Source organism: Homalodisca vitripennis, chromosome 6, assembly GCF_021130785.1.
Source record: "Homalodisca vitripennis isolate AUS2020 chromosome 6, UT_GWSS_2.1, whole genome shotgun sequence".
Classification (NCBI taxonomy): Eukaryota; Metazoa; Arthropoda; class Insecta; order Hemiptera; family Cicadellidae; genus Homalodisca; species Homalodisca vitripennis.
This window is the reverse complement of record NC_060212.1, coordinates 118,031,000-118,174,613: the sequence shown is the minus strand read 5'-3', so window position 1 is coordinate 118,174,613 and position 143,614 is coordinate 118,031,000. Positions and strand designations below refer to the sequence as shown.

General features: G+C 33.6%; 3 protein-coding genes across 12 annotated transcripts; 1 reads left to right on the top strand and 2 right to left on the bottom strand.

Annotated features, from left to right (window-relative positions):
- The first annotated feature begins 10,450 nt into the window (after positions 1-10,450).
- Positions 10,451-36,852, top strand: LOC124364808. 7 transcript variants are annotated; one of them, XM_046820581.1, is made up of 5 exons: positions 10,451-10,799; positions 12,103-12,261; positions 20,086-20,466; positions 31,300-31,390; positions 35,324-36,852. In XM_046820581.1, the coding sequence occupies exons 1-4, from the start codon at positions 10,673-10,675 to the stop codon at positions 31,329-31,331; spliced, it is 699 nt and encodes a 232-aa protein (XP_046676537.1). In that variant the 5' UTR covers positions 10,451-10,672; the 3' UTR covers positions 31,332-31,390; positions 35,324-36,852. The 7 variants fall into 7 exon arrangements, with proteins under 7 accessions (XP_046676537.1, XP_046676531.1, XP_046676532.1 ...); XM_046820575.1 differs by lacking the exon at positions 31,300-31,390 and having other exon boundaries at positions 10,459-10,799; XM_046820576.1 differs by lacking the exons at positions 10,451-10,799; positions 31,300-31,390 and adding an exon at positions 11,197-11,471.
- Positions 36,853-41,524: 4,672 nt separating this feature from the next.
- Positions 41,525-60,681, bottom strand: LOC124364807 (protein BTG3-like). The gene is made up of 4 exons (XM_046820574.1): positions 60,533-60,681; positions 59,689-60,260; positions 53,181-53,412; positions 41,525-48,814 (listed from the first exon to the last, which is right to left on the bottom strand). The coding sequence occupies exons 2-4, from the start codon at positions 59,997-59,999 to the stop codon at positions 48,521-48,523; spliced, it is 837 nt and encodes a 278-aa protein (XP_046676530.1). The 5' UTR covers positions 60,000-60,260; positions 60,533-60,681; the 3' UTR covers positions 41,525-48,520.
- An 18,099-nt stretch (positions 60,682-78,780) lies between these two features.
- On the bottom strand, positions 78,781-142,546 carry LOC124364806 (zinc finger protein DPF3). 4 transcript variants are annotated; one of them, XM_046820570.1, is made up of 10 exons: positions 142,244-142,546; positions 136,473-136,582; positions 132,379-132,647; positions 130,733-130,900; positions 127,483-127,570; positions 119,608-119,817; positions 87,242-87,390; positions 85,755-85,911; positions 84,345-84,457; positions 78,781-83,073 (listed from the first exon to the last, which is right to left on the bottom strand). In XM_046820570.1, the coding sequence occupies exons 1-10, from the start codon at positions 142,297-142,299 to the stop codon at positions 82,945-82,947; spliced, it is 1,449 nt and encodes a 482-aa protein (XP_046676526.1). In that variant the 5' UTR covers positions 142,300-142,546; the 3' UTR covers positions 78,781-82,944. The 4 variants fall into 4 exon arrangements, with proteins under 4 accessions (XP_046676526.1, XP_046676528.1, XP_046676527.1 ...); XM_046820572.1 differs by having other exon boundaries at positions 119,647-119,817; XM_046820571.1 differs by having other exon boundaries at positions 132,379-132,641.
- Positions 142,547-143,614: the final 1,068 nt, after the last annotated feature.

Below are 143,614 nucleotides of genomic sequence, written 5' to 3'. Positions count from 1 at the left end.
AAAGGGGGCAGCGAGTTGCTTGATACAGTACTCTACACACTATGATGGCACTTCATCTAAGCCGCATGATGATATTGATTTGAGAGAGCATCGTATGTCTAAGCTTTTGTTTCATTAGTTGAAGCAAAGTAGAACGTTTCCATGTATTGCGTAATGTGAGGATTTTGAATTCCTTTATTTATTTCGATGGCAAACAGCAAATTTACAAACAAACCTGTTTCTACAATATTGCATTAAATAATTAAATGAAAAATATAGATTATAAGGGGAATAACAAATAATAGTAGCACACAAAATTAAACAAATCTATGAACAATACATTGGTTGAATGTAAATTATATAGGTAGCAATGGGTGTACATAAGTGCACGACACGGGTAACAACGATAAAATTAATAAAGAGTAAAATAAATAAGGAATACAAATCAAAGATAGCATTATGACTGCGCACATAATATATATATATATATATATATATATATATATATATATATATATATATATATATATATATATATATATATATATAATTTCTATTTATTTTCAGTGCGTTTCCTACAATTTCTGCCAGTTATTTACTTAGGTTTTCAGCAATGAAAGAGGGGTTATTTTAAATTATACCTTTTATTCCCATTTGAAAAGGAGCCACATTGATTTTTAGCCTGCTTCTCTGAGTTTATTATGGCCCACAATGCTTCTGATGTATTGTCGGATTTCTTTGTGTATCCTGTTGTTGTAATACATTTAAGATTTCTGAGCTTGAGGTCATATTCATTGTTGTGTTCATATCAGCCATATCTACCCCATTGCAGTTACTTCATATTTCCGAAAGGCATCTAGAAAGTCTTCTTTAAAGCTCCTGGCTTCTTCATCCTACTTGACATTTTGCTCATATATTTTTCAAGCCTTGTTTTCTAATATGGGAAATTTTGGTCAAGATTCAGCCTGACAATCCTGTAAAAGGCGTTTTATATTTCTTCAGCATCAGGCTCATTTTGCGCACACACATCCAACCCTCTTTCATTGTGTTGATTAAAAAACTTGAAAGTGTTTGCTGAAATTTCTTCTGAGTTCACTTACTGGTATTTTATGAGAGTTTACTTTCTAGGTGTAACATACATTGTTGGCCTTTTTGATCTGATAAACCCATTTTATGAATATTAAATTCGACAGTTGAAACGGACATGTTAGTACATATGCAATCTACAGATAGATGCCAATTTAGTGTTATTTGCGTTGCTGGGAAAGGGAGGCGTGTTATCCCATGATTTAGCAGCTCTTCTTGGAATTGTTCATTATGTGAATTATCAGTTAGTCCAGTAAATTATATGAATTTTACCCATTAAAAGTATTGGCTTTGCTTCTGTTTTGATTTGTCCAGAATATCATATAAATTGCTTGTTTACTTTGTACTCCTGGATGTCTTTATAAACTTCCAATAAATGAAGTGATTGTTTGTCAATTTTAATATTTATCAAAGCTGCTTAATACACTAATTCTACACAGTAGCTGACATTATCCACTACTGCTCCCTCGATTCCTGATGTTTTGTCAATATACATTGCAACTCCTTCAAGTGTATGATTGCCACTGCTGAAATCTGATATTGATCGATTAAGTCCATACAAAATTAATAATTAGTACTGTTGTGGGGAGGATGTGCTAGCGTCTATTTCCAGAGACGTTTCGTTCTTCAGAAGAATGCAATACGAATCATTGGACAAATAGGAATCACAGATTCCTACTGTAGAAATCATATGTACTGTAGGAGACCGTCATGTACTATCGTTACAAATGTTAGGTGACGCGAGGCAGGGACGTTCATGAGTACAATACCAGTGGGGCGATGTTTTAGATCCGCGCACTACAGACTCCAGACTTTCGAAGCTCTGCCATTTGAGATCGGGACTAAACTGTTTAACAAGCTGATGCCCCTTAGACTAGCGTGTTGAAAATAGGACCGCTGTTTCTTAGGAAGCTAAAGAGCCTAATGGTAGAGAGGACCTATTATATACTCTGTTGGTGAGTTTCCGGATCATGAGGCTTGTCCGATTCTGTAGGGTTGGGGGTACCGTTGTATCAAGCACTTTAGCTTTTTACTATGCAAACATTCTTTGGTGAGTTCATACAAACATTCATTATAAGTATTATTAAATTAAATTTGTATTTTTGAAAAGTACATTTTTGTCCAGTTTATTTATTTTCATATATTTTTAATGTGTTACTGATTTGACGCATGCCATACAACATTGTAGACTACCTGCGGCAATAATGTTATCATTATTATTAAACTTTATTCACATTTTAAAAGCGAAACAGATCAGTGTTGATGAAGTTTTTCAGCAATTTGGTTAAATATTTTCTCTGATTCAAAAATACTTGACAATTTTAGCTAGTAATTGTATTATTTTTCGTTCTTTCGTGTATACTGAAATACTGTAATTTCTTTTAAGTAATATAAGCTAGTTTTACTTTTTTATATCTGTTATCATTGTAAAATTTGTGAAAACATTATTGTTCAAACATAAACCTTTACCTTGTGTGATCTGTAAAGTAGGAACAATGAATTACAAACAGATAACTATCAGTGCTTATAAATCGTTGTTAAAAGTGGACGATTCTAAAATTAAAGCCATGGGATTAGTTACTCCAAACAAAGGAACATTGACAAGTTCAAGTAGCATTATTCAACTTTCGAAGTATAGTCTGGACCCTGATCAACTGTGTAGACTTAATGGATTTTTCTTATCCGAACAGCTAATTTTGAAATGTTTAACAGCACTGCTCTTGGTACCCATTCTAAACTGGTAGAAACAATTAACACGTTCACGACGACCAATATTTACTGCAGTTTCTAATATGACGACGCCATTTTAGGTATAGTATGACCTGTGGACGAAATTGAGATTTTCGCACAAAGAGGCCTGTTATGACTATATAAAAGGCCATGCGTCATCGAAAACTAAAAATATTATTGCAAACATATGATTTTCAAAATTTTTTTTGCGTGACCCACCGGTGGGTCACGACGCGTATTCTAAATACTGTATTACAAAGGCGCGTCGTGACCCACCGGTGAGTCACGCTGTATTTCAGCTGTTCTCATAGCCCACGTGTTCCGCGCTCCGTTTCGTGCTCAGCCAGACTGCTTGGCGCCAAATAACACGTGAGCCAATCGTTTTGCTCCATTTGTTCCAATCGTTTTGCTCCATTTGTTTACAATGTAATTTATTTGTTCTAACCTCACTTACACCAGTTGTACTTCGTGGTCTCACATCGTTTACATTTATTTTCGTTTGTGAACATTGTAGGTGCAAAGTGACTGGTAAAAATGGACGACTGTGATATAGAAGACGCGTTGTTCTCTGACATTTCAGAACTTAGTGAACTTCAATACTCTGGAAGTGAGTATGTTCCATCGGATTCTGTGAATAGTGAATCAGAAGATGAAGTTACGGAGGACGAAGATGAAACGATAAATACAACTGCACTATTGTCCTCTGTAAGTAATTGTGTAAACACTGTAAATAGTTTAGGTGCCAGTATTCAAAACTATGGTCAGGCTAATGATAACCGACCTGGACCATCACATACTATATCTCCTGCATCTAATGAATCTACTGTGGATAATGCAAATGATGTAGGTATTCAAAACAATGGCAGGCCTAATACCAACGAACCTGAACCATCACGTACTACATCTCCTGCAGTTGATGAAGCTACTGGTAGTGATAACTGGAGTGACTGTACATTAACTGAGAGGGATTTCCCTTTCACTGGAGAAGAGGGTTTGATGTATGACTTTGATAGAAGCGATCCCATGACAGTTTACAGGCAGTTTTTTACTGATGAGGTTTTACAGTTAATAGTAACTGAAACCAACAGGAACGCTCGCAATTACTTATCAAGTCATGAGGTAAGAAGACGATCTCTAATGAGAAACTGGTTAGACTGTGACGAGATAGAAATTATGAAGTTTTTTGGAATCATTTTGATAATGGGAATATGCCCTCTTCCACAACTCAGACTGTATTGGTCCAAGAATAAACTTTTTGAAAATGAAGTAATTAAAAAAACCATGAAAATGTTAAATTACTAAACTTATAAAAATAAGAAATAAACTGTAATCTGCCATAACATTGAATTGTATTTTCAGAACCACATTTTTAAAACATAAACAAAAAAACATCTGATGGATTAATTATAAAAGGCAAAATTAAATCAATCATATGTATCAATTCTCCCCCCCTAAACTTCACATTTCAATAGCTGGTCAACATGCCTCCTCCAAACACTTCCATCGTCCATTTTAACTTTGTACAGTAGCGAACTTTCTTTTTCCATAATTGTTCCAAAACTCCACTTGTATCTTGAGTTGGTGTAATCTCGAGCCTGTACTCTGTCTCCCACCTGAAATTGTCTGCGTACGATTCGTGTAACTTCTTGTGCATTTTTGCTATCTTGTAGTAATAGGCTCAAGTGAGTTCGAACACTTCTTCCAAACATTAAGTTGTATGAGTTTGAGCCAGTTGTGTTTGGAGATTGTCGAAGTTGCATCAAAAGCCTATATAATTTTAGCTCAATCTTTCCCCCCTCATCTTCCATTGCCCTCAGTGATTTTTTTACTGTTTGGACATAACGCTCAGCTTGTCCATTAGACGAAGGATGGTAGGGAGCTGTAGTTTTGTGTACAACACCATTAGCAGATAAGAACTGGCGAAATATTGTAGATGTAAATTGGCTTCCATTGTCTGAAACTAAGACCAAAGGAAGGCCGAATGTAGAAAACATTTTTCTTAGCTCCTTCATACACCATTCTGCTGACGTGTTTTTAGTAGGGATTACTTCAACCCACTTGGTAAAGGCGTCCACAACAATGAAATACCACTGACCTTGTATCGGGCCAGCAAAATCTATGTGTAATCTCTCCCATGGTCCTTGAGGGGTCAGCCATGGATGATTCGGTCCTTTTGCAGGTTGATTTTGTTTTAGTCGACATTGTTTACATGTACGTACCATTTGCTCAATATCTCTGTCAATACTTTTCCACGTGCAAAAACTTCTAGCAAGGATTTTCATCTTCTCCATGCCTAGATGTCCAACATGTAGTTCATTTAACACTGAGTGTTGTAAAGCTTCTGGAATCATTATCCTGTAGCCCTTGAATATGCAACCATTTTGTAGTGTTAGTTCGTTGTCGTGGAAACCAAAAGGTTCGACCGTCTCTCCTGTTTCAAGGGCATGTAGTACTGGTTGTAAATATTTATCTTGAGCAGTTGTTCTGGATATAAGCATACTGTCAATCTGCAATGAATCAAGTTGATTAAGTTGAAAAAGGCTGCAATCGTCCACAAAATTTGTAGTGCTATGTTCAGTAGGAAAACGAGACAAAAAGTCAACGTTGGCATGGTCAGAGGTTCTTCTATATTCAATTGAGTAGTCAAAACCTGATAAAAAGTGTGCATAATTGAACAGTCTTGTAGCAGATATTGTTGGAAGGGTTTTGGTGGGACTGAATATTGACACTAACGGTTTATGGTCAGTCACTAAAATGAACTTTCGCCCGTAGCAGTAAGGGAAAAATTTCTTGAGTCCCCAGTAAATACCTGTTGCTTCCTTATCAATTTGACTGTATTTTTGTTCACATTTGGTCAAAGTGCGTGAGGCAAAACTAATTGGCCTCTCACTTCCATCGCTGTATCGATGTGAAAGACAGGCTCCAAGGCCCACTGGAGACGCATCGGTTGCAAGCACTAATGGGAGTTCTGGATTGTAGTGGACAAGTACATTGTTACTGGTTATTTCCGACTTAACCTTCTGAAAGCCTTCTTCACATTTTGAAGTCCACATATAACGGTTGCCTTTCTTCAGTAAATTATTGAGTGGGTGGAGGATTGTTGCTAAATCTTTGATGAACTTGTTGTAATAGTTTGCCAGACCGAGAAATGTTCTAAGTTCACTTATGTTTTCCGGTCTTTTGCTGTTCATGATAGACAAGACTTTGTCTTTGGTTTTGTGAAGTCCTTGAGCATCAATGACATGCCCAAGATATTGGATACTCGTTTGAAAAAACTTGCATTTATCTCGGTTCATCTTTAAGTTATTGTTTCTTAATCGTTCTAGAACTTTACGTAATCTAGCCAATAATTCTTCAGCTGTTTTACCCTGAACGATAATATCGTCAAAGAAACATTGTACACCAGAAAGTCCCTGCAAGGTTTTGTCCATGAATTGTTGCCAGAGAGATGGTGCTACCTTCACCCCAAACATCAAACGATTTACTTTGTACATACCTTTATGGGTGCTGAGTGTCTGCATGTGTGCACTTTCTTCGTCCATTTTCATGTGGAGGTAAGCATTAGAAATATCCAAGGTACAAAATAATTTTCCTCCGTTCATTTGAGAGAAGATTTCTTCAATCCTGGGTAATGGATGGTTTTCGTCTTTGATCACTTTGTTTAAAGTCACTTTATAGTCAGCACAAATCCGTGTTTGACCGTTCGGCTTGACAACAGGTACGATGGGTGTTCCCCAGTCTGAATGATCTATTTTTGTTATGATTCCACATTCTTCTAGTCTCGTAAGTTCATTTTCTACTTTACTTCTTAGGGAAAACGGTACTTGTCTTGGTTTTACAAATATTGGCGTCGCGCCATCAGTAAGTCTAAAATGTCCCAGATATTCAGGTATAACACCAATTTTTCCATCAAATAAGTCACTAAATTCACTTAACAAGCTTCCTAGATTTGAAGTCTGACTCGTTGTAAGACTTTTAATCTCACCCCAATCTAATTTAACTTCTCTCAACCAGTCCCTTCCGAATATGGCGTCAACGTTTTGATCAATTAGGTAAAGTTTTCCAACAAACTTCTGAGTCTTGTACGTGCATTTAACAAATGTTACTCCTTTCGGTTTTATGGTTTCTCCTGTATAAGTTCGAAGTTCAATGTTAGTAGAAAATATTTTCTGTGGGATGGCAAGCTTTTTAAACTCGTTGTAAGACATTGTACTAAGAGCTGCACCAGTGTCTAATTCCATGGGTAATGTCCTGCCTTCGATGTTGATGTTAACCATAAATTTGTCATTATTTCTGTCACTAATTACATTAATCTCATATTCATTCTCACTATTCAAGTCACTTTTGTTTTCAGTTTGATGTTGTCCAGGTTTCATTTGTAATTGAGATTTACTTTGCAAACAAACACTAGCTATGTGTCCAACTTTTCCACATTTTCGACAAGTTGCATCTATGAATCTGCAGCTATTAGCACGATGGGAGGGTGAACCACAACGATAGCATTTTCCTTTGAGCTTTTCAATGGCTGAATTTGTTGAACGTGGACTAAGTAGAGGTTTTGGCCGAGGTGAGACTCTCTTAGATGTGTTTTCTTCATTTGAATGTCTTTGCTGAACCTGATTTAATTCAATGTGTTCAGTACGTGTTCGGCTAACAGTCATACTTTCTGCTTTGGCAAGCTCTATAGCCGAAGCTATGTTCACAATGTCCTGATAGGTGTGTTTCTCGCGGTCTTGGAGTAATTTAGTCCGAATATCTATGTCTTTCAATCCACGAATAAACTGTAACTTGAGAAATAAGTCTGCAACTGATTTACCGCAACCACAATTGAAGTTACAGTTAATTGTCATCTTCTTGAGAGCCACCGAGAACTCACTAACTGATTCATGTTCTTGTTGAGTCCGTGAAATAAATTTATGCTGCAAGGCCCACTGGCTTGGTTGCGGGTCGATAAAATCCTTGAGAAGCTGTACTAACTCGTCGTAATCTTTATCTAACGGGTCGTTGGGAGCACAAATATCGTACAGTTGTTGGTGCAGTTGGGGAGTGAGAGCATGTAGCAATGTGTAAACTTTAGTTTTATCATCAGCTCTTTGATTCTTTAGTTGTAAAAACACTTCTAATCTTCTCACAAAATTTGAAATGGTTTCATCAGGGTGGTAGGGATTGAAATTTATATTCCCTGAAGTGTAGTTTGAAACCGTACAAACAGCTTCACTTGGAGATGAAGTAGATGTAATGTTTGTGTCTTTGAGATTGTGTACCATTTCTTGTAATTTTGTTGTAAGGTTTAAATACTCATCCTCCACATTACATCTGTATTCTATTTCATGTTCTAAATAGTTTTCATCTGTCAAACAATCAATGCCATTCTGAACCTGCTTGTAACGTTCCCAGTATTCAGTCACAGCCTTGATTTTTATATTTAGTTCGGTTAATGTAGGGTTACCTTCAGCAAGTCTTTTGCCCTTTGAAAATTGGCCCTTAATAATAGATCGAGCTTTTTTTAGTTTTTGTAACTCTTCTTCTTCTTTAGTCATTTCTCCTTCTTTTTACCTCGTCGCCACTGTTAAATTACTAAACTTATAAAAATAAGAAATAAACTGTAATCTGCCATAACATTGAATTGTATTTTCAGAACCACATTTTTAAAACATAAACAAAAAAACATCTGATGGATTAATTATAAAAGGCAAAATTAAATCAATCATATGTATCAGAAAAGGGACCGTTTTGAGGCAATTCTCAAATGCCTCCATTTTTCTAACAATGAGGAAGTAGCAGAAACAGAGCCAAGGCTTGCCAAAATTAAGAAAATTGTTGATATGCTGAACAAAAATTTTCAATCAGTTATGAAGCCAGGAGAAAACATTGTCATCGACGAAACAATGGTGCCTTGGCGTGGGCGCCTTCATTTTAGGCAATACAACCCCAACTAGACACACAAGTATGGAATCAAAGTGTACAAGTTGTGTTCTGGTGAAGCATACACGTACAATTGTAAAATTTATGCAGGTACAAATGATATTACAGGGAATGAAGGACATGCCCAGAAAATAATACTTCTGTTAGCTTCTGATTTGTTGCTTCAGGGTCGCACTATATTTGCCGACAACTTCTATAATTCTGTTCCTCTCGCAGAATTTCTTCTCCACAAAAGAACATACTTATGTGGCACCCTTCGTGCAGACAGGGTCAATAATCCAAAAGAGCTCGTCAAGAAAAATATCAAAAGAGGCGAAGTATCTGCTCTTCAAAACGAAAGGGGAGTCAAAGTTATACTCTGGAAAGATAAAAGGCGTGTCCTCATGATTTCTACCCGTGCAGAAGACCAAGGGATTTTAAAAGACACTGGTAGAAAAAATAGCAAAGGACAACCTATTTTAAAGCCGTCGGCAGTGCTGGCATACAATGGAGCCAAAAAGGGAGTTGATGTTTCTGACCAGCTGTCGTCGTATTATACCCCTCTCAGAAAAACCATTCGGTGGTACATGAAAGTAGCATTTGAGCTTCTTCTTGGCACATGCGTGGTTAATTCACTTGTAGTATACAACCACGGTAAACCTAAAAAGGACCATATGGACATGTTAGGCTTCCGGTTAGCACTTATAAGTAAAATGATTGCTAGCCCAGTGACCAACAGAATACAAACACCGGCTCTGCGTGCACCAGATGGAGAAGTAAGAAGGCGGCCTTTGTTGACCCACAAACTATCTCAGCGGGAATGTCCTGCCCGGACTTCTCGCAAAAGATGTCTGCCGTGTTATAGTGAACTGCCCGACAGACTTGGAACTAGTGAGGCGAGGAAGAAAGCAAGAAAAGTCACTACATTTTGCAATGATTGTCCTAATTCTCCTTCTATGTGTATCTTATGTTTTAACTCTAAGCACAAGTAAATTGTAAAAACATTACTCACTCTTGCATTGTTTGCCATATAGTTATATATCTTACTATGTTTTTCAAAGTTAATAACGTTTTTTAAATCCATGTTCTGATATTACACATGCTGCATTTTATAATAAACCATTGTCCATATAGGCAACATGAAAAATACTAGTGTTTATATTTTTAAATCCTATAATATCACTGTGTTAGTAAACGTGTTCCTGATATACCTACATGTTCCCACAATCTTCCTGGTGGACGTGGTTAACATTAAACGGCCAATTCTTTGACTGTATAAAATCTACAGCCATATAGAAACGCATTGTTACGTGACTCACCGGTGGGTCACGACGTCCATTTGTAATGACCGTCGTGACCCACCGGTGGGTCACGTCGTCCTTTACGAATGGGCCCGTGACCCACCGGTGGGTCACGTCGTCGTGAACGTGTTAAGTAATTCATACGTGTTAGTGTTGTTCTTTGTTTAACGTAATAACATTGATCCAGAATAAACATTGTTACAAAAATAAATGGTGGCCGTGGCCGGTAGCTAAATTAATAGCGCTCCCTCCATGAAATCTGTTGAGAAACCGGTCAAAATTTTAAAACAAATCTTTACCATATTACATCGTGACGTTTAAAAATAACTCTAGTACTCGATTATGCGGAACAATTCATTTCGGTTATACACTTCGTCATCCCCACCATCTCTTCGTTCATTTCCAACGTTCCCGTTCACAAACCGATACACTGACAGTCAAATCAAAGTCGACACCACTACTCAGGTCAGGTTTCAGTCTGTGGTTTACGTGACGTTTTGCTCGGGTTTCTCTGTGTACCCACCAACGTCATCGACCGAGTTCGTAATATTGCCACAGTGTCATAGTATTGCGTTTTCGAATATGGTCATGGTCAAATTGATGGTTGCATATTTTTAAAACGAGTATACTAATATTTTGATTTAGAGCGAGGAAAATAGGAACATTTTAAAATGGAAATTCAGGATGTTGAGACGTTTGCTGCAAATTTAAGAGAACAAGGTTACTTTTTAATGGTAGATGATGATGGTGAACCAATTTGTAACGAGGATGGAAAACTACTAGTTTGCCAAGAGAAAAGTAAGAGTTAAATTATATAATTTAAACCATAAAAAATAGGAACCATATATTTTAATTTTAGTTCACATAATTGGCTTATTATGAAAGTATTGTTTACCAGCTTGAAGGTTTTGTTAAAATTTTAGTTATTGTACAGTAGGTCCTAATGTGTTGCCATACCTCCTTAGTTCCAAACTTTGGTTTTGTGTTTTTATTAAAACTAAGTAGTTTACAGTAATGGCTTCCCTGATCTTCAGTTTTATACATGTACATTAACCTTTAAAACAAGGTGGAAATATGAGAGCTGACAATATCAACAACAAATAGTTTTTTAAATTTACATGAAAATCATGCAATCGTAGCAATTTTTTTTTTGAATTTGTAAAATACAAAAAACCGGACTATGCAGTTTATATAGCCTATGTATGTTATGTAGGCCTATTTATGTATAGTTGGTTCACTTTAATTTAAACACTACCTATAAAAGTTATTTCAGACCACCTGTCCACTATTTAAATAAGGAGAATGGTATGAGCCTGAACCATCATTTGAATTAATTTTAACCATTTAAATGTAGGCCTACATGATGATCTTGAAACTGAGGTAATTCACTGAAATCTTCAAGTTCAAATATAGGCCTAAACATAAATAAAATAATACATAATCTAATGCATTTCAACCCTGGAAATGGTGGTAAGTTTTTCCACAGTTGGCAGACCATTCATGATTGTTTTGTACCTATAAGTTAAAGTTTAAAAATTGTGTAAAAAATAAATTTATACTATAAACCTACATTTGTAACACATTAAGCTTATTGTTTTCAGAGAACTGTGGAAGTATCATATTATAAAAACATTAATCATAATGAAACAGAAATTATTTTAATTTTTGATTGATAATAGCAATTGAATAAGGAGTGTAGGCTGCTTATTGAGTCTACCCTATGTGTAAGATAATTTTCAAAATTTTACAATAATTATACTTCTTACACTAAATGCTTCAAAAATATAGAGAATGATATACACTTCAAAATAATAAATTATTCTATAAATCCAATTATTCTAAAGTGGATCAGGAGAAAAGACAATTTTTCAATTAGTACCACATCTCAGACGTGCTTGATAGCCTATGTTATGTTTAAAAAGAATATTCCTATAACACCCCTATTATTCAGCAGGAAATTGTGTGCGAAACTCCAAGTAACAGCTAGTTTAATAAAGTAAAAAAATGTAACTGATATTACTTTGTGGTTTATATTGCTTTGTTTATTCTAAAGAAGTGGAGAAATTGTACTAGTACTAATAACTACAATTTTTTTTTTCAGATGAAGAAAGTATATTGCCCGTGCCAGACTGTGAAGTTATAAGAAAACTGTATGGTATACCATTAGAAGAACAACCTGTGGATGTTAAAGTTGAAGTTATTAAAGAAGATAAATTTACTGTGGATTATAACGTGGAAGAAATTGTCATCGACAACTCAGGTACATACACCACACCGCATACATTTTTATATAAGAAATTCAAGAAACTTCTTAACACTTTGAGAACCAGATGGTAATCTACTTAAGTTACAAGTAGCAATGTAATTTGCTAAGTTCTTTTTCAATATAGTAATTTACAAGCAATTTTTGTTAACGGGATTTTATCATACTGGTCTTGTTGGTGAGGTAGCGTAGCGATGACCTTTATGGAAGCTGCGGACAGCCGGCTTGTGATGAGGAGTTCCAGTTGTTAAAACATAACAGCTGCATTCCAGGTCAGCAGACGCCACTAAGATTAGTGCCAGCATTCTCCAGCTGCTGGACAAGTCCAGACGTGTCGTGACTCTTCACTACTCTGAGTGCAGTTACCATATTTTTCATTTTTGCTTGACACGTAAATTTCTGCTTCAAGAACTTTCATACTTGTTGAAATTTCCAGGTTGCAATATATTACTTGCCTACTCTGTCGAACAGCAGATCGTACTGCACAGAGCAGTCAGCTATGGTAATCTGTTTTTTCGAATGTGAACTAAATATATGTTCATTACCGACACTTCATTAGTAAACTCCAGCAAACGACAATCAGCATCGATTAAGTGATTTAAAACACGCTTATGCAATTCTTTAAGCTGTTCTAGTTCTAATTTGAGTTTACAGTTCTAATTCTAGTTCTAGTGCTGTCAAAGTTGTCAGAGTAGATATCACTGAATTTCTGGATTTGTGGGAATTTGAGGCGATGGGGAGAGCTGAGACGTACTGATCAGAAGATATAGAAAATGATCTGAAGAGATAGTACTGCCTGCGCAGGGGAAAAGTGAGAAGTAGAAGATAGAGTTACAGGAACAGAGGACACTGTTGACGCATATCCTTGATAAAACGGTTACCATCGTAGATGGGGATGAATCGCATAACTGCGGAGATGGCAGCATCCTAATTATCATAAGATGGGAACCAGTATGTTTATGTTCACTTAGATTACAGAGGTTCTTTCCTATTTTTTTTTTCTTTTTTTTTGTGGCTCCGCAGTTTCTGGCTAAACATCCAAATCACCAGTAATTAGGTAATATCTTTCTTGGGATTTGTTATTTTCATATAGAATATGTGGTTTTAGATTTTTTGTGATCTCCACTTTGCTCACTCAGCTTATCACTTGGTCTGGAAAAATTGGGTTTCTTTTGTCTGTCAGCATTATGTTTCAGTAACAAATTGACCTATAGACTTGAAATTTTGCATGAAACTTATTTCTATATAGGCAACACTGAGTTTGATGTTGGTGCATGAAACCTAAAGTAATGAACAAATGTGAATGAATCACGTGGTAAGATATCTCGAGAGACATTAATCTGTAAACATTAGCTTTTTCATGAAACTTAATTTCTACATAGATAAGAATGAGTTCCATGATAGTGCATGCATGTCCAACGAATTTGGCTGAGCATCATTGAAGCCTGTGACAGAGTAGGCTGACACAATATCTCTTTTGTATGTCGGGGATTTAACATATTTATCTTATATGATTGCCTGTCTGTTTATCTCTCCGCAGGACATTTAGAGAATTTAATTTAGCATGTAACTCATGCAAAGCCTGCTCAGCAATACGTGGTTTACAATCCCTAGCCCTCTTAAGTGGGGTGTTGGCCTAATGCAGGGCCAAGAGGATAGGTAATAAGTTGTATTCAGAGATGGGGTTTACCAGGGAGTAAAGAGTAGTCTATAGTGTCTACTTTTCTGGATTCAACCTAAGTTTTGAATCTGAGACAACCAAAAATTAGGAGTTCTTTTGTAGAAAAAGAAAATTTCCTGATTTGATTCTGGTGTTGTGCTTAAGAAAATGTCATGCACTGGTGAAATCAAAGTTTCACCATTTCAAATTTTGTTGGAATAAAAGATTTTTTTTAATACCTGATTTTCAGACTTTTCTCGATGGTTACTTGGCAAAAGCCACCTGAGTGCCAAATTTCATGTCCCTTCTAGAAGTAGGTTAGAATTTGTATACTGAGTTACACATGCTGCTGTATGTAGATTTATACAGGGTGTCCAGCAACCATTTGAACAAACTTTGCCACATTGTTCAGCAGGCCAAAACTAACAAATAATGCAATATAACAGGTGCCCTATTTCGCTTCGTTTAGCGTCTGTCTGTATGTATGTTTTTTGGGAAAAAAAATTACTACTCAAAAACCACTTAAGATACAGAATTCAAACTTAACATTTATGTTAACCTAGTGTTGGTCCTTTTCAGTGAAAAAAATAAAACAAATATCTCATTGCATTTCAAAATGGCGGCCGTTCAAAATTTTCAAATTGTATTAGCTTTGAAACGGCTACTTTGACAACAAATTCACCAGGATAACTTTTTTTAGCGGATTTTATTACCAATTCAACAATTTTTGTTTAAAAAAGATTGAATAACAAATAACTGAGTTACAGCACCAAACGTAAAAACAGGTTAAATCCATGCATTGCAAGTACATACAACAATGTAGTGGATTTTTACGAATAAACTTTTTAAGGTTCTTTATTAAAATAGTGAACAATATTATAACCTGAAATTTAATATTTATTTTTTAAATTTGTTTTAAGGTAAATTTAAAAAAAAGTTCTTAACCAATTGTGAATCCTGGTTTTTAAATCTTAAAAAAATGTTAATAGGGCTACGTTATGGTTGGGTATAGGGTTTTCTTGCATGGCAATTGTGTGAAACAGCGTAATTAATTCAATGTGTTTGAAAAATTTTATTGAACATAATATTTTTTATTAATAAATCAATGATTACATTACTGTAAAACTTTCTTAATCGTTGCTCAAAGTGGCGTCCTTGTAACTCGTTGCAGATTCTGAAGCGTCGTAAGCACGATTCTCTCACCCCTTCAAAAGGATTACTGTCTTGAATAACTGCAGCAGCCTCAACAACTCTAGCTACTAGATCCATTTCATTCTGTATGGGAGTGGTATACACTAATTGCTTCATGTGTCCTCACAAGTAAAAATCAATGGGTGTGAGGTCAGGTGACCGTGGAGGCCAAGGGACGGGACCTCCACGTCCAATCCAACGATCTCCATACACTTCATTCAAATGTTGTCTAGCAATCAGGGAAAAGTGGGCCGGTGCTCCATCGTGTTGGAACCACATTCTTTGTCTAGTTTCAATAGGAACATGTTCCAACAGCTCAGGTAAGATTTCCCTCAAAAAAACTTCATAAGTAGGTCCGTTCAGTCTGTTTGGTATAATGTGTGGCCCAATTAAATATCCGTCTACTATTCCAGCCCAGATATTGACAGAAAATTTGTGCTGAGACTTACGTTGCACAATTTCATGAGTGTTCTCTTCAGCCCATAAATGGCTGTTTCGGCTATTAAATATGCCATCTCGAGTAAATGATGCTTGGTCAGTAAAGAGAACATACCTTAAAAAATCGGGTTCATCAACTAATTTGTGAAGGAACCAACGAGAGCAGTCTACCCTGAGAGGAAAATCTGCAGGTTCTAAGGGTTGTACTTTCTGATGTCTGTAAGGGCACAAACGTTCTTCATTTAACACTTTCCACACAGAAATTTTGCATACATCCAAATTATGAGCAATAGCGCGAACGCGGAAACAAAAATTGTTGAATTGGTGATAAAATATGCTAAAAAAGGTTATCCTGGTGAATTTGTTGTCAAAGTAGCCGTTTCAAAGCTAATACAATTTGAAAATTTTGAACGGCCGCCATTTTGAAATGCAATGAGATATTTGTTTGATTTTTTTCACTGAAAAGGACCAACACTAGGTTAACATAACTGTTAAGTTTGAATTCTGTATCTTAAGTGGTTTTTGAGTAGTAATTTTTTCCCCAAAAAACACATACAGACAGACAGACACTAAACGAAGTGAAATAGGGCACCTGTTATATTGCATTATTTGTTAGTTTTGGCCTGCTGAGCAATGTGGCAAAGTTTGTTCGAATGGTTGCTGGATACCCTGTATATAAATAAATAATGTAAATGATAGTTTATATAACATCTATATAAAAACCTAATAAAATAAATAATTTAAAGTTGAGTTAGCAGATTAACAACTTATACGTTTTAAATTACTAACAAAAAAAATGAAATAATTATCAATAAAGTGAAATAAGTAAGGTATTTTAAATCAATAACAAGTTTAAACATTCATTAAAACAAAAATAAAGAGCATAGAGATATTTACAAATGTGGCTCAATTACATGTGAACACAAAAATAAAAGTGTGCAGATTGATCAATGTTACTTTACATTCACAGACCTGTACTTTATTACTGAGTTACACGGATTGATGGTGGATGAATTTGTAGGCACTAGTGCTAAGAGCATAGACAAACGTACCTTGTTCTTTCTTTTTCTAATAATAGCTCAGTATTGAAGTAAAGTCTGGTGTTGAACTCACAGTTATGGTCCAAGACTCAATCAATGCCCACCACTAAAATACAGTTTGTTTATCAATGCGTTTGGTCGCTTATAACATTTTCCCTCCCCCTCCCCCCTATAATATTTTTGTCAGTCATACTGGTCACGAGAGTTACCTTGGTGACAGCGTGACTCGTGAAGTGAACGCTCCACTTCTGCCGCTAGCCACACATACCCTAGCACGGTTTTCTTGGAAATCCGCCCCTTCACCACCAGGCTAGCGGTATGGAATCAGTTGACGACATCACAGTCTCTGATATATTGTTATCAGACATCTATCAAAGATATGTCCTCAAAAAATTGTATTAACAGCATATTGAGGAATGATTTTCCCATACCTATCATGTGGTATAGAGGAATGGGGTAAATGTGCAGCAAGTGAATTAAAAAGTTTGATTTACAAAAAAAGACATCTTAGATTCTGTTTTCAATTATAAATGTATGCTCACAACAGGCAGAGATGTGCATTCACATAATACTAGATTTAATGGACATTTTAGGCCACATCATCATAGATCGGGACCTATATGAAAATCTTCCCTTTTTATTCTAGAGTATGTCTTTAATGTTTTGCCAGAAAACATTAAGAATGAACAAAATTCTAGATTGTATAAATCTAAGTAAAAATATCACTTTTAACAAAAATTTTCAAGAACTTCAATTTAACTTTTAATTTTTATCAATCCATACATTTTTTTAAATTTAAGCAATAAATCTGCAAGATTTTATTAAGAGGCCTACCCTTGTTATTCGGTTGTTTTATCGAACAATTCAATGTATTATCCAACTTCGATATGTAAAAATCGTACACAATAAAAGTTATAATAAATTACTGTAGCAAGAAGAATCTCATACATTACAATCTTAAAAACATAAATTTAATACTAACATTACAAAACAACAAAACCAACTATGGCCTACACTTAGACATCGTAGAAACCTTACAATATTTATAACTTTCCCAGCTTGATATCAATGAGTAACCGCTTTTGTGAAATGAGGAAAGAATTCTCCCCATGGGTTACCAGAAGCCAAACCCACATGTTGAAGCCACTTAAACAAATCTCGTCACTTGTAGAAATTTCTCATATTTATATTCCTCATGTTCATCACCATTTTCAGTCTCAAAATATTAGTTACTTCTTGCTGCTTATTGTTTACATTAAAATCACTATAACTAATAAGTTAAAATCATATGCTAAGTTAAATAAATTGTAATATCGAATTATTCCTTCAGATAAATTCAACCTAATAATGAGTGTAGGCCACTTATTAAAATCACCTTATTAATCTATTAAGAATTAATTAAGACTTCTGTAAGCTGTATTGCTACAAGAAACTAAACTTTATTTTGTAATAATATATTATTAACAGGCTGCAATAGTCAAGGCTGCAACAGAAGTGGATAACAGAAAATAATCACAGTAGTCAATTAAATGTCTGCTTTTACTGTACGTGCATCCAATTGTAGAAAAACATTCAAAATCCCAAGTGTTTATATTACCAGTGTCATCACAATCTGCTACAGTGACCTTTCGTATCAAATGCATTATGTACCAAAGGCTTCACAGACCGTGCTAGTCAAACGAGGAGCAGGGTGTAACCTGTGGCACAGTGTCTTATATTAACAGTGTCATCATAATCTGCTACAGTGACCTTTCGTATCAAATGCATTATGTACCAAAGGCTTCACAGACCGTGCTAGTCAAACGAGGAGCAGGGTGTAACCTGTGGCATTAAATTATATTTAGTACAGATTTCAAAAGTCTTGGTTTGTTTAAATAGTGGCATTAGTGTTCCAAATATTTAGCTTCCATTTCCCCCAGAATTGTGGAAATTACTTATAGATGTTATATTCTATAAAAAAAACAAGCACAGGTAATTCACTCTCAAAATAATTATAAATTTATATTGGAAATATGTAATAAGAGTAGGTGTAGCTGTCATTCATGTTATACCAGACACATGTTGAAATAGTGAATTGCATCACAAAGACAAAAGTTGTTTATATCGGTGATTGATAGCAGAGAGATAAGAAATAGTCAAGGCTGCAACAGAAGTGGATAACAGAAAATAATCACAGTTTGTAGTCAATTAAATGTCTGCTTTTACCGTACGTGCATGCAATTGTAGAAAAACTGAAACCTTTCACATTATCAATTTCAAACTTTGCAACAAAAATTGTATAAAGACCATTATACAGCTGTTTTTTTACAATTATCATTTACCAATAACTAACTAACTGATTTCCAGTGTACAAAAAAGAAAAGTGACTACAGGCTGGTAAATAAACTATTCACATTTTAGATTATTCCTTTGTAGAAAATAAAATGTGTAGTCTCTGTTTGAATTAATTACTAATTATTCTATACATTTTTCACCCATTTTACAAATTTTAAATCTCCAAAAAGTCATTTTTTTTTACCTTGAGACACATGTACAAAAATCACAAGTTAGTTACAACACACTTAATTAATTCCTGTAATTAACTGTATTTCATAGTGTTACCATCCTTAGGAAACTTTTTAAGACACCTTTTCACAGGGCAGTATACTCGAGTTGGAAGATAAATTCAGCTGTTAAGTAAAAGAACTTTTGGTAATTACTTGTAAATAGGACTTTGTGGAATTTCACATCATACCTTAGGAGGCTTTGTGGCACACCTTAGGAGGTTTTGAGGCAGCACACTAATGTGAATTGCTGGTGTAAAAGAAAAACGATTTAGAAAGATCTGGCACTAACTTAAAAATTGTAGCTTTTTACTTGTCTTTCCTTCTTATCCATATATGAGTTTCCAGCACAGTTCTTGTCAGTTATATGCTCCGGGGATACCTACATAGATATTTCTGTATAAGCCGTACTGACAAAAGTTCTTAAGTTATAGTCTGCTGGCAAAATGTGACGGAGAGAGGTGTAAAATCAATACCAATTCAAACATGTTTCTGTTGGAAAATTCCCCATTTTATCTTTCATGGTTAGCTTATAATTCTATCTGACATCTTGTGAGTTTTGTTCCAATTGGAATGAAGTCTAGAGTGCTTGTGTATGAGCCTTAGACCTGTTTTACTTTTGGATTTAATTTTTATCTTATAGTTGTTCAGTATTTACAATTAGGGTTTTTTAGAGTAAATAAACTGGTAACCATTGAATTTAACGATCACCACTCCTATTTCAAACATTATATTTAAAGAATTTATTCTATTGACAATTTCAAGACTTTATGTATTTACCAGAAATTTATTTTCTACTGTTTTTCTTGTTCCCTAGATATGGTAAGATTAAACCTTTCAATGTTTTAATTGTCATTCGTGAACTCTTAACCATTTGATTATACCTATAACATTAGGTATATTTAAAGCAATATGTAGGTCTATTTTAATATGTCTTAACTGTTTTCAGGTAAAAGCAACAACAGATGCAACTTTGTGTGGTTGGGCCAGAGATCTAAAGACTGTCAAGAAGCGACAAAAGCACTCATCGAACTCTATGGTAGTGAAGAAAATCAGTTGTTAATGAATGATAAACATACAATCAAACAAAAGATTTGGGAAAAAATTGCAATTGATATAGAGAGCAGAGGTTATAAAATAGCTAATAATAGAAGAGACGCAGGTCTAAGAACTTTCCAGAAGTGGAGAAACATGGAGCGGACATATTGGAAGTATCTCAAAAACCCATGTATTTTTGGAGAGGATAAAAGACGAAAAAAACCATCCTTTTTTGATGGTGTACATTCTGTTATTTCGAAAAGGAATTGTTACAGAAAGGAAGAACCACCTAGTAAGTATATTTTGTAAATTATTGTGATACCTTTCATATTTTACTTTCTTCTATGATTTTGGATAAGGGCGATTTTTTTGTTTCACATGTATTAAAAAAATAAACAGATTAAATTAGTAATGTATACCGAATTATGCACAGAAAATGTTGTTATCTTTTTAATTTATAGTCATACTGAGTTGCAAGTATGTAATGGTTTTTACCAAACTTTTTTGTGGTGGAAAATAGACCTGAGATGCTATAGTACTTGAAACTAGACTGTCAATTAAAAGAAGTTTTACATAAGTGTTAACTAAAGTCGAAATAATTATTTTAAATCCTAATGCAAAGTTAAATTGTATTTCAGGACTCGCTGTATTCCTCTAATGACCATTGTATTGTCATTGGTAACTCATCACATATTTTTCACCTCAGCAGTTTTTGTTCTTGTTACTGTTTGATTAATCTGCAATAAGACCCCGCTGTTAGGTTAAACGATTTTAATATTGTTAAGCGCTGAAGAAGATTATGAATATGATCAGCATACATTTGTAGAATGATTTTTAAATTTTGTTCTCGCCTAAATTGAATTTATTTTCAGTTGGAAAAATAAATGATAAACAAAATAATTTTTAACTCTTAAACTCAAATACCGGTGTTATAACTAACATCAATGTTTTCTGGTTCACACTGTGTCGAAAAATTGCTTACACAATTATCTTCTTCTGGCCTCACTGTGGCTATCCACCTCAGTCAATTGAAACTGATAACAGATGGAACTAATAATTTTCTTATCATAATATTTATGATCATTCAGACATATTCTGTGTGCTTTATGAAACTCTGAATGATCATGAAATATCATCGCTTGGTATTTTATTTATAGTGCACTATAATTTAAAAGTAATTATCCCTATGAAAAGTGTGTAGACACACTGTTTCCAGGCATGTCATTTCATGTTTTGGTAATATCACATGGTCTGCCCAGTCTCCAGATCCAACCAAAAACAGAGGCCTTAGTTGAGCTGTTTCTGTTTTTATGTTGTATAGTTGTCCCATGTGATGCTGCTCAGATTTTGAATTGGTTGTGGCATATGCTCCGGTTCAGTTAAAAGTGTAGTGTCTCACGTTGGTTACAGGATGTGTCGTGGGCCGGTTACTATACTGTGGGTCGAAGTCACACCGTAGGTCAAAGGTATTAGGGTTGGTGTCTTTGTTCATGATCTAAATTATTGTAATCTCTGGTCCAAGTAGACTAAATCCTTGTGTAAATAAAAAACTCACTGTATTGAATTTTGAGGATAAAGGTGATTGATTTCACAGTACTTTCTGGATTGTCACTGATTTACTAACAATTTTAATTGTATCAAAATGGCATTTTAACCTGTTGATTAATAGCGCAGCGCGCCAAGGTATAGGTTAGTAACGACGCAACTGTTGCGGTTTGAACAGTTTTACTGGTTAGTTTCACCGCAATACTTGCGACTCGTAAGGATATTGTTTTCTAGACATCTAGCAGCTGTGGTAAGTACTATGGAACATCACTGGCCCAAATAGTTCTCGGAGTATCCGCTAGATCGTAGGAGCGTTCAGTTTTGTTTCGTTCTGTAACAAAGCCCTGCAAGTGGCTTCGCGGGAACCAGTAGTTTACCTCTTGCCATGACATTGAAACCCATATTAGAGGTTATGTTTTTGTTTTTCTCATGTGATTAGTCTTATTTATTACAAACCTAATTAGTTTTGTTGCCAATGGCTGGCCGTAGCCATCTAAATGTTGATGAAATACGCAAGTTCTTTTTGGATTCGGGTAGTGAAGACTAAGAATTGGATAGTGATTTATTTTATTTATAGTGATGAATAAAAAAAAAATTTTTATTTGAATAACCAAAATAAAATACTCAAAAATCCAAAAAATTAAAAAGGTTAAAAACTCACTTTTTGAGCCATGCGCACTAAAAGAAATTCACTAATCAACGGGTTAATGTATGTCTTTTGTCTTTACACTGAAATTTTTCAATTCATCACAGAATTGTCCAAATTGACTCATTTATTTAAAAGGTTTTAAATTTTGCGAGTCTGTTAATGTTTCCTGGCTATAACTTATATTAACACTTACTAATTTCCTCGGCAGATGGGATAGATATTAAGTAAAGAAACTCACTTTGTTATATAGATTTATTTGCACACCATTTATAAATTAATTTCACTGATTTTGCTTTGTTTTTATATACATTTATTTAATAAACACTATATCCCATTGCACTGTAGTAAATTTTACTATAACAAACAATTTGTCTTTATCACTGTCAGGAGCATCTCTACTATGTTCGCTTCACTTGAGATTTTTTGCAAGAGGAAAGAATACCAGATTGCTGCGTAGTATCTAGGACAATGCCCCTCTCCACTCTCGTTCAAATCAGCATCTTCACGCTTTAATTTAATCTAATTAATAAATTAGTTAATAAATACGGACCTCTATTACGTCCACTATAATTTATCAATTTGAACTTTTTCTATTTACCCTAATTATTCATCTATAAACTTTTATTTAAATTTTCACAACATGTGCTTTCTGAGGTAAGCACATGTTGTGAAAACATCCCTTCAACACTCAATTTGTCTCAACCCCCCCAAACTAGCTTTTTTTGCCTCATTATATTTAGTACTTTTAAATAAAATAAATTTTACTTGTGTTTGATCCAATTTCATTATTTGAATTTGTTTCCATGTAAGGTTAATTTATTTTTCTACTATTAATTAAATAAAGCATAACTCCGACAACACATTTTTTTCAGTTTGCACTTTGCCACTTCACCGCGAATATTTGAATATCATAATTTGATCTGTCACATACTTTAAGGAACCGGACACATTGCAAATACGTAGCCAAGACTGTAACTCGTTCTTTACTTTTTCAAATCCAGTAGCTAAAGTTTTGAAGGTAGCATTCAAAAGTTAAAACCGGTTTTATCGTAGTTAAAAATTTTATATGATGTCAATTCTGCCTTAAACCTGTGCTTCACAACATTTCATTTCATGTTGTGAACTTTTTCCATTGAGTTTGATTTTAAAATGGCTATGGTTTAGCTGACATATAGAGCTGATGGAAAAGAGATATTGAATAGATGTGTGAAAATAGGCTATAAAAGGAAAAAAAATAATATAGAACATTGAATGTGCTTATTTCAAATTCTGTGCTTCTGAATCAGCAGCTGTTAGTATTTCTCTATTAATTTTTTGTTGTCTTATGTCATATTTCATATTCCATCTATCAAACCACCAATCACCTGAAGTTAATGTTTCTTTGCCATCTTTAAACGCCCGGAAACTTCGTGTCATGGCTTGAAGTATTGGCCCACTCACAGGGCTGTCCATCCCTCGCAGCTGTGAAAACTACAAGCACAGAGCTTCAGATATTAGTTCATAGTCACCCTTTTCAGTCTTTTGACACAAACCGCTGCCTCCAGCACTCACACTTTTGTTTATTCATTTTTAAATTTTATGACATTTGTGTCTTTAGTGTCCAACAGTTCTTACCCCAATTCCTAAATCTTTAGCAGCCTTTTCAATTAACTCACCATTGTCCATCCGATTTAAAACATTATAATTTGTTTCAAAAGAAACTACTCTCTTCAGTTTTCCACCCAACACAGAATTCAGTAAAGCACAACCTCAACACTGCTTTAACACAATAAAATGATCACGTGTAGCGGCAGTGCAGAGACACCTTTATGTAGTTCGGTTGTGGGTGTTTATTTTAATTTGCGTAACGTTATTACAGCCATGTGATGAAGTTAAAATTGTATTAGATTGATTAAGTGTCCCTTGTTGTTGTATTTTAAAGTACTTCAAATATTAGGTTACAGTGTACTGCCCAAGGCTGGTGATGCCATATGATAAAGTTCTAAATGTGAGGTTGATTCTATTTTAGTAGTAATCAAATAAGTGTCCAATTTATTTTCATATGAGAGTATTGAATTATATTATACGTGATTCCAGTTAAAAGTGAGATAATTTTAACCCGAGCACATAACCTCACATTGCATGATACAGATGAGTTTGGTCACTATCATGTGTTGAAAAACAATGTCATTGAGTTTTGTTAATAATTTCTCTAGTGACTGACTGATACATTTTTTTATAACTTGCGAGTTGCACAACTTGCCTCCTCCAGATAAGTACAATTTGAACCAAGTCAGGGCAGGGCCACACACACTATAACACTCAAGTTTGCCAGACAAGACTTAGTGTATGATGCTATAAAATGTCTTGCTGAAGTCAAAACTTATTGTGATGTAAACCATTTTGTTGTCAAACGAAGTTAGGACAAAGTTAATGAATTGAGTCCAGTGGTTAATTTCAGTGGGAACGCAAGGGAACGGCGTTCCCTTACCTCCCAAGAGTGCCGGAACGCAAGGGAACGCTTTTAAAACTACGAGTACAAGTTTTAGTTAAAAAAAATTGTAGGTAGGATCAATATTATGCTATGCTTTGTTTGCGAGTGACTCGTAAGCAGATAGTAAGCGCCCGTACAAGCAGTTGTGAGCTGTGCTGTGATGAGTCTTGCACGGAATCAGGCAGGAGGAAGGTGACGGGCGAGTCATCCTAGTTCGCGCATGCGCGGCTGCGCCTCTCAATAACAAAGCAATACCCACCCCACCCCCTTCCTTTCCCCCTCCATTCCTTCACCGCGCCACCGCCCCAGTGATCACAAGTGTGTTGACTAGTTGACTTGACCTTGGTGTGTTTCGCGTTTAAGTTACAAGTTGCATCGCATCCCATCACGCTTAAGTTCGTTTTTGAGGTGCAGGTCGTTGATTGTGTTCGTGTTTATGCTTATTAGTGCTGGTGCAGCTAAATAGTTTCCTAATTGACTATGACTACCAGAAAAATTGTTGATTTCTTTAAACCTAACCCTAAGAAACAAAAAGGTTATGCGAATAATGAGAACTGCAGTTCGGAAGCATTGACTACAACTTCAATTGTTGATCAAGATAAAAAAGAAGACGCAATCGGGATCAATGAGGATAATTGCGATTACCATTCCCCTTCGACTTCCTCGTCGGTCAAAATAGTATCCAGGTTGGTGGGTTTGGGATCTGATGCAGACGAAGCTAAGGTTAGTAATGAAAATAATGATTTTGTTAATAGGGGTGAACAGCCAGTTTGTTGGTCTGAAGAACAAATTGTTGAATTTAAAGCTAAAAATCCATGGTTAATTGTGAACAGAGAACTAGGTTGCAACGTTTGCCGTAGTGTGAGTACTCTAGGTGCAGAGAAAACGAAGGGCCTAAAGATTAGCGAAGAGTGGGTTTTAGGAACTGTTACCGCTTATGGAAACAATAAAAAAGACCAGCAATCCTCTCTTAGGAAAAAGATATTTTTACTCCGTGGGTCTCGAGCTCATTCTTTAGCTGAAAAAATACTCATTGAAGCTAAGAAAGATACAATGAAAAAAGCTGTTGCTTCTATGCATAAAGAGCAGCAGATTGTAACTGAGCGCATTTTCCGCACGGCTTATAAGCAAGCTAAACTAAATAGGCCATTTTTTGAGTTTGAAACTGAAATTGATCTTCAAATAATGAATGGCTTAGATATGGGGCGAATCCTACATTCAAATGTTGCTTGCTCCAATATAATTCATCATATTTCTGATGAAATGAAATCAGACTTGATAAATGGCCTAATCAAGTCAGACTCTAAATTTTCCCTGCTTTTGGATGAAGCCACTTCAGTTTCAAACAAAAATGCTTTGGTGGTTTATATCAGAACTGTTCTAAAGGGAATGCAAAACCCTATGACAGTGTTCTTAACACTTTTTGAGCTAAATAGCACAACATCAGCTGGTATATTACAAGAACTTTTAAATCAGTTACAAGCATTAGGTCTAAGCTTTGAATTCATGAAAGACCATATGATTGCTCTAACTTGTGATGGTGCTTCAGTGCTACTAGGCAAGAAATCTGGCCTTGCTATACAGCTTACTGAAACGTTCCCCAACTTGTTCATTTGGCATTGTTTGAACCATCGTTTAGAGCTTGCCGTGCACGATTCCATAGAAGAAGTAGCTGGAATCAATCATTTTAAGATATTCATGGATAAAATTAGAAACATGTTTAGTTGTTCACCGAAAAACAGCAGGGAGTTGGCAGAAGTTGCTAAAGGACTAGAGGAGCAAATGTTGAAAATCGGCCGTGTTTTAGATACTCGTTGGGTAGCCTCCAGCTTAATGGCGGTGAAAGCAGTTTGGACAGATTTTAAAGCTTTGTACAATCATTTCATTGAAGCATCTGAAGACAAACAAAGGGACTCGAAGCAACGTTCAACTTACAAAGGGCTTTGTAGTACATTATCTTCTACAACTTTTGTACACAACCTGGCATTGATGTTCGATGCTCTAGAAGAGTTATATCGGATTTGTCCTTACAGCTTCAAAAATCAAGCCTCAACCTTATCCAAGCCCACAGTGATGTAACACTGTTAATCAAAGTGTTTGAAAACCGAGTTGAAAACATGGGTAGACGTTCAGTGGAAGCTAAAATTGCTATTGACGATTTGATGTTTCAAGATGTTAAACTTTGTGTAAGATCCAAGATACCCAGTATTCCAGAAAAACAGTTCTATCGGAGCCTCGCTAACAACTTGACTTCAAGGTTGCTATCATCATCTTCAAATGCGGCTGAACACTACACCAAAATCATGAATTACATCAAAGTGATCCACCCCATGTATTGGCCAAAAGACTTATCCATCACCTACGGAGAATGTGAGATCCAGCGAATCTGCGATAGATTTAAGATTAGCAGCTCTCAGGATATAATTAGAGACTTCAGACACTTCAAGCAGGGACTGAAGCCTATGTTAAGTGGAGAGAAACCTACTATTCTAGAGCAACCGCCGTCGTTTAAGAAACTGATTTCCATCATAAATAGTATTGCAGTGTCTAGTGCTGAATGTGAACGTGGGTTTTCTGCAATGAATCTAATTATGTCTCCTCTTAGATCTTCACTCTACATTAGCACTGTTTGCGATTTATTGCGGATCAGGCTCCTAGGACCTCCTGTGGCTAGATACAATCCCGAGCGACACGTCAAAACCTGGCTGGCGAAGGGACACCATTCTGCACTTGACACCAAGTCAAAACAACGAGGGCAGAAAACTTACCATGAAGACAGCATTGCATTGTGGGAACTTTTTTCCTAAATCTGTTTTTTAAATATCTTTTAGAATTTCAGAACATTAAGTTTTCATTAAAATAACTAGCCTATGCCTAACTTATAGTTGTGTTCTGAACTCAAGTTTCTGAGTTCTTTTTTGTACTTACAGTTAGTTTTGTGTATTGTTGTTTTGTTTCTTTTGTAGTTTTCACTTTAAAATATTAACAAACAAGTAAAACTAAGTTTACCAACAGTCTTGGCATTGCCTTACAATATTATACTACAAATCCGTACATATTTGTTATAATAACTAATAAGCAAATAAAATAATCAACCTAACTTTTTAAAACTACACTAAATTTAAAAAAATGAAACCGTGTTACTCCACTCTGTGTGTCATTTATTTTGTGTGTAATTAAACGCTTCCTTTTCCTTTCCAAGAAGTTGGTTTATTTTGAATGTATTAATATTGTTTTGTACCCATAAGGTATGCAATTTTTTTGTAAAATATGCAAACTTGTAAAAAAGCTGTTATATTAACAAACATCCATTTACATATTAATATGTATTATTATTACTACTGTAATGTGTATAAATAAAACTGTGAATAAGGCTCAATTTGTTTTTATTTTACCATTCATTAAAAAATTAATATTGGCGAGCTTCATTGATTCAAACAAAATGGTCAATGAAATCAAACCAAATATTTCTGGGAAATTTAAAGTAGGCAACAAGGTGTTAATGGAGTAGAGTAGAGTAGAGAGTAAACTCAATAATTTAAATTCATGTTTTTATTTTCTTACATCCTAATCAAGCACCTTAAAGAAAATAAACAGCATTAAAATATCACTTGGTATTTTATAAAAATGAATGTATTATTATGTCTGGGTGGCCTAAAAACAAAGGTTTACAGTTATAATTTTCAAAAGTTTTCCTGGGTGAGGGCCCCCCTCCTTCCTGGGGTGTATTCCATACCCACCGGTCTGAGCTTCCCGCTTTAAGAGTTCCCACACCTAAAATTTTAGAAATTAAGCACTGATTGAGTTTAATTAGAATTGATAAAACCGTGGTGCTGAGGGCCAAATAATTATTTCTCTGAAGAAAAGAAACCAACTTTTCACACGTTATTAAATATAAAATTTTAGAAAATACAGACCGAATTGAGATAGGCCTAAAGTTTTCAACTTTTTCCATTGAGTTTGATTTTAAAATGGCTATGGTTTAGCTGACATATAGAGCTGATGGAAAAGAGATATTGAATAGATGTGTGAAAATAGGCTATAAAAGGAAAAAAAATAATATAGAACATTGAATGTGCTTATTTCAAATTCTGTGCTTCTGAATTAACTCATCCTCTGACAGACGTTGTAAATAAATCTCTATCTCAAGGAATTTTCCCAGACAAGCTCAAAATTTCCAAAACATATCCACTACACAAACAAGGAAAGAAACATGAAATGAAAAACTTCAGGTTAATATTTCCTTATTACCTACAGCCTCAAAAGTTATTGAGAAAGTTGTATTAATACAACTTTTTCATCACCTACAACTGAATAATCTTTTACCTGCTGGATAGCATGGCTTTTTACCAGAAAAATCAACATTGACAGCTCTTACAGAACTTGTAGAAAAAATTATTGACTGCATCGAAGCTGGAAACACGGTTAATAGCACATTTTTGGATTTTAGCAAAGCATTTGATTGCCTTGACCACAGTTTAATTTTAACAAAACTTGACAGGCTAGGAATCAAAGACACTGCACTTCAATGGTTTCATAGCTATAGGTTTCAAAACACAGATGATTTTGAGTAAGCACAAGAACAAAGTCTCTGGAACACCCAAGATTGCAACTGTTGAACAAACGAAGCACCTTGGAATGATTCTTGACAAACTTTCATGGGACAGCCACATTGATTCTCTTTACTTAAAACTCAACACCGCTTTGTATGTACTAAGAAGAACCACGGCAGTGAGTACAGAATTGACTACAAAGACAGTCTATCACTCGCTCTTTGAGTCTCATGTTAGATATGGAGTGATTCTATGGGGCAGCTCGTCCTCAAAAAACCTTCAGCGGATCCTACTCATTCAAAAGCGAGCAGTAAGAACATGGCTTCCCTCCAACATCAAGATAGTTGAAGAGAGGTATTTAAAACGCTAAGAATATTGACAGTTGTGGCTATTTATATAATTGAAGTCATTGTACATGCCTCCAAACAAGGACTTACTAGAAATGGTGATCTTCATGGCCTGCAAACAAGACATGCTCAAGACTTCAGCCTGGCAATACACAGGACATCTCTATTTTCCAAAAAACCATCCTATGGAGGAGCGAAACTCTATAATCTACTCCCACCTAAGCTGAAAGAAGACAATCCTGAAATTCTAAAACGAAGACTGAAGACCTGGTTGCTGAGAGAATCAATCTACAGCCTGGAAGAATTTGTGACATGCTGTAGAACATCCCAAGGAGAGACATAACCTTATGTATTACTTAGATTTAATTTTTTTATTTGTTTTATCGATTGTTGACCCTTATTCTGTACTTGATGTTCACGAATAAAGCCTACTGATTGATTGAATGTCATTCAGTCCAGAAGAACTGACGTCCCTCAGCCACGTTATCATTCTCCAGATCTTGGTCACAGAAACCTCGGAGATGTAAATGCTATGTGGGCTGAAGTATATGGATGCTGTTGCTCTGTTAACATCACTCTGAGAATAGTTTTACGGCAGTCTTTGTAGACTGTTCATTGAAGTAATTAAAAATTATTTTATCCCTAGAAACAGTACCATTGATTAAAATTTCTTCTTTTGGGAGTTTGCTTTATTGTAACATTCTCATTAACAATGTACCATATGGTTTTAGATATGTTATCTGAATTCAAAACTCTGTTGTCGTAGAAACTTGTTTCTCTTTTTTTATTAATGCCTTTTATGTGAGTGAGTGAGGGAGACATTTTCTACAAACAAAGGTTTAACAAAGTTATCAAGCGCTATAAACGTTTGGCTCAAATTTCAGACACTGCTACAACTAAAACACAACGAACTGCTTCATCATTTAACCAGGCATTTATATGGAGGATTTAAACTTCGTTATTTACTTTTATATGGGAGCGGGTAATGTAATACTATAACATCTTTGGGAGGAAATAGGCAAAATTTGTGAATGAAATAAAGCAATTAGTTGTTGAAGTTTAATAGTTACAAAACGCTGTGTTTATCATCCCACACATCCTCCGTGAGGGTGTGCAACACTACCAAAAACCTTCCCCACCTCTCCATGGGGGTTGTGTAATTTAGGGATGGCTTTTTGGCTAAGCAAAAATGTATTATTGGTTTTGGAAAATTAAGAAGAATTGGTAGATACAAGAAGAATCTTTATAGAAGAAACTCAATCATTAAGTTTACAAATTAATTATAAAACTAAACTAGTACATTGTTAAGAAGGAACAATGAAATAAAGAGCTTTTAAGATCTTGGATCATGACTTTAAACAGGTTGATGAATTAATATCTAGGAACAATGTTGAATGCTATGAATATGAGCATCTGGAAATTCAGAACTGAAGTAACCTAGCAAACAGAAGTGTGCATGCACAAAATAATATATTAACATTAAAATTAGTGTGATATAAAACTAAATTATAAATTTATACTAAGACTGCTATTAGACTAATCCTTCTTTACGAAGCAGAGACTTGGGGAAAAACAGAAAAGTGGCAGTGACTTTCAAATTAAATCAACATCACATGTATTTCCACAAATTATACAACTAAAATACAGAAGTAAGTATTTTATATTAAAGAGGAAAACAAATTAAGTATTTAAATGACAAATGATAGTATAATAATTATAAATAGTCAACATTAAATAACTTGATGCTTAATAATACAAAAATATCACAAAAGAAATAAATGCATACATTAAAGTTAAGATCGTTAATATTTAAAGAAACTTAAACAGCATTTATCATTAGAATTAATTTGCTACCTAATTTCTGTATAATTAAAAAGAATTGGAAAAAAGAGCTCCAAGGAATAACGTTATGAGGAAAAATTTGGGCCTTTTTTTTTTCTTTCGAGATGGGGGAAAAACCTTACATAGGCACCACCTAGCCCATAGTAGGTGGTAGTGTGAGATTCTTACTCACTAAAAAACCCCCTTTCTCCACTTCACTCTGGGATCACCTTGTTGGTATTGCTTCAAAATGAAGGGACTGTTTCTTCTACTCCTCTGTATCAACCGGGCATCTCATCATACTATATTTCTCTTTTTCCTTGCATTATTTTTCTTATGTAGTTGTTAACCTCCTCCCATTTTTCTTTAGAGTCTAACATTAGAGGCACTAATGTATCCACGGTCAGCACACCATGTATCACTCCCTCTACCTCCCTTTTTTCTGCAGTCCATCTCTGGCAAGCAAAAAGTGTATGCTCCGGTGTGTCAATCTCATTGCAGTAATCACACAACTCATCATCTGCCAAGTGAAACCTCTTTAGGTACGACTTAAAGCAACCGTGTCCGCTCAAAGCTTGCGTGAGGTAGTAGTTGCATTCTCCATGTTCTCTATCGATCCATGCTCTAAGGTCGGGAATTAGGCGTTTGGTCCATTCAGCTTTCCCTGTGTCCTGGCTCCATTCCATTTGCATTTATTCTTCTGTCCTACAACTTCCTTCCCGGTATGTTTCGGTTCTTGCCTTAGCCTGCAGATCTATTGGAAGTGTCCCCGCCAGAACCAAAACTGCTTCCGTAGAAACTGTACGATAGGCGCTGCAGACGCGCAAAGCCATTCTCCTTTGAGCTCTTTTCAGTTCTTCTTTGTATTTCTTGTACTGAAGCGCTCTTTGCCATATAGGTGCTGCGTACAGTAGTACTGAACTCACTACTGAACTAAGCACCTTGCGCTTGCTCGCCCTTGCTCCTCCATCATTTGGCATAATCCTTGATAGTGCTCCAGCCATTTTTTGCGCTTTTTCTGAGACTTCTTTTATGTACTCTGTCATCCTACAATTCCTCTCGAAAGTAACACCCAGATATTTGACCCTGTCTTTAGTTTGCAGCTTTTCACCGTCCATCTCAGTTGTAACATTCCTGATTTTCCTTCCTGCATATATCAGCACGGCTTCCGTCTTTTCCAATGCCAGCACAAGTCCCTTACTTGCTATTGCTCTTGAAATCATAAAAAGGGCATAGTTTGCATTTCCTACTAACTGCTCCTCATCCCTTAACTGCAGCATATCCTACGACTGTTACTTTCTCTGGAAGCCCAATCCTCAGGACACCATCATAGAAAATATTCCACAGATGTGGCCCAAGAACAGACCCTTGTGGCCGCAGGTTACCTCCAAGCAATCAATTTCACCTACGAAGATCTTTCTGTTTGACAAATAGTCTGCGATGATTCTTTGGAGATATCTTGGTAATCTTCTCCTCATCAGTTCTTCTTTGATTCCCTTCCATGAAGCGCTATTGAAAGCGTTCTTTATGTCTAGCAAAATCAACAAGCACAAGTCACGATACTGGTACGTCTTCCGTTTGATATTATCAACACTATTGATAACCTGCTGCAGAGCATCAATTGTGCTTCTACCTTTTCGGAAGCCATATTGGTTATCTCCTAATCCATCTTCACCTATTTCAGATAGCAATCGTCTAGCTATAAGGTGCTCAAAGAGCTTACCAAAAACATCTAACATACATAATGGTCTGTACTTCTTTTTCCCATCTAAACCTCGTTTCTTCTTAATAAGGACTAGTCTCGCAACTTTCCAACTATCTCCTCCTACAACACACGGAGAGCAGCAGACTATCATCTTCCAGCGCACCGCACCACACAATACAGCAGAAAACCATCATATATCGGACGGAAAGTTTTCAACTCACTTCCAACAAATCTGAAAATCCTCAACGGCCAACAACTGAAACGCCATCTGCAAGACTGGCTGATGGAGCGACCATTTTATTCAATGAAGGAATATTTTGAAACAAGATGACTGAAGCAAGACCGAAACTTGAAGGACCTATTTCCTTTGTATATAAACTTGTATCTCTTGACGAATGTACATTTCTTAAAGAAATTGTAATAAAGATTTTTGACTATTGACTATTTGACTATCTGGAAATTTCCCGGCCATAAGTTGACTATTGATTGCCTGGAGTACTTCCTTCGGGTAGCGTTGTGCAATAATCTTAACCAGGTCTGGAGGTATCATGTCTGGTCCAGGAGCTTTCCCTGTCTTAATACCTTTTACAACAGTTTGGAGATCCTCTTCACTAAATGGTATGCATTCATTTCGTTCCTGTTCTCCATATTCTTCGATTTGTAAGTCATTTCCTGGATCTCCCATTGGGAACAACTCTTTGGCAATCTTTATCTGCTCTTCATCACTAGGTTTACTCGTCACAGGTCTAATTTTACCCATTACAATCCGATACCCTAGGCCCCATATGTCTCTATCTACTTCCTCACACACTTCTCTCCATGCCCTGTTCTTAGCTTCAAAAATTGCCTTTTTTAAATTATTCCTCTTCTCTCTATAAGTAACCAGCCATGTCTCTCTATCATGAAGATCAAGATTCAAGCGGTTTCCTTGGGTAACTTGTCGTCTAGCTTTGATGCAATCTTTCCAAAGTCAAAATTTGGACCTACCAGACCTGGTGGGATATTGGGGATAAAACACAATAAAGGTATCAGAGAACTGGTCAAATCTACTGATGTGGCTGAAACTAAGATTAGATATAAATATAAATTAGCTAACCGACCCTAATAATCTGCCAATGACTCACGCAGTTTTTGGAATTGTTTATTATCCAACCCTAGCAATGCAAATATTTAAACGGGCGCACACAGAATACGGTGGTGCCAAACCTGAGCTGTTGGGCAGAACACCAGAGGTCATCTACACCATACTCACTGCCGCTAACATCACTGTGTACACTTAGAACAATATCACTGATTAGAATCGTCACCAGCACAACACATTTCAAGATCAATAACTCTGTTGCAAAGCGCACAACTTGATCCAGCCATGTTTTTTTGCTCAACTATCCAACATTTACAACAAACACGTTATTACAGAAAGGTGTAGGAAAAAGCAAGAGTGTCCTTTTAGTGATACAAAAAGCAGTGTAAATCGAGCTAAGTTGATTCAAGTTTTGTGTGCGGAAAAGAGTTAAATGTACTGTATTGGATATGTATATAAAATGATGTGTAACTATATTAATTCAACATAGTGTATCAAGGCAAATATGAATGTAAAATATAGATTGACCAATCTATGGAATGGACAATGGATGTCTAAAAAATCAATATAAATTATATCTTACATTATTCATGACTTTTATGGAATTAAAATACTATCCTATTCACATACCAAAGAGAAATGTTAATATAACCTGATGATCTCACACTTTGTCCTGTTATTTTACGTACTTACACTGTCTCAAGTCAGTCAGCATCAGGTACTTTCTGATTAAACGGGGCCACCTATTCAAAGCACTCTACACATAACTGTGTGGCTAATGTTGTTAGGCGATTTAGGTTTCTAACCTAACCCAATCGTTAGTATTTATTGTGTAACTGCCCACCATAAGTTACTAAATCCTGTTTATTATCGGTGGTCTCCTTTTAATCAGAAAGTACCCAGTATCATTATAAATTTGTTAGTTATAAACATATCATAAATTAAATTGCATATTAATTGGCTTTTTGTTAACAGGAGGATCTTCAGTTGTAGAACCTAAGATAATAAAAGAAAGAGAGTCCAGCTCAAGTGCTATAGAAACTTTACTTAAATTATTGGATACAGACAAATACCAGACGTTGCTCCATGGGGATGCCAAGAAAATATGGAAAAATCTATGCAGTGATCTCGAACTGAAGGGATTCCTCGTAAAAGGAGATACAGTAGAAGAAAAATGTCATAATATTTCACAAATATGGAAGAAAATGAAAAAAACTTTACTACAATATGAACGTGAAAAACATTTAAGGAAAGATTGTAATAAACCCAAGTATTACGATCTTTTATTTAAAACAGTGTCAAAAGAACTGATGGGGTTAAAATCTTATGAAGAAGATGTCAATGAAAGCAACTTACAAACTGATCACGATTATGAAGGTACATTTCAACAGAAGAAATCAGTGAGTTTTGTTGGCGAGACTGTCTCAACTGATCCTACTGCGAGCTCTCCTCGTGTGGCCAAGGGTCTCTCAAATGACCCTAAACTACCGAAGACCCCTGCACCAACAAGTGTACCAACGTCCTCGACTGAGAAAACCGACCAAATCCTTTTGGAAATAAAAAATCTTCATGAAACCGCACTAGCTGCACAACAGCAAAGCTTTACTAAAATAATATCTGTGTTAGAGGAACAGGCTGGACACTTGAAATCATTAAATACAATGTTTTCACAATATGTTATTAACAATTCAATGAAGTCTAGGTCAAGACATAATCATAAGAGTAAATCTAGGCATTATAATAACTCTACAGATATGATAGTAGAAGATGGGCTTTGATTCACTAGTATTAGTTAGGATAATTAAATATTCATGTGTAATATTTATATTATATTTTTTTGTAAATATCATGTTTTCTGACATTTTTATCTGTATCATACATGACCTCTTAAATAACTAACTAAATATAATAAAAGTTGTATGATTTAAAACCATTGTAAAGAAAGGAGTTCTGTTATGATCTTATACAATGATAAAATCATCATGACAAGCCTTTAGGAGATTTGTTACTAGTCACAAAATAAATATTTGGAGATACATTTATTGTTTCTGCATAGAAACGTATGATTTACACTAGTAAATTAAATTTATTAATGATAAGGCATCTTTCCACAATAGTCTACAGCAACTCAAAATCACATAATGTGCCCATGGCACGTCTTAAACATTATCCCTAAACAACATTATTGTTGGGGTTTTTTTTTAATGGGCTTAGTTCATCCTATCTCTATCCCTGTTCACAACATATTGTAATGACAAATTGATGGATAAACTAATTTTCATCTGTTTTCTGGTTTACATTGTGATGAAAGATTGCTTACACAATAAAAATTCTTTAAATATTTTTGGCCTTGCAATGGAGAGCCATCCTGTCAACAGATGTTATACTGAAATACAGTTAATCAGAAAAGCAGATGATACTTATAACATTGGTCATGTAAACCTAAGATAAGGTAAAACTAATTTATGTGTGCTGGCAAATACAAAACCAAAATGTCAGAAAAAGGATTTTATTGTACCTTAACCCCATCCCAGGTTGGAAGCGGTGAGCTGGAAGTAGCGGAATTAGGCATCATTGCATCAAGATCACAAGTGGGACGGGGTGGTAGCTCTTTGTAAGCAACAGTTCTTCAGGACTGAGCAGACAGGGGTATCATTGCACCTAGATCACAAGTGGGACGGGGTGGTAGCTCTTTGTAAGCAACAGTTCTTCAGGACTGAGCAGACAGGGGTATCATTGCACCTAGATCACAAGTGGGACAGGGTGGTAGCTCTTTGTAAGCAACAGTTCTTCAGGACTGAGCAGACAGGGGTATCATTGCACCTAGATCACAAGTGGGACGGGGTGGTAGCTCTTTGTAAGCAACAGTTCTTCAGGACTGAGCAGACAGTACAGGTGACCTTAAGAATCTTGAATACATTGACATTACAAAAGTGTCTTTTAATCTTTATTGTGCACAATACTTCTCAGCTTGGCACAAAATTACTGGGAATCATATGGTGGTCGCTGCAAGAGATCATGGGCTTTTCTAGAGTAGTGGCTTTTCTAGCATCCTAAAATCATTTTGTTAGAAAAAAATGAGTTTTCTCGTTTTAGAAACTTTATTTTATATATTAAATATATATATATATTTTTTTTATCCAGATTTTTTTTATTTATTAAACCTATTAATGTTCCATATTATTTTCTTCAGCACAAAATTAAGGTTGTGAATATATTAAATATAATAGATCAAAAAGTTCTCTAAAAAAAATGATATTTTTGAATTCTGGATGGATAAATTATGATTATAGACTTCGTTTTGTATCCTTACCATTTTATATGGTTTTAACTGTAGAAACTATTTTAAAAGTCTAATATGTTAACTTTCTTGTCAAAAAAGTAAAATAATGTTCTCAAGATTTTTATTATATGTTCATTTATAGAGTATGTTAGATACGTAGGAAAGTTTTGCACTCTGCATTACTAGGAATGGAATATGTACTTGTCAATTATTAAAGGATAACATGATTACAGACTCTTTCTATTGTTACTGCTCTATTCTTCAGGTATGATGAAATCTTAAAACCGAGTGAAGTGAATACGTCACTAGTGGTTGACATCTAAGGCTTATTTATAGCTTAACTGAGTGAATAATCTAGTTGTAGATCTACTTAGCAACAACTAAGTTACTGTAGAAGAGTCACAAGACAACCCCTGGTCTCTTTGCATACCGGCAAATAAAAGGTGCTAATCACCTCTCTTGAGACTCTATCTGTAATTGTGTGCACTAATGTTGTAGGCGTAATTACTGACCTATGTGAGTGTAAAATAAGGTGATGCCACTACAATATACAGCTGCACCATGTATTAAGCCAGGGGTCTTCTCGCAAATCAAATGCAGCGTCAGATTTATTGTCTTCATATATCTGGCGTTATCACAGACTTGACTCCTGGAATCTGGAGTCCACATCCGTCTGAATAGATCCAAAAAAGTTAGTAAAGAAGAATCAAGCAAAATATGATATAGAGTTGAACTCAACATTCGCATTTTATCAACCCGTACCCCTACCATTGCTATACATTATGTGTAGAAAATTCTGTTGTGCATTGGTATTGCGTCTAAAATATACTGCACTCGCCATGCACCTGATCTACAGTTCACTTGAATTTGTAGTTTAGGTGTCTGATGTCAAAACTAAGCTGAGTTCATTTTTAACTACTTTGTTGCCAACGTTTTATCAAAGATTAACTCTTAGATAATAACATTAATAAAGTAATTAGTATAAATATTAGCTCTTCTATAAGTCTAATTGATTATTCTAAATTTTGGTTTATGTTACGGTTGGTTCAAAAACAAAGCTTTTTGAAGTTGATTCCGATAGTCCAGTTAGCATTATCAGTCATGAGGAATACAGTGATAGAGCTATGGTGGAAAGGATTAAATACATATGAATGCAGTTCCATTTCACCTTCCTCTTAGTGCAGCGTCTGAAACCTGACACTGTCACAGAATTGACTCCTGGAATCTGGAGTCCATATCTGTCTGAGAAATCCCAAAAAATGTTGATGAAGAAGCTTAAAATGAACTCTACGTCGTTTCGACATCAGTGAAGAGGTATTTTCGTTGTCTTATCAGATCGGCATCTATTGGGCAAACCATGTGGCCGTCACCGGCAACTTTGAGAGGGTGCAAAAAGAAAAAATGGACAAAAATAATTTTAAGAAAAATCTGCTGTAGCCAGGCATTGGATTAAATCAGGACACACAATATCAAATAAAAATAAAAGAAGTTAAAAAAACCAATACACTTATAATACTTAAGAATAATTTCACATAGTCAGAAATAAAGAAAACTTTATAATATTGATAAAGGCCAATTTTTTCTCAATTTATTAAATAATTAAACTGTGATCATGTCTTAATTTTTTGTAGTGGCTGAAATTTTCAATTGTTTTGCATATTTACACCATATGGTATTTGAACATTGTTTGCAACGAAAATAAATTAACTTTTTTCAAAAGGCCTTGTCCAAACATAAAATAACATTGCAAAAGAGCTGTTTTACTAACTACCAGTTTTAAATTATTCCAGTTGCTCCAAGAGTCTTCAACAAAACCCCAAAGGTTTTTCATGTTTGTTTTGTGTGGCATTTTAAATAAACTTATGTTTTGCTAAATAGCTACGGTAATTTTTTTTTCTTAAAAAAAAAAGAAGCTGATCTCCTTTTATGCCTTATTCTGCCAGTCCTCATGGGCCACTGGCCTGTGGGAGGATCTTGTCAAACAGAATAAGGGGGAGAGTGATACAGTACAAGGTCGATGGTACTGATAAATAGTGCAATGGTCACAGACAGGACCGTTATTTGGTATAAGTAAAAGATTTATATTGTATAAAGATTGTTTCAAAACATTTAATTTTAAAAATGAGTTTCACAGCTACTTTCCTCAGTATTTTTTGTTTAATTGCGTGTCTTTTAATTTAACTTAAAATAACTACATTTATAGCCAACTCTTTTCATCCCGCTTTGTTGATGGCAATCTCATTGCCCTTTAATATAACTGTTTTTAATTACTAGCAGTCAGTGATTAATACTAATTCGAGGTGTCTATTACAATAGACATTCAAATGTTTTTATTCTTACCTCGATTTTTGTAACACATTATAGTAGCCTAAATATTTTGAGTTATTAAGCATTTCGGTGTCTAATATACATATATCCAACTTTTTCATCACTTACCTGGTTTTAAATGATTTTTTTTAACTTCAAACTATATTCTTTAAAATATATTCCCATAAACGTCAAATACCTTGTTCATCACACAATTTATCATTTACACTCTTTATGAGGCCACAGATATAGGTATTTTACCTTCCAGCTATCTTGAATTAGTATTAAAAAAACACACACTTTAATCTATGGGAATATTGTTGGGTTTTATAGAAAAGTTAGTATTATTGGTCAATGATGCTGAACTAAATAGAGTCTAATATACAATCTCAGAGCCTACTTCTGTCAAAAGACAACCAAGATAGGTTAAATAACAGTCTCTAAATGCACAATATAAGATAGACTACCGTACTTTGTCTTTTATATCAGCACTACTAGCAGTTAGCTTCAGCTTTGCATGTGTATGTCCACTGCTGGTTTGAGTGAATTATATTTCCGACGCCAATATCAAGTTTATCTCCTTGCCACAATAAAAAAATGTCAAAAAGTTTTTATTTATAGCCATTGTAATTTACTCAGGCCTTGGTTTTTTTTAAAGCATAGTTCATTTTGCTTTGGTTACTCAATATAAATATATGCACACCTAGATACCTATATACATACACAGGTATATGAAGCTTACTTCAGTCATTGCAATTTACTTCCAAGACACTTCTGGTGCCACAAATTGATTTTTTTGTTTTGTTGTTCTGATCAAGAAGATATTATGTACTATATAAACAGATGTTGGAAGCCTACTTCAGCCAAAAGACAACTATGATTTGTTTAATAAGCCTTGGTATGTTTTGTTTTATAGTCGATTTTGCTTTGTTTCACGATCAAGAAAATAAATATACATACATAGATCCTTTGTGACATGTACAGTCCTACAGTACATTATTCTGTTTTAAGTCTTGAGGATTAGTCAGTATTAACAATAAAATATTGATGTACCATACCTCAGAACTTGCCCTAGTTCATAATGAAGCCGACAGTGAAAACTGTATCAAAATCCATTGAGTAGTTTAGAAAATATTGATGTACCATACCTCAGAACTTGCCCTAGTTCATAATGAAGCCGACAGTGAAAACTGTATCAAAATCCATTGAGTAGTTTAGAAAATATTGATGTACCATACCTCAGAACTTGCCCTAGTTCATAATGAAGCCGACAGTGAAATCTGTATCAAAATCCATTGAGTAGTTTAGAAAATATTGATACAAAAACTGACAAAAACAAAAAGTAACTTTAATTTACAATATGTATTGATTACAAACAATATTTTAATTTAAAAACAAACTTTACGTATTCTAAGTCGTATAACAGGTTCTTAGTCCTGTTTATGTGAATCCAGTTCAATCAGTCCTCTAATATAAGCCAGGTGTGTACCTAGTAGGTGTCTTAACTAATAACTACAGCTCTTATAGTATTGATTACTTGTAATTTTCAAATTTTGTGAAATGAGGGGAAATGAGAACAACTCAAGTATGATGCAAAACTAATAATTATTATTCATCTACTACACCAATATAATAATAGTTAGTCAATTACATAAAGTGTTGATTGAGACCTGACCAATACAACAACTATCTGACCACATACAATCTTTGTGGGTTACAACTGAAAACTAAACAATCAACTTTACTTTGATAATTCAGCATTTATTGTAATAATTTAATATATTAAGATCTAATAAATTATTTTTATCACTCTCGGTCTTAAAGTTTACATTAAAACAATTACATTTTCTATTAACATATAAATTATACATTTTCTATTTGGTAAGAAAGTACAAAAATAGAACAATTTTCACTTTAAAAAATTGCAGCGATATCGATAAATTGCGATTCTACAGTACATAAGTCACATGGTGCCTCAGAGTTCGTGGCCAAACCGGGTCCTAGTGGTAACTTTTTCTCAATAGGAAAACACATAAAAATATATAATAATAGAAATCATATCACAGTTTCTCGTGTAAAAACGTTAGGAAAACATTATTTGTGCTTGGGGCAATCTTAAAACTATGTCTAAGCTATTCTACACTATACATTCGTAAGGCAAAACAGTCGGAAGGAGGCTCGAGGGGGGGGGGGGCAGCTTGATGAAACCACAACTGGACATGAAATGACTAAATTAACAGTTGTGTTCGTAAAATTTCACTTACTTCTTTCCTACAAATTACATTTTAAACTTTATTTATTTCTTATCTTATCAATTATAAATTAAGGCAGTTTTAATATTACAACTTTAAACTTCAATACAGCATTATTCCTTATTGAACAGTTCAACAGCTTTAAGTAAACAATTAACATAACTATTAATTTATTATCATTACTTTAATTAAACTACTGACTAAGACCCATTCATCGGGATCAGAATGGTACCCTAAGATTACAAAACACTACTATGTCTTTCAATGTTTGTACATTATGTAACTTTACAATAAAGTATCGTTCTAGAGCTATACTTGTAATATGAAAAAATTGTAACTGAAAAATCAAGACTTAACTGTACTATCGTTGAACATTACGGAGTTATAAGAAAAATTATGATAAAAGTTGTTGATGCCCTCTAAACCAATAAATAAATAGCTGATAACCCTTATATCAATGGTTGCTTTGATCTAACAGAAACTATAGCTGCTGTACTGTGATGTTACTGCACCAAGTAGTAAAATTAGCAATTGTGCTTCCATATAAGTCTGCACCCTTCAGACATCCAAACGAAACTAAAACATGTTTAGAACACATTTTACACTAATAGTACTAAATAACTAAATACACTAAAGGAGGAAAATTAACCAAATGACAATGTATCTCCCACACAGTGGTGACTAAACAACATCTGAATACATGTTCTATATTAATCTCTTGATTTTTGTTTTATCAACCTGATAGTATCAAGAACGTTATACTATTGTAAACGTAATATTCTGAGACAATACATTTCAAACTTTAAAGTTTAATAAAGAAATTCAAGGTTATATAAGTTCAAATTAAGAGTTCAGAGTTTAAGCAATAATTTAACCACTTTTATGTTTATTCTGTAAAATTCTTTTAATACTGATGTACAGTTCGGACCAGACATAATTGCACATTTTAAAATGATCAAAAATAATTTTGAACATTAAAATAAAACAAATCTCAGAGTTCCTTTATTTCAAAAGTAAGCTATATATTTGTTTAAAATATGCATTTTACATTTTATTATTAACGTTTGAACTGATACAAATTCAAACACCTTAAAACCAATAAACAAGGAATGCTAAGAACTAGATATTCATATAAATCATCCAGATAATTTTCATATCTTCCAAAAAAAGGGTAAAGAACAATCTTAATTTCAAGTAAAAGAACTGCACAAAGTATTAATTTTACAAAATCAGCTTTACACGCAAGTTGAAACAAGTATTATATTCAGATGCCATTAACCACCACATACTTCTTTTTCAAACTCATAGACTAAATTGAAAGTCCCCTCCATCCTTCACACAAGTAGTGTCAAACCGACGTGACAGAACTGTGCGCAATCATATACCAAACCAACAGAGACAGAGACAACATAACCTCACTTTCAATCATAGATCAAAAGCAAAGACATGCCTGGCCACAAATAATAGCTTGAAATAATCTAAGATTGCCTTAGTCTTTGTTTTAATCTACTAGATTTAATACATTAAATATTACAATAATGCGAATATGTACATTTCCACATTTTGAATTGATTCATACGTACCCTTTACCACAAAAATTAACGCATATATTATTAAACCGTATGACTTGTAAATAAGAGTAACAATTATTACTAGAAAGCAAATTAAAATAATGCTCATGCACATGTCTCAACACAGAGTTATTGATTTCAAGAATCAATATGGGATCAAGACAAAGTGACAAATTCAAAAACACCAATAATAAAAACTTGTGTAGAGTGCTTCGTGATATAACCACTGCAGAGGTTCGGATACATGAATTCAGCACATACATCTACAGAGAGTGATAGGGGTACACATGTAACAGCAAACATTTAAAGTTTCAGTACTTGAATGAAACTAACCACTCAAGGAGTGAACGTTCATATTTTGGCTTATATTCTGACAAATAAGCTGACAATGTTACAACAGTCAGCATGAAAACAGCTCACAATTAATTTAGTTGACTTGTTTACAGTTAAAATAGTGAGTGATGACATGTTTTTTTTTTTATGACAGAAAAATAATTGTATACCTTTTCAGCACTTTCAAGTCACAATGCTGTACACTTGAGATTCTCATTGTTACAAAATATACTAAATTTAGACGTAAACATCAACTTAGCATGATTGATATCAATCATCAAAGATATGAATGATATCTTATTATATTAATTGTATTATATTAAAAAATTTTGCACATTCGAATTTTTTAAAGTAGTAGTTGACTAAATTGCTGTAGGTTTATTTGTTGGTTGTGCAGTTTATTCATGTCATTGAAATTCTAAATTTTTGCCCAATTAAAGCTGTATAACTGGATTTAGTATACATTAAAGGTTGAAGTATTCATTCCTAATATACGACTTGTAAAATTCATTTCAAACTCCACCCCTCAACCACACATGGTTAATTTATTATTCTTCATAAATGTCATATTACTAGTACAATGTTTTTGTAAAATCTGTAAGTTGTAAAAACATAAAATAAAAATTAACAGTGACTTGTTCTTCATGTTATATTCTGCATTGCTATGTATTAAGTTACTCTATAGAGGTGTATATACAGGAAACATTGAGTCAGAAAGTAGAGGGTTCAAGTTATGACTGCTAGTAAATATTTACTTATTTTCTCTGTTTAGAGCAGTAGTTTCCATCAAAAACATATTTGTTTTTAACTGAAATTCTGTCTCTAGGCTGACAAGATTACTGAAAGTTAGAACTTCAAACCTGTTCTTTCTGCAAATACTTCTCTACTGGGCCATTTACTTACAATACAAGCATGTTTATGTGAACACATAAAATAATATTTTGAATTATAAATTTCAAAATTAAATTTTTAAAAATTAGACTATTTTCCTTTAATCCCACGTAGCACATGGTTTTGTTCAAACTGATATCTTCAGCTATGAAAGGTGTTTTTTGTAATCATATGATCTAAAATATACAGTATACAAGACACAACAATGTTATATTTTAGCTGTATAAAGCTTTATTGGCAGAATAAATCTTAGAAAATAGATAAATCCTTGAAAGTACAAATAAAATGTGTGAGATGTAAAATAGGGATGAAAATACAAGATTTAAAAATCTCACTATGAATTTAGTATGGATCAGTGGCATTTAAAATTAAACAATTCAGTATTGTTACTAAAACAGTTTTTATGGAATGAATTGTCTTATTAAGTCTGAAACTGCGAATAAATTTTACTCACTTAGATCAACCATTTTAACTGTTTATTTCCAATACATTTAAATTATAGCACTCAGAAAAACATATTTATGTTCACTGATGTGAAAGATTATAATAGCTCCATTAGATTTACCTCTGCAGGGTTAATATACAAACATACATGTAACATTTTCAAGCAACATCAGAAACAGCTGTATCCACAGTTGAATAAAATATTGGTACTAAATAAATAAAATAATACTTTAGCAGGATGTGTGAATTCACCACACCGTTCTCATACACTAACGTAAACCATTATACGGCTGTCATCAAAGTATACATAACAATACATACAGTACCTATACTGCAAATAAATAAAACATGAGATTTGTAACAAATTTTTAAGCAATGGCACATTCATGTCTATAAACCTTATAATTTCGGTTAACTTTTTCGCATCAACAATTTGACGAGTATTCTAATAAATGCGTACACTTTTGCTAAAATGTGGTTTGCTTAAGTGGTCCCATTGATTAACAATAAAGGTGCAGTTTTTCTCTAGTAAATGCTTAAGATTCTGAGAACAATGATATTTTTAGGTAAACAATAAACAACATTGTACAGCTGATAAATGGTAAGTTGCTGCTTGTGAGAGATAACCTTGGTCCAAGATAATATTGTAATCATAGAGGACCTATAGACCCCCCACTCCAGTTGACCTAGAGAGAGAGAGAGAGATACAATCCCTAGGCTACCCAAACATCATGGCTGTTAAAGCATTAAAAAATTAATTTGTTTCAATGAATCTTTATTTATTATTTTGTTTGTATATACAACAAATACTTGACAAACATATTAAGAGCCAATCATAATAACATTTTCGATAGAATTAAATATTTGGAATACAGTATACTACTGTTATAGGATATACTTGAGTTAATGACTTACATATCTCTATTTCCCAGTTTATAGACACTCCTGCATAAATATTACTTTGGCTGATATTTAATAATAATATATACAAGTAAATAAAAAACAGCTTATGCAACCTGTATTTGCACACTGTTAAAGATACAAATATTTTAAAGGACATATTAACAATTGATTTTTACATATTAAAATCTATATACAATTGGTTCAAAGTAGAGCACAACTCTTTACCGCTAAGTTTACATCACCACCTAAGCATATAAACACAGACAAGGGCACATACAAATACAAGTTCTGTGGTTGATTTTCATACATTCGACAAAATGAGATCAAGAGTTGCCACAAAATCAATTAATTGTCAATTTAACTCTATTGTACTGATTAAAACCTCAAAACAAGGCGAGAATACCAATCCTAATAAAACTTCCCGGAACTAAGATCTTACTATTATATTAGCAACAATAGCTCTCCTTGTCTAGTTCAACATGCATCCTCCTTATTTAACAATGGACACCATTTAAAACTGTTATGTTTAAAAATATTATAAAATATTTAATTCATAAACTACAACTATTATTACAAAAGATTGCAAAGGATCGATTAAGAAAAGGCTTCCCTCTTTCAAACAAAATCTTGAATTAAAATCAATTTATAATTTGACCATCTATATACAAGAACTATGATGATGTAAAATGTATGTCTGTGAAATATCCAAGAACGTTATTTACCTTTCTAGTATTACTATTTAATTACTCTACAAATTGATTGACCATACACAATTGCAAAAAACAAGGTAAATGCACACTTTATAGGCTAACATAAAAATATTCAAATTTTTATTAAGGCTTCAAAAAAATTAAGACTAAAATTTGGATACAATTACAAAGTCTAAATGTAAGAAAAATATGAAGAATTATGGATGGAATGGGATGTAGGCAAATAGGCTTCATCTGCAACATCTTAAACACACCTTTACTTATGTTACATTTTGTAGAAACATAGAAAATTAATCTATCAGGAGGAACACTATAAGAGGCCAAGTCCTATCAATAGTTGAACGTATACAACAAATTATAATACAATTCTTTGAGGTGAAAAATATTGTGGTAATTCAACAGAAAGCATGTTGATATCTTCTATTTGTGAATAATTTGCCAAACATATTTTAACATTAAAATTATGTGATAAAATTATATACTATGCTTGTTCTAACAAATTACGTTCATATATTTTTACAATATTCTAATACTTTCTTCATCATAAAAAAACTACAGATGACTTAAATAGTTGTTAATAAAGTTGGTTAATTATATCTACAATCATTACATTATATTATCTGTATAAACTTTTGGGATTTTTGTACACTTAATTTCAAACAGAAGACAATAATTATTTACTTCAATATAAGTGAAAGTGAACACTTGAAACTTAATAATAACTTGTAAGATGCATAATTATTTTTACACCCACTATTATTTCTTCTACTGCCAGATATGAGCGAGCACCAGTAAATATTATGAATATTTAATCATATGGTTGTTAAAACTAAAGTCATTACGGGGGAAATTATAAACAACAAATTATATTAAAAGATCCAACAACAAAATAACACAATTCCAGTGTACTTACAATTGTAGGACTTGCTGCTCCATAAAAGATAAAAAATATCACAGGTACCATTATCATCCTTATTATTATTAAGCATTCATAAAAACTTTCACCTAGTGACTACTTATATAAGAAGTTATCACACAAATTTTGTGCATCCACAATACACCTAAACAAAAGACTACCACAAGTAAGTACAACTCCCTTTACTATTATTTACATTGGGAGACTGGGTCTGAGACAAATGAACAAGCAGGTGAGAACAGGAAACACTGAATCGCTACTGGTCGAAGAAGATTAAAAGACATTTCAATAGTTGGAGGGACTGAAGTTGAGAAAGTTGCAGACACGTTCTTGCTGACCATACCTCGCTGGCAGTGAGCATAACCCTATTTGCCTACAGCTAAAACTGTCCTTCAAAACCACACTTTTTGAAACAAAATAAACCCATACTGATATTTAACTTCTTCTGTTTCTGTTGTATAGGAATAACGAACAAAAATTTCCAAGTCCCTTAAAACATCCCACTTACAGTATAAAACGTAGTGTGTGGTTTTAAAGGAGTGGGGACACGGCGAGACATCAGTTAGACCTTGAGCATCGATTTGTTGGACCAATGATAGCGAGCATGATGGTGGTGGGGAGGCAGGGGGCCTCCCTGGCGGCGCATCATTGGATGGTAAGGTGGGGGTGAGGGGGACATCCAGGGAGGAGAGATGATGTTGTACCAAGACTGCATTGGATGGTGGGGAGGGAAGCCACCAGTCATATTACCTCCTCGTCTAGCTCCAGACTTCTGCTTGGGACTGCCTTGAGGGTACTTGCGTCCGTTGTTTTGGTGTTGTGATTGGCGAGAGTTGTTTGTTGATAGGGGCACGATCTATACAGACATAAACACTCAATGTTTAAGCACAATTTTGGAAAATGAAGTATTTAAAAACAAATATCAAGTATTTATTTTTAATCTTAACTGAATGTGTTATGATACGAGGCATGTTCAGAAAGTAAGCAATGTTTCATTCTACTGCCGCTGTAGCGGTGCAAACAATGTTCCGGGCATGCACACTAGTCGTCCTTGTTCACTGGCTATCGTCTCATGCCATTTTAGTTGTTGTACATTGTGTTTTCAGTTTTCTCTGAATGTTTAAAATTTATAAGACAATTAGTGATCCCGCCGATTGTGAGGTTCGTTATGTAATAAGATTTTTGAATGCAAGGAGCGTGAAACCGGCTGAAATTTATCATCAACTTCGTGATATTTACAGGGAAGACGTGATGAGTGAAGGAATGGTGAGAAAGTGGGTTAGAATGTTCAATGGCGGTCGAACAAATGTGCATGATGAAAATCGGAGCGGTCAGCTTTCTCTCGTCATCGATGATCTGGTAAGGTCTTGTTGATGAAAAAATCCAAGGTAACAGACGTTTCACTATGACGCTATCTGACGATTTCCAACAAATTTCACGGACTCTTTTGAATGAAGTTGTTACGGACCGCTTAAGTTATTGCAAGCTGTGTTCCCAATGGGTTTCAAAAACGCTCTCTGACGTACACAAAATGGTAGTGATGATGGTGAAAATTGTTTTTAACAAAATTGTGAAACTTGGGTCCATCATGTCACACCGGAACCCAAACAGCAGTCAATGGAGTGACAACACATACAATCTCCCAAGAAACAAAAATTCAAAACGACAATATCTGCACAAAAAATTATGTGCACTGTCTTTTGGGATCGGAAAGGTGTTTTGCTGTTTGATTTTCTCCCAAGAGGTGAAACCATTAATGCGGCAAGGTATTGCGAAACCTTAAGAAAACTAAGGCGGGCAATTGAAAACAAACGGAGAGGAATGCTCAGTAACGGAATTGTGTTACTCCATGACAATGCTCAGCTCCATATCGCTGGTGACACTCAAACATTGGTTCAACGATTTCGTTGGTAGCAGTTCGATCACCTGCCCTACAACCCGAACTTGGCAACGTCTGACTACCACTTGTTCCTGCACATGAAGCGCGAGATAGGCAGCCAACGCGCTTTGAAACCAACGATGAAGTGAAAACTGACATGGAGTTGTGGCTACATTCGTTGGCGGAAACCTTCTACAGAGGGTATAGACAAACTGATCACCTGCTATGACAAGTGTTTGAACATCGGTGGAAACTATGTCAAGAAATAGTTTAAGATTTGGGCTTTCATATAAAATAATATAGTGTTAAAAAAATTGTTTTACTTGTTTTTTTTTTACGGTACTTACTTTCTGAACATGCCTCGTAAATAATATGTAAGCTACTTAGCACATATTACAGTAAAACCCTGTTAGCCAAAATAAAACAGGGGCAGCCAATCCAAATAATCAATTTATCAGTTAACACAATTAAATCTTAAAATGACCTATTAGAATGGTGGGTGTGTGGGGGAAATTAATTGCATATAAATGATATCTGTAAATTATATTTTAGAAATGGTAGCAAGAGTGTGGGAGGTGACTAATAGCAGTGGTGTGAGTTGGCCAATATGGCACACTGGTGATTGTTAAGACACCTTGGTACCTTTTCTCATTCCCAATATAAACCGTTCTTCCATCAGTTGGAATACAAATTTTCATCTTATTAGCCACCTGTAATATTAAGTGACAAGTTTTCCCCATAAGACAAATTTTCAACTTTGTGCAGGTTTACCAACTCTTTTTATTGTGGCGTTATGGAGTTGTCTCATTTTAAGAATATTTACACATCCAAAACTTTTTTTTAGCTTTTCTCGATATATTTATGGATTATTAAGAAAAATCTCATTTGTTGTACTTCATTGTTTCATATTCAAAAAGTACCTTACAAAAAAAGAGCTAAAAAGCATTTGGATGCATATTAATTGTTAAAAAGAGGCATCATTAAAAACACTACGATCAAAAATAAGGGAGTAAAACTTAACAAGGTTAAACACTGTTCTCAGAATATAAAACTCGTCATTTTACTACAGTCAGCTATAAAAAGATATGTCCTTGGGCTTTTATGGAATTTCAATACAGCAGATTGAGAAAGCTTTCAATTTAGGTTGGAGGAGGATATCAGATTTATTGCCATATAATTTAAGAATTATGATTGATTCACAGTGCTTGTTTTGTCTACAGCTGAAACATGCATAAGAAGAAGGTCTAAAAAGAGCATGAACCAGGAACGAGTAAAGAATGTACATTCTTTGTCAACCAAAAGCGAAAGCCCATAAATTTCCTTTCATTTTACAACTTTACAATATTAGTTTTGTTGGGTTTGATTAAAAACTTTCAAAAATTCAGGCTACTAGATGTGTGTGAAAATAGGAATATATGAGGTGGTTAACACATGTCATACCACTAACACTGACATGAAGGCTGACAATTTTTTTTTTTTTGGTACTATTTAATAATAAATTGTAATTACTGCTGTATTAAATGTTTATTTACAGATATCTAAGAATATCAAATCAACCTTGGTTTTTGCATATCAGTTTTCAAAGTATATTATTTTATTTCATGTTTATAACTTGCGCTTCAGCTGATTCGTAGTCAGATGTTCTGATTAGTTGACTCGATTCCCGCCAGCCTCTCACATGTTCCTATTACCATTGCTGACTCAGATACCTGCTATTTTCTTACATATTTCACTATTATTATTTTGGGAGATGGGTCAGTTTGAGGTTACGATATGTGTTCTTAACTTTGTTGTGTTTTATCATTAGTTAAGAGAATCATTTTACGTTTTCAGTAAACATGAACCCTTTCCAGCACAACGTCCTGTACGACCTACTAGAAAATCCATTTCTGACAGTAAATTGAGAAGTTTATTGAATCATAGTCTAAGCTTGCAAAGTACAGAAGATGAAAACAGTGTGAATGACTTTAACACAGACTTTCCTAACAAGCAGTTTCGTACTTCAACACTTATTCAAAAATGTTGAGATATCAGCTATTTTTGTTGACGATTTAAAAGTTATAATTGTGTTTGTATATTATTCAACTTCTGGAGATCTTAAGATATTTTTAAGCACTTTTGCTGAATTTTTGAGCTACCCCAAAAAAATAACGTAAGTGTGGACTTCATTAAAATTTTGATGACTTATTATTTTGGGTGCGAAAGAGGTAGTGATCTTTGGTTTTCACAACTCTTTTAAGTTTGCTTAGACTCTTCAAAATGAAGGGTTCACTTGAGAGCGGTTTAAATTTGAAGTTTTCAGTTGTCCCCAAAATCCCACATTTTTAGGAGAAACCAAAAATTATCTAAATCATCAAATGGAACTTCCTTTCTACATTGCACCACTACCCACAGGATATCTCCTTATATAAACTTTAGAAAAAATATAGAGGGGGGGATCCTGACTTTTTATTCACCTGTATAATACATACATGCCTATAATGAAACGAAACGATCTGTGGACACTTTGGACAAAATGTGTAATGGCATGTCTTATACCAGAAAGACAAGACGCTGGCCTTTATGTGTATTTTACGGCATGATGAACATCACTTTTTTAAATTCATGTCATGTATTGTATAAATAACGTAAAGCAAGGAACTCAGCCTTTGAATAGGAAGCAGTTTACGAAACAACTGGCTAAGAATTTATCAAAATCACCAAGCAATCATGCCTTCAAATAACAACAATGAAGCAAATTTTAGAAATCGTGGATTTTGATTTCTGAGAATTCTAGTAAATCCAAAACCTTCACAACAACCAGGTGCTTGAAAAACATGTTTTATTGCCTCTCTCCCCTTTGCAAGATGGCCATAAATTATTGCAGCAATACCATCCATGGACAGCACTGTAGAATGAGCTGCAAGGAATGCGCTACTCATTGGAGACAGGACTCTAATTTTGATATTAATGACATTTTACCTAACGAACTTGTACTTAATTTTTCACTTTTTATATAAAGCAAACACTAAAAAATTATATTTTATGAATGCCTAATTACTTTTTCCATTAAAAAAGTTTAATTTTTATAATTTTTTCCTTATTTAAAAAAACCTATTTGTAGTGGTCAAAACATTTAACGGATAAGTTACGTAGGAAATTATTGTTAAATATTTGGATATACATTTAAAAACAATAAAGGAGTCAATATAAGGTATAGTGAACACTTAATGTAATCACAAAAGTAATATTTAACAATAAAAAAATAATTTTGATAAATTTACTAACGAAAAATTATCATGTTACAATGAACTAAGAAAATTAATCTAGGGCTATCAAAGCAATCATTATTGGTAATACAAACCTGTGGCTTTGAGTCCTTACTGCTCTCAGATAACTCTGCCTTCTTCTTCTCTTCTTGAACTTCTGATTTGATCTCTTCATTAGGAACTGGAGACTTGCTATTTCCTTCAGGCTTTACATTGTCTTTCAAATCCTCTTCCAACAGATCCTTTACATCCTCACTCACTTCTATCACGTTCTCTTTGTCACTGAATGAAGCTAGTGTGCAGTATGATCCTTTGTTTTCACCAAATCTACAAAACAAATATCAGACTAAGCAATGAAAAATGTACAGGGTGGTTAAAAAAGAATGTTGGTTCTGAACTGACTGACCAATTTTTTTATTTTTTGCCAGTGACTTTTTTTCAAAAACACTCAAAATTGTTGTATAAGTTTGATTTTCTTGCATGTGTCTACCAAAGAGCAGTTTATTTGTAAAGAACACATGCTAATTGTGAAAATCTGGGCCTTATTTACATTCATACCATCCTCGGATTTGCTGCCCTCATGCTTCACAACACAAATTAATACTACAACACAGATAAATGTAGCTAAAAAGAAACTTGAACCAAACGTTGCTGATAGAGGGAGTCGTAGTGAGCAAAACAATGCCATCACAGCAAAATTTATCTTTGCCAGCTGTTTGTGTGCCAAATTCAATAGGTGAATGTTTTGACAGAGGATTTTTACTATTTTCCTGTTATTATATGATTGACTTCTTATTTGCATCCATCTGTTCTTATACATTTGTACCGTGATTTAGTTGTATTTGATATAATACATATTTTCGCAACCTTGTTACTTGTTACTGGTTAATATATATGTAACATCCGATGTTATTGGAACTAAATTCCTGGCGGATTAATAACCTAATTGCCACGCGTATTATTTTTTCCTCTCATGAACTTGATAGCTGCCGAGCAATACCTTGTGCGCCTTATCTGCGGCTAGCAAGTCTCTGAGTTTGATTTTAACTATGAGTACATTTTACTTCGAGTGCTTCCAGCATTCATATTTTAGACTTATAGTTCACTAATCTTCACTTTTTCCGACTACAATGTTGAGTCAAGATGCTGACGCCCGCGCTTGTGAGTCGACATCAACGTGAAGGGAAGCAAATTTTAAAGTTTAAATAATTATTAAGTTCGTATGCAAAATTTTCATAGAACATTGGAACCATTAGGCTCACCCCATGATATAATTTAGTTCATTATCACTCTATTTGGAAGCAACGTGGCAATACATTATTTTATTATTAACATCTAGAAGCAGTGCTTTTATGTTTATTTGCCACAATTAACAAAAACCACATAAGTAAATCTTGCAAATCAAGTATTCATTACTACAACCTCAGCGGTATCCAACCCCATGTGTTTAGTCCATTTGGTACACATTCTTTTTACAAAAGCATGAGTGGTATTGACATTGCGTACGGCTTGTCATATTGCAGTGTGCTCACCCCACAAATCGAACCGGTGGAACTTTCAACTGAGCTGCAAGCCGCGTCTCCACGAAAAGTTCCGGCTGAACACTAGTAAAGTAATCTAATGAAACTGCATACCCTAAAACGTACAATGCCCCCTCAATTTTTACCCTCCGAGTGGCAAGATCAGAACTAAAATAACAATCACTAGGGTGGCAAATCAAGATATTTCTGATCTAGTCACTTTATTTTTAAATTCAACTATTGTAAGAAAAGAATGTAAAAACTTATAAATATGCATATCAATATACTGCTAATAATCTAAAAAACATTTTTATTGTGTGTGTGCGTGCGTGTGTGTGTGTGTGTGCGTGTGTGTGTGCGCGCGCGTGCGTGCGTGTGTGTGTGTAGTCTTAAATAGGCTGTGTATAACCACAACATCATTAAAAATAACTTTTGTTCACCAAGTAGTTAATTGGAAAGCAAAATCGTCATAAGCATAATCAATTCAATTCATATATAATCTGTTAATTAAAAGAATTAGTATACAAATATTTAGCGGAAATCTAGTATATTTGACCTATGAAAAAGATAGAATTCGTTGTAAACATCGGTTTGAATGTGTCAAGTTTACGGAGTGATGGGTGTCGGAGTTTGAATCGCGTCAAAAGTTTAAAGATGGCCAATTGTCAAAGCTGAAGCCATTTGGCAATTTTTGTTAATGTTAGTCAACATCTTTGGCTTTCTACACCACTCAAGTACAACACCACCATTCATATTGTGTTCTCCGTAAACACACCACATTCTCCAAGTGATGGATTTCTCTGCTACGCTATTCCCTTCTGCTAACAGGAAATAAGTCTATAACTCACATTTGGTGAGAGAATCAATAGAGATGGCCTTGTTTATGTGACTGTAGCTCCGTCAAAGTAGATACTTGAACTCAGCTGTGACAAACGTAGCGGAAAATGTGCGATTTGGCTACTGCTCACAACATGGACCTGCTACATGTCTAGCCGTTATGGCATAATATCGGAGGTTGAAAAAATAAACAACCTTTGTATTTGTCATATTTTAAATAAATAAAATTATTTTGTCCGAAAATACAAAGGCTATCCAGAAAGTAGATTACGTTTCCCTCTGTAGCCGCTAGGGGCCGGACTTTCAATGCCATTTTTATGACAGAGCATTTCTCCGTTCAGTGGCTATCCAGCCGTGCTAGTGAGAAGTTACTGTTACATCATGTTGTTTAACAATCACAGTTTAGAATGTGTGACAGAATTGAAAATTGCATGAGTTGTGAAATGCGGTCAGTAATGTGGTGTTTGATGGCTAAGCACAATAAACCAATTGAGATTTATCGCCAACTCTGTGAAGTTTATGGGAACAATGTGATTACTGAGGGTTAGAGCGTGTCAGTGGTGCATTAGGTTTAAAAATGGCCGAACTAATTTGCACGATGATGAATGAAGTGGGTGGTGAAGCATTGTGACCAATGAAATTGTCTCCAAAGTCGATGAGAAGATTAAAAAGACCACCAATTCACAACAAAGAACTCTCACTTAGTTTTCCTCAAATTTCAAGGGGTTTAGTACACAAAATATTTACACAAAGTTAGGTTACCATAATTTTTGTGTAAGACAATCTTAACGGAAACCCATAAAAATCAGTATATTGGCTGTTTCATTGACATTTTTGGACACTTATAAAAAGGATAGTGACTTGCTGCTTGATTGAATCATTACAAGAGATGCAACTTGTGCAAAAATAAGTGAATTGCGAAACCAAATGACTGTCTATGGAGTGGGGACACACACATGCCCCCAACCACCCTACCTGGTTTAAGTCTGAGGTGGCAGCAATTTATAACGCTGGAATTTCAAAACTAGTTCACCACTATGATAAGTGCCTAAATTTGTATGGTGTCTATGGTGAAAAATAATATTTTACAACCTAAGCTGATGCTGACATTTCTACTTTGCAAATGTCTTTGTTTACGTCACATCTATTAGTCGTTATTTGTGTGTATTTTCTACTTATGTACAATATTCTTAAATACTCTAGTCTTTAAAAATTTAAATGTCTACAATGTTCATTATTTCTTTCTTTAAGTAATATCAGTCTTATACTAAACTGACTTAAATAAAAATAAAGACAAATGCATTACAAATTTTAAAAAAAGTAAATACAACTTGCACAATTACATTTTAGAAAAAAAAAACTACAAGAATAATGTGTTGTTTGTGTCTACTAAAAAGCCTTAAAAATCTTGCAAACTCAAACAATTAGTACAACAGATGAGTTTTATAGCACGCAAAAACAGTCCTTGTTGGTATTTTACACATTTTAACCTGTAATGATAAAGAAAATTATAAATATTAAATGAAAGTAATAAAAGGAAGTCAAAACAACTTAAGTTATCAACATCAAAATAAATCGTTTAAGAAACTATTCTAGTTGACGACATGCAAAGCTAAAATCATCTGTAAAGACGGCATATGGGTAATTTATAGTCCCGTTTTTCTAGTTTAATATTATATAAAAATCATTGAGAAATATAATCAATTATGGATGCATGTACCTTGCAGTAAATATCGACCTAACCTAGCTTGGTGTGAGGGTAGTACTACCGAGCAACTAGGTGACTTAGTACATTGAGGGTTATTATTTGTCTGTATGTCCATCCACAGAACATCTCAAACTAAATAAGCAGACTTGAAATTTTGCATGCAACCTCACCAAAGCCTATTAAACGACACATGGTGTGTGTAAATGTTGAGTTCAACTCTATTTCATCACCTCTTATTGACAAACCTTTCCACATGAATTCATGCCTTCAACATTATAAGATGCAGCAAGTGTAAGTTAACCTAATGTTAATTCATTAACCAATGCAATACCCATCAAGATTGAAGCGCTAACATGGTCTGATTGAATTTAGATAAGACTACTATCTTGAGGTTCGGAACAGTTTATTCTGCCAGTAGTGCAGAATTGCCGTAGCCTGTAATGAAGGTCTAAAGCTTGCTACCGGTATTCTCTCGCATGCCAATTCATTCAACATGATCCAACATATAGGCTCAAGCTAGGTTGGGGTAAAACCCCAAGAGTCTATTTTATATAGGCTCTCAACATTTCCATGCAGAACACATCCATTTATTGATTAATATCAATAAAATTAGCACTGACTTATTCCAAACTATATTTGTTTCAAAATATGGTATTTATTTACAATACTGTGACCATGGAAAATGGACTTTTTTTCATGGGTTGGGCATTTATAGCCTAGTATTATTATCACAGGTGCATATAAACTGGTGGGAAAGAATATTATTGTATTATATTGATGCCTTTCGGGCATTATTGCGTTAAGGATCAGGGGCATCACGTGATCTGGGATTCGACTTTTGCAAGCTCGAGTTAATTTTTTTTCTAAAAGAGCAAGCAGTGCGCAGCACTGCGCAGCGGGCAGGCATCGTTGACAGGATTAACGTACTAGTCTGCATCATTTCAGTAACTTATCACTTACCTTAATGAACATCCAACACAAAGGTGTGCCATTACCACTACTGAACTAGGAGGTTAAGAATAGACACGGAGGAACAAAATAGTTCAAAATGGCGTCCCTTCTTTATTTGAGAGAGCCGCAGAGTAATACCAAACTGTCAAATATGGATAGTGTTGCCAGAGGTACTGTCAAAAACAGAGTTTTCAGAGAATTTCAAAAAATCGTAACTCCTTTGATTTTCGTTGCCGATGAATTTTTTTTCACTATTGTTTTCAGGAAAAATTGTAGTTTCCAGGAAAAAAAATGAACATACCTTTCCATGGTCACGATATTGTAAATTGATACCCAAAATATATATCATAATTATTTATATTTATGCAATTTTTATATTATATTTTATATTCCTGCAGTGTTAATCTATATATATAAAAATGAATGTTTGTCCTTTATAGACTCAGAAACTATTTGACAGATCATTATGAAAATTTGTATGTATATGTATTTTTCCACGTAGAAGGTTTATATGCTATACCCATTGATATAACTCACCACCAGGAGGCGCTGCAAAGTATATAAGTTATCAAAGCGCCTGCACATTGTAAACTACAATTATGAGATAGTTGTGTATAATAACCACACACTATATGAAGGCGCTAAGTTTTTATAGATATTTGTCTTTCAAATGAATTTCTGTTTGGCCTTAAATAGCTTGAATGTTAGACCACTTTATTATTAAGTACATGTACGTGTACAATGGCTATAAACATACACTTGTGGCAGATTTTCTTGATAGTGTCAACAAGGTAAACTCTACATCGGCGTTGACAATATAATTCACTTGAACCAGAAGTGCTCATACACGAGCAAAGCTTACAAAAAGCGTGCAAAGCCGCGGGGAACAGCTAGTGATTAATAAAGTTGCATTATTCATAAGGCAGTGTGGCATTTAGGTGGAATCATGTTTTGTTAAATAAATTGTAATATCAATTTTCATTCAGATATTATCAGTCAAACTATTCCATAAAACAACCAAACAGTGTAGGCCGCTACCCCACTAATTGTTATACCGTTTTGTTTGTTACATTTTACAAAAACACATAACTTTTGTCTTCATAATAGTAATTTGGTTTGACACTATGGTTTCAGTCATTTAAATAATCATGAATATTAATGATTTGTTTGTTGTAGTAGCCGCTTATTTTAATGTAGTCTAAGAAATTAAAAAATGTATTCACAAATCAATTTTGGTAGACCTATGCCTAAGTTAGTGCAAGTATTGAAGCAAATATTCAATCATTTTTTTTTTAAGCTGGTCACTACTGACCTATAATTCATGTTTGATATCGTCCATTCAAAACTAAAATATGCTGAATTACCCTAAGGTGTCATTAGCCTAGGTCCTTCATTCATAATTGATGTAGGCTAATTTATTTAATAACAGAAATTGTTTTAAGCTTGCCATTATTAGCCTATGTATTATGAGAACAAACTAACTTATTTTTAATGAGCTAAGAATTTAAGTGTACAATAACGAAGATCTGTATTGAATTGATCTATGAATTATACACAATGGGATAAGATATATTTAAATATTCTTACCTGCAACAAACTTCATTGGGGTCAACCCATATGGTAAGCTCCACAGGAAGTTTCATGTCTTCATATTTTATACCACAAGCTCTTGCAGCTTTCTCCAGCGATGCATCTCGTCTATCAAGTTCATTCACTCTAATGCAACGATAACCTTGGCCTTTTTGAGGGAAGTCTGGGAACCAATGGTTTTCAAATCGTTCAGTTAAAAGTTCAGAGAGACAAGACTTAAACTCTTCTAATTGATCAGGGTTAAAGTTTTCGCCTTTCTCTATCAGGCGGGCTAAAAAGATTACTGCTGCTGAGATCTCTTCGCGCATTATGGTAATATAGATTTCTGTCACAGTCAAACTTAGGATTAAAGGACACTTGCAACTTAACACACATATGTAAGAGAACAACAAACTCTTAAGCCTTGGCACGACTTATGCCAGGCCCTAAATAATATACAGAAAAAATAAAATGACAAAACTTTAGACACCTATTCAATCAACTTTCACTGAACACTAAAATTGAGGAAGGCTGACTCAAATGAAGCTCTGGTAATGTTCCACTTTCACAACTCTACTCTCAAATCCAACCTGAAAAAGAATGTCCACATTAAAACATTAGTAGTACAGAAAACAAAAAGTTGCCACGTATTTATTGTTTAAAACACAATAATTAAATCAACGTACTATCTACGTAACCTAGGACGACCCAAAATTGGAAACAAAGACAGAACACAACTTCCTCTTACAAGATTGCGTAGACATTGTCTGTTATTTAGGAATAAACGTATGCAAAATAAAAGTTAAACATAAACAACAATGTAATTTTTAACAAACTATATTAGAAAATAAAACAGACTTACCAATCTACCACTCTCTATAATAATACACGAATTTATTAACCAAATTTAGAGAATGAACTTGCAAACTGCAACGTGAAACTAGGAAAAACAGGTGACGACATACATTGCACTGCAATTGAGTGTAGTAAAACCTGTAACAGGACAGAAGTTATGAAAAGACCTTTCCAAAGACAAAGAAAACTGTAACACTAAAACATCGCTTATACACTTGTTATATACTATTTATTATCAAATTACTTTTAAAAAGCTTACATTTTTTAAATAAAGCGATACTATAAAACATAAACAAGAGTTCAGTTGAGAAAGTAACATAGAGTAAACAAAAATGACTCAGTACAGCTAAAAAACTGGTTAAACTATTATAAGGCTAATTATACGGTAAAACAACATTGAAGTATTAATCAGTTGCAATGAACAGTGATAGGGCAATTCATTTAAAGAGGTATCTCTACAGCCAAAGCATGTACCGTAATGTATTTAGAATGATAACATCAATATAGTTATATTCTTCTAAGAATACTTAATAAATTTCCCTTGAAATAGTTTTTAATCCTTAGCCTTTAATAGTAAATGGCTATCGTCACGGCAGAAACAAGTTGGGTTGTACACCAGGAGTAGGCTTTTTATACAGTTGAATTATTCTAGATAAAAGTCTAAAAACCATAATGTGACTACGCATTGGTTTATTAGAAATCTTTAATATAACTAATTTCTTGTATCACAACCGTGGAAAACATCCGGAAAAATCCTGTTTCCTTTGAAATAGGTATAACAATAAATGAGAACTGCTAGTTTCTGTATGGTTCTGGAGGCAGATAAAATATCTATCTTATAGAAACCTCAGGACTACCAAAGGTCAATGAAGATGAAGCTACTGGAATTGAAGTTTTATTTAAATAGATATACGAGTACCATTATAATTCCAGTTCGAATTACCAGTACCACAGTTTGAAAGTTCTATATTCCCACCTTTATACCATCATTTAGAGGTGGAGGACAGTGGCGTCGGGCCGGGGGGGGGGCACGGGGGGGCACCGTGGGGGGGCACGGTGCCCCCCCCCCCAACATTATGCAAAAAAAGAAAAAAATTATATAAATTATCTTTAACCTCCTGAGACCCAGGGATTTTTGTTGTTTTTTCTATAATTAACTCCTAAGTTGACTAATACTAGGCCTTTAACTACAACTCAGTTGAGTCCTGAGCGTAAAACTGATGGTATACTTAAACAAATTTCCGTGAGTGACTCAGTATTAGTCACTTAACTTCAAAATTCTCTCCATTGGCTTTGTGGTTATCAGACTGCCCATAGGGGGGTAGCACTGTACTGGTTAGAATGTTCCCTTGTTGATGTAGTTCCTCAAACTCACCGCGCTAGGGTGCGTCAGTGTGACACAGCATTGAAACAAACAAGATGGGCAACAACCACCCAGAAAAATCATCCTCTACAAATCAACGATGTAAGTAGTAAAACCATTGTTTTACTTTATAAGTTATATTTATATGTCATAAACACATTCACAAGGTTATTATGTAGTGTATTATAATGCAAACAATAATCAGTTTCTTTATAGGACAAATTGTTGTGCAATCTAAGTGACTAATATTAGGCACACAGGGCTAAAGACCAAAAGGCAAGTATTTTACTAATTACCTAATACTAGTAAAAACTTCGGTCTTTTATTATGTTGAATTTCAGTATAAAACTTTTTTACAGTGACACCAGAAAATAATTCAATGCTCTGTCTGTTTGGGACTGATGATTCTGAGATCGAGGATTTCAATGATGAAGAAAATGAAGATAATGTCCTCAGTGCCAGCAACAAGAGAGCAATCTTTATTTCAAGCGAATTGGAGTAGAAGTGACAATACTGACAGCGACCCACTGACTATCACTCCCTCAATATAGTGACAGCGATAACGAACCACAACATCAACAGCAGTAAAGGTAACTTGATCATCAATTTCTTTATCCTAACCTAACCTAATGTAAGTCTAACTTATACAAACAAAATACATGTTAATGAACTATGGTTACACATTCTACTTAAAATTCTGTTGAAAATTATTAAATACTTTAACTGAGTACATGATTTATTTTATTTTATTGATTGTTTCAGAAAAATCAACTAGCCATAAAAAGGAAGAAAAATACTAAACTTGCAACCAACAATCAAGAGAACAAAGAACATACCTACTGGCCGAACCATGGAGAAAAGGCATTTTTTCTCCTGATCCTGTGACTCTTCACGAACCTTTCGTATATACCACTGGACTGTACGAATTGGAGTAATGAGAAGTTTGTTTGAACTATATTATGATGATGATATTTCTTTTACAATTTGTGGAGGGGGAAAAGCAACCAGGACTTATGTACTTAAGACAGGTAAAAGGTGTATTGAAACTTATCTTTGAGAGTAATTGCATAAAGTTTGGGTTGGGAGTAAATTTTGTAATTGTCATTCCCTACAGTTGCCCCCAAATACGTATGTATTGGGACAAGGAATGGAGAGTTGCTGTAGTTGCTGATTCATATGTCTAGGGACAGGTTTTTTTTCAAATAAGTAAAATTTCACTAAAAAATTGTCTTTGATGATGACATTAATGAAGAGCAAAGGAAAGGCCGGATAGGCCTATGGAAAATAAGACCACTGATTGACCGTGTTTTGTTAGGGATGCTTAAATACAAAACCAGAAATCAACACATCTGTATAGATGAGATGATGATACCCTTCAGTGGCACAAGTGACTTAAAACAGTACATTCCCAACAAAGCCCATAACCTTAGGAATTTAAAGGTATTTGTTTTGGCTAATCCTTCTGGGATTAATATGTGACTTTGTGGTTTACCAGAATCAGGACCACCTTTACTCAAGATATTGCTGGAAGCTTTTGGCAATGTGTGTCTGCCGTTCTTTATCTAACTCGGTCTTTTGTTCCTGGTCATGTCTATTTACATCGACAGATATTTTTAATACTGTACGATTAGCTGAAGAACTTCTTAATCGTGGAATTAGATGCTCAGGGACTTTAAGGAAAGGATAGGCTTCCCCAGGATAATGATCTTCCTGACGTACAAGATTTTTAAGAAAAGCCAAAGTAGGGGTTCAGCCACTGTCAGTGTTCGCGCGATGGTGCGATAGCATTAACAAAGTGGCTGGATAACAAATCCGTAACTATGATCTCAATCTAATGAGTCCGTTGAGCACCATGTGTGAGGTTAAAAGGTGGTCAAATGGCTGAGAAGAGGTATATTCAAGTGTCCCAACCAAGTGTGGTTGCAGTTCCATTACAAACAAAAATATGGGAGGGCGGTGGATTTGATAGACAGAATACTATCTTATTGCCCTTCGAGATTCTAGAAATCTAAAAAATGGACAGTTAGATAGTTTATTGCACTTTTTTGATGTAGCCTAGGGTAAATTGTTTTTGCATGGCTTCAGATGAGGGAGATTAAGAAATCGTTAAGGAGTAATCTCCAAGGACATTGTTCAATTCAGGCATTTTCAAGTTGGAATTAGGTAAATCCATGATTGAGAAGGAATAGTGTTCGTCTGGATGTTGATGAAAATGGGGATGAAGATCATGGACACCAAGAAAGAAGGATTTTTGGTATCGTAGGAAGAGTGCGGGCATGTTTAGAGAAATGACTGCAAGGCGACACCCACTTACCGGAGGTGACAAAGAAAAATCCAAAAGAGGTGTGCTCTTCCAAAGTGTTTAAAATAAAAATCTACTGTTTTTTGTACACAGTGGCCAAAGTTTATCTTTGCCTTGTACGAGCTGGAATGGTACTGTTTTGCTAAATACCACACAAAGTACTTTGAGGGTCATGATTTAAAAATCTAATTAAATTAGTATTTTTAATTAACTCAAAAAATCAACAGAAACCATGGAAGTTTGATTACGATAGCTCAGTGCAGTATTTTTTAAATTCTTTTGTACTCATGTCTAAATTGACACTCAATAAAAATATATGGTTTAACTGGTAGGCTGTACTATGTTTTTTATACCATTTCTACCCATTTCAGTCCGAAGTGCTTATTTATTAGGACAATCAAAAAGGGGTAGAATAAGGCACAAACAGAATTTTTTTAATATTTTTTTTTTTGGCTCTTTTTCAATTTGTTTATAGACAAAGTTATTATCATGTCATATGATATTTTAAAGAAAAAAATTCTCGGGACTCAAGGCCAATTTTTTAGAGTGCCTAATAAAAGGCCACTTCGGTCTTAGTTGCTAAATTCTTATTGAAATCCTCAGGGGTTCTCAAAGTTCTATCAAGACCACGTGCCTAGTATTAGCCACTACTGGACTCAGGAGGTTAAAATTACGTATATGTATACACTAAAAGTTTACGACATGAATAACCTAATATAGATTTCCCCCGTTAGTCTATTTTTCTGTATGCATCTAATTTGATTCTGTGTGTGTAAAGTATGCGCGTGTTACAACTACAATTTACACGTGCCGGTGAAGCGACCTGCTGGCCGGTTGCGCCCGAGCTGGAGCAGCCGATCGAATGCACCCGAGCCCAGCCGACGCCGGCCGAGGGCCTCCCGAGCACTTGACGACGCCTCGTAGGAGGGATATCATACCAGCTCAGTGCGCGTGTGTTGTGTTGTGTAGGTGGTCGGCCACGTTTTATTCGTTCAATAAGCTTTATTGTTACTAGCTGAGCTGCTCTTGTTTGTGTAATTTTTGCGGATGTTCGTTTGTTATCATGTCTAAGAAAAAAAACAGTCCTCTGTACTAAAACATTCTTTAAAAAAAACTTGGAAATTCAAGTGAAAGTGTAAATGAAGATAGACATTTAGCGGGAAGTAGCACTGGAGGTAGCGTTGGTGATGAATCGCCATCTTGTTTACGCCCAGATCGTTGATGCTACATTCCAGGGCGAATGTAGTAGAGATCCTTCATTTGGGAGTACAAAGTGCAGATATTGCAAAAGGAGCATTTCAGGCCTGTTGATTGTTTTTAAGGTAAGCGAGATTCAATTCCAAATCGACGGCAGTTCATCAGTATCCTGGTACAGTGAATTTAATTGGGTTCGGAATATAGCCCCATTAAAGACGCTGCATTTTGTTACCCAATGCCGACTATTTTGTCAACATAAGTCTGGTCGCGGGGAGGAGTCATTCACTAAAACTGGGCATGAACAATTGGAAGAAAGCTTTGGAAAAATTCAGGAAACTTGAGAATAAGTGAAATGCATCAAAAAATATCTAAACAGGTTTTCTCCCAATGAAGTATAGAAAAGCTCAGGAAGCACGGTAGCAGATTTCGTTGTCCTCGGCACATACTAAAAATGGTTGAGATGATATAGGAGGTATTTAATAATTCATTATTGAAAAAACTTCCTATTCCTTGGAAAACAGAATCTTGCCTTAAGAGGACATGATGAGAGTACTGCTTCATTTAACAGGGGGAACTTTATAGAACTGCTTACAAAGCTGAGATCTACCTCAAATGGAGGAAGGGAATCCAAACATTAATGAAATCCCCAGTCCATTCATACAAAAGTGCCCAGGTACCAAAAATGAGATAATAGATTGCATAAAAAATGAAATGCTTCAACAAAATTGTCCAAGAGGTGAGTGAGGCTTTGGCCTACTCAATTATTTGTGATGAAACTACGGATATTTCAACCCGTGATACAGCTTAGCATTTGCATTCGATATACATTACTAAAATAGATGGACACATTAAAATCAATGAAAGGTTTTTGGGCTTCGTTGATGTGTCAGACACTACTGGTGTGAAAAATTTACATCCACACTATTAAACCAGTATCTGCAGCAGGTTGGGTAATAAGCTTAAATAAAATGGCACGGCAGGCATATGATGGAGCTAGTAAACATGAGCGGGGCAAATTTCAAAGGTGTTGCCTCAAGGTTCCAAGAAGAAGTGAACTAAAGCTTTGTACATCCACACTGCCATGCCCACTTGCTTGATTCTGGCTGTTCAGAGATTTTGTGAAGAAATAAGACAGCTTCGGAATTGCTTATCCCATAGTAAATCCAACCTGTATAACTTAATTAATGCATCAGCTAACAGGTTTTCAAATCATTTGAATCAATATGTAAGCAAAGCGGGAAGAAGAAACAAAAATGAAAAGGGGACTGTGTGTTGCTTGTCTCGAACTAGATGGACAGTTCGACACAAAATGCAATCCATGGTAATTCTAGGAGCAGCTCCCTGAAGTGTACGAAACTTTGGAAACGTTATTGCAAACGATGTATCAAATCGTTAAAATTTTTGCAGCCGAAGGCTGATGGTCTAGCCAAAACAAAATTCAGCACATTTGGAATTTGTATTCAGTTTAAAACTTATTTTGCACAGCGTTTTGAGTCAGACTGATATACTCTCCAAAGAACTGCAGGCAGAGTGGTATCTCTTGACATTTCTTAAGGTTTTTGCAAAAGTTGAATCAGTCATTGGACTGTTTAAAAACTGGACAGAAATGATGATTGGCTTTATTCAGATGTGGTAAATGAGTCAGAAGAACAGTTGTAACAAATATGGTATGAAAGGTTTGTCAGTTGAAAGGCCTTCACTACCACGCAAACGGAAGATTCCGAAAAAAAACTTGAAGCTAGTAGTAGCTCTTCAGATGCTGATCATTTCATCAATCACCTGAACCTGAACCTTGAAAACAGATGGTTCAAGACTGGCATTTACTTTGCTGCTTTAGACACAGTAATTGTAAACCTGCAATCTCGTTTTTCCAAGAACGATGATGATAAAATCAACTGCATTGCCAGTTACTATTTAATTGGACCGAAATTGACAAACAACGCTGTTATGGCAATCCAAAAGTTTGTATAAACTTGTCTTTAAGTTTCTCTGTACATCTTAAGTTTTTTCACTGTTATGCAAAGTAAAACAATTTTGTCAAATACAGACAAAGCAACCACAAGAATAACGTTCCAAGAGTTGGCCTGATTTTTTTATTGAGAATGATCTTCAAGCCAGTGCACCAGATGTTTGGCAGCTACTAGAAATATCACTTTCGTGGCCTATCACAACAGCAAGCGCAGAAAGATCGTTTTCTACACTACGAAGGCTAAAGACATTTCTTCGAAGCACCAATGGACAGAAGACCGCTTAAGTGGGCTTGCCCTGATGTCTATTGAACAAGAATTAAAACGTATGAATACATGAAATATAAAAAAACTAGATCTGTTAGTTGACAGGATTTTCAAATCTAGCCGATAGGAGGCTAATGCTTCATTAGAAGTAACGAATATTGGTTCGTTGAAAAACCATTACAGTAGTTTCTGTTCACCTTAAAACTTTGTCTTGTACACAAATTTGGTTTTTGTGTTATAAATGTCCTTGCAGTTATGTCTAGAATAGAATAAACTTGTATAAATTGAAATTGAGTTTTTTTACAATCCATCAATATAGTAAAATATTGATTAAAACCAATGTTAACAAAAATACACATATACTTTACTTTAGTTCTTATGTGGTAGTTTTCAAAAAAGTTTCCACGGGACCAACCCCCCCCCCCGAGGGAGACCCGTGCCCCCCCAAATTATTAGGTCACGCTACGCTATGGTGGAGGACACATGTGTGTCCTAGGATCTTCAGATTTTAGCATTACCAAAACACCTCTGCTGTAAAGAACTTCCTCTTGATGAAGAAATTAGGCAACATAATCCCTGCAAGTGTATCTGACAAATCTGAAACCAACATATAATTGTACAGATTGTGTTAAAGGTTTAGTTTGCTAAGTATTTCATAAATAGTTTATTTGTGTATTCTTTTAAATGGAAGTATACATAATGAACATGTTTTGGATGAAAATATAAAACCTGAAATATATAATAACCAATACCATGTAAATATTCAATAATCAACTTAAATATTTGGAAGCAAATGTAAAATATTTGATGCATATAACTATTAAAAAAAAAGATCCTTTTACTTCCACGGTACTGCGATGGCTATTGCTTAAAGTTCATTATTTGTCAGTGGTGGGACTAAAATAAATCTATTCCCTAACTAAATAATGGACATTTCAGAAGACACAAACCACTCACTGTCCACTGGAGTCCATACATTAATTAACTCTGTCAGACAAGTTTGGACAGTGCACCGCAATCACCACGCTTTCTCAGACGGAATCTAGTATTAGTTACCCAGAATATAAATTAGCTATTCATTACCTAGGGTACGTTATATTTAACCAGGTTATTTACAATTTATTATTACTTAGAACATAAATGTTACGGTTACCCATAATACAAATGTAAAATAATTGCTAATGCTCAGTCAAACTGCAGAGAAATTTAAATTTTCATTCATCAGGCTTCTCTAAAGCTCAATTAGTTAAAAATCGTTATATGTAAAGCTTATTTATAATCAGAAACTTAAAAGTTTTTGTTTCAATTTACATAATCAATACTACTCGTAATTCTGAATAGCAAATATAATTTAATACTATCCAATATAATACGGTGGAAAAATTCTAAAATTAATTTTACCTAGTAATAAGAAATACTAAACTCAGGGTGGATTTACGCTGCACCATGTGTCGAGTAACAGGCTTTGCAGACGTTTCATGAGAAATGTCAATTTTATAGCTCATCCTGATAGTTGGGCTAAATCCCTTGATAAATTTTTATATAATCTATAATCTCAGAATGTTTAAAAATATATTCTGCTCCATTCTCGGTGCCATCATGGTTATCCATAAGATTAATGTAAAAAAGTTAGCGAATACTCAGCTAACCCCAGTGAAGTCACTATAATCAAACTCGATGTGTTAAACAAGCAAATATTAAGTGACGATTCATCACTAGAACTTATTTTAACCTCCTTAGTTTTATGAACCTTTCAATATGTCGTCAAACATCATATATACCTAATCAAGTTCCTTTCTGTCATTGTTGCAAAATATATTAATTTAATTCGTAAAAATTTTTATTTCAATTAATAATAACCTTTGCAATAAAAAAAACACAAATATTTTAATTTTTCAACATGGCTGAATGTTATTGTGGTAGTTTTTATATTCTCTAATCTAAATAGGTAACGATAACAGATTCATTCTCAATACATTACATGCTTTGACTGAAGAGATACCTCTCTAAATGAATTGTCCTATCACTGTTCAATATACCTGATAGATACTCCACTCCTGTTTTACTGTAAAATTAATCTTATAATTGTTTAATCGGCTAGTTAGCTATACTGAGTAATTTTTTGTTTACTCTCTGTTAGTTTCTCAACTGAACCCTTGCATATTTTTAACCGTGTTGAATTTTCAATTTTACTTGCTTATCCTATGGTTTTATTATAACTTATAGTGTAGTGTTTCTCCAAAATGCTAATGGTGTTAGGTGATTCTTTTTCGGAATTATTCATCTGTAGCGAATCTCTATACTGAGTGGTGTCCTGACAGAGAACCTCAATTGCGGAAGGCTTTTTAAAGACTTGATAATAGTGTGCGTGAAAAAGGACATACGCATCCGGATAAAACAAAGGAAATGGACTTCCCATGTGTGATTTATGGGCAAATAATTCTGTGTTTTTGACACTACACTAAACCGTTCTCCCAGTATACATGCTGGACAGGTGGTCTGCTTCATTCCGAGTCATCAGGAATGCAACGTCTTCAGAATGATTCTTTATTTACTGCAATAACATTAATACAACAAAATGATTAAATAAAAAAAATTAAATATTTACATTGTCATCCTTACAGATGTGTCCTAATAATAGGAGATGAAGAGTGAGTCTAAATTATATTTTCATTCTCAATTGAACTCCTTTCCTTTTATTCAAGAATTTCTAAGCAGCTGTTTTGATATTTTAATTTTAAAGGGCTTGAAACTTCAGGCAGAAAAATCATTTCTGGGGGCAATATTTTTTGTCAGTGTGTTGCACCGTAAAAACTAATTTTCACTCCTCATCATCCAATATAACGTAACAAATGTGGGCTCTTGCCATTAACTATCATTCTACGTTTGAAAAACAACTTTATGTCCTCCTAAGACATTAATTATTCCCTTTAAGGCGATGTTGACTGTATTGCTCCTTTGTTATTCCTTGCCTTACCCTTAAGAGTTCTCTTACATTGCTTTGAACCTCAGGCTGAAGGTTTTTTATTGAAACTGGAAGTTGATTTCTTATAATTATACTATTTAGTGTTTGCGAAGGTGAACAATATGCAACTCTAAGACAGGTGTATTTGTTATAGTGCATTAAATATTCTTTGTAATCTTACCTACCATAAACAGGTTTTACAAGATGTGTTCTTATACAAACATTTTTCTCAGCCATACCTTTACTTTCTGGGTAATGACGTTTAGTGGTTGAAAATACAAACATGTGGCAGTCATTTTACGATAATGGTTTATTATCAGTAACTACAAATTGAGGATAACAAAATCTCGAAAATGCTTCTTATTTTTTATTTATCACACTGATGATGATTTGTTCCTAATAGGCCTTAGTTCAATCCAATGAGAAAAATAGTCTACAACAAACAAACAAATCTTATATCCAGACTCCAAACTATCAGAACCCACTTTCTCAAATCTGAGGTACAGTACCATTTGTGAGACAACAGGTGTTCTTTTGGATCATACATCTTCAATACGTCACGCAAGCGTGGCAATATTTTCACTACATTCTGTAAATCTTGGTTCATCTTAGGCCAGAAATATAATTAATTGTTTAGCTTTAAGTACATTTTCGTTATCCCTGGGTGGTCGTTACAGAGAATTGAAGTAGCTCTATTAGACTTTTAGGAACTATAATTTTAATATGGTAAAGAATACCACCTTATGCATGCACGCGCGCACACACGCACACACACTGCATTGTGGACCCTTGTTTTTTGGCACCCACCCAACACGACAAAATGCCTTCATCTGTAGTAGTAGCTAATATCAGTCAGTTCTTCTGGTTTGTAAATAAGGCCAAATGTAATACAGTATGAATATTTTCTAACATTTCAAGATCCACCTCAGTATGTTTGAAGAATTGTTCATAACATGCAAGGAAAACGTAAATTATTCTCAGAAACCCGTTAAAATTCAGGCTGTAATGCAGAAACTTTAAACACATCCTTTGCAGTCTCAGACAACGGGTTGTTCATAATTATAGTAAGGGGCTTGAATTCCGTGTACATATTAACATAAACTGAACCATAGATAAAATTTATTAAACATGCTTCAGCCATAACGATATGCAATGATTTATTTTTCAGACTACCTGTAATTACATCAGAACCATTTATTTATCTAGAGATGCGTGCTGCAAGTTTATTTGACCACAGTATACTTCATTGGAATACGCAACTCCTAAATCCATTCTTGCCAGTATTACATTGTATTGATATATTTAATTTGGGCTAGAGATTGAGAAAAAAAGTTTTGTCATTCCCGCAAAACAGTTTTGATGAACAAACTGCCTTTTCTCCAAAAATTGTTAAAAGGAGCAATAAGTTCTGACATTTAAAGCACATATTTCCTGACGTTGCCTATAATTAGTGGCAGCTCTTCTCCATTAGTGGCTGAATCTAATTTAACGAAAGCTTCAACTCAATGTTTTCACTCTCAATATGCTACAATAAAAAATTTGACCTACGTATTGTACATCTCTTTGACAGTACTGCAACCTATCTTTATTAAACACAGCTCGTATCTTTCTGGCCTACTCCAAAACCATTCTCCTGTATTAAATATATTATTCTGATACCGATTTTCCAGCTACAAGTACATAAATTGAAACTTAATATATTCTATTTCTCCAAAATATTTTTCTACAGGATCCCCAAATCTCTAGGAGCGCTTAAGATACTTAAAACACACAATGTGTTAGAGGAGGGTTTTTAAACTAGCTTCATATGGTGAAATAAGACATTCTTTACCTTTAACTTAAAAAAAAAAAAAAAACAAAGCAGGTTGCAAGTAAAACAAGACTACTCCCTAGTTGGAGCTATGTAATGAAAATCCTCTAAGAGATTAAACACGAAAAAAAAGTTTTCTTAAAGTTTTAGTGGAATATCTTCCAAAGTTGGCATAATTTTAGTTTTTTTTCACTACGATTTCCTTCAGGTAGAATTAATCAAGGCAGAGTTTAGTCTTATCATTAAGGTTTTCTACAAGCATAAATGTTATTTTTACAGACCTTTGGATATATTGCACTTACCTCTAAAATTGCACTTTTAGCCTGCAGGCGTTTTAACTCTTATTGTAACATATCTTAAAAGAGAGTGAGGAACTTATTTTAAGGGATTGTGAAAAATGTTTGAATTAACATTACATAAAGTAATGGAACAGGGATCTGGGAAACTGCCATATCCTTCAAATATGTCCTTGTTATTTTCAATAAATTTGTCAATGCCTTTAGTCTTTCTTCCATGTGCCTCTACAGAATTAACTTTTGAAACTAAATTGAGAATGACACAATAAGGAACACTCACAGTTTTTTCTATTCACAGTCATAAACTCTTCATATGCTACTTTGTTCTTGTATTCCGATTTAAGATTTATTTATACAGAGTGGGCCAGATAAAACCGGTCCCGAGAGGCGTAGGCGCGCCGATGTACAGCATGACGGGACATTGACCTTTCCCCTTCCACTACTGTCTGCCGTCCGTTCCTGTCCTGTCTATCTGTCCACGTCAGTGTAGCTTGAGTGTTTGACCGAGCAGTGTGGATCATGCCGTATTCAATAGAACAGCGTGTTTTCATAGTGGAGGAATATGTTCGTACAACTTCAATAATGTCGGTCCGTGAAAAGTTTCTTGAGAAGTATCCTGAAGGTCGAGTTCCTGCTAAATCAACCATTCAGGATTTAATTAAAAAGTGGCGTACAACAGGCAATGTGTCCAATATGAAGAGAGACAAACAACCAACTGTACGAACACCAGAAGCTGTGGCCAATGTACAGACCATTATTGGAAGGAGTCCTTCAAAGTCAACACGACGATTATCGCAACAAGTCGGAATTTCTCGAACATCTTGTCGGCGTATACTGCATGGATTAAAAATGCATGCCTATCGTGTGAGTGTTGTTCAGGAATTGAAAGAGGTTGATTTGGCTAGACGTGTACGTTACTGTCAATGGGTTCTTCAAGAAATTGCAGAAGGTAACGTGGATCCATTTTTATTCATTTCTACAGACGAAGCATGGTTCCACTTATCAGGGTATGTAAATTCTCAAAATACGCGGTATTGGGCAACACACAATCCTCATGTAACCCATGAGAAACCATTGCATGACTTTAAAATTGGTTTGGTGCGCAATGTCTGGTCGCCGGATCATTGGACCAATATTCTTCGAGGAGACAGTTAATACAGACGTTTATCTACGGATCTATGAAGAATTTGTTACACAACTGAATCCAGAAGAAGTGTCATATGCGTACTTCCAACAAGATGGGGCAACCTGTCACACTTCTGATCGATCTCTCGCTCGAATCCACAGTGATTTTACTAAAGAGAGAACCATCAGTAAAGACTTGTGGCCAGCCAGATCGCCCGACCTATCGCCTTGCGATTTTTATCTCTGGGGCCGTCTCAAAGGTAATGTCTATCACAACAACCCACGGACTTTAGAAGAATTGAAGCAAAACATACGACAAGAAATTGCCAACATTCCAGTAGAAGAATTGCAGACTGTTTTCCTGAACATGATTCGCCGTGCTGAAATTTGCATACAAGTTGGTGGCTCCCATTTTGAACAGAGACTGTAAATCCTTAAATGTACATGTTGTAAAATAGACAAAATAAAATTTCATTTTACTTAATATTATGTATTTTTTTTATTTCGCCTAGTCACTTTTTCAGTTTCCTGTACGCATTGTATGAGTATTACGTAAACTCGCTCGGGACCGGTTTTATCTGGCCCACTCTGTATAACTCATTCATAGGTGTAGTCGTAGACTCATCAAAACCTTGACAACTAATGTAGGTTATGATTACGAATTATATGGCTTAACATTAACAGAATTACTAATCTTCCTAAATATTGTGCGTGACATTACACCTACGTCAGTGCCAGTATCAAGTTTGCATTTTATAGATGTGTCCTCAATTGATGCCTTTTCAGACCATCCAGTCATAAATAAAAATTGCATTTCCTTTTATGTAATTGTAATTTTTTAATATTATCCAATAATTCAAATTTGACCCTGTACAAGATTTGCTGCCATCCTCTGACATGCTTTCAAAGCTTTTATATTTTTCACCTGTGCAACCAGCACTTTTGGCGAAGGGCTAATACATCCTGAAAATTGGTATTCATTTGTTCTAAGCTTTCCAATGTTAAGACTATTCTGCCCCAATAAAATTCTTTATTTCTAATGCCAAGATCGCTTTTATCACGCAGAAACTAGCTCTTAAAGTGCCAAGAGAAACATCAGCAAGTTATACGATTTTGAGAAGTCACAGTCCGTCAGAAAATGATAAAAATCTTCATCTACTTGTCGCCGTTCATGGGATAAAAATTGATCAAACACCACATAGATGTGAAGAGTAGCATACTCTCAATAGCTCTGGATTACTTTACTACGAACCAAACAGTCCACATCAGATAAAGGTAATCTATCATGCGAGTGACTTCATGTTCTAAAAATTATGTTTGTTCATGCAGCAAAGAGATGTCTCTGTGGAGCATAAAATTATATAAACAACCAAATTAAACATTAATTTATAAATTTAAACACATTTTATCTTAATTATTTTGATATCTCCATGGTTATGCTCATTTATACTTAATTTTATTTATTTATTATTATAGCAAGATATTAGTAGAAAAAAAACATAAGGGTCAAAATTAATTTTCACTCAATACTGACATTGATAACACAACTTAATGTTGTTATATGTCAATGAAATGTTTGTTATTAATGTAATAATTGATGAATCTTACAAAAAAATAATAAATATAATAAAATTAATGATGGTTGAGCACCACAGGTACCAGAGCTGTAATTCAATTGGTGAGACCAGTTATCATATACATTTTTTTTAAAGAAATATAGTACATAGTTTTGAGTAGAGTTGGACAAATGTGTATATATATAGTGAGGGAAGCAGGTGCCAGAAAGTAAAGGGGACAATTAATTATCCAGTTAATTATCATGAAAGAATAGACCGTTTCATTTTGCACTTATTACAACTTGTGGCTACCAAACCTTTTCACACGGTCACTTACAATCTCCTCCATGACACTACGCTTCAACCTAGTTATTATATAGAGCTATTTTTGCGGATAAAGTTTCCTTTTATGTGGCTCTTGATTTATTACCATATTACTTTTGACTGAACTAGAGGATAATCTGAAACTATCACATTGACGACTTGTATATGTTTGGCAAAAGTTCTGTTCCTGCTTAGAAGGTTTAAGAGTCTAGGGGATGATAGCTTTGCCTGGTGACTGTGATATGCTTTCTTTTACACCTGATATTGTGAGGACATTCTCCTGGGTACATAATACTGGGGCTTCAAAGAAAAGCATAAAAAAAGATAACCACATTAGCCGGTCATTTATAAAATTGCAAAGCAATTTTTACTAGACTAGACAGATATCTTGTCTGTCTTTCACCTGTAGGTCTTTAGTTCTATAATCTTCATCAAGGATGACCTCACCAACTATCTAATTGTAAAGTCCCCAATCTCTATAATCACCATATGATGAGTCAACTCCTTTGGCAGAATCTACAATGTGACTGTTGGGTTTCTGGTCATAAGGGGGTCTTTGGAAGTGAAAGAACTGATGCCTTGGCCAACTTGGGCTCGGTGTCTAACATGATAGAGCCATAAAATAATAATATTGTGTTCACATCGAAGCTTTTAGATCTCCTTCCGATTCCGTAATATATCTGCCTTGATCGTCCTTGAAACCATCAAGTGGCATAAGTGGGTTTTCAGCTAATAGCTTCTGAAGCCTTGTGCAACCCTGCACACTATGATGTTAGTGCAGAGTTTCTTTTAGCCGTACAAACCTTGCGCTTGTACAGTACAAGAGCCTCATGGTAGGCCTCCTAAATAAAGCTCTGATTCCCTTCCTCAAAGGCCAGTTCAGAGTTCCACCAGGTTACTTAACACCAGATCTCCTCCTGTTAATAACAGAACAACTGGGATCAAGTGAAATGACAATCACAGAAGTCAAACTGCCTGCAGATATGATCAGCTGGACTGTATTGTTAATCAATTCGGGTTACTACCATCCGATTCCAGTTGTGTCCTTAGTGTTTCCTTTACGATACTCAGTCTGTATTTCTTGGATTCCTATACTGTACTTGTTCAATTTCTAGGTCTCCGATTTTGAAGCATATGTGAGCATGGTCAGAGAGAGAAGGCTCGTCAAACACATGCCAGCCATGTATCCGATTAACCATACCATCTGTCATTATAGTCACATCTAACAACTCCTTTCACGTCCAGGTGTGAAATGTAGGAGCTTTAACCAAATTTGCTATCACTAGACTGCAGGATATTGAATATTTCAGAAGCGATTTACCTCTACTATTTACGTTAGTGCTGCCCCATGCCTCACTGTGCGCGTTAGCATTGCAGCCAATCACTAATTCCACACCCCTCCTCCTGACATAATCCACCAAAGCAGCCATCACTCTGGAGCGTATAGAATCTATATAATCATATGGAAGTTATGATGATGAAAGCGTTAGGGTTCGTTCAGTGCCAGTCCCAATTAGTCTGACAGGGGAAAGATCCCTGGGGTAAAACTCCAAAACAGAAATGCGGTTCATCTCTGGCCTTATGGACACGAACCCTAAGAATTTTAACCTCTGTTACCTTACAATTCCAGGGTTCCTGTATCAGGGTTGTGTGATATTCTTCCAGCAGGAAATATCTACAGAACACAGCTGAAGCCACTTCACTGTGCTGGAGTTTGACCTAAAGAACACATGATCAGCCACCACACCCTCAGCTGGAGACTCCTTAAAAATCCCTCAAGCATTGAAGAAGTAACCGGTCTGCTGGTCAGAGCCTCTCATGACCAGGTAAGGTTATTTACGTTTGGGAACTCCCAAGTGCTCACTGTTCGCGGTGCACTAGCCTCAGCGCAAGGTTGCTTCACACCATGGAATTGGAGGCCTCCCAGTGTATATACAAATGTATGTGTGTGGCATGATTCCGGACAGACAAGTCAAGACTGGCCATGCCCGAACTGGCACCACTACTGCAAGGTGCTGAGGACAACTGCTGTCGCAGAGTGCTAATTTAGCTATGTACTTAAATTTTGCATCTATCTTTATTTTTACATAGACGAGTTCCATGATGACCTTGGTCAGTTCCTCCAGGGGATATGGCTAGGTGTTAGTGTAGCCTAACTATCTGCAGGATGTCCCAAGTTCAATTTATCTGTAGACTATATTTTTCATAAAACTTCATTCAATACAGACAAAATTGAGTTTGATGGTGGTGAATGTCTCTCTATGGGATTTGGTTGATTATCATTGACGTCTACCACTTAGGAGGCTGGCAAAATCTTTCCTCTGTCTGGCGACAGGGAAAAATGATTTTCTATCTGATTGTAGAGTACCCGAGTATGAAATAAGCTATAGAATTGAAATTTTGCATGTCTTCAGAAAAACCTGTAACGTCACATGTGTCCGGCGTACTCCTACATTATACAGGATTTCAATAATTTTGAAAAAGAAGATCAAAGCTCTGGCACCACATTGAGTGAGTTTTATTTTCTTGCTCAAACTCCTGCTCGAACATTTTGTTGATCAAACAATTTATTTCATTTACAAGTTTATACTTAAAATTTTGGTTACCAACACCACACAACATTATAGGTGATACAAATATCATGAAGTCCCCGAGTCATCTAGTACCATGTAGGGTTATGTGTATTGGTTATAACATTTTAGGGTGTTGGACTGGAACCCCCAATTTTCCATTTTTTCTATTACTTTTTTAGCAAATGACTATTATTATTTAAATATTTCAGTATTACTGACATACACTGCTGAAAGATCATTCTCAACATTGAAACGGGCCAAGAACTTTTTAAGGAACAAAATGGAGAATGAGCGATTGACTGTACTCGCCTTACTTTCTGTCCACTACGGGAAAATATAAGTCGTCTTGGACCCCCCCACCAATTTTTTTCCTTGCTACTTTCTTGGTGCTTATTATATTGTAGGCAAGGTCATATAGATTACACCTAACAAATTCAATCTAAGGTTATTTCAATTTGTATAAACTTCTTCAAAATGATGCTGAATTACAGGCACAAAGAAAAAGAAGGGTTGCTTCATAAAGATTCATTATATTACAAAAGAGACAAACAAATCAAGAAAATCAATGAGACACAAGTTAAGTAGTTACAAAACTAGTCATATTTAGATTTTCGACTGAAAACTCCAGTCATGGTGTAAATATATATATATATATTTAAGTACGTGTATTCCTACTACTAAGATCTGTAATAATTAACTTATAACATAACGAACAATACTGATTTGTGTTAAAGAGCACCAAAACATTAAAAAAAATTAAGTGAGTCTATTACAAAATGCATTTGTGTTGGTGACAGTAATTATAGTAAATAGCACATAACCACCAACATTATACTATAAACAACTATACAACGAAAGTTAGGAAGTAAAGAACAATATGTTAGCACGAACGGAGTCTACAAAGTCTGCGACTAGTTCGATTACCTTTTTTCAGATTAACACGTGAGCACACATATGCAAATTGCCGCATCTTTACAATATTATCTGCAGGAATATAGTTTTTCATCAAAGAAGGTTAGGTAATATTCAGTCAACTCCACATGACCTTGAACTCGATTAATTGCTGAATGGGCAGTAGCGTGCAGTGCCTTCCTAAACTCAAACACTACCCTGATTGTGGGCACTTTGCTAATGTGCACTTCATCGCTTTTTGACCATCGCCAAATTTGTTTGTGTATCTGCAATTTTTTATTAAACTCAATGCTATTCAATAATGTGGGATTCAGAATTATGTTGTAGTCCGCATTCTATTGTCAACGTGTTTCATTTGTTGTAAGTAAAATATTCTCATGGCAATAGCCAAAATTCCCAGAGATGTGGCAATTTGCTAACGGTGCTAGCAACAACGTGGAAACAACTACAACTTTGCATGGCATTGAGAAAATAATATTTATAAAATAACATTTAATGAATATTTCTGAAGAACATCAACACATTTATTAAGGTAAGATTCCAAACAATAATATAAAAATATTATTATATTGAAAGGATTGATATTATGATGAGAGACAATTTAACAAGATGTGAGCAAATTGCAAAACAGTGCTTGCCATCTCGGAAATAAATAAGTGCATGTGCCCACTTGTTATGGGTGGGGTTTAGTATTATCGTATCAAAATATTGTTAAGCAGTAAATCTCTCTTGCAAAGTTGAAGGTTACAAGGTATTTTCAATTTGATAGTACCAAAATAAAATGCGGTAAAATGAAATTCACTACTCTTTTGCACAAAAAATATTAAATAAAATATTAATATCATATTAAATAAATGTAGAATAATCTAGTAAGATAATATCAAACATAACAGTTAACATTTTACGCCTTCAGTAACATGGGCACTTCTAAGTTAAATGTATAAAGTGTCCGCTAATCTTGCCTGGAAATGTAAATGCTTGGGAAAGTTATGTAAATTTTATATTAATAAAAAGATTTTATAATGTTCTCCATTTTTTATAAACATAATTATAGAAAAAATTATGAAAAAGTAAAAAATATCAAATGTGCATCAAACCTTTGAAAACGATTATGGTATTTTAGTTGAAATCTGAAAAAAATGATTTTGGCTACAACACAAAATTAATGAAAAGCTGTAAAAGAAACTACAGACAACTTTAGTGCTGTGTGATTCAAACATTAAGAGTCTAATAATGAAATTAGAAGAAGATTATTAAGTGAAAATTCTAATCTTAAATCATTGGCACTCCACTGAGAAGAAGTGGTAATTAATCTTAAGATCAACCATTGTCAGATTCTTAGCTATTTTAGTTCATCTCACATAAGTATCAACTATCTTATTAATTCGGTAATGGATTTAAAAAGAATATTAGTAAATCACTAGTCATTCCGTGTCAGCTATTAGCAAACTACATTCATCCAGACAACTTTACTTAATGTCTTTGAAAGTTGTAACAGGTGATGAAGTGTTAAATGTAGTAAAGTGATTCAAAAACTTAAAAACCATGGATGTATACGACTTTTAAGTAATTATTTTTGACCAATTAAGTTACCATTTGGAATTCCAAAACTTAAAAAAGGAAAAATTAACAATTAGACAGTGAATTAATTAACAAAAATTGAAAATAAGTGTAGTTTTAACAGCGCTTGGAAATAAGGCGTATGCTCAGTTAACACTGTGTGATCTGAGCCAACTATTTGACTGTATGTGAAAGAACACATTTTATCTTTCAGACTCGTCTTTCTACATGTAGAGTTACACAGGGTTCAGTACTTCAACCTTTGTTATTTCTAATTAATATAAATGATTTACCTCATCCAGTACAAACATTAACAACTAAATATATAGACGATACTACCTCTTTAATAACAACACATTGTTAACTGCATTTCGGTGATTCCAGGAAAATTACAATCTTTTTGAGATGAGAACCCTAATGGTAACTATCGTCAAAATGTCAACCTACTAGGTATTGATAATAAGCTAATCATGTGGATCATACTTGTACAAAGCTTTAGAGAGTTTTCTTAAGAAGTCTTACATTCTGTGTTCTGTATAACTTTCAGTTTAGTAAGAAATGCTTCTTTCCAGTCCATCCTAAGATAAATGGTCTCATACTATGGTGGAATTACAGTAAAACATTGGAAATATTAATTTTGAAAAAAAAAGAAAACCATAAGAATTATTAGTTATCCAACATGCTTTCGAAAACTGTAGGCCAATGTTTATGAAGTATCAGATACAGTTAATAATGAATTTATAAATTTATGGCCAAGTAAGCTTTATAATAAAGTAATGCAATAGCACTAATTGAAAAGTATTAAGCAATTATGAATTTTAGAATGTTTAGCTCATTGAAAAATTGTTAATGGTTTTTATAATTGTATTTTTTATGAAATACAGGTTTAACTTATTACAATTTATAATATTTACTATGGTACGTAGTATTTGTTAGGAATGATTTATTATTGCCATAACTTATTATTCTTAGTATTAATTTTAATTATATCTAAATAACAAATATCAACTGGCTATTTTATTAATTGTATACTTTAACCTTTTAATTTATATTTTATAATAATGTATGGTGATTTGACAGCTGTTCTTAATTTCGACTTCATTATTACTTTTGTTGTGCATATGACAAAAATAAAGATTTAATTTCATACCTTTGAACTACCACTGTTATATTATAGCCAACAGCATTTAGACTTAAGTTGTGCACCATACAACTCAACTGATGTGTTTTGAGAAATGGTAATTTCAGTCTTTTTCTGAAATTAAATTAGTTATTATAAGGAAACACTAACATTAAGAAGAGCTCAAAGAATCAGTAAACGTTAATTCTATAATCATTGCTAGATCATTAAATTTTGTTAAGCTATTTTTTGTTTGAATCACTTTATAGTGTAAGGTTCTTTACTTCCTAGACCATCCGTGTACACTTTAAGTGTTCATATTACAATAAAGCTATAAAAAGTATACAATAAACAATTTGGCTATCAATAAGAGAACAAAAGTATTTTCTATAACATTTTAGTGAATTGTACACAACCAAATTGTTACAAATATATGCATTCTTTAGTATGTGCGTTAGCTAGTTGGTAACAGTACATGAGATGCATCTACTTGTTTCATGTGTATCGTTTTAAAGACAAAAGTATATATATGACAAAAACTAAACTATGACAATATTTTATTCCTCCATGTTCACACAGAAAGCCATCTACACCTATTTTACAGCTAACTACTTAACCTTGATAAGAAATAAACTACCAAGAAATAGTAATTTTTTTGTTATTATTAGGTGTACAGCCATAAAAGATTTTGTTCAACTTGTGAACAAAATGAAACATTATTTGTAGGATTAACAATTAAACATATGAAAAAGTCTAAAACACTCTATACAAACTAGTGTATAAATTCAATGAAAACAAATCCTCAAACTAAAATGCCTTTTTATATAGAGTACATTTAATCGATAAAAATATTATATAAGGTAATATATAAAATATGATACAGGATATTTTGATCACAGTGTAATTCCATAAATTCTGACTATTTTTAACTTCAAGCATCGTCTAGAAAAATAAAAATCGCAAAATTTACATCGACACAAAACGAAAGACTTGTAAAAGCTTCAAAAATAGCTTAGATGCGTGAACACACAAGATCTACACAAAAACTATATAAGTATGGTACACAGTGGGGTGGTGGAGTGTTACTTCTGGTGGAACTCCGAGAGACAGAGACGACAACTCCAGGAACCTTCTGGCGGCTGAGTGAGGGGGGGAGCCAGACAGTACATATGGTAGCCGCGATCACAATCGTCACAGAACAGCAACTGGTCCTGCAATATACATTACACTTTCACTGAATTTCTGTTCTCAAGAAAAGTAACCAAATACTCTATTATAATCTCTAAACAACCAAAACCAAGTACAAATTATTTATGAACATGGATACTGGATATACTTAAAAGGGTAAATTAAAATTTGTGGAACTTTTAATAGGGGGTTTGAGGATAGCGTTAATCATATAGTTGGGGTGTCTATGATTAACTCTTTCCAGTCGGGTATATAACAGATGGATCAAACCCAAAATTGAGTCAGTCCTGTACCCAAAAACTCAAGATCGTTATTATTAAATAAGGTACACATAAAGTCGACGGTAAGTGAGAATTTAGAAAAGCAAAATGATATAAAATGTTAGTTATTCAGATGCTGCTGATTACTGTTCTTAGCACATTTGCTCATTCTGCATAATTTATTAGTACCAAACCATATTGGCTGCCTGTTCTTATAGGCACATAGTTTCTTGTTATAACATAAAAAATCAGGCAAGACTTGATTATTTAACAATTGTGGGCATAAGACTAACAAAAAGTCCTATTTGATATTTATGCCTAGATACTTCCATTGATGCAGAAATATCAACAATAAAACCATATTAATGCAATCAGTGGTTTATGACACAGTGTTTGATCTCAAGCTTTCTCCCGAACAGGTAGGATTGTAGCTGTTTTTCTGAATGATAAGTTCTCTGTTTCTAGGTTTCTATATACTGCTGAGAACAAGTAGAATCTACATGCACCATATTTTGCAACACTATAAACATAGCAACTTTGTTAGAATAACTATATATGCTTACTCATGGTGTTTCTCGTGTTACTCAGAATAAAATTCTGTTTATCAGTGTAATATTTTCAAATTTGGTATAATTATGCAAAACTTAATTTTAAAATTATAAAAAATAAACTTTTTTAACTTAACTAAAATATTTATAATTTATTACAAAAGTTTATATTTTAATACAAAATAGACTTCAATTTAGTGATTCAGTTCTCATTAAAACTAATTATGATATGAATATTTATTCCGAACATCAACCTATTTTCCAATAAAACTAACCATACATGAAATCATAGACTGGTAGGCCTCATGGTGTGCTTCTGGGGTGTGCAAAAGGCCCTTGAGGCTTAAGTGTATGGCAGTAGGCCACCCCATAGAAGAAGTATCTTACATAAAAGTAAGTTTAATCCTAGTTAATCCATAAAAAAATATAAATTGTAATTTATAATTAATAATTATTGTTAACAAAACTGTGATAAAAAGATCTTACATCATTATCTGAGGTCCCACAAATAGAACAACATTTGCATTCAATGCACTGCCACCTGTACTTGCACACAGACACTATCATGTTGGCAGTGAACTGCAGGCATGTTGGATGTCCTGAAAAACACCATTACTTGTTGCTAATTTTATAAAAGTATTTATGAAGATACATCATTTAATGAAACATATAAAAACATTAAAGACCTACATCGAAAAAAAAAAAAAAAATTTATTATATAGTACTGCACCAAATGTGTTGTAAGATTCAAGATCTTTATTAATCATTAAACACATTACAAAAGTGCTATATAAATAATTTAATTGTTAGTTAATTAAACAAACAAGAGTCTTAAAACTTAACTAAAAAAAACCTGAGTTTCACTTGAACAATACTCAGTTGTTACTACTGTATTGTAAGAAATTTGAAATAAAAAATAATTGTCTAAGATACGATACTAAAACACAGTTTCCTAAAACTAATAAGCGTCATATTAATAAATAATTAACAGAAACATAACAATTAAAATAAAATTAACACGTTCACGACGACATGTACCCCAACAGATACACGCGATCATTCACAATTGCCATTGTGTATTCGGTTAAGTACACATCAGGCTTTCGTACTCGACGGGGGTACATGATGCTATGCATTTCCTTATTGCGTTTTTATTGTATGCCTGCCTTGGTGGCTTGTAAAATTTGACCCCGCTCTTAAATAAATACCTCAGATTATCGTGTACCACGATTGCTTCATTTTTAAGGTACCCCTTGGGAACATTGTAAAAACATCTTGAAATAATTATTTGTGCAAAATTGCAAATCCTACATACTTGAAGCCTACATACTTATCTTGTTATATTTAGATGTTTAACATAACAAACATATTGTGGTTTTTGCATTTATTACTGAAAAATCTGACAGAAAAATAAAAAGTCCAAAAAATAAGCCATCATCGTGAACGTGTTAAAAACATTACAAATATCTATATATCCACAATGTTAAAAACTTAATTTGCTAATATCACAGTTAAGAAACTCATCAACAGAGTTAAAGACTTCTAATTTTAACCAATTACTAAACGCATATTTAAATCTCATTCTTATATGACTAGAGTGACTCTTTCCAACTTTAACATATTTCAAATCAAGCAAATGGTTGGATAGGTATGAAAATTTCCCATGAGATTAAAACACTGCAGATTTTTTTTTGACATTTTATTAAACAAGTATAAATATATAAGCGTGGTATTATCATAATTCCTAACGATTGAAGAGGGCAATATTTATGAAACTACGTATATTGGAAAAAAATATTAACACACTATAAGATAAGTATTGCAAACAGACATAAGTTTTCACTTCTTGCAAATGAAACATTACACATTTTCCTCTGTGACATATTATTTTCTCACCTGAACGGCCACAGTCGGAGCAGGACACCAGCTCCTCCGGTTGGCCCGACTTCTTGTTGATGACAGCGTCTCCCAAACAGAAGTCACAATAAGGGTTCGGAGTGGCTTTCTCCTTGTTAGCCTGTTCCATAGCCAGCACTGGCATGGGTGGTAGCGGCTGTCAACATCAAAATAAGCAAGAAATGCTCCAGAACAGTTTTTAGTAACGTCATTAAAATAGAATTACAGAATTTTAAGACAGAAAAATTGTTGTGGTGAAGAATGTAACGATACATAAGTCGTATGTGTTGTATATAAATTATGATTACATTGAGTACGAATGCCCTGTTCCGAGATTATTATTAATTAGAGTCAACAAAATGACTAATAGCAAAGAGACTCAGATTTAATACTTCAACATAGTTTCACTTGACTGTCTAGTGAGAATGGAGATGTGTCAAAAGAACTGAAACAGTTCCATCGGAACGGACCTGGAACATTTCACTTCTTCGGGACTCCATGTTCCGTCGGAACAGGTTACGGGCCTAGAAGTTCCGGCTCTGTTCAGCTCAGAAAACTCCATGTTCTGTTGGAAAAGTTTACTAGACATGCCAAAATGGTTCCGGGCGTTCTGAAACTGTTAAGAAGAACGACTAGGCTGATCTATGTTCCAGTTCCGCTCTGGATTCCAGGCAAGCACATAAATATAAGTAAAAATATTTCTTTAATTTTAAAGTAACTGTTTTAATTTGGGATCAACAATAGTAATTGAGTAGTCAAGTTCTAGTATTTAAATCATATAATTTCTTTTCATATATCAATTTATTTTACCGTTTCAAGGTAACCTTCTAAATATATAATTATGTTTAAATTTCATTCATTGTATTTTATATAATTATTGTAAAATATGTGAATTTCAATTCATTTCAGAAATATTTCTTATTGTGTTTTTGTTGTTCGGATAAAATTGTTTAGTTTACTTTGATCACATATACTGACAGTATAGTGAATTTAGTAATGAGTGGATTTAGAATTTAAATTGATATTTGCGAATATAGGCATACACAAAGTTTAACTTTTATAGAACTGTGTATCTATGATGTATAAAACAACTTGAGCAGATACACTTTGTGTTAAAAATTCAAATATCAGAACGTAGTATTATATTGTACCGGTACAATGTCGGCCAGAAACTTAAATAAGTAGACAAGCAATGTCGGAACGTACTGCATGGAACTACTTCTGAGCCTGCAACATTCTGGAATGCCTGGCACACCTCTAGTCTAAGCCACAAAAATCTGCTTTAAATGTCACTATAGTTGTGCTTTGTCGTACATCTATACGACCTAGCGACTTCAGAGATGCAATATTTTTATTAACTTTTGATTGTGGACGCACTAGAGATTAAGTAAAAAATACTCAAAATTTGAGCGAGTTTAAATGATATTTCTAATGGATTTGCGAATTGTACAGAAACAAAAATTGTACAAAGTACAAGATTTCCTCACCTCTGGTATTACAATCTTTTTTTCTACAACAGGAGAAGGTGGTCTGACAGGTGGGTGGGACTCTTCCACACTCACAGGCACCATGCTAGGCCCCGCCACGGGGGGTATGGGGGCATTGCTGCGTGTCTGCTTCTTCACTGGAGTGGCCCCTTCAAGTTAAAGTGTTACAATTGGACTATCGCACAACAACACAATTACTTACACAGTATGTATATCTAAGGATTAGACTTTTAATGAACCATTATATATAGAACACAATAACATTAAATACAACTAATAATAATCACACAATTTCCCAATGTATTTTGTATTTCGTGCATTATTATAAAAATTGTGTGATTATTATCAGTTACAATGAATTAAAACTTTTCCAAATGCTCCAAGAATCATCGTACAAAAACAATAATATATAGAAAGACAACTAGCAAGTAGATAAATATATACATTTAAATACTTTATTTTACTAAATTTAAATACTACATTTTTAAATTGTTATGTTAAAATATAACTTTCCCTATGCAGTACAATGGTCAAAGTTTCAAATTATTACTTAAAATTCACAATATACTTAGTAATCAAATAAAAAGCATTGAAAATAAATATGTTTTAAAATGAATACTTAACTATGCACTTTTGTGTCCAACAACCAATGTCTGATTTTCACATGTTTTATATTATGCTAGCTGTATTTGCACTACATACTTCTAGGAAGCTATGGGTTACGGTAAACATGTGCGCAAAACTTCATGTATGTGGTTCAGCGAAATATACTTGAACTTGTCTGTCAGTGGGGTGGTGGATTATTGAGATTTAAGAGAAAAAACTTGTACGTTGAGTCCATGAGCTTAACAACATGAATATTTGGTGTGAGTTTTAGAGCCAATTTATATTGTATATGCACACATTTTCTTGAAATCAATAGAGGTTTCCTGGAGAGAGAAATAGATCATCTAATTTAGGTGGGGAGGTTAAAATGGTTGTGTATTAAAAGGGTTAAAACTATTGATCATTTTTCTCAGATCATATTTTTATTAGCCTAACAAAATTAATACCAACTATTAGACATTTAAACAAATTGTAAATCTGTCAGCTAACCATTATACATACACAAGTGGCTATGTTCAGTTTCTTTAGCTACTTGTTTGATGGTCAGTTTTAGTGTATCAAGCTATGAAAAGTACAGTCCGAGAAAAAGATTATGGTTTCATTTTTACTCTTTTAATACCCTCTCATTTCGACCTCCACCAAAACTAGCTTGACTTACTGTTAAAAAGCTATCCATAGCCATTCTTAGGAAACAACAACTCTCTATCAGGATTAAGTGCTTATATAATACGAATTGGCTGTCAGTTTCTCGACTATTTCATGTAATTTGTTTCAGTTGTTGTAAGATCTTGTAATCAGTCAGTCCAAACCATGGTTATTTTTTCAATTTAATTGTGTACTGTGTTAAACTCAAGAACCTATAACCGGTTCACGACGTGAAAGAGCGTTATATCAAATTTCAGTATCACCTTAAAAGATGTTATTTAATTTGATTAAATGCAACTCTACTCCGTTCGTTAAACATGCAAAGAAAATGAAGAGATTTGATTCATAAAAAGTAGAAACAGATGTTAAGGTACTTGACTAAATTCATGCTTTTACTATCTATGTTATCCATTACCACTGAGCCCATTGTTACCCATAAGGCCAAAAAAAAAAAAATTTTAAGGCTGCTTTAAAATAATTCTAAAACAAGTTCAAAAGAATTCTACATACCTTACTAATCACACACTTAGGACAGAAATATCTGTGTATTAAATTTCAAGCTCTCTATGTTCATGGGAGAATTAAAATTGGTGAGTGAGGTCTTTTATAAGTATGTTTTAAGGCAGAACTCTGTTCAAATTCTATTGGAGATAAAGACACTTTGTCCTTGAAGTAAAAAAGCATTTAGGGGAAATATTCATATACATCTTAATTGCTATTTCTAACATTGGTGAAAAACATTTCCAACTTCCAACTTGCTGTTATTACTAGGTCAATTATTGAAATATAGAAATCTCAAAACAATAGCATGAAACATTTTCAGTAATTTCAGAAAACGCTTTCCATTGTTGACTATTTCCCTGTTTTCAAAAAATTCTATCTAAAGCCATTATTACAAATTTGGATATCCTCAAAAATATCTATAACCCTAACAAGGGAAATTTTGCTTTGTAAATAGAGACTTTGAAGGTCTAGAATTGATACACATTTTAAATCCCTTAAATGTTTGTTATTTACACTAAATATAGTATTCAAGTTATGTTTTAACTTTGCACTTGGGAAGTGGGAGAATTACTGAGGGTAATATAAGCTTCTTTGTTTGTCTCTTTTGATTTACAGATTAGCTACATCTGTGGTTGCATTACCCGCTGTATACATTTTTTTGAGGTGCCATTGCTTAGATATTTATAAAAAATGAAAACAGGCATCTCTGGTTATTCTCATGTGGACACTAAGATGGACTAGATCAACACTGAGTTTAGTGATTGTATTGCACTGCCATATGCCCATGTCCATATTCGGCCGGCACCTGCATCATCTGAGAGTACCCGGCACCCCAACCAACCACTGATACTACATCTCAACAAGCTACTGGTGGGGCTGAGTCGAGTCCTGTATCTCAATTAGGAGACTTTGCACTTCGAGTTCATGCAATCCATCAGAAATAAGTTAAATTTGCTAGATCTATTTTGAGGATGAGTCTTTGTTGTATAATCCTCTTGGTTTTAAAGTTGCTAGCATTTATTGTCCTAGAACCTCTTCGACCAGAGGTGGTAGAGTCATTTTTATTACACACAGTATTGAATTAAAAATATTAAATTAAAAAAAACTTGGTATTGACTGAGTCTGTAATATATCTGCGGCAAAATTGTTAAATGCTGATTTTATTGTACAGTACCCCTCAATTAAACATACATGAATTTTTAACTTCTTTAGAAGCATTATGGAAGTTAAAAAAAAAAAATATAATAACTGTAGATTTGAATGTGAACTTCAGACAAATATCTCCTTATACGGAATCTTTTCTAAATTTATTAGGAACATTTGATCTTTATTGGTTAACTGATGAAAATACTAAAGATGTTTGTCTTGACAACATTGTAAGCAGTTGGATTTAATATTTCTGATCATAACGGGGTTTTTGCATATTTTTTTAAAATGAAATCTGTTCAAAACGTACTAGACTTAGGTAAAACAGCTATTTTACATATAAGGAAAATTTTATCTGAGTTAGACTGGTATATTTTTTGTATAGAGTAAATTTGTAACTTTTTATTTCTTTGTTGACAGGCTCCTTAAATTAATGCTGCAATATAAAACAAGTTCAATTAATTTAATCAAGAAGGCCACAGATGATGATTCACGCCTCACTTTGAAAAAAATAAAAAAATTGAACTTGTCTTATATGAGAGGTATAAGAATAGTAAGAGCACAACAAGTAAATAACAATGTATAAAAAATACAGAATGCTAAAAAAGAATACACAAAGTAAGTCCACCAAGAGTAGCAAATGAAAATTACATAAATAATGCTTTAAACCATATCCTTAGTAATGTTTGAGAAAAAGATTCTTTTCGATGCAAAAATAAGATTTTCGGAAAATCGCAGAAACCCTTTTTATTTTTACAAAATTGAGGGTAAAACACCACTTAAACTTTTAAAACCCTCCTGGAACATATCGATCATCATCGTCCACTGTTTCTCCAAAAACCTGTCTTATTGTCTTTACTCAGCTCTCTTTGGTCATTGCTTCAGCTGCGCGTTCAGCTTGGTGTAGACGGACGACATTGAACTTTTGTGGGGCAATTATCATGTTCTTACCCAGGTCACTCACTCCAAGTTCTTGCAGCACTCCAACTCTTCCTACATTCCCATTATTAAACACTATAACTGCATCCCTCCTACCTAGCTCTAGAGTGTCTAGGCCTACAGACACGTGTTTAGGTATTCTGCCCCACACAACACTGTTGAAAGACTCGTTTACATTTTGTGTCCTTCCATGTAAACATTTTCTGAGCAGGTCAGAATGTGAGTGAGCTTGATGACTAGGCTTGATGGCAGTCATTATTGCTTCAGTAACAGATTGTTTGTGACTGTCTTATTTTCAATTTTAGCTTTTCTGAATTTGTACCAGGTTTCAGGGCACAATTGGTGACATGTGTTGTCTGTTGCCAATCGATAAAAATAAGAAGTCCACACTGCCTTTTTCCATATCACCCAAGTTGTTTGTTATCTCCAATTTGCCTTGCAATAATAGCATTATAATTATTACGGAGTGCTTCCTAATGATACATACATTTTGTGAGTTAAAGCTAGACAATAAGTTAGCTGCTCTAGGTTTTGTTTCACTTAAATTCAGAAATTTCAGGTAGTTTCTGAAAGTTTTTGAAGGTCAAACAGACAGCTGAAGACGAAATAAGGTCCAAGCATTAGGTGACTGTTAGAGAGAACAGATGGCATGTTGTAAATATTTAACGAAATCTTCATATGGCAGTCCGTTTCTTAATATATGGGAAGAATTTCACTGTGGGTAATTATATGTACAATGGCATCTGTAGATTTCTAAAAATCAACAATCTTCTCAGCAAAATGATGAAGTGAGATTCCATCCCGAACACACCCCATGGGAGAACATGTCTTTTTTACCTGCTGTTCTAAAATTGCCCGTTAACATTTTAAATGCTGTCATACTCAGATATTTTTGGTTTCAGGTGATATTTTGATTTTTCACCAGATTATACACTGTAGCTCCATTTGAAATTTTGTTACAAGTTAAATGTTTATTTATGACACTTGAGAGCTTTCCAAATTGTTCACGAAAAACAGCAGCAATACTCACACTTATACTTCTATGATCACTTAGGTCAGCAGAGGGGCAGTGAGCGAAGTCTACAGGCTCACCGCACCAAAACTCCTTTATTAGTTCAGTAATATCTGCTTCCATAATATTATTGGAGTTGCATTGCCTAAATATTTATTGTTTGAAGTATTGCAACCTTGGGTAGGGGTAAAGGTAACAAAGGATTGGTGTCCATAGTTGAGACACTCAGGAATAGCCTTTCATCTTGGCAAATAGTTCCCGTAGTCATTTAGGAAATCTTAAATTTTAGCATGAGGCGTCTCTCAAGCACTCTAAAGATTGGTGAAGGAAATTAAAATAAATACAAGTGGAGAGTGCACAAATTAGTAGCCATCTATAAACGCATAATCAGAAATTGTTACCAAACTTCATATATTCACATACAGGGTTAATTTGATAGTCTGGAGACACTGTTAATATAGGGTTAATTTGATAGTCTGGAGACACTGTTAATATTGTTAACGGTTTACACTAGATAAAATACACTCTGCAGATTTTTACATTTGGCGGGAGACTCAATAGAGGCGATCATGTTTATGCAACTGCAACTCAGTGCAAACTGACTACCTGAACCCGGCAGTGACATATTTTGTAACACGGATGACGCACGTTCGACTACTGATCACATCGCGGACCTGCCATGGCATGAAGTCGGACGTTGCAAAAAGAAAAAACAACCTTCGTAGCAAGCCACTGAATAGACTCACACCGACCTTCATCAATTTTGGAAAATATTATCAAGTAGTGACAGACTTGCCGACTATAATGTGGAGGTGCTCTGTCTTGTTGGAATCAAATTTGTTGAAAATCATCTCTGGATGCCTGGAATTATCTGTTGTTGGAGCATATCTAAATACACATCACCAGTAAGGTTCCCTTCAATAAAGAATGGTCCAATAATTCTCCCATCACACCTAGAATAACATGAATTATTTCGGGAAGTTGAGTGTGGTGTTCTTACACTCAGTATGGATTGACATCATTCCAGAGACAATAATTGTGTCTATTAACCTTCCAGTTAAGTATGAAGGTTGCTTTGTCACTAATTACAATATAATTTAAGTTAAGTACCTGGTTATCTATTTTACTCATCATTTCATCATATTCTTAAATCAAAGACATCTTCGTTCAGCTAATGCACAAGATTTGTAGGCATTGTATTGATTTTCATATAAAATATTACAAAAGTATTCCTTATACATCCCCACTTCTTTTGACAAAGTCGTAGTTGCAGATTTGCAACAACAGACATCAACATTTCCAGACAATCTTGCTGTTCTCGGTGTTCAAGATTTAGCTTGATTCTACACTGAGCCTGTTTTTTCAAGAGGAGATTTTGATATAGGGTTTCTATTGGGAAACGTTTCATTAAATAAATATCCAACTTAATAATATGATCGAATTCTATCACCATAAATACGCATCATTAACAATGTTAATCCTGTGTAGATCATGATGTTTTATTCCAAAAGTTGGAATATTATAGCATTCAAGACACTGCTTTAAAACTATTTAAATCTTACCTATTAAAATCGAAGGCAGGTGGTATGTGTCAATGATGAGTGTGGTTACCTATAGTTGAGATGGGGTACCCCAGGGTTTAGTGCTGTGCCCACTTTTATTCTTAGTTTCAATAAATTACCTACCAAGCAACGTTTTTGCTAAATCCTACATATTTGCAGATGAAACTACTCAACTGATTACACTGGACTAAGTACATAATTTGTGGAATGTAGTTCTCATGCCTTTAAGAATTCCCAATAATTCTTTTAACTTTTCTTATTAGCTAGGTTTGATAACAATTAAAACCATACTTTGCTTTGGTCCCCCCCCCATTTAATACCTTAAACATGAGATGTGACTGAGTGGTGCTTAAGATTTATAGTTTTTAGCTGCTCAAAAAAGTTAGTTATGTCTAGATTGTAAGTACTTCATTCTGACTTCTAAAACTTTAAATTGACCACCATTTTGTACAGAGTTAATATAATCTCCAGTTGTACTGTTAGTTTTCTTTAATTAAGACCTACAAATAGGGTCACGCGATAGGGCTTATCATTTATAATTTTTTAGCTGCTCCCAAAATCCCCCACTTTGGGTTTGTGAACTAAATAAAAATTATGCCCAAAAACTACTAGTTTAGTTTTTCTAGTGTAAGCCATTACAATATTAACAGTGGGTCTCCAGATTATTTTATTAACTCTGTATGTGAATGTGAAGATATGAAGTTTGGTAAGAATTCCTGATCATTATGTTTCTTGATGTCTACTAATTTTTGCACTCTCCACTTGTATCTATTTTAATTTCCTTCACCAATCTTTGGAGTGCTTGAGGGACACCTCATGCTAAAATTTAAGTGTTCCTAAATTACTTTATTGGGACCGGGCTTGGTATAGTGAGATATGACGGATTGTAAAAATTACGGTTCTAGGGTGAGCCGTTACAATATTAACAGGGGGTCTTCAGACATTTTATTAACCCTGTATAAGTACAAAGATTGAAAGCTCAAGACCAACAAAATGGGTACTATCAGTAAAACTTCCTTTTTAATTGACACACCCTATACCAAAAATACTCCAAAATAACCCCATTATCACCTCCAATTTCTTTGCACATGATGTAACTAAATGCTCGTGGGCAGGAGTTTAAAAAAATGGAAATAAAATATAAACTAATGAAATGTTCCCTGTGTGTCTCTGACTTCATAACCTAAACCTGATGCATACTGTTTGGAAATTTGAGGCTTCTGAGTCTTAATGGGAACACTTACCTTATATAGCTAAATTCCCAAACCATTCATAATGTAAATAAAATCGTAACGATTATTTCTACCTTGACATTTTTTAATATTCTAGCCTGAATGTACAGGTATTCTAAAAGGATGTAATCAGAGATACCTTTTTAAATTGTTTGAATAACCTCAAACAATAATTAAAATTATTTAACAACATTTGAAATTTTGTATTAACAGCTCATATTTGGTTTTATATCAAGCATTACAACAATATTTCATGAGAATTTGGTAATTTTGTTGACCTTAATGATTATTAGTACAGGTATGGGTTTTTACTTATTTATGCTATATTACATAAATTCCAATTGCAAAATTGTGAAAGTGTATAACTTGAAACCAGTATTATTTTATACCGGTTCAAATCATAAACTTTTAAGTTGAAAGGGTAATTAAATGTTTCTTATGAAACATAATCCATAAAGATTTTATGCACTCTATAGAATTTATGAAACAACAAAATTAAAATTGCAGAAATATTTCCTGATACAAAAATTCTAAAAATGTAAATTTTTATATTTAATTTAGCTAAACGTATAAAGTAAATGTGACAAAGATATAGAAAGATGGCCTAAATTAGCACCACAATACGATTTTATTGCATATCTACCTTTGATGAATGAAGAGAGATACCACTTTTCGCACAGAGAATTTAGAAGAAATTAAGTTTCAACCATCTCGAATTCATGAAACCAAGAACTAATAAAGACATAAAATTGTTTCAAATACAATATTTTACGTTTTTACGTACAAAAAGTACATTTCTTTAAACATGGTCAAGCTATCACGATTGGATGGTTGGTTTCTGATGGAAATTACCCTAATTAGTCATTTTGAGAAATTATCCTTTCTTTGCTCTACCTGATGATCTTGCTGTAACATGTCTGAAACTCTGTGGTTTCTAAAAAGAATACAATCAGGAATCCTTAATTACTACCAGATGTTTTCAACCTGTCCTCTAGAGTAAAATTCTTCTGTGTAAACTAATAGTAAAATTTTGCATTATTTTTAATCTTACCTGGAGGTTATATTACCGGGCATACACATTTCCAAAAGTAATTAGTGTTGTAAATTTTTATACAGAAACATTCTAAATTAATATGTCTTCTTTGCAAATTCTAATACACTGAAACTTTTAACTGTTATATTATAACAATAAAAACACAATATTACAGTATATGACAACTTTTTATGAGATTTGAAGTATAAATTCCTGAGTGAAATACAATCTGAAATAACAAACAGAAGTTTTGCTGAACTGTTTTCTCAGTGTGTATTCTTGTACTAACCTATATTTAAGTTTCTTTGCTCATTGAGAACTAGTACATATACTTTTTATTATTTATAATTAGATAGTACAATTTTTATATTGACTAAAGCATTAAAACTTAATGTCTCATAAATATATTAGAGTTAAATGAATGAGTATGTCATTTGTGTTTTTTATTTTTGTACTGTATTGTTTAAAAAACAAAAAGTGTCATCATACAAAAATTATATGCAATGTATAGCTTTTAATACAATGTATAGTTTTTTTAACATACCAGTCACTACTATGTTAGATTTAAAATTTAATGTAATATATTTTAAAATTTTGTAACTTTTTTTGTGATATAAGATATAAAATATAAGATTTGCCCACAATATATCTTGAAAGAATGGAAATATTATGAAAATTTGTAATACTACATATATAAGTTTCAGATTTGGTCCTGGTGTGGTTAGCTTGGCCTTTAGTAAACAGGTTAGTTTAATGTATTCTACGATAGTATTTGACAGTGTAGAGGAGGCAGAGTTGCTGGTCCGAGAGACTACTGACACAGTTGAAACTTGGCTTGAGAAACTCCGCCAAGCAGAAAACCGAGATGGTCGTCCTGACTCGTCAAAAATGGTTCCCAAAACCATTCACTGTAGACGTGGGAGGCACAACGTTGATGACAACAAGGGCTCTGCGTTATCTGGGGGTAATGATAGACGAAAAACTGTCTTGCAGAGAACACCTTGAAAACGCATGCACGAAGGCTAACAGGACAGTGTCTAGTTTGTCAAGAATTATGACGAATACCACGGGACCACGAGCCAAAAAAAGATGAGTGCTACTGGAAACAGTTCATTCAGTGCTGCTTTATGAAGCAGAAATATGGGCGGATAACTTAAAGCAAAAGACATACTGATGCAAAATAGCTGCGGTGCAGCGACGAGGAGCTCTTAGGGTAGCTTGTTCCTACCGAACGGTTCCAGCCGTACTGGTAATAGCAGGAGCCACACCAATTGATTTGTTAGCATTTGAAAGAGTGAAACTCTACAACACTAAAAGGAATGATGACAACTCCAAGGAGGCAAGAACGAGGATAAAGACGGAAACGCTACAGGAGTGGCAAGATCGATGGACATCGGAAGAGACGGGCAGATGGACAGCACGCCTGATACCGGACATCAACGTCTGGCTCTCTTGGAAGCACGGTGAAACGGACTTTTTCCTGACACAGTTCTTGACGGGTCACGGCCAGTTCAACGACTACCTCTTCAGGATGAGACTACATGACAAGCCAATGTGCAAATATTGCCTGGACAAAATCGACGACGCCGAACACACATTCTTCAAGTGTGCTCGGTGGAAGGACTACAGAAGCAGCGCCGAAGAGATAATAGGCGCCAGGCTCTCCCCCTCAAGCCTGGTGACCTATATGATCACACAAGAAGAAAACTGGTCAGCTGTCACAGCTTATGCACAGCACCTTCTGAGAGATAAAATCGTCGAAAGGGACCAGTAGCCAGGAGTAGGTGTTGTAAGACGTAGCACGGACTGGATTGATGTAATGCTAACGCGGTTCCATCCAGTCCTCCCCGTACCATCTACGGGGAGAGGAGTGTTTTTTTTTAGTGGGTAAAAATCTCCACACTACCGTCCATTGTTATCTGCCGTAAGATGGGCGGTGGAGGACTAACGATGGTGGTCTCTTATAAAGATTTTTTTTCGCACCTCTATAAAAAAAAAATAATAAAAAAAAGTTAAACGTGTTCACTGCTGAAGCTTACCCACACTTAAAAGGTATTTTTATACAAATTTTCAAGTTATGAAAAGAAAATTGTAAAGTCTACTTCTTTATGAAACACATATTTTACTCACTGATAAAAACAGTAAGCTAAAAAAATATATATTATATTATTTATAATTTTTCAAAAAAATATAAAAACGTAGACACCACTTTCTCACAAATTATTTTGTGATGTATTCCTCATGAATTTTGTTAATATTATATTGGTTAGGGGGCATTTTACCAACTTGTATAAAACAATACACGTTCCATAAAACAAGGATTTATCTACAAATTAAGTGACATTTTTTTTTAAAGAATAGAAAGGTTAGATCTTTTTTCCTCCAAACATGAAATAGCATAAGTCCCGAAATGTAGTTCAGTAGAGTATAAACATAATTTATACACTATAAACTTTTATATGAAGTTCTAGTCATGATGTTATATCATACGGTTAACCCTTAAAGCGCTAATTTAAATTACTGTCAAACGCTAAGACATAAGAAAATATATTTTTTTTTTATTTCCCAATGCTAATTTTTGTTTCATATTCCTTGGTATTACCTTTATAAGAAAAAATAATAAACATGTAATATTACATATTTTTGGGAATTTTATACGCATGAAAACATTTGACCACTTCGTCAAAACTTGGATCATCTGGATTAGCCAATATAACAAAAAATTATACTAAATGTTAGTAAAAACAAACTAAAACACTATTAGAATAACAACAGACTGATTCAAAACACTTTGTTTAACAATATAACCAACATATGACCAACACACACGTAGTTAAACAGGCTGAATGAAACGAACGCGTCTGTAGGCGTGTGCCGCGTCACAGGCCATACAAAAAATGGCGGCGATTGCTTTCAACCCGAGTAGATACCGTTACAACGTCCACCAACAGTGACAAAGCGTTTTGTCTAGTTTCGACAGTCGAAAGGAACATCGACCTGCTCTCTTACGGAAGTTTTAACAACTAATTCTTTGCCATTTCAAAAGTAAAGCTTTTGCATTTGTAGACGTTATCCGCGTTTAAAGCATCAGCAGTCTATAGGCGTTAGCCACGTTGGAAGGGTTAATCTTTGTTCTGATAGTTTTAAGTTAATGCCAAGGAAAAATTACGATTGTTAAATTTTGCCAGTTACATACCACTTTGTATATGAGTGACGATTTCTGAATACTCACTTTTTTCCATATTCAAATTTTTACTCTCCGAGCTAATGAGTTAAACAATCTTAAACAAAATACAAACCCAAATATTCACATGTTTGATGGTTACACTATTAAAATAATTTCTTAGAAAAGGCTAAAAACTGAGCAACAAATTACTACAAGTTCAAGGGTTAATTATTAATAGATTTTTGTTTGATAGTTCATATTTTGGACTTATTACATACAGCTTAGCTGAGTGGAATACGAAATAAACACTTCATTTTCTTGCATCTTCAGACAAATAGACTGACCAGACTTTACTATATTTATTGCACGGCTTTAATACATTTATGTTGTTATTTAACACTTTTGATTAATTCTCTATATTGTTTACATTTTAATTTGTCTTACAGATCAACGTAATTGGGCCTGTTTACATTTTCATTGTTTATAAAACTAAATAAAATGTGAACTTTTTAAATAAAAGGATTAATGACTGTTGCTGGAGAAATTACATACTTAATTTAACCAATTATTACAATAAAACACATTTCGTATTTGAGTGTAACACATCAATAAAGCAGACCAAGATTCATTACGCATTAAAACTAATGTTAAGAGTAAAGTAACTGTTTGTTAGCAAATTATACATTTAGACATGAAGAACCCCTGATACAGAGAGTATAGCGATTACAAGAAACAGGAAAAGAAACACAACTTCATAGGTTATTACATTTGTATTGCATGCATTTGTAAAGACAATAACTGTGAAGGCCACGATACACGATACATTGGTCCCTCGAGCCAGAGTGAACACACACTACTTAACCTAGCTAACCGTACTAACAATAAATAAGATGACAATAAGTGACAATATAAATAAATAACATAATAAGTTTGTAACACAACAACTTATCACAGAGGTTCAGTTTGCCCTATAAGCCAGCTATCAACATCGCTAAACAGCTAAATAAAATAAATAATATAACTTACAATAATGAGAAGACTATCATGAATAAATAACGCAATGTCAAACCAAAACTCAAATATATAAATAATAGATATTTACAATGATTCCTGTCGAATCTTAGCACTCTAATATGCTACTCTGACATTCACAAAGACCTATCCGTAATAACAATATTGGCAGTATGTATTAGACTGTTACAATTACAAGTCTAACATCGTAAAATTTAAACATTGGATTTACAATCGGTGCTAACAAAATTCCCTAATGGAAGACAACAGCTGAGTTACCTTAGAATAAAGGTACGGTAATAAATAAGATAAACAAACGGTGTCGGTGGACTCTGAAGCCTAGGAAGCAATAGTAAGAGCGAGAGGTCGCACAGGGGGTCTCGTTCCTCCGGCCACGCTGTCAGCCTTAACAGAGGAAACAACGTTAGGTTAGTGAGAGAAGGGAACAGTGTCAGTGCGCTCACTCTTACTATTGTCACTAACTAGGCTCAGACTACACTAACATGATACACTTACGCAATCTCCGCATCATCTTTACTATCACAGTCAATTCATAACATTTTAAGAAGCACAGGTATCTTTAATGAATTTTTAACTGATTCTGAATATTATTATAATCGGGATTAAAATTATCAAATTAATATTGTAGTGAATAAAATGTATTAAAAAACTAGACCAAACACAAAATAGATCGCAAGATCTATATAATTTACATAACCTATACGTTATATCTTGATAATAATCTACTGGGTACTGGGTGATAGTATAAGCCCACGGATCACCAGCAGTTGCATTACTACACATTAAAAACTGAAAATAAATAAATTACTTTATTGTCAGTGAAGTTACAGATACATATCTCACTCGAATCAGAATTAAGAATTTAAACTGGAATTATACAGATTACATCCAATTTTCATGCAATATGTGAAAGTACAAAGATTGTATCTTTAAAAATAATAGTGAATATGTATGAAATTGGGCCTAAATGTATATAATTTATATATTATTATACTTTAAAGAATGGTTATAAGAATACATTTAACTGTTAAGGGAAAATATAGTTTGCCTATTTTAATGGTGGTGTCATCAGACACTATTTATTTTACAGTAAAGTTTAAATAAATAATTTTAATTTAAAAAAAAATTAATTTGCTTAAATTGTACAGGTAAAAAACACTATTTTGAATTTTTTAAATTGTCATTTTATAATGTTTTTGGGTTTAACACATTCGAATTTTATATTCTTGGCAATGTTTTTTGTGTTTAACACAATTTAATTGTTTATTATTTGCATTATTTTGAAAAGCTTTAACAGTTTTGAGATGTAAGCAAATAAAAAGGTACATTTATAACTTTGAAAAATATTTTGTGTTATAGTCATAGTCAAACTACTTTATTCCGTAATATGTATAAGGTACAAAGAATAGCGTCACTACAATAAAACTAAATACTAATATTAATTTTGTGTAGTTAGTGTATTATACAACAAATGGTTTAGTATTACTGAAAAGTCAGAAAATTATTGGAAAAAACTTAGAATGAGAAAAACACCACAGAAATTATTTATAAGTTAAGTTAATAAGTTATACTTAATATATTCTATAATCTCGAATTAAAAGGATAAATTTACGTTTTCTTGTTGAATTATTTTATTACTTATCCAACTGCTCCTAGAATGTTTGCATTTCTTACTAATTACATGTCATACCAATATTTATTATAATGAATCAAGTACCTTTCTGGGATCAAAAAATAACCTTACTAGATTTCATACAATTAATGATACCAAAGCCCTGTGACAATAATATGGAGACATAACATGCAAATATGACAAACCAATAAAAAACCATTCACAAAGTAAAACTATCAATTATGGCCGACAAATATACTGCACCATATGATATATTTACACACACCAACCACACAAATTTTATGTCAGTTTCCTGACCCCTACAACACTGATATCAATGCTATCTTGACCAGTTAAATTGTATGCTATTTTTTTCCAATTAAATTGTATGCTATTTGTCCAATTAAATTGTTATTAAAGTGTGCTATCTGTTTTAAACTTTGTTCATAGCATTGCAGAAACCTACTATAAAAATATGTTAAATAATTAATGAGACACGTTTGTAAATTATATACCATTTTACTAAAATGCCACTACAGAGCTACTGCTGGCACTCAGCGCTTGTTTATTTAGTTCACCAGCTTCACACTGACTATTATAGGTTACTCGTCTTTTATTTATTTACTGAACCCATTTACACAATTTGATGAGCCTAGCAGCGCTATAACATTCAGTCTGTTATTTGTTAATAAAAGGCACCTGAAATTTATCATCAGATTAGGAAGATTTACAATGAAAGTACAATAAGAATGGAATGGTGTGAAAGTTGGTCAAGTAATAAAATAAAATTCGATGTCGCCATAAAAAATAAAATCATATGCATTCTGAGATAGGAAAGAGGTTTAGCTCGTTGTATTCCTTATCAGAGGTGAAAACATTAATGCAGCCAGTTATTGCGGGAACTTTGACATATAATCCACAACCAACGTAGTTAAGTTCTCAGCTGCATGCCTCGTGCTGTTGGTGACATTCAAAGACTAACTGAACAGTTCAGTAAGGAGTCATACTTGGCAGTATGCACATCAAATGTGATCATGACACAAAGAATGGAGTACAGATGGGTTGTGTTCCCTAGTTTTACAAAAAATACAAAAAAATCTACACAACCATATCCTGAGTTAATGACAATAAACAATCATCACAATTATCATTTGAAAATATGAATCAGGTGATAAATCCGGAATATTACATTGAACATAATACTGTCTACACTAATTCACAGTTTGACATGCAACGTACATAAAAGATTATCAGTCTCAGCCACTTGAACATCTTCCTGTCCTTCTTGCAAAGACGCCAACCAGGCAAAGATATATAATTAAATGCAAAATTATTAAAAGAAGTACAAAATAAAAAATTCCTCGATGCATATGAAACAATTTTTATAAAAAAGAACCAAAATAATCTGGTAAACAACGAACCTGGGCCTTTTCAAAATTCATCGTTACTTTATTTGATCTAAGTAAATATCAACTTTATTTTTTATATATACATATAACATACTGTCCTGTCATAGAATATTATCTCTTTGTATTTTTAATTAGATGTTTTTATTTAGTACACAATTATTTATGTTATTATTACTTTTATTCAGTTGTGTGGGTCCGAAGATGTTCTCAATGAGTACGAAAGGCCCCACAAAAATAAAAACTTATATTATTGGAGAGTTTGTTTTTAATCTCCAATAAGAAAAGAGTAAAAAAAAAACAGTATTTATTTTCTGGACATACAAACTCATACCAAACCAAACTGATATTTTATTCTATAAAAACACATTTTCAGTTCCTTCATCTTGTTAGCTAATGCTGACATAACTATCATTTGAGCTGGCCTTGCCAAACAATACACTTTTAAACTGATGACAAATATTTTAACCACCATATAATTTATATAAAACAGTATATTATTAAAGTATAAATTAAAAGTTCTAAAAAAACTAATTGTCTGGTACATAAAAGTTGTTAGTGTGAATCAATAAATTAATAGCATCTTATTATTTTCCCTACAAATTATTGTGAACTGTATTTAAAGAAAATGTGTTGATAGTTTCAATATTTAACTCCTTGCACTCCGACGTCCAAAATATCGGACATCGTTGTTTTGGCCAAAACTTTTGACGTCCAAAATGTCAGACCTGAGGTAAATCCTTTATACTGGCTTTATAAATTAACCAAATGCAGTAAATTTGCGATATCCGCAAGCTGTATAGTTTTTGAATGTAAAAACGAAGTAAACCTTTATACTTTATGGCGGTGATTTTGTAGTTTTGCGTTGTGTTGTAGAGGTTTGTCAACTTCACCTTTTTTAGTCAGCTGATCTCTTCATTGCTTTGTTTAGTCTGAGAAGTTATTTCAGTCAATAAGGTTATTTCCAAAATGTTTTCAAGCTAAATATTGAAATTATTGGTTTGTAACTAGTACTCTGTGTCAAAAATGAGTGACCAATCATCTGATAAAGAACGACCTACTCACCGAGCTTCGCCTGTTAGCAAAAATACACTGTTTAGAAAGTGGTGTGGGGTTATGTGGACGATCTGAGTGATAGTTTTGTAAGTAACATCAGATTCGGAATCGTCTGACGATGCTAAAAAGTGAAAGTGAGGGAGGTATTACAGGCTTTCAAGCAGAACAATATGTACAAGGTGTGGCAAGGGACTTCATGGCCTGTGCATAAATAAAAATGTTTGCTAAAATAAACAGACTATTTTTATAAATAGTAATACTTTATTGTTATTCTTTTTATATGCTTTGTTATGTTTTATGACATTTTTTATTGTGTTTTTGGCCACATAATCTAGTACATCAGAAATTAAGTAGGTAACACTTTGTGATGTAACTTTCCAATTGGTTGAACTAAAGCCGGTTGTGAAAGGGACAATATATTTGTGAACTTTTCTGTGAGTCTTTTGTGAACATTTTTTGTTCAGTTTATTTGTTCAATTCAGTCACATCAATACTATTCATGATGGAGAGGAAGCATATGATGAATTGTAATTTGTGCTCTAAAAAAGTAAATATTCAATCATTTGACAAATAACTCACTATTTGGGGAAATTACAAAAATGCCTACAACATTTTTGTTTATAAAGGTAAGTGTATGAAATTTTATGTGCAAGGTTACAATTATGTAAGGAACCTAGAAATAATAATAGTTTATATAATGTCAATGTAATGTCTTTCAGTTATAACAGCTAAAAGTTAACTTTTGTAAAAAAATTTTGTTATAAGTAAAAAAAGGTACTAAACATAAGGTAATTACAAATATATATTTCTTTACAATATAGAATTTTAGGAGAAATAAAACAAAACAAAAATTATAACTGTATCTGCTAAAATAAAAAAAGTGACCATTTTTTAACAAAACCTTTACAAAATTGATAAAAAGTCACCAGTACTTGTTCAATAGAGGCCTGAGTGTTTGGTAGTGACCAAAATTTTACTTTCGAGTGCAAAGGGTTCAAACGACTCATGTAACTTATTGGTTGAATAATTTAACACTTTCTGAGTTGACATCATTTAAAATTTCAACTGTTAATTCATTAAGTATCCAATCACAGTTCTCGTTTGTCAAGACCTTTCAAGTGAGAGATAGCTTATAATATTTGGGAAGTAATTGACTGAAATATCGATTCATACAAATTTAGATTTCTTCTGTTAAAGTGAATGAATAGACAACATAGTTAGAGCTATCAAAATAGAAAAATACAATTGTACACAACCATTAAAAAAATAAAAAATTACAATAATAAAGTTTTGAAATTGATACTTCCACTAATACCCAAGAAACACTAGTGGATGATTTTATGGCAGATTGGCCTAATTTAGAACTCAATGTACCAGTAAAATTACTTGAGATACTTATTATATAATTTAAATTATTAAACTAAGATAAAAAGGTGTAAGAAGAATAATTCTTAATATTAAATTTAAACGTTTATGATTTAAAAAAGTGTCTTGTTAAATGAAGCGATTTTTTTTAGAAGTTAGCTGATATAAAATATACTACACTTTTAACAAATGAGGCTTCTTAGTGTTGTAAAGATTGATATTTTAAAACATAATGAAGTTCATATTTTAGCGTTATTTGTTACTTGTACTAGTGTTTAAGCGATGTATGTGTGATAACACTTTTGGTACTATATTATTTTACACTGTTGCAAAACAAACTTTCCAAATTTTGTAACAATGGACTTGATTGATATTAAGTGTTACAATATTAGAAAAAAGTGCTTTTTGATTCAATGTACATATGAAGTAAGGTATCCGAAGAACAAGGTATCCACCTGCAAGTTCTAAACAACCAGCATAAGGGAAGTAGCAGATATATGTGGCAGATATATGTGGCATTCCAAATGGTTCAGCATGGAAAATTCTTAAAAATTGTATCACCATCAAGGCCTGAAACCACTTGAAGTTTACACTTGTTGATCACCTTTCTTGGAACAAGCAGATTGATGAACTCTTTCCGACCTGAAGAGGATAAATACCTCAACCGCCACAAAGAACTGCCTTGCCTCATCACTCACATTTGATACCAGGGAGGTCTTACAGCTACTTGTCCAAATCATGGCTGATCTTCAACCTTGTGACAGTTGCAGAGAGACATTTGTGACAAAATTCAATATCCTTAACCTTTAAAGTATTAGTCTGTCACTTTTTGGTCAACCAAAAGCATTTATTGTCATCTATTACTAGCCTCAATAAGTTTTAATTTGAATAAAACTTTCCTCTCTGTATATTACATTGGCCTCATCTCACTTCATACAATGATTTCCAGACAAGTAACGTTGAGTAATTTTAGACATTTCTACTAGCCCTTTATCTTTTTGTTCTCACTTCCACAATTTAGAATTCTTCCACCTTCCCTGGTGTGTGGGACATGTGTTGTGTAGTGCTCTTGGTTCTGTGTAATGCCATCACTTGGGTTCATTCTCACCAGCCTTCCGCCTTCCCTGGAGTGTGGGGCATGTGACATGTAGTGCTCTTGGTTTTGTGTAATGACATCACTTGGGTTCATTCTCACCAGTCTTCCGCCTTCCCTGGTGTGTGGGACATGTGTTGTGTAGTGCTCTTGGTTCTGTGTAATGACATCACTTGGGTTCATTCTCACCAGTCTTCCGCCTTCCCTGGTGTGTGGGACATGTGTTGTGTAGTGCTCTTGGTTCTGTGTAATGACATCACTTGGATTCATTCTCACCAGTCTTCCGCCTTCCCTGGTGTGTGGGACATGTGTTGTGTAGTGCTCTTGGTTCTGTCTAATGACATCACTTGGGTTCATTCTCACAAAGCTGGACTTAAATATATTCTTGGCTTTTTGGCTTACAGCATATCCTGAAGAAGATGAGAGCTAGAACTCTCGAATAACTACAAAGGCCCGAAATACTGCAGTTAATAAAAATACCTGATGTTTTTTAGTGGACAAAATTTAGATATTTACTCTTTAAAAAAATATCAAGTGATAGCTATATGTTATAGCTTTTTATCAAAAATATAATTCAAATAGTATTCCATGTTCCAAATAGGCCTAGCTGACGTTGACGTTAAAGGACCTGGTCAACAGTTTTGGTCTACATATAGCAATTAATGATATCACCACACCAAACACAAATATATTGCCTGAGGCTGCTGTATAGACAATATTACTTAGTTACATCTGAGCAGGTAGATTAATCATATATGTAGTGGGCGGTGTCTCTGATCAATATAGAATATGTTTTTCTACTTAAGATTACTTCCCTGTAATCTTCTTATAAGTCTAGCACGATATAAGCTGGCAATAATTTGATTATGCCTATTAACTCTCTACTTTTATTCTCTTATCTAGAGCAAATCAGTTGGTTCGAAGTGTGCAATATTAAATTAGATATCACGAGCTAGCTGTACTAGTGGTCATTTTGGTTTTAATTCCAGCAATATTGTATCTCATAAACTTATAGATCCTTAACTCAGTTGTAGAATTATAAAATAACATTATATGCATTCAAAAGAGGTATTTATTTTATATTTTTTATTTGTAAGCTTTTTATGCTTCATTGCTTGAATATACAAAAAGCATAAACTTAACAAGAAAAATTCAAAGGCATTTCGATGTGTATTAATTAGATCTTTAAAATAAGATAACTCCCATAACTTTATGACCATATATAAGGATATATAAGTGTTTGAGGTTGATTGTATGGAGCAAAACTCAAGGTAATTTCACTGCATCAGGCTCTTAACCCATTAGCCACTCAAAATTCCTGCACTTGATATTCTTTGTGCAAAACTATTAATAAATCAAAGGGTTTGGCAAAACTGACAAAAAATCCACTGTTATTTAATTTTGATTGACTGACCTATTATTTGTTAGGCAATGAAACAGGCTAGAATATAATGTAATTGATATTCATCAGAAGTATATGAGAAATTTGTTATTTCTAGATAACACATTTTAAGTTCCTTTTCATAACATTTTGAAGGCAATGTAAGTTTTTTAGCATTAAAAAAATTGTAATTCATTCCATCTGCTGTACCCTTCAAGAGAATTTAACTCTTGACATAAACACTTTAATTTCATTAATTTATCTTCATTATTTTAAATTTTGTAAAATGCAACATTTATCTTCTATCACTTACAAAAACTCAAGTAAACATACAAAAAGCGCAAGGGTTTAGTAAAAATACTGAACAATATTCAATTTTACTGTGATTTTGTTGGCAGAGCTACTGTTCTTAAGCTTATGAAACACACTAGAATTTAATGTAATTTGTAAGCATCTGAAGAATATTTTAGATTTTCTTTTTATTCAAGAGTATTAAAAAGAATTTTTTTGTAAATTCTGGAAAGCAAGAAATATTTTTAGTGTAATATTTTTTTATTAATTTTTTGCTGTATTTTTAATTCTTTACATGAACAATTTAATTTCTATAATCTATGCTAATTAGCCTCAATTTCTGTAGATTCCTATAAAATTAGGCATTTGGAAAAATTTAGTTTTAAACCGAATAACCTGTAAACCTATAGAAAAACTGAAATCTGCCTTTAAAATTTAATAGAAGCAAAGTGCTAAACGGTACCATGCTCGTATATAACTTACTTATATAACAAGACTAGTTAGAATTTACTTTATTTTATAAAAAACTTCAGTTGAGGACGAAAATTTTAAATTAGAAGAAAGTGTTCTGAAAATAAAACTAAAGTGTACCTTGAAATATAATAAAAAAATGTATTTTCCAAACAGCAAATCTCTTCCTATGCCACACCATAGCTGCTGATAGATTTAATGATTTTTTTTTATTAGTTGTGTAAGTACTATTAGAAAACTATCCCTTCTTAGTCTTTTTAGAACTAAATTGCCAATTTTAACTTGAGTAACAACTGTATGGTTAAAGAAAGTGAGATGTTAATAAAATTTAAACTCATAACGATTTCAATGTGAATGAAGTCAGGATTGTGATCAATAAATTAAGAGATAACCCCAGTCGAGTATACATAAATGTGAAATACTTATTTATCTAACACATTGATAATGGTTTACTTCTGAGGTTATTAAAAATATAAGGTCTTAAGGTCATATATGAGAAAGCCAAAAATGTATGATGTCAATTATCGACACATAGCAATAGTACCCATAGTGTTGAAGGTCTTGTAATGTTTAGTTTATTCTTATATATGTTAAAAGTGACAATAACTAATATGATTTTAGATTAAACACAACTCAATTTATTGATGCAGCACAGTTGTTGATCTTAAAAGTTTATGGTAGTGTTGAAAAGAGTAATTAAGTCACTGGACAGTCTTTTGACATGTCTAATGCATTCAATTTTGTGAATCACAGCACCTTTCATAGCAAGGACGTAGCCAGCGAGGGGGGTCCAAGGAGTCCGGACTCCCCCCAAATTTTCAATTTTGTCAATTACTTATTCGGTAAACTATTATTATTATTATTTAAATAGTTCAGTATTACTGACATATACTGCTGAAAGATCGTTATCAATAAAGAAATGGGCCAAGAACTTTTTAAGGAACAAAATGGGCCTTACTCTCTGTCCACTACAGGAAAATATCAGTTGTCTGGACCCCCCCCCCCTAATTTGTTCCTGGCTACGTTCTTGTTTCATAGTGAGTTGTCATTTTGTAACTAGGATGTACTTGTAACATTGTTATGTTATATTTGGAGAATCGTTTAACCCATTGCGGATCGTATTGTTTTGGCGCGCGGGCACCAGCGGGCGTGAATTAATTCACGGTCAGCGGCCGCACGAACAGCAATGGTGCGCCACATCATATCGCTCGCTATTGTATACTAGAAAATTCAGCTGTGAAGGTATTCGTTTAGATGGAACATGGGCCTGCTGGGGTATCCGTGATGTAGGAACGATAACACGCGAGCAAGGTTACGGCGTGGCAGGGATGATGTCTGAATCATAGCCTAAATAAAGCGGCTTGGGCGAATCGATTGCAACATCCGGGCCATTGTCTAGACTAAACCCACCAACATGTACGTCTGCGTCGTTTAGTTGTGTCACTAACCTCAAAAGTATTATAATAACAACTGAGGAAAACACCCAATCAGAAGCGCTAAAAAGCAGAGAGTAAACTCATATGAATGATTTTTCAACTTCGACATACAACTGCGATCTGTAGGATATTTATAAAAGTTTTGAAAACTCTAAACGTAGACCGTTGTTAAACACTCTTAGTAGACAAGTGAAGACAATCGCCCGATCTATCAGACATTAACAGAACTATTTGGAGGGAAATTTAAAAGCAGACCGCTTTTGCGACCTGAGCTCGTGCCGTTAGGCCCGGCCGCTGAGTGACGAGCCCAGCTCGTCCGTGATCCGCAATGGGTTAAGGTATTTTGTAAATGGAAACTACTCTGCAACATTCCCAATAAATCATGGCTTGCCCCATAGGGATCAATACTGGAGCCTACGTTATTTGTCCTGCACACTCATATTTCTTGTAACTCAAAATACCAGCAAGACCAAGAATTTCTTGTTTGTAGATGATTTGGGACTTTGTGTAATAGACTCGTAATAGACTCTTTGATACTAATAAGAACATTGGTAGTTAATTGTTATTCTACCACTCTTAATTCATGACTGTTGCAGCTGTGCTTATATACAAACAAAACACAGGACTTGAATGTTTGAGGCTAGGTGGTATATCATTGTAGGGTTTTTTTTGGGACTAACTGCAATCCAATCTAAAATGGAAGCTTTATGTTGATAATGAAGTAGGATGAGCTGCAAGAGGTATATCTGCTTTGATATTTGAAGGAGAATGTAATACCTGATATTTTATTGTGTCTTAAGATGCTTTTATACTGTCATTTCACACTGGATATCTCTTTGGAGAAGCAATGATAAAGCTAAAAGAATAATTATCCTCAGAAAAATGCAATTTCTTTAATGCTATGTTCTAATTAACATGTTCCAAAGGTACTTTCTGTTCACCTTGGAATGCTTTATTGCCATCTTTTTCCAGTATGGCTGATGTGCACAACCACTTCACTAGAAATAGACTAAACTTCACTAAATCACCAAATGTCACAATTTTAGTAAACAAACATTTTTTAAACCAAGCTATAAAAAAGTTACAATGTTTTACCATTTCAGTGAGAATGGTCCCTGTGAGACTGTAAAGCATATCTGAAAAGTTTCTTAACAAAAGAATATTTATATAATTAGAAAATGATTTTTACAATATTGCCAACCTATGTAGCTTGAAGTATTCTCCTTAATCTTGGTAATTTCATTCATTTGTCAACACACAAGATATGTTTGAAAAGTAAAAAAATTTGTTAAGTTTCGCAGGTTTGGAAAGTTTGATTGTCTATAATTTTTTTTATATGTTGGTACTCACGCTCCTGAAGTCATTGTTTGCTTTTTCTGTAGCAGCTGCTAGGGTTAGATGTATTTTATGAACTCAGTGACTTTCGTTTGTTAAATCAAAGAATGAATGAAATTTTGAACAAAGCAGAAGAAATGGTTATGAATGATGGCCGTATTCCAATCAGGGAAGGTCGCTGATGATGTTGTCATGTCTTGAAATTTTTTCGAATGTTTTGAGTATGCAACATGTAGCAACAAAATTTGTTCCAAAATATTTAAATTTTGAACAAAAACAATGGTAAATGTAAGCTGCTCACGAGTCACTAAATTAAGTCAAAGACTATGCAGAATTGCTGAAGCGTGTTATAACAGATGACGAAACATGGGTTTACAAATATGATATCAAAACTAAAATTCAATCATCCCAGTGGAGGCATTCTGAATTGCCAAGACCATAAAAGGCTCGACAAGTGCAGTAGAACACGAAGGTTATACTCACTGTTCTTCGTTTTAATCGGATAGTGGATCATGAATTCTTGCTACAAGGTCAAACAGTGAATAAGTAGTACCACCAGCAAGCTCCAACACGGTTTGCAGCGATCCAAAGAAAAATTGCCCGGATTTGGTAATATATGGCTTTTGCACCATGACAATGCATGCACCTGCTCACATTTCACATTACTTGTTCATAATAACATAACAACTTAATATCAAGTAAGCAAATGGGTTTACTTAATACTTACTTAATATCAAGTAAGTGACACATGGGTTTTTGCTGTGCCCAGCAACATATATATTACCCAGCAGGGATCACTGCTGGCTGGTTTATACCTTCCAGTTGAATCCACCACTGGGCACAGCAAAAACCCATGTGTCACTTAAAGCTGGCCTCCCCTTCTTCCGGGGAGACATGACTGAGATGTAGTGCCCTATTATTTCCTCATGGATCTCGATAGGAGGTGGCCCTACTCCCTAACCTTACCCATCCTGAATATCCCGTCACTCCGGAATAAAAAAGCAAATGATGTACAATGATGTGTGTAGTAGTCTGAATAACTGTGCTTTACTTTAGTTAATGCCAAAATACAAAAGCAATAATCTGTACAAGAAATATATCATTGTATTATTTATCAACATAACCTTGAAATATGAGTTTTTTTGCACAATTATACGGCCACTAAACGTAGTAAAGGAAGTTATAAAGTTTAACATAATATGGACGTCAGCAGAAGTCATACATTTAATGTTGTCCATACAGTACAGTATTTTTAAAAGGGTTAATCAAAACAGTGGTTATTAATGAATTAATATGGGGACTTTACTTGTTACAAGAAGTTTCTATCCTGCATTTAACATGTGAGAGATTTTACTCCTTCCTGGGCACGAAAGGTCGTGTGTGTGAAAACAATTTGCTCACGCTTAATTTTTATTATTTTATATTTTCTTGCAATAGGTAATCTTCTAATAAAATCCTATGATTAGTTTGACTAACTGTGCCTCAGAATGTACTACTTTTAAGTTATCTTTAAATAAAACTGTGTAAATAAAAAGAAATATTACGACTACTGTACAATTTGCCTTAAAATTTAGACCATGCAAGAGGTCCCACGTGAGTAATAATAAAACACAATTTCGAAAATAGTTACAGTTGCCTTGGGTGCGACCTCTTGTGTATTACGAGCTAATCATGTGCTACAATTATAAAATTTAACTAGCTGTCATCCGCAACTTCACACACAATAGCCTGCTGAATAACAGGGCATCATACACATATCCTGCCGTTCTGAGATAAGACATCCTGAGCAGCCTTTAAGTGGACATTAATAAACATTCCAGTCTCCTGATCCACTTTAGAATAATTGGACTTTAAGATACGGCTACAGAGGAAGGACCTTGATTTTCTTTACCAAAAAGAACAATGTTACAAAGCCTTGGGCACTTTTTAAGCCCTTATTTTTTATCATAGCGTTATGGGAGTTGTCATTTTGAAAAGCTTTTTGACACATCCAAACGATTTTTCAGTATAAATTAAATTAAATGAAGAAAATTGTGAATATATTAATGTAAAGGACTTTAAATTGAGTTCTTTTAACATTGTGGCATAAAATATACTGTTGTTAAAGAAATAAAAAACTGAGTAAGTCAACGAGCTTTTCTTTCAATAACATGACCATTGTGAATGGAATTCTGCAATGCACCAGGCATAACGTGTAATTTTTTCAAGGGCCAAAAAACATCATATAACCAGTAAAAATTTATATAATTTCTAGGCTGACTCAAGAAAATAGTATAGTATAGTATAGTGTACAGAGATCAGAAAGCAAGGACTGTATAAGTTTATAAACATTCAACAGACATAATGAAACGGAAAAAAAAAGTTATGACTAAAGACAAGGAGAGCTTGACAAGCAGCTGCAAATTAACATATAATTAACTCTGACGACAAATCTAAGGTGCTCTGAAACATCATCATCTAAGATAAACAAAAGAGAAAGTTTTATGATACATTTCCACAGCTAAGAATACAAGGGAAAAATAGAGGGCAGCCCAATGATGATTATTGAACACTTTAACCCTTATGGCATTGAAGAAAATTCGCCCTCAGTTCAATTAACGTGCATTTAGATTATTTTTTAATTTTTATTAACCAAAGTTAAATTTATTTTCTATTTCTTGGAAAAAGAACAATTTTTTAACAAACAACAATTTTTTTTACAAGCTCTAATGGTTTGACGTAGAAGCACCGTAAACATGGGAACGCCGTATGGTTATATCCACATGCCAAGATGAAACGTCCATAAAAGAATAAGACCGATTTTTATTGATTCTTCACATAAACACACAATCTAATTTGCTTCCTAACAATCATAAATCAATGCATTTATGCACTCCTACACATTTGCAGCCTTTTTGTGAATTATAATGTACACAATAAACTTAAATAAAACAATGGATATTCCCGTATGGCGCACTTTAAGTGTTAAATCTCATTACCATCGGTTTATTGTTATCTCTAATGACAAGAAATCTAAATGCTCTAAAAATTAATACTGTACTTCAACAACCTAATGTAAACATACAGCATAATCTACAACTCATTTTGGCCCCAGAAGATGAAGTGTTGTCTGTAAACAGTCATTGAAAACTAAACTATTATTTGATATTATGAAGTGCCACCAAAAACAGTTAAGAATTACTGCCTAGTAGAATATGTTTCAGACCAGCTAGAAGGTAACTCATTTGTTTCAGCCATCCTTTTAGATTACAACAAAGAGCATAGCATTTGATCGCTTGTAACATGATCTGATATTAAAGAAACTATCATTTCTGGTTTTCAAGAAAAATGAAAGGATTGGGTGAGAAGATATCTTGAAGGTCGCAACCAGATCGTGAAAATCAAGGAATCATAAAACAGCATGCACCTTTAGACCCCACACTTAGCCAGTAACTAGAGGTGTACCCAAGCCTCAGTACCAAGCCCTTTCTTATTTACACTGTTTACCAATGATTTTGACGACTACATTCAAAACCACCTACCAATTAATCCAACCACTCAATTTCAGCAAAAGACATGAGCAGATCCCCGAAGTTCCCAACATCTGAATAGAAAACCATTAAAAATTACTTGGCATAACAATAGATGCCAAATTCTCCTGAAATGAACGTGTTATAATACTCTAAGCAAAAAGTTTGGATCTGGAATTTTTGCAGTGAGAAGAATTAAGTGGATAGCTGGGCAAGAGGCTGCAAAATCTTCATACCACACCCTGGTGGAATCGCACATCGGATATATTTTGGCTTCATGGGGAGGAACATCGCAGCAGAACCTCAATAGAATACAGATCCTTCAGAAAAAGGCCATCAGGATACTGGCTAACCTACTCCAACAGAGTTGTAAAGAAGCCTTTACATTACTGAGGATTATGACTTTCATCATCCTTTATATTTACACAGCAATGTGATTGACATTGTAAAGCAAGACTGGAACTTCAAAAACTTCTGTAACTTTGTAACTCATGTTACTTTTTGACGAATGTACATTTCTTAAATAAATCTCATATCGTAATGAAGATCTGTTGACACTTGATCTTATAGTCTAACAAACTTTTCCACCATTCCAACGCACATCGCGTTTTCATCAAATAAATCATATTGAGAATAAATTTCAGCTAGTTTCACATACTAAACACGCTTCATATATTTACAAATAACTTTCAGAGTGACCCTCACATAACTGTAATGCATTTTATAATAATTTTATTTTTATATTAATTTTCAAGTCTTTGGATTTTCCATTTTATAATAAAAATAATTTGTTTTAAGTTAAAGGATTGAATTGTGCATAAATGTATAGTATAATTATTGAAAATATATATAGTAAATCACCTACACACGATTGATTGATAACAAACATAATAATTTAAAATGTATTTTTTAAATATATGGAAAGTCAACAATTGTGTACAGCATTCAAAAATAGTGCTGAAAGTGCTAAGCTGTGCCTTAACAATGACAGCTTCTCAAGCAAAAAGACACAACACAACAACTAATATAGCACAGGCTATGTATGTGGATTGATACTTCTAACCATAGCCAACTGCGAACTAGTGAAAATGAGATTCACCTTTACTTAAATGAAACATGTTTAACAGTAATTTATTTTACTGTATGGTAAAGCTGATTATGATTTATAAATTTTCTTTATAGTATAACCAATATATAATTAAATTACAATATTTGATCAATTCACAGTGACACGAGTCATATACTGACTTTAGGACAGCTGGAGTAGTAGTGATGTGCGTCCGACGCAGTCTATGTGTTAAGCATGATGTTATTACGTTCAAATTGTATACTGCTAATGAATAACATGACAAAGCTAAGTTTTATGACCATTTCTTTACAAACTACCTTCATCCATCACTGCATTGGGTAAGAAATGTCAGAGCAGAGCACTGTCAAGTTATTTACTACTGCACACGCCCATGAGCTTATCGTTCCCGAAACTTCTGCAAATTCATTAAAAAGAATTGTCATTGTAAATCATCCGTTTCCTTTAATCCCTTCTGAACGAAACATGTGCACTGTAGTTCTGTTAGCAGACGAATCACAGGCACTGCATGGCTGGCGTACTACGTCTCATTTCACTGATGTATTATAAGATTAGTTTGATGAGTTGTACTGGCTCTGTGCAGTGTGCTGCTACCTCGGAAATAGTTTGAACTGTGCAATATTGCAGCAGTTTTTTCGCAGTACATTTACTGTTTTGATGATGAACAACAAAAGTTACAGCTGAGTGAATTGTCTACCGATGTAAACAACTAGTCGAGCCACTGTGAATTGTATTCTTTGTACTCGTATTGTTGTTTTCATTGTAGTACAAGTTTGTTTTAGTTTTTAATCTATTGTAAATATGAGGGTGAAGTGCAATTAAATAATGTAATCGGTTTTAGGCCTCTTTTCTAGTGAAAATATTGTTACTTTGGATTGAGTTGCTAGGTTATAGTGTTGAAACAATGCATGATTATACTATTCATTCAGTACTATTTATTTTTCTCGTGACTGCAACTACAAGTGGACATTAGTGATATATGCCACTAGATGACGATTTAACATTCAGTGATGAAAAGACCGATTTGCCTCCTCAATCTGATCTAGGCCTAGATATCCCTAATAATAGTGATTTGCATAAACTTTATTTTTTACAGTTTATTGGAGTAGAAATAATATTACAAAACAAAAGAAATTAGTTGAAATACACATATTCAATACAACAAATAAGATTTAATGCACCAACAGGTTTAAAATGTACATTAAACTTCGGATTTTGTTTTAAAAACAACAAAATATTTGTTTTAAGTATTAAAATAATTATAAAGTCAAAATATAATGGTGTAACAGAAACCATTGTTGTGTACCTTTTTTTACTCTACATATAAAGCCTAATCATAAAAAAATCATGCATTATTTTAATTTTTCAAAATAAAAAGTTTTAGTTTAAAAAATTACAACACTGTACTTTAACTGACCATTTAAATACAACCAGATATAGAAATTAGCACTACTTAATGCGTCCCAAAAGAAACAAGAAGCGTAAATGTCTTTTAATCATCCATGTTTACAAACAGATGATAATTCACGAAGGTCTCCCACTTTGTGTTTCAATGTGAACATTTGTCCATCCTTCATTGAACTGTGTATCCCACTTTAGTAGCAGTACATAAATCACTGCACTTACACTGTAAATCTCCATGATCTGACAGAGGATTTCAGCTGACTTGACATTTCTTCCATAAAAAAACCGAATAACTGACCATGACAGTCGTTGGGATCATTAATTAATTATTTTAAAGTACACAGTAAACAAAAAACACATGAGTAACACACTGTAATGGTGTAGTGTGGAGCTGATGGACTACAGATGTCAGTGTGCATGAGCAGAGTGCCGATTGTAACTATATTTAATAATTGGTGTACAAAGGGGTGGGGGGGTTGAGTCCTATCTTTAAAGCCGCATTACTTTTTAGGAATCAAAAAGGATTGAGCCAAAATTATATAAACTATCAACATTAAATTATGTACATAACTCTGTCAGTCTGAAGAGTATTCCAAGAACAAAATATGTATTTATGATTCACTTAGGATTGTTTTTGTTTTTAACTCTAGTAGCGGATACTGTAAAGTAATCTGACTGTAATGAATATAATACTAATAACTTTTCTTTGTTTGATTTAAACTAAGAAATATTTATCATTAATAGTTGTACATACATTTAGAAAATACTTCCGATTTATTTTACTATTGATTGTAACACATTTTTAAACTAGCCCTACATTTAATTACCAACTGTAGTTAAATATTAATAAAATATATATGAATAAACTAAATGTAAAAGTAAAAATTATTAGTAAAGAAACAAAGTGTTTTTTATTGCTATTTTTATAATAGAAAGAAACATTTTTAATAATGAGTTAATAAATAATACTTAATAAGTTGACCAATGCATGTCTATTCTTAAAAAAAACAATAAATCTACAGAATATGAAATTCGAGAAAACACTACATGGATGGGGTTTGATCAAATAAACTTTAATCCATCTATACTAAATAACAAATTGTAATTAATAATAAATTATCAGTTACTGTGCAATTCCTAGTTTTTAATACTGAGTAGAGGATTGAAAAAAAGAATTAACCTCTAGTTGACATATCTGAGTTTGTAAAAATTATCTTCAAAATAATTCTTTACTACATGGTGATCATGGGATCCACAATTCCAGTCTGAAAAGTGAAATTAGGTTTGAATTGAATTAAGAAATAATTCAGATCCACAGCATTTCCTATTATTTGATTGTATGCATACCAGATAATTTTATAATTAAAATTTATATATATATTTTAAAAAGGCATATAGACCAAGTAAACATTTTCAGGACAGTATGTGTCATACACACGAGCTTGCCTGTCTAACCTATTTTATATCAGACAACCCCATAAGTTCCTTGCATCTCAGTACCCAACACAGTTAGCCCCGTAAAAACTGTTCACCTTGTACTCCATGGTTAAAGCAGGCCACCAGAAAAACATCTCAAAATTGGCCAAATGGTTGCTACGTCCTTCTGGCATGATATAAATATACTTAAAGGCTCATGGCCTATTTCAGATGCTACAAAAATAAAGCAGAGCAAGTAGTTTTTAAATGGAATCAACGCTTAAAAACAAACATACACTTCCTGTTACCAATTCCGGCTTATTTACAAAAAATAAACTTCAACTGAACCATTGTATTATAACATACATTTAAACACTTACAACTTCATACTGTACCTGCTTTCTCTGCAATCACACCACATCAAACTAAGAAGCTATTAATAAAACACTTTATCACAAAAATACAAAACACAATACACCACACACCAAAAAGTAATAAATAATGTTAGCAAAGAAAAAACACAGCAAGAAAGAAACAACAGTGTTACAGAAAAAAAAAATTAACCTCCAACTCAAAAACAAGCAAGCCAAAAGACAAGCAGAAGAGATAGGCAAGAAGAGAGCGTACCAGGGGTGTTTAGGAAGGTGAGGTGGGGGGTCTGCCAACCTGCGGAGGTGTCCTGGGGCGGGGGAGGCGGTGGCGGGGGAGTGGGAGGGGGGGCGTTGGCCTCGCTGCTGGTCTCCTCCTCGCCAGTCACAGACGCACACTTGCCCTCCTTGTGGGAGTGGGTGTAGTGGTATGTGAGCCCGGGCCGCGTCTTATACCGCGCGCCACACACTACAACAGGCGTCCCAACACCATCTACTCTAACACATCTTAGTTACCGTATACTACAACCCTGCCACCCATACTCCTTGTACAATCTTTACAATATACAATCACAATCTTAACATACATGTCTTTCTCCTGATTGTGGTTACATGATGCGGCAAAACTTTATTTATATAATCATAAAAATAAGGGTTGTACCACAATGGAATAAACTGCTATTCAAACAAACCAAATCCTCATTAAAGAGGCAATGTTTTATTCCATTCCTTACTTGCAATTCAATTTATTGAGAATTTTACTTGTCTGTATAGTGTCCTAAGAAAAGCTGTAGAGACTTGTAAGTTTTCTTTTGTGTAATGACATAGCAAAAGACAGAACTTAAAAATGTTTTTAATTATTTCAATAAACATGAATAATTCATTGTTTTGTAGAGTACTGTTACCAGCCGTAAACTATTGTGGTAACACAATTTGAGAATGGCAATTATGTTTACAAATTTATAATGACTGAAAATTAAAAATACAAGAGTAAAAGTCACACTCTGCATCGACACATTGGTAGACATCATAATGAATACTGTAGAGTCCAGCCTATGCTCAGATCTCTTTGCTATTTTGGTAGTATCCAGATTTATGCACATCAACTCGTGTTATGTTAAAATGTTTCATAAAAAAGTACAGGCCACTATAGACTGCAAGAAGTGATATTACCGAAGATACAAAATTAAAAAACAATAATAACAGAATTAATTAAAATGCACACAGTGTTCTAGTACATATCAGAGGACGTAATCTGGTGAAACCCTCGATAATAATTTTTGTTTCTAACTGCTGTAACTTTTCAAATTTAATATAAATTTTTATCTTAGATGCATTACAGGTTAAAATCGACAAATATTTAGCATAAAGGAAATGGTTTTTATTACTTTCAAAATTTCTGTTCATACAAAAATTTCAAGTTTAATAATTACACTTATTTAAGTTTTTATAAATGAACAAGTGAGATTTGATACTAAACCTACAGGACCTTCTTAAAATGATGTCTGTCTGCCTAAGTGATAACTCTCAGGTATATAGGTTACTCTTGTCCAAGGAAGATCTCTATTGATTTCAGGGTTGCAAAATTTAGAGAAGCAAAGTTGTAAGTAACTCTATAAAAAATGCTCGATTCCTTACGTTCTGACGGATCCTTTGATATTCTGCTGTATCGGTTTATTTACATTTATAACTTGTACTGTTTATAATAATTTTATAATTGTATATTTATTTTTGTACTAAAGTTCTTAACCCTGGAACTGGCCATCATTTTTCCCAAAATGGCAGGCACTTTTTGGTGATTTTGTAAGGGTTTTGTATTTTAATCACTGCTCATCTACTTTTTAAGATAAAAAAATTTTAAAAACATCAATGTCTTTAGCAATAAATGCAGTTTCCCGAAAAAATATTAAAGGTTGAATCATTTAATGTATTTTTATTTTTTTACAGATTAACGTAAAAATATTAGTAAAGAATAAATTTTTCTCAAAATGTATAGCACCCTCTCAGGGAATATGAAAGTTTTTAGAATAATTCTAAAATATACAAAAGTTTGCTTATATAGCTTAATTACAAATTACAAAAAAATATTTAGGTAAAAGAAGTTTATTGGTTCTTTTGAACAATATATCTATAAAAACTACAAAATCTGAAAAAAGTTTGTATAGCACTATTATGTATACCATTTTGACATTTTGGAATCTATTGGATGAATAAATATTTTTTTCTAAGAGATAAATATATTTAGAAGAGAAAAATATGACATTTATAGAAGTTTACATTGTATAAGATATTTTTATATGGCAACAAACTATTTTTTAAATTTTTACAAAAGTCAAAATTGTGAAATAAATGCCTAACTTTTTTAGCTAACAATTTTCTTTTCATCCAAATATTATTTATAAAGATAGTACGTTTATTGAAGTTTACAAAAATGTATAACAATATATTTTTATTTATATTATTTTTTTTGTTAAAAAAATAAAACAAGCGATGGTCATAGAAATAAAACGCTAATACCTTCAGAAAAAGTAAAAAAAATCTTTATCAATACCTTTGCATAAATTTAAATCAAAATTTAATTTTAATTAAAATTAAATTGTCTACAAAATTATAAAACACTGAACCTACGTGAACATAGGCTTATTTTCAGTTTCACAAAAATCCAACCTCTTCCCTAAAACTTAACCTAACCTCTACATTTTTCACTTCACTAATTAAAAAAAACAATAAACAAACTTTTATTTATACACACTAAATAACGAAAAGTCTAAAATATCCTAATAAATAGCAAGCAATACACTAATACCGGCAATGGCGTAATAACAACAAAGAAATCAACATGGCAACCATGCGATGTTCTTCTCTACTGGCTGAGTCGGTGATTGCGCAACAGAACAAAAATAAAATACTAGTTCATAGTCTTCGTTGTCTATTATACTGTTGCTTAGAGCAATTCTTCTTATTTGTTTTGATATGATTTTCACTATTTCCAGACAACGATAAAGTAACAAAAATAACAAAATTTAATGAAGCTATTTTCGACGCATTAGGCATTTTGGGATTTTACAAAACACGAGCTTTTCAAACGCTTATTTTATAAACATTAATTTTCCTACTGGCTATTGAAAAGATGTTTCTGAAAGCCAAGAATACACTGCTTACAATGACGACACTTACGATCGTGTAGAACGTAAACTCACGATAGGGAATTTTTACAAACATACGATAATTTTAGCGTGTTCGGAAATTACGCAAACAAATGGCAATCGGAAATGTGAACATCCAAGTTTAGAATTTTATAATGAAAGATTTAACTTAACTATAAAGCGTTTTATGGTATAATATGAAACCTTGAATCTTTATCTTTAGATTTACGTATGTTTTACTTCAAACAAAGTAAAATTAGACTTGCTGTGAGAGATCATATTACGACATAGTTAATGCGTCGAAAATAGCTTAGTGCCATTTTGAAACTGTAGTTAATGCGTCGATAATCGCTTAAAGCCAGTTGCAGGGTTAATAGTTGACACAACAAAAATAAGACATAAAATACAACAATTGAAATGGGACAAAATACAGATGTCATAAAGTACAAGTTATGCTGTTTCTGAATTATCACTGATTCAATGACAAAACTTTTGTTTTCATCTTCATTCTAAGAATATTTCATTTTTACCAATCAATAGTTTAGAACTCTTAACCTAGATTTTATAACTATTGTAAACAATACTGTGTATTTAACCAGTTGTCTACCAATGATATATATTGCTCGTCATCAGTCAGCATTAGTGTAATTACCGGTAACGGGTACTGCCTGTCAAGCTAAGTTAATTGTTTTGTAATAAAAGAAAATATTCCCGATATAGATTATTTTTGGCATTTGTCTACACTATTATTTTGATGGTTACTCTGACATAAAACATAACATGAATGATTTTGAAGCTGATCAACGCTCATGAAATCGATTGAAGTTTCATTTGTTTTGATTAGTTGCCATCTGAAATGGCGTTGTGGCTACATCGCATTTAGTCTTCTGAGAGTTTTAGTAACTTTGTGGAGACCACACTCAATGAAAGTGAAAATGAAGTTAGTGACAATAATTTTGATGACAATATTTTTAGTGAAAGTATTAGTGATAAAGAAATTCAAGAAAATGATGTGACAAGGCCTAACCTTCAAACTTGGGGGTGGACAAGGCAAGCTAATGATCCACATAATTTTAGTTTTAGTGGTAGATCCGGTATAAATCCAATAGTTGCTAGGCAACTAAAAACTGATTCCACAGAACTATAGATGTTCTGTGTAAATTTCGGGACAATATTTTTTGGACGAGTCATGTTACCAATGAAACCAATAAATATGCTAACAAGAGCTGTATATAGGCCTAGCTGTTGGAGATAACCATGATATGACTTGGGTTTCTGTCTCTGTGGATAAAATAACTTTTTTGCTCTTATAATGTTAATGGCAAAAAACAAACTTTTCAGATTATTGATCCACAAGAAGCATTGTTCACTCTCCGATATATGGGGAAACTATGGGTTGCAACAGATTTTTCAATCAGTAAAAACCTGCAATTTTCTTCAAATAATGATGCAAATGACGTACTGCAAAAGGTTAGACCTATAGTGGATTCGTTTTTGGAACCATTCAAACGAATATTTACACTGGAACAATCCATATGCAAACAAAAGCCTAATAGCAGGTTAGCCTACATCTGACTCAACCCTTCCATGAGAGTCAGATTTGGGATCAAGATTTATGAGGTTTGTGATTCAGCACTGGGTGTGATTCAGACAATTATGTTTTCATAAGAGACAGGTATGTTTTCTTTGAGTGAACAGGTAGTACTAAATTTGTGTGAGTTTATTTGATGGGAGTAGAGTTTTGTTCATGGAAATTTGGTCCTTCCAAACTTTTTCTTGAGCTTACACAAAGAACAACTCACGCCAACAGTACACTACAAGCCAACAGGAAATATTTCCTTGATGAATTGAAATCTTGTAAGCTAAAATAGGTTAATTAACTTTTTGGTTTGGTAATAATATTCTTTGCTTGAAATGAAAAGGTAGGAAAGATGTGTCAAACCTTTCAACCTATCATGAAAGATCAGATATTGGAGTACAGTTTCACAAAGAGAATGAAGCAGGAAAACCCCAAGAGTACATTGAAACCCAATGTTGTTGTACAGTACAATAATTCAATGGAGAGGTGTATACGAACAGGATCAAAAACTGATATCCTCCCCTACAACACAGCATAGTGTAAAGGTGTATAAAAAAAAATAGTTTTTACCTCTTAGATGTTATATTCAAAACTAGTGTTTTTCACAATTACAAAGAAAACTACTTTTACAACAGAAAAAAATTATGGTTGAATACCTTATTCTGTTATTTTTGTATTATTTTATAATAGATTATGTTACAAATAATAGGTCTCCCATGGATAAATGATTTTTTCAGATACAGTGTGACAAAAACCAATTTTGGGAAAAGTCTACATATTTGTATTGTACTTTTTTATACATTTACAAATGTGCAGACTTTTTCTGAAAGTTATTAAAATAGCATATTATCTGAAAAAATTAATAAAATGTTGGAAAATAAATTTAATATCTTAGTATTTACTTGTATTGATTGTGTTTTAATATTCTAAAAAACACAAATTTTCAATCAGATTAACATGTTAAGATTTGTTTTGGAATATATAACATTGAATATGTTGAGCATGTTTAAAATGTATAAAATATATTTATATGAAAATTGCAAGAGTATTTAACTTCAATTACGTGTCAATTGTAGATTACAACAGAATTTAATTTTAAAATGAAAACATGCTGCATGTCCAAAACACCCTTAAATAAAACTTTATAATAATAAAGATTGTTCTATTTCATTTAATATATTAATATCAAAATTGACTAATTTCATTTTCGTCCAATGTTTGATTTTCATCCCATTCGTAAAAGAAGACAAGAGATTAACAGAAATATATTTACAGTAATACGATATTCCTGAAAAACAGAGAAACTTAAATTAGTAGTAAATGATAATGAGAAGAAAATAGGATGATCTGTAACACATAATGGATGAGCTTAACATACACATATGAGTAGTATTGTATTTAGGGGAAAATAGTTTAGACATGCAAGTGCAAGAAAATTATACTTAATCAAGTAGCGATTAAGTTGTTCCGATACTAATTGAATGAGGCTTGTTCATGTTACGAAACTGATTTAATGAATACAGAACATTTTCATTCAAGGATTTACGTTACTGGTAAAATATGAAGCAATTATTCATGATCGTGCAGGAAGCAGATATATAAAAAATCATATTTGAATATTAAGTTCATGAAAAATTTGTTGAACCCTTCAAATTAAACATTAAAAAAATAAAGATTTCCCCAAAAATTCCATTTTATAAAAAGCTAATTATATATAATTCGTGTAAATATCCCAACCTACAATGTAAATTATTGAAGTTTTTAAACAATATTTTAATTAATTATGACCACAAAACAATATCCTTACAATGTGTAAATGTATGTCCTATGAGAACACACAAGTTTATTCCTGTATTCATTATACTTGACTTTATACACATGTTTAACCAACATTTCAATACTAAAAGAGAACTAATAAACTCAAAACAATATAGACCTACAGTGTTATATAAGGACAATCCAGTATTTATACATATGAGTATACCATGTGTTAGATACGAGTGCATGTGCAGTGGTGTAAGCAGCAAGCCAAGGGTGGCGGCCAGAGTTGGAGGTAATATAAGACTCTGCCATCACAACGCTGTTATATATATATATGTCTGGGGTGTTTACAACAGTTATGAACTGAACATGATTTTTATATCATTACTGGTTTATGAAATAAAAATACCTAAAAAAAAACAAAAACACATATAGACAGGCAGACGTTAAATTTGACATTTCTGTCCAATGTTCATATTACAAACTGCTGGATCCAAATTACGTTCCAAACAAGACTTTTCATACATACTAGAAAGGGTGAAAGTGGTGTAAGCAATTTTTTGTTTGCCTGGACCCAAAGAACAAAACCCCATAAGATCTCTGGAGAGTTTGTGAACACTGTACAGTGTGTGTGGAGCCAGGCCTCAAAATATATAAAGGTTAGAAATAATACATTCTCTTTTTCAATTTGTTTCAAACTAGGAAAGACCAACAAGTTACTTCATGAAACAAATCTTCTTTGATTTTATTTTGAAGGACTTCATATCATAATAAGATGGTATGAACGGTCTTTAGATTATGTTTTGCTACCCAGTAATACTTTATTTTACCCTCACAGTATGAGTTCTGAATATCAAGCAATAATTCAACTGTAATTACTGTGCCATACACAGTTATTAGACATTATTAACGTAAAATAAACTCTTTTAATTAATTTTTTATAAAATACCATAAAATACAAATGTGGAGTTATTAAAGCATTTTACTTCATTACTAAGCTTTTTAATTTGAAATGTTCGTATTTTTAAGAATATTATTTATAGTTAGTAATTGAGTGTTTTACGTTGTACCTCACCTGGGGGATAAATCCTTAGAAGAACCTTACTATTGAACATCCTGATATAATTCATAACTGACAGTATGATTAGAAAAATTGTTTATTGAATAAATTAATAGAGAATTATTTTTTATTAGGTGGCGATATTGGTAATTCTATTTTATAATAAAAGAAACGCAAACAATAGCGCTGAAGTGAAATTCTCTAGACTACATATATAACAGCATTCTGACAACACTGCGAGCCATACTTTTACAATTCTCTTCTTATTTTTCAATCATATTATAAAAATATAGTTTTGACAGTTCAATAGAGTACTACAGTAATATTTATATAAAGTAGTCATAAGCCAATCAATTTAGCACAGATTCAATTACAAGATCATTCACCATTTTAATTTCCAAGATAAAAGGAAATGTTAGTAATACAGAAGATCAAGACTGACCATTGCCAAATTCAAACTACAATATTTAACAGTGAGACACTGAACTTACTCTTGTAAGCATTAACAATCTTAATAGTACTGGACTTATCTATTCATATTTTGAAAAGATCAATTCAAACTAAAAGAAGTATAAACTGAAAACTTACGATCGCAGCTGAATGGTTTATCTGTATCATTAGGATCAGCAGCATATTGCATCCCCTTTTTTCTGCCTCTTCCTGGTGTGCTCCCTGCCTAAAATACAACCAAAATGATTTCATTTGAAAACTCTTCTACTTTTTTACTAATTAAGTTAACTTAATTTGATTGACTATATAGATAGCAGTTATTCAGCGATGGTTGTCCACTATACATGCTGTCACTCAGTCATCTCACCAGATAAAAACACAAGGTGGCCACTCAAAACTTATTTCAAATTCATGGTTCTACCCTGGTTTTTCTGGTTGAAAATGTCAGATTCTCTAATACATTTTCAAACCAAATATAAACAACTGTAATACTGATTTCAACCCTTACGCTGAGTGCCACGATGATGGTTTCTTGACGCAAGTTTTATTTGCAAGAAATGCCACAAGTTGCAGAGGTTTAGCAAATTTCGACGTTAGCGGTATGTGCTATTCGGTGACGATTCATCGCTACCACCTAATTTAAACTCTTTTTTTATTGTTGTTCTTTCATTGTGTCTTCATAACATCGTGTATACCTAATAACTTTCTTTTTTGCGATCTTTGGAAAACGCATGTATACGATTTGGAAAAAAACAAGAGAACAAACAAAAAATTATCAACCAGTGCTACCATGGGGCAGAGAGTTTATATTGAGGGTCAGAGTCTGGGTGCACGAATTATCGGTATGAGACCACAAATTGCACACAATGTTGGTTGGGTATAACCAAAATATATATACAAAACAAACTTTCATATGAACTCTAATTTAAATTTAATTTATTCTTCGAGGGAAACTCAAAAAACAGCAATTAAAATTCTTTATTGCCACAATTTACATAATATACGTTCTTTTAAACCAGCAAAGCTGGAAGAACAGGTGACATTGTCAAGGTACCAAATAGAACTTAATATTACCATCAGTTATGAAACATCTTCAGAGTCAAATGTGTGAATTAAATATCCATAATGTTGTTAAATTATTGTATCACATAGATATTCTTCATTAGAGTAATAATTTTTTTCTTTTGACATATCTGAAACGATTATTTTAAATTCATTGTCTTTGTGGATTGATTTAAATCAAGTAGGCAACTTATTGTCTAATTTTCTTGCAAGCTACTGTGGTTAATGCTTAAACAAACAAAGTTTATGAATTGGAAAGTATAACATATCTCTATTTCTTTATTATAGTTATGGTTATAGTGATTTGCAAAAAAGAGCTTGAAATTCTGCCTTACAAACAATAAACATCTCAGCACATTAACTGATGGACAGGTTAACAGATTGAAATCTTTAAATATTCCTTTCATGAAGTTCTTCTTTTGGAAAATATCATAATCCTTGAATATTTCTTTTGTATTTTGAAAATGTCTGCCAGCCTATCAGAACTTCCCCAAACTTCAATGCCACATTGCATGACTGAAGCAAACGTAGCATGATAAACCATAAGTTTTGTTTTTAGTCAACAACATGTCTTAACCCTTCGCGCGCTGTTGATAAATATAACCGCCAGATTTTACTTTGCTAAAAACGCTGTTGACAATTATATTCGCTTTTAAACATTGAGTTTATTATTGGGAGTAAGTAGTACCCAGTTTTGCCGGTGGAGTGCAGCAGCTGCTGGAGCATAAATCCCTCAATAGAAAAACATAGTAATAGTTTTCCCCGCCTCCCGGTTGTTCTCCAAGCTGCAAAATGGCGGCGCACTACCCATGCCACTGCCTGTTTTGCCAGACACTAGCGCTACTGACAAATAAACTCGCCGGTTTAGTTCGTTCGCGGACTGCGATTAGAACTGTTATGCGTACGTTGTCAAATTGGTTTTTGACATATTGGGAAGATTTATTGTGTGTACACGCAACGGTTTACGCAAGGAGACCATTTACGTGTGCGAAACATGCACCGCCCGGCCGAATCTGCACCCGGATCCGTGTTTCAAGACATACCACACGTTGACGTTACCTTGAACACCGTGATGGCTAATTTTAGATCTTTTTATATCCATAAATGTTTTATTTTAACTATAATATACATACTATACATATAATATACTATAATATAATATTATTCACGATAGTAAAATTTCGTTAAATTTTGTGTATTTATATTGTTTTATAAGTTAAATAAACGTATTGAAAAAAATATACTTTTTTCGTCCCCCAAAGTCTTTTTATATGGTAACAAACTCAAAAACAACATTAGCGTTGACTTTATGGAAAAAAAGATTTTGAGGTATATGTAGCGTTTGGGTATGGTGCGTCCCAAATTGCCGTAGCGCGGGAAGGGTTAAGATTGACATCTGGAAACAAGCTGAGTTAAGCTTTCTTTCCAAATTTGAAAATGGCAAATGTTTCTTCCCAAAAACAAGCCTAAGAATGAAACGCTATTTTAGAGGAATTTTTGCAGCTATCGCAAATAGATACAACTAACTTGCGATGATGCACAAAAATAAATATAGAAAATATGATTTATAACCAACAAATTGTTTGATAACTACAGAAACTTGTTTATATCGACTAAAAATGTAGTCTATGGTTTTTGTATCTCTTTCATTCATACAATTAGCAATCATTCATATAGAGTACTACAATAACATATTTTAGCATTATTGGTAATTTGTGTACTATCATACAGCTGTTGTCCACAAATAGACTTATTTGGACTCTTAGTCATAATATTGTGACTTTCCAAGTGTATTTTCAGCAATTATGTTGATATCAGAATCGAGTGAAAAGAGCAGTCTTATCGGACAGCTCCTAGTTAAAATTTCATTAACAATACAAAATTTCACACATAATCCACGTTTTATGCGACAGAGGTAGAACTAATAAAGATAATCTCCACTATACTTGTACAATTATCCTTTGATTAACCTGCATGAGGTAAGGCTCGCGAATACATCATTGATCTCATACACTGTCCACAGACTCTGTAAACAAATCAGCGACATCATCACTGCCAATACAGGTTGTCAATCCTCATTTATTCAGTTTCGTGGATCATGTAGCATAAAATACGTTTGATATTAATCAACTTCTGATTCAAGGCACAGAACTGTCTAATTATTTCACAAGTCTTTAGAGACAGAAAAATTGTTTTTGAGATCTTCCCAGTTCTACAGAGAGATTCCCGGCTTATTCCCAGTTGGTTTCCTGTAGTTTTACAACGTCACATTGACTTTTTATAACAAAAGAATTAATACAGGTAGACTTTTCAAATAAATCATTACCTTCGACTTCTTAGTAGTATTCTCAGAGGGTTTGGACTGTTTTGACCCTGGACCTCTCCTCTTTCTTCTTTTAGTGTAGGTTTCCTCATAATCATAGTCGGAGTCAGGATCTGGTTCATCAAATCCATCCATAGCTTGAAGATCAAGTTCATCATAAAACCAAGTATCCTGAAATGACTTTGTATTAAAATTCAATAATAACTAATAAATTATAACAGCTGAAACAATATGCACATATGTAAATACTTGGCTATATAAACATAATTCATTACAATACACCAATTCAGACGATGAGACAAAATTCATAGAATTAAGAAGTTACCCATCAGCTGACGCCAACACTGACCCTTTGTGCCTGAAAGGCCAGCACCACTGGCCACACCAAGGTTGTATACAGCTCACGTTAGTTTTGCCGTAGTTTGTCCTTTGCAAATCGTATGCCCAGTACATACTTTCATTGACAGCGCAGCGGCCATATATTTGTTATTTGCCTCCCCAGATTGAAATTATTTTTCAATTTCCTCCTTGTTATTTGCATAATAATTTAAAATGTTAAAGAAGAAATGAAAAATAGTTTAAAAGTTATTTTTAATTAATCTTTCCAATACCAATATAATCAATACATTTGAGAAATGTAACTCTTATACCTACATTGTTAACAAAGATATGTAAAATAAATGTCATAAAGTAGGCCTTAAGCCTTTACACTTATGTTATACTCAGACATGAAATATTTTACATTTTTCTCAGTCTTTACATTTTTTTTTTACAAATAAAATTTCTAAAAAACATACCTAAGCTCGAATTGCATAAGTAATCTGACTTGATAACTTATAAATTATACAAACAGTAACTACTTATGTAGAAATACTTTTGTAGCTCTTATGTCACCTTAAAAACACAGCAAAATATTAATTGGAAACGTAAAATAAATCATTCATAGCTCAACAAGTATATTCTAGTCAAAAACTTACAATGGGCAAGATTTAGTGCTTGATTTGAGCTTTCCAGTGGAACAGTTAGGATATTAACATTAACACATACATTTGTCAAACAGTTTTAAGGTCTTAATAGTCAATTCGCCACTCAGGGCTATAATAATATAAAAACTGATGGTACAGTTTCGTTTGTCGTCATCTACAAACCAATCCAACTGCCATTTTTTCACAAATGCATCTAGCAATGAGCAAACTCTCTGTTTGAAAACATAGTAAATAATTTGTATTTCGATTATGCAAATTAAGAGACTGTGCATGGTGTATATACAAGTTTATGTCCATTATCTTTTGATTGGTTTACATTACTTTTCATTTGGAACAGTATATCGCAATGAAATGTTGATTTGTACCAAAGGCTGCCTAAACGACTAGATTGTAGCTCCACAAACGCCAAAGGTGGTATTTGAAGGGCTACAAAGTACCTTCACTGCCATTCCAGGGTTAAAAAGTAACCAGAAGAGGACCATGCCTGACAGACCTACAATTTGCCTCATTACACAACATTTTTATTCATACACGTATAAAGTTTGAAGTACATGAATAAATCATATTCAGGTTGTACTTATCAAGTATGTCTTTGTTAAAAAAACAGGAGCTGTACCCGAACATACCATGAAAATGGCAAGGCAAATACTTTTAAAAACTTACAGGCACTTTGGTTGTGCTTTCCTCCTTGAGGCCGGAACTGTCCTTACTGTCTTCACTGTTGGCGACAGCTGGATTCTCTACGGTACTGATGGTGTGCAGTTCATTGTTCTCGAGATCTTGGTCCTTACGCCGGTTGGGCATCTGCATGAGGTATTGCCTACGTCGCTTGCGCCATCGTTTAGCCGGGTAGCTGTACACTTGGCCGTCTAGTAGTCCCGGCAATCTCTCTCGGGCACTCAAATACAAGTGGGAATGGTTCTGGGCTATACCTACAGGCATATTTAATATCAGGTGATTTAAACACAATATTCTACCTTACCACAAAGTGGAACAACGCATCCAATACTTTTGTCACTTTTAATTTCTTAGTTCCAAATCATCTTACTATCTCAATCTCATTGCTTTCTAGAAACAAGTATACAATTCACAACATAATTGGTAAAAAATCTGTATTAATAAATTAAAAAGCACAAGAGATTTTACGTCCATTTCAAGAGTATTTCAGTAATACATCATTTGCTCCCCTGACTGATGTTTATAATGGTTAATGATGCAGATAATATCCTAGGTTTAGATTAGTTATATAAACACATTTGTTCCTAGAGCTAACACAAGCACACTTAGCTGCTCAGCTGAATACAAGGCAATCTGCAACTTGGGAAACAAAATGTTTCAAGTGTCTGGTTTCCAAGTGGCTAGGACGGATGTGTCTAACCTTAAGTCACTTGATTAGCAATGCAACTCAAGTATTAAAACAATGTAAAAACATTAAAATGTAATATGTACATCAGAATGTCATTAATCATATAAACTTCATTTTTACTATATACAGACAGGTATGTTATCTAGTAACAGTCTAGAGACCAAATGATGACATAGACTGTTACAGTTAGGATTTACGGACACCGCATTACATTGTTGGTAGTCTTTTAAGGGTTAATGGCATGTACTATAAATACAGAGAAGTATACCATTGTATTCTAGAGACCAACCGACGTCATAGACTGTTACAGTTATGTTTTATCTGACCACATAATGTTGTTGGTTGTCTTATAAGGTTAATTACAAACATATAAAATCATGTAACTTTCCTGGTTTATACCGTACCGCATAAAAACATTGCTGGTTGTGAGTTTAGTCTCCTACACTGGTTCGGATAGTACTCGAAGAAAGTGCGAAATGCAACATTCTGCTGCACAATCTTCAACAGAATACGCTGTAACACAGTGACAACTGAAATCTGCTGTCTATCTGTGTCTAACATTTTGCCACTTTCTTCAAGTAACATCCCAGCCAGTGTAGGAGACTAAACTTGACTACTAAACTCTCCTGGCTAAGACGATCTAATAGAATAACAAATAATCTATTTCTTCATTAAAACATTACTAGCATAATTTTTATATTGAGATATGTTGGACTTCTTCAGTAAGGAGATCAAACAGAAAAATTTCTAAAACCTTTCCAATTTTTATAAAAGTTTATCACACCATACAGAAAATTGCACGCTAAACTTTATACATTACTTATATTGTGTGATATTCAAGTCATTAGTCACATTATACCACACTAAATACCCAATACACTGTAAAAATTTTTAATATTACTAAAATAAATTTACACGTATATTCTTCTAGACATGATAGTACTCACACAATAGTATATTTTATATAGGTTTTAGAAATGCACTGATTGCAAATGGACTGAAATACATTATTCTAGTTCTTAAAATATTCATAAGACACTGGGTTAAAGTTTGTGTTCATATATTATGCAATTTTTTAATAAGATATAAATGTATGTTTGATTCCCCCCCTTTTTAATGCTTTTGTCTCTTATTCTTGTTAACTTATTTTTATTAAATTTTACTTTTCAAATTTTCATGCCAAAAGATTAGAAATAATACTCAGTACAGACAAATAAAAATATTCATAAATACATGAAACTATATTAAAATATATTACCTGTAAAAATCCATGATGACTTTAAAGAAATATGTTAGTACATAGATGAAACTGTAATAATAATAGTAATAATCATCTTTGTTTCTCTTCATAAAAACTTACAAACATTACATACAAAAAATGGCAAAAAATACTTCCTTACTATACATGCTGTTCCAAATATGATGAGTTTTTTAGTTTTCTAGTTGTTAATTTGTTGGATTTTTTACTAAATTTAAGACTGTCATAACGTTCTTGGCTATAGCTATACAAATAGTTAAAATAATTTCAGGATTTGAAAATAACTACCAAACTGGTAAATGTATTTGACGAATATAAAATTGTCACCATACTCTACCCATGTTATGTTGAAAAATCATTGAATATTAAACCATTGGAAAATATGAAATCCTCAACATTTTTAAAATCTTTGAGGGCAAATTAAATCAAAATTTTTGCATTTCAATGAACTGGATGAAAACCGCACGAATTATATGAAACGTTTATTGTTAAAAGGAAAGAGTAAAGGATGGAGTAGTCAAGGGACATTGAATAATTTTCCATCAATGGATAAAGAATTTCTGATATGCACACTACTGTTGACGATTAGAAGCAAATTTCAACCTTATTTAGTTAAGGTGGGATGTATCTCAGTGTAAGCTGCCTAGCCCTGAAACCATACTACCTTGAAACTCTCACTTTAACCTCCTCCACACCATGATCCTCTATGGTCTCCTCCTTCGCTTTAGCCAAATACCTCTCCTACATAATTTGACGAGGTGCTTCCGGAATAATGCAAGTACCGTTCTGCCATAATGCCACCACAGCGCTATACCAACACTGTGCATGCACATTGTTTCTTTGGTTTATCAGTTCCAAACTGATGCCATAACGGTTAATTAATCTTGTGTTCAATGTGGCCATTTAAAATGTTGAAAACTATTTATAATCTCCTGCTGACTGTGATTCAATTTTTGAACACCAGGAACTTCAAGACATCCAATATCCAACATCAGAGGATGGAGATATATACTGAAGCGTAATGAGTGATGGTATGGTGTAAAATGGGTAAGGTAGTTCAATAAAGAAAAGAAAATCTATGACAAAACACGAATGGAAAGTCTTCGGTTGTAAACAGACAATTCTAAACTTCAACAATGGTTTCAGATGAATTACTACAAGTTTCAAGAACTGTTGTGTAAGGAATTGTAACCGACTGTTTAGGCTATCATAACTAGTAGTTCCCACAGAATTTACACAAATGTTCAAAGACACTTAGAGGCTACAAAGGCTACAATAGTTCACTCAATCTTGTATATCTCAGACCTGTATCCTCTGACTACCACTTGTCCTTACACATAAAAGTTAGCTTGCTAATAAACATTTGAATACGAGTACAATCCTTAATTAGATTATAAATAACTTATAAATGCTAAAAAAGTACATTTATTGACTTATTGTTGTTTCCAATCTTAACTAATGGATTTAACTTTTTCCAAAACACCATATTCAACCATTTAAAATACATTTATGATTTTTTTCCTGATATGGTACTTTCTGAAACACCATCTTGGGTGTAACCCAGATTTCCTCGAATTTGTTTGACAAACAATACAGGGATTCTTATTTTCCCACGACAGTCATTTCTGTCCTTCAATTGTAAAATCCTTGGTAGACTTCTGTTACTAGTTAATAAAATGACAAAAATGCAAAAGTTATGTTATCATATACACATATGTGGTATTAAAACTATAAAAAGTCCCAAGAAAAAGAAAATAAGCATGTCATACTACAGCAGTGAAACTACGAAATACACTGAAAATAAAGACAGACGTAGTATTTTTTTAATGTTATTGAACTAAGTCTCGTATTAGATCAGCAGAGGAATGGAAAGAGAACATCAAAATAGAATAGATGCGTTTGATCTATACACATTCATAAGGTTGCCCATAGGCCCTACAAGAGTTACTGCAATTTTTTGAACTCCTAATTTAAAAGTACAGAAATAAAACAAATATAAATTATCCAACACTGTTAGTACATAACAAATATTTGCAACGATACACTCCCTAACATTAGAGAAAAACGAGGCAAGCCTTTAGCCGGAACTTAGCAAACTAGTAAGAGCTCTAGGTTGTATTAAACACATTTTACCTGTTTGTGGGTCTAAGAACGGCATTCTCATTCTCCTCTCTATACACAATCGTGTATTATAATTGGCTGAGTTCTCTATGGCTTCCCGGTATGCAGAATCATTCATAAAACTGTAACACAATACAATTCCTATTAATGAAAACATTAACCCTATGTACTCCAGCACCCAAAAACTTTATGTTCCGCTCTGTACTTTCTTTAGTTTTATTTAAATCCATTGATTTGTTTTTTGATGTGTAGCTTTTTAGATTGACTATAAACTGGCGTAAATTAAAATTTTTTCCTGAACCGCTGATCAATTGGATGTTGGCAGTTTTAGACTGAATCCCAGCTGTCAAAAAGAAATAAAAACACTTTTTCCGGCCTTAAGGCCAGCAGACAGAATTGCTCCTAGACCACAGGTTAAAAATATGAACTGTGTAATTTAAATAGCATTAAAACTAATTTTAAGGCTTTTTCGATAAAAATAAGATCAGTAAAAAAGTTTGTTCATCACATGATTTCACATTGAGAGTAAAAAGGTTGATTATATCAATGGTAGTAAGTTTCAAAACTTCATTATTAATATCAATATAAATCAGGGTCCACTTATCGCATTCTACGCTAAGATATAGTCACCTTCAAATTATGAGGTTAATAAGGTATTGTACTTTGCCTTATGTTTTTTAAATTTGTAATTTAATACAGAATAAGCCCATAATATATTGATATACACAAATTATAAATGAAGTTCTCTTAGTTTTTACTAGTTCCACTAGGCCTATTCCAAACTTGGTAAAACTCTTTGTCCACTTTGACACAGTAACTGGACTAAATGTGTCTCACATACTAACTGGTAACCAATGAGAGATGGCATGGCAAAACCAACAATGATTGGTATTCCCAAGACTTCCCTCTGGGCTTCGGTCAGATAAATGAAAACCTAATAAATGCTATGTTATTAAAAGTTGTTGATGTTTGATAATTCTTGTAATAACCTTTTTATGATTTGGTGTTCTCAAAATAACTAGTGAGTGAATGTTTTATCTGCCTTACAATAACCTTTTAAATATAACTTAAATTGTGGGGTTTTATAAAATATTTCAAACTTTAATTAGCCACTAAATATGATAGAGTAACATTAGAGACCTCTAGTTTGTGCCATGCTTCTTCTTTTAGTACATTTAAAATGAGGTGTCCCTTGCTAGGGGGTTCCTATTTAACAATTTTGACTTATCCCCAAAATACTCCATTTTGGAGGGGGGGGGGTCAACAATTTTCATAAATCAAAACTTCTCAGTTGGTAACACATCTCCAAAAAATCACATCAATGGTAAAACACATACTCTAAAGTAAATCACTCCATCTCTATTCATAAGAAAGTTAATAGTATAAGTATTAAACCATTGCCTTTAACTCTCAAAGTAGTAAAGTATCATAAACATTTATGACAGTGAATTAATTATATAGTTTATACTATTGAAATTATGTTGTTTTGAAGTATCATTACTAGTATACATAACCCTTGGTCAGCAACTGCTACTGGGGGACTGTAGTGGTTATGAGTGGTGGTGCTTGCGGTGTGTGAGGTCAACAGTGTGTTTGGAGCGATTGCATATGTTGTTGTTCTTTATATTTTTCTCTTTTACATTGTTAGCTTCTTTTATTTATCTTTCATCAAGAATTATTAAGTTCATAAGTTATTTTATGTGAATTAAGAAATTCTGTTTGCATTATATAAAAGTATTATTATAAAGTATTTAAGGATGTTAACACTTTACATGTATTCAATTATTGTAAATTACTGTATATGATATGACAATTAGTGGTAGAGAGGGCTTCCCCCCAACTCCACCTCATTAATAAAGACATTTTTCATTTCTTTTCATCTCATTTTTTCCCCTCATATCATATTTGACAGATCATATTTTGGAGGGAAACAATTGGAGAGAAAGATGGTAGCAGCTAAGGTTGCTGATGTTATTTGCTATTTACAACCTAATAATGACTAGTGAAATATTTTAATTTTTTTAATGTTTCAATATTAAAGTTAATTTAACTAGAAGTGATAGTATTAGTGATTAACGACTAAGTAAAGAGAAAAATACTTAGCAATGCTGAAAGAAGCAAAAGTATAGAATGCAGGGAAAAGATTGTTAAAAAACAGGGAAATAATGGGATAAGCAAGGGGCCAATTAAAAGCTGCTCTTGATTCTAATGAGAAATTGGTAGAAGAGCATCGAAAGAAAAACGTGAAAGGAAACATTAGTAGAGAAAGAAGAAAAAACATATAAACTGTAACGTTTCCCCAGAAAAGGTAGGCCATTATACAAATCACCAGGAGCTAAGAAAAACAACAAAAAATTTATTTATAGCTTACTTATGCCCCCAATAAAAATGTACACAATTGAATAGCAACACTGTGGTACATATGACGTTACGACCAAAGTTCAAAAGAAATGTTACAATAGTAGGCCTAAGCTTGTAAACTGGCTGAGACAATTACAGATATTTTAAATCATCTAAACTTTATTTACATATGTCCTTGTATTAAAGATGAAGTTATGAGAATGAGTTACTTGAAAAGTGGACAATTAGCCACTTTGTGTAGCTGAAGAATCCTAAAAAAGAAATTCTGGTTCAAACCATTGTGCTCTAACATGGATATAAGATACTCTAATTTAAAGTGGATATAAGAAAATCATTCTGAGGACAAAAAAAAACACAAATTTTCGAATTTTACAGATGGGTTTTACTTTGAATTACAGTTACGAGTACCAGAGAGAAGATTAAAGTGCAATGTGGGCTTTATGCAGTGTAACCTTATTTACAACTGTAGCAATCCATAATGATACATGTTACAACACATTTCTTGTCTGTTCAGAACACAGAAATACAACTTCTCGTTTTATTAACTATTTGAGTAACCTAATTAAGAAAGAAAAATGGAAAAATATAGATTAGGTAATTTGTACGAACTGCCTTCTTCTGACATTTTTTATAGTTTTATGGTACAATTTATTAAAGAGTTGAGTTCTGAGTTTAAGAGAACTTTGTATGGAAATACTTTGCTACCTCCCATGATAAGGACATTGTAGATGGTATAGGAAGAAGGGTAAAGTCTACTCTAAGAACTGCAGTAATGAGCCACAAGTCTAATGCTCCCATAGTGCAAATACTATCCAGTTTGATAAAATTCACCAAGAAATTCATGACATCAACAGATTTAATACTGATTCATGAGAAGGATATTCCCGAGACAATGCAGTTTGGCTCGTACGTTTAAGTAAGGTTGGGCCATGTAAAGGATTTTTCAAAAATTGGCCTATAAAATTTGTATATAGGTCTCAAAATAGCCGCTGTGAATGATTATTAATAATTAACCCTTAGCGAGCCACAAATAAATAACCAAAACTACTCCTAAGAGCCATACACCTTAAAAATAGAAAAATTCCCACATACCAAAACCAATTTTTTTTTTGTAATTCTTATAACATAAGAGGTAAAAAAAACAACAAAATATATTTTTTTCACTCTTTATTGTTAATTTACAGCCAAAAAATGGTAAAATCATAATTTCTCTGAAAAAATTAATTTTGACATTCTATGTGTTCATATATAAAATTAACAATAGTTGAACACAATTATTGTAATATTTTACAAAAAACAAGCATATATAGTTTTTAATTAGAGAAAATATAAATACTGAGCGCGCGTCAGTAGACGTCGTTGGCTCTGCGGGAGACTATGAACATCCGGCCACCCGCCATTTTGTCGCTCGAACAAGAGCCGTGACCTTCAAAATAGACACAAACGGTTGTCCCTTGTTTAACAGTTTTTACTAAGTTTGTTACCCAGAAATGCTTTTAAATAATTTTTTTTTTTTTAAATTGATTTTGCGTCAGTGGACGTCGTTGGCTTTTAGCGCTAGTTTAGGCGTGACGTCTAGTAACGTCATTGGCTCGGAAAGGGTTAAAGTAGACTTTGTTAATTAAAAAACCTGTATTGAAATTCTACTTAAGTATACTCTACAGATCTTGTGTATTTATCTTCACCTTATAAAATTAATAACAATTTTGTACGGGATTAGTTTAAGAACAAGGTTAACATTCATTTACGAACTAGGTCAATTTTAAAAATTTAATATAATACACATAGTGACAATCTCAAATAAAGAAGCTATAACTATAAAACAAACAATTAGAACTGGAAATAAGAGAATATTATCGATATTAACGAAATGATAACATTACAAATTTCAGAACAGAAAAAAAGAAATATGCGTAGCTAAGTTTTCTTCTGTGTAGCAATGATTAACCACTTTCAAGAAGTTGTTGAAAGCATCCTCTCTAGAAAACTGTACTTCTCTCCTGTACAAAAGCTCACATAGATTATCTGCAAGCAGGTTGGCTGATATGCCACTTTTTAAACTTTTTTTCACAGTCCTCCACAAGCTTTTGCCTGTATTATTGTCTATAAAAGGCAATACATTGATTGTATGAAAGTGTTTAAAGTTAATACAAGTTGGTTATTCCTTAAAAATCAGTATCGTTCATTATATTGATAGTTATAATTAAGTAATATTGTTTGTTAATATCAATATAAAAACCTGAGTCCAGTCAAAGTACTCTACCCAAGTAATCTATAACCAGAAAGTCGTTAAAAGAACCAGCAAGTCATTCAGCCCAGCTATTACTGAAATGACAGTTTCCTGGTAACAGATTACCACTAAATAACATTTTACAGACACTAATCCTGCCCATCTGTAATGGCAACAGTTACAATGGTAATGTACACGTTTTATTTGTATCACAAAGTGTCGAGACACATTTATCCTTCTAAATAGTAAAAAGTAAGGGGTAGGGTACGATGAGCAGACCTGGTTTTTAATATTGAAGAATGTAATCTTCGATACCTAATATTCGCATCTCAAATCCTAGACTATTAATCGATATAAAAGTATCTATAGTCCTAAAACAATCACATGTATTAAATTAAAATATTGATTTAATATTTACAGTGATCAAACAAATTATTATAACCAAAATTAGGAAAACTGAAGACGACCATATTTGCTCCTCTCACATTACAGTTGTTTCTTTTCTGCAAATTTCACATAATGGGTTTTTCGGTACAAGTCCAACATGTTGAAGTCATGAAAATCATGTCTTATCTTTCAAAGCAATGTCGTGTACTGTAGTTTTCTAAAATTGACTGCCATTTTTAATAATCAAATGTTACTTGTATAAAATTGAAATATTACATTACGAGTAGCCTATTATTTGAAAGTATTTATAGCTGTTGATATAGATTATTTAAGTTAATTGTTCAAAATAATTAATCAGTATCAATTGATAGTATCGATGGTTATGATTAAGTAATATCGTTTGGCAATTTCGATATAAAAAACCGGGTCCGCTTATCTTACCCTACCTTCTTTATTATATAGTTTTTAAACTCCTCATTAAATTATTACTTCTAATATATAAAAGAAATAACTAGGCACCATAGCTAGGTACCATTATATGAAATAAGCGAAATTCGGTTTGTTTGGCTGTTTAGATTTAATGAGAAATACCAATTATTTGACAGTCGTGTCACCACTTATCATACTGCAGCCGATATTAGAGAACTTTGGTACTGCCCCTTCCAGGGTTAAGACGGGTAGTAGTAGGCTGGTAAAGTTGATATCCTTCTGCTAAATGTTAATCACAATGTGCCAAAAATACAATTAAATATTTGTCCAGGCAATCAAATAAAAAAATATATATCGCATAAAGCCTTACACATACCTTTCAATTCTGCTTAAAACTGAAGGGTTGCCGATTTGTATTTCAAAGGACGCCATTGCAATCAATAGTGTTCCAGATACCCCGTACCTTTCAAAATCAGAACATCTATTCAATCAACACAATTTCTAAATGAATTCTTGGATTAGACGAAGTCATTTTATCCTAAAATATAATCTCTACATTCTGCATTACTTTTAATTCATATATCAAGATAGCTAAAAATCGCTCATTTACACCAACACTAACAAAGTTTGCCCTTAATCAGGAATTTACGAAGAGCATCCCATCTTGTCTTATTCTGTGTTGCCAACCTAACCCATACAACACTCCCTAGATGTTGAGCTAAAATTTCCCTATATTTACAGACATTTCCCTCCATTTATTTTATTTTATTTTATTTTTATTTCCAACGGATCAACCATTACAAAAGCGAGCATAATAATTTATAATTATAGTAATAAGTTAGCAACAATAACTAACATAAAACTAAATCCAGGAAACAAGGCACTTATGGATATGGCCCCCTAAAGGCACCATCAAAAATCAAACACGAGCACAGGTGTGCGTGCGCGTCCGCGTTTGTGCGCGTGTGTCTTTTGAAATTCATAGTTGAGTGGTCAAGCACTGAGAAGCACATAGAGAGCTCTCTTGAAGGAAGCCAAGGAAGCGCAGAAAAAGTCCATATGTTCTGGTAGCAAGCATCCAAGTCTCTGCATCCTAATCACAGGACTGTTGGCTGCATAGGAAGTTGTCACCGAAGTTCTTGCAAAAAAGGACTCTAGATCTTGTGCCAGTGGGAATTTGGAAATTTATTTTCTGTAGCAGGTCTGGGCAATCGATGATTCCGTTAACCAGCTTGTACAAGAAGAGAACGTCATGGATGGAGCGTCTTGTTTCAAGTGAAGGTAAGTTAAGATAAAACGAAATCACTTGTACTGGGACATCCAGATACCTAAATCCAAGGCGCAGTCCCGCAAGTCTCAGGAACCTCCTCTGCACCCTCTCAATGTTATCCCTCAAGTACAACTGGTGAGGGGACCACACCACGCAACAATATTCAAGGTGTGGTCTTATCAAGCAGCAATACAGTGTCCTCAAGACGCGCAGGTCGGAGAAAGGCTTAGAAACTCTGAAGAGAAGACCAAGAACTTTGAGGGCTCTGCTGCATGTGGTCATAACGTGCTGCTCCCCAACTTAGATTGGTGGTAAATATAACACCAAGATCCTTGGTTTCACTAACCCTGACCAATAGTGTATCCATGATTGAATAATCAAATATGATTGGGTTCATGGTGCGATGAAAAGTAATAGAGATGCATTTGCTGATATTGAAAGACATTTTGTTCGTACTACACCAACGGACAACCAAGT

Coding starts and splice junctions, on each gene's coding strand:
- LOC124364808 (XM_046820575.1), top strand. CDS start 10,673: ATGGAAATTCAGGATGTTGAGACGTTTGCTGCAAATTTAAGAGAACAA. Junction 10,800..12,102: donor ACTAGTTTGCCAAGAGAAAA/GTAAGAGTTAAA, acceptor TTTTTTTTTCAG/ATGAAGAAAGTATATTGCCC. Junction 12,262..20,085: donor AATTGTCATCGACAACTCAG/GTACATACACCA, acceptor AACTGTTTTCAG/GTAAAAGCAACAACAGATGC.
- LOC124364807 (XM_046820574.1), bottom strand. CDS start 59,999: ATGCGCGAAGAGATCTCAGCAGCAGTAATCTTTTTAGCCCGCCTGATA. Junction 53,413..59,688: donor CCCAATGAAGTTTGTTGCAG/GTAAGAATATTT, acceptor TTTGTTTTGTAG/ATTTGGTGAAAACAAAGGAT. Junction 48,815..53,180: donor GTAAGGACTCAAAGCCACAG/GTTTGTATTACC, acceptor ATGTCTGTATAG/ATCGTGCCCCTATCAACAAA.
- LOC124364806 (XM_046820570.1), bottom strand. CDS start 142,299: ATGGCGTCCTTTGAAATACAAATCGGCAACCCTTCAGTTTTAAGCAGA. Junction 130,901..132,378: donor AAAGCACAACCAAAGTGCCT/GTAAGTTTTTAA, acceptor AAGTCATTTCAG/GATACTTGGTTTTATGATGA. Junction 119,818..127,482: donor TAAACCATTCAGCTGCGATC/GTAAGTTTTCAG, acceptor CGCCTGTTGTAG/TGTGTGGCGCGCGGTATAAG.